The following is a 104275-nucleotide window of genomic DNA, read 5'->3' as shown; positions in this document are numbered from 1 at the left end:
CAGTCTGGCACAGGAGAGAGGTGAATCAGAGCAGCGGCAGGGACTTATTTTTTAAAGAAATGAGGCTGAGCACAGAGAGCTTTGATAGTCCATTCCTGTCTTAGCGTCCATCTGTGTCAATTCAAGTAGAGGGAAGGGTCAGTGAAATTCTTCCAGGCTGTGATGGAGAGAAGAGTTAGTCTCTTATACGTCATTCCTCAGACTGCCAAACTATGATGACATTTCTCTGGGACACACATGACATCGGCATTGACAGCTGAAGATGTCGTTGCAATCTGAGCTATTATCGCTGAATTTATCGCTGTTATATCACTTTAAAATAAAGTATTCCCTTACTAAATCAAATTAAGGGTGCTTTATCAGTGTGGGTGTGAGGCGCATTTTCTTCTCATGATTTCCTTCCTCTTAAGTGACTCTAGAATTTTGCTTTTCTTACTGGGTTGGTAAACTAGCATGCTCTATTGTCAACACGCATGAAAAAATACTGTCTAGCTGTCGAGGGAGAGAATGTGTGGAAAAGACCAAGGACACCTGGGCACAAGTATGTGCTTTGCCCAGGCTATTAAGCTGCAGTATTTTACCATTTTCACAGCTCTTTTTTTAACCTAGTTTTTTGGTTTTGACTGGCTGAGTGCTTTTCCTGCTCTCTCAAACTCCTCTGCATTGCATCCAGTTTGCTCTTCCAGAACTGATTGACTAGTACAGCAGGTCACCACCCCTGCTGAAATCAGCCAACAAGCCGACCATAACCCCAGCAGATGTTTGTGGTTTATAGGCCAAATGAGAGCCCTGCAGACCAGTGAAATACCAGCACCACAGATGTGGAACCTGGCCACTCGACACGAGCAACACAAAGCCCCGTCCTGCCCAGCCGGGCTGGGACTTCCAGAGGAGCAGAAGGTCTGAGAGACTGATTAGCCTGCAGAGCCAACACGCTGGCCTCTGCTCCATCATTCTGATCGGCACAAAGTCCTTTAATAAAATGCCACATGAGTGAAGTCAGATGAGGCCCCTCTGTAACTTCACCTCGGAGTCTGGCAATCACCTGAGTTCATGATGCCCCCAGAATGTGCCAGCCAGATCTGCCAGGCTCTGCCACTCACCCCAGCTGGGCTGGGGATGGCCAGCCAAACTCATTACCACAGTCTGCACTGCTCCTGTACTCCAAATGCAAACTGGGGACACAGAACCATGACACCTCCGAGGAAAAAAATGTATGTCGGCATGATTTTTTTGGTTGGTGCTTTTTTTTTTTTTTTTTTTTTTTTTTTTCCCCCCCTTTGTTAGTTACAGACGCTGCTGGTAATTACTGAGGAAAAGAAAGGCCAGCAGCTCTCAGCTGGACTCCAAAGAGATGGAGGATGGCACAGCCCATGCTCAGCCAGCCTCTTTTGTGCAAAGCACGTGCTATTTCTCCGATGAAAAACCAGAGCCACATTCGTGTGCTGTCTGACAAGACAGACGCAAATGATCTTTGTGGTTAACATTAGCTCCCGAAATCTCCGAGGCTCCTTGCGGTGCAGATTGCCGTTGGAGCATCGGGAAGGTGTGATTCAAAGAGAAGGCAGGGGAACAGGAGCAGCGTTGAGAACCCACTGCCAGGCAGAGAGAGACCCCGAGCCCGTATCCTGCTGCCGCAAGGGCCCTTTCCCCACGTCCCAGTCCTGCCGCCGAGCGATTTGAGCCACTACAGAGCCGGGTGGCGGGGCTGAGGGGCGGGCGGCAGGGAAGCTCCCTGAGGAATGAATGGATGAAAGAACGGAAGGATGAACGAGCGGTGTCCCAGCGAACGCGGCCCATCCCGCCCGGGCCATTCCATCCCGCCCGGGCCCATCCCATCCCATCCCGCCCGGGCCCAGCCCAGCCCATCCCATCCCATCCCATCCCGCCCGGGCCTGGCCCAGCCCATCCCATCCCATCCCATCCCATCCCATCCCATCCCATCCCATCCCGCCCATCCCATCCCATCCCATCCCATCCCATCCCATCCCATCCCATCCCATCCCATCCCATCCCATCCCATCCCATCCCATCCCATCCCATCCCATCCCATCCCATCCCATCCCATCCCGCCCATCCCATCCCATCCCATCCCATCCCATCCCATCCCATCCCATCCCATCCCATCCCGCCCATCCCATCCCATCCCATCCCATCCCATCCCATCCCATCCCATCCCATCCCATCCCATCCCATCCCATCCCATCCCGCCCGGGCCCATCCCATCCCATCCCATCCCATCCCATCCCATCCCATCCCATCCCATCCCATCCCATCCCATCCCATCCCATCCCATCCCATCCCATCCCGCCCGGGCCCGGCCGCCCCCCGCCCGCCGCCCTCGGGCGCCACCTGCCGGCCGCTCCGGGGCACGGCGGGCTCCCGGCGGGAGCTGCCCCGGGCGGCGGGGCCGGACCGCGATCCCGCCGCGCCCGTCCCGCCGCCCCGATCCGCCGCTCCGGGGGGACCCGCGGCCGCCGCCTGTCGCTGCCCGCCGCCCGGGGCCGACGTGCGGGCTGGCAGCCACCAGGTGTCAGCCGCGCTCCGGGCTGGGGCCCCGCCGCTGGCCGCGCCCGACGGCGGCTCGGCGGGGCGCGCAGCCGGGACCCGGCGGGGGTCGGAGCCCCTCGCCCCCTCCGCCGCTTCTCCCCGTGCGGTGATGGATGGCGAGCGACGCCTCCCGCAGCCCCCGCTCCCAGGATGGCTTGTAAGCCGTCAGATGTCGGCCGTGGGTGACGGCCGGGGCTCTGCGGGGTCTTGCGGGTATGAAAATCTCGATGTTTAGGAAAGATCCATCAAAGCTTGCGTCACAGGCATTGAGATCTCTGAGAGGTTTCAAGGAAGCTAAGCACTTCAGCAGGAATTAGAGACCCAAATGTTGTCCGAGCGTGTGCGGCTCAGGGGCAGATGTGCCGCGGCGGATCTCTGGGACCAGCGCTGCCGTGTTTTGAACTGGCAGCGCAAGTCCACCGGCCCTGAAACATCACCGCACCGAGGTTTGTGGGGCTGCGGGGTTTTACACCCGCCGCGGGCAGGTGCATCTCCTACCGGGCTGCTCTAATGGCGCACTTGGTCTCCGAAGGAATGCCAAGGTCCTTGCCATGGGATCCCTCTCATTCCTGTAGGCTGTCCTGCAGAGCTCTCTTTCCCAGGCCTCGAGTCCCTGCGGGGAAGCCATCACACAGGATCTGGCACCTCCGATAAAAGTGGAGTCACTGAGCTGGTGGATTTTGCCGGCATGATCCAACAGTTCTTTGAGAAAATTGAGTGGCTCTGTTAGAGACCAGTATGCATCATACTTAAAATGTCTGCTTTTATTGGTAGGAGACAGGAAACAACAGAGTGATTAACTTTTTCCTAAAGTATGTGCTTAAGTCATGGAAACAGAGAAACAGAGAAGCTCTTTTTTTTTTTTTTTCCCCCCTGCTTTGTCTGCAGTTATTTATGATATCTACTGAGGAGCCAGGTCCCAAAACAGTGTTCCTGTCCCCCAGGTAAAGAGCAGGAAAGTGATTTCTCACCTGTTCTTCATTATGAACTCTGAAGTTCATTGGAGATTGACAATGGCCTCTACACTGGCTTACAGCTACCCCTTTGCAGGACTGTGAGCGGTTAAATGATGTCTCAGAAAGTGCTTTGTCTGCACCTGCAAATGCAAACCCTGGAAGGGAAAGTAGAGCGCATTTAAAAGGAAATGATCCTATTCTGTGAATGTATCTGGTCCAAAGAATCCTTTACACATGACGATTTCTTGGATTAGCTCTGTTAATCCCACATGATGTCAGGATGATCTCTCCATGGCTCTCCTTTTGAGTTATGCTTGTAGAGCAGAGGGCGAAGGCTGCTTCCCCCACGTATGGTCTGTTGCAGCTAGAGAGCTGAGATGGTGTTTTTGGCCAAGGATAACTCTGGATTGTGTTCCCATGTAACTGCTTTTATACACTGTTCTCTAAAGTATTAAGCACAGAGAATGTCTCACTGAAGAAATTTCTTCTTCTCAGATAAAAAGGCATATGCAGATTTCCTGCAGATTATATTTCATAGAAACAAAAACAAAACCGAAGAAGATATATATAAATAAGGCTTCTTGTAGGGTGCCTTGTGTCAGGTGGGGTGTGCAAGGCACCACAACCTTAAACAGAGAAACTAATAGAAGAAATTTCACTTCAGGATCAGAATTAACCTAAATTGGATGTAGGAAGAAATTTGAAAGATAAAAAGAAACTAAGAACCTTTACAAAGAGGTATTGTAAATGTGAACAGAGAAAAACAGTTATTTCCGCAGTTCTAATAAAATTACAGAGGGGATGTAGATCTTTAAACAGTAGTTCCCACATACTCCTTTAGGATTTTATCTGTAAAAAAATTCTATAAACTTTCTGTAGCTTTAGCTGTAATCCCCATCATTAAAATTAAATAACAAAATACCAATAGCCACTATCTTTTAAATAAAAGAATAATTAATTCATGAAATGGGATAAATGGGATTCCCAGGCCAAATGGAATACCCTTTTTTTTTTTTTTTTTTTTTTGTGTGTGTGTGTGTGCCTAAGAAATCCTTTTTGAAAAAGTACAAGAAAGATTTGGGGTGAAGAGCAGTGACGCTGTTTCTTTGAAATACTTTACAACCCCCGTCCTGCCCTTTATTTTTATGGCTTTCCCCACATTTTCTGACTCAGAGGGGAAACACCTGATCTTGTTCAGCAGGCAACACCGGTGAAAATAATGCCGCGATGCCTAGGCTACCTACTCACAGGTGTGTGATCTTGATGGCTGTTTCTAGGGCAGGCTCCATCCCCTATAGAAGAAACCCCTCCTCAGCAGCTGTGAATAGCTTCAGAGTGTTGGAACAGAGCACAGCTAATGAATTGCCTGCTAATGCCCCATCCATGCTTATGACAGTTAGTAAAGGCACTGGTGACAAGGTAATTTTTAACAGGATGAGCAGCGTGTCAGAATACTAATAAGGCACTAAAAGAAGTGATTTCCCGGGCAGTCACCTCATTGCTCAAGTGAAAGAGGGGACTATTCCCTCCGGCCCTTTCCTCAGAGCTCCCAAGGACTGTCACCTATAACGATCCAAATTCCACAGCCTCTTCTGAACTACTGCTTAATTGGGAAAGTACTTCAGAGGAAAAAAAAGGGACAATCCTGCAAGCCACCGAGTTTCCCAAACCTCACTGAGCTTAACTTCTGCCTTGCTTAAGGCAGATTTGGAGGTTTCAGCTAGTTAAGGGTTAATTATTTGTGTTGTCTAAATAGTCCCTGCCAGTGACTGAGCCCCTCAGGGTCACAGACTGTCTAGAAAATAGGAAAAAAGCCATCCAAATGCCTTGTTGGCACAGAATAAGATGACGTGCTCCTGTGATACATCTAGGCTGGCACAGGAATTCTATGAAATAGTCTATGCTGTGGTTGAGCTGGACCTGCTTACCTGGGCATAACTGTGGGGGAAATAAATGGGCACTGAGGACGGGTAGCAAAAACGGTTGGAAGTGTGGAAAAGTTTAAATGCAAAGGACAGGTAGATGGATACACCTATCCTTGCAAGGAGAGAATCAAAGAATAACGGCAAAGGAGGGGTAGGTTAAATAGTGCTATTTACCTTTCAGAGCGTGGAAAGAAATAAAGAATTCAGTATGAGGATTTCTTAGCATTGCATATTAATCTGAGGATACCATTGCCACAGTACTTTGGAGGCAGAGGAGCTTTTAAAAGGATAACATTTACAGAAAGACAAACAGAGTTAGGTTTTCCAGAGCATGAGCCAGCTGTTAGCTGACAGGAACTGGCAAAACACCTGGGTATATCTGCTGGTTTTGCCTCTTCTTCTGATGCTTCCATTGAGTGCCAGTCAGAGAGGTGCTACACTCTGAAATGGACTTGGAGCTTCTAGGCAATTCTGCCATGGCTAAGGCAACCACTTGCACACGTAAAAACTAGACCAAGTCAATCCTTTGAGGACACAATGATAAACCCTCACAGTGATAAACGCACACTCTGTTGTTGGCATTTTGTGAGCCTTGTGCCCTTATTATTTCACCCATTGGTGCAGTAAATGCAGGGTGCAAGAATAATATTGGCATGGTTATTCCCTTGTGTGGTAGGGAATCCGTCACATCTTACCTGCTGGCAGGAAATGTATGAAGAACTACTATGTAGAAAAATGCTGTCTGTTGTAGATCACTGGTTTAATAATGGAAAAGAAACACACTGACCCCTCCATTTGGAAAAGTTACTACATTCTACTGCAAATGTGCCTGAAATACATTGCAAAAACCGTGTCCCGGTCAGATTTCTTTGGAAGAAACATTACAATTCTCACTTCTTCAAGGAACCCCACCAAAATCAATGAAACTATTCACTTTAAAAGCTTATTAATGTGAGAGCACGTTTACTTTACAGGAATCAGCGGCAAGAGTCCTCTCTTACCAACCGAAGATTTATCTACCTCGCAAGGATTTATTGCTCTGAAGCTAAGGTTGAAACATACATATCTGTATATCCCTGTAATTACAGTATGTGTCCTTTCAATTGCATCATATATCTTATAGACTCTGAGTGGCCTGATAGCTGTATGTCAGCGAGATGTGAACGGCTCCTCTAAGAGCCTTTGTGCCTAAATGTAATGTTTTCCAAGCGCTTGGCATCCCTGAGATCCCTGGTTTTAGTATTAGTATCATCCTGGTCACAGGTAGGGTTGTTAAACAGTAGCCAGTCTGCCCTTTACAAATGATAACTGCTTTTTATTATTATTTTACATTTTCCTCTAACCTCTGCCAGCAGCCCCAGCTGTTTGTTCCAAACCTCTCCTGGAAGCTTTTAGCCCTGACTTGGATTAGCTCTGCAAAAATCACTGTTGCTGTTTGGTTCCTCGTGGGGGAGGTAGGGATTTGGAGGAGGAGGAGGGGAGGCAGAAATGAACAGGGGAGGCAGCAGCCTTGTGCCAAGCAGCTTCTGACACAACAGAAACTTTCTCCACCCATAGTGGATTTGCTGTTAGAGGATCCTTTACCCTTTCTTTCCCATACTTCAGTCATGTTGGATGCAAAATCAACTTTTTCTGGCAATCCTCAAGCTGTGGGGCCAGAAACTTCGCTCTTTTAAGGGGACAAGAGGAACAACACACAAACGATTATTTTTTTGTAGTATATTCTTCCAAATCGGTGATCAATTGCATTTGCAGAGAAAAACTGGCAGCTGTCACCACAAGTCTGACTTGCTCCTGATTGATACACAACCAAAAAAATCTGTGTATATCAATATAAACCAGTACCCACCTGTCACCACTCAACCTGGCCTTGTATGTTTGCAGGGATGGGGCATCCACTTTCTCTCTGGGTAACCTGTTCCAATATCTCACCAGTCTCACTGTGAAACATTTTTTCCTTATATCTTGCCTAAACCTATCCCCTTGTAGTTAAAAACCATTACTCCTTGTCTTATTGCTACAGGCCCTGATAAACCTGACAACGAGGTTTGTCCCTATATCTTTCTTATAAGCCCCTTAGGTACTGGAATGTGCTCTAAGGTCTCCCTGGAGCCTTTTCTTCTCTGGCTGAGCAACCCCAACTATCTCAGCCCTCTCAGTCTTCATAGGGAAGGTGCTCCAGCACTCTGATAATTTTTGTGGTCCTCCTCTGGATTTGCTCCAACAATTCTGTGTCTTTCCTTTGGAGAGCTGGAGGCAGCACTCAAGGTGGGGTCTCACAAGGACAGAGTAAAGGGGCAGAATCCTCTCCCCCAACCTCCTGGTTACAACTCTTTCGGTGCAGCTCAGAACACAGTTGGGTCTCTGGGCTGTGAGTGCACACTGTTGGCTCATGTACAGCTTCTCAGGCACAAGACCCCCCAAGTCTTTCAGCACAGGGCTGCTCTCAGTCCTTTCCTCCCCCAGTCTGCATTGACACTGGGAGTTTTCCCAGCCCAGGTGCAGGACCTTGTAAAGTAAAGAGGAAAACTCTTTTAATTGAATTCTTGAAGTTGAACAGCACTGTAAAAGTCTGGGCCAAAAATTAATTATTTTAAGTGACAAATACTAAATCAATATCTTGGTTTTATCCAAATGTGGTTCTCAGGTAACAGAGTTACCAGTGATGATGAGTAGAGTGCTGGTTGGGTTTTGCTCTCCCTGGAAGCCACTGGGATAGTGCTGTGGAGTTTCAAGACCATACAGTTCCTGTGGATTGCCAGTGGGGTATAATATGAGTTGGACTTTGATGATCCTGGGAGGGTCATCAAACTTTCTAAATCAGGATATTCTATGACTCTGTAACCTAGAGCACATTTTACTTCTACGTGTTGCAAACCAGCCAACAATGCAGAACACACCACGAACCTTTCTCAGAAATGCCAGTGGTCATCTAGAGCAAATGCAGGGCTTTTGGGGGCCAAGGGTGCCTACTCCCCGAACTGGATTGGCTGGACATGGTGAAGCTCTGTTTCCTTGTCCGAGATTGCTGTGGACAGAGCTGTGATGGGAAAAGTCTGGGTGCACCCTTTCCCGCTGGGCTGGGGCGCTGCACTGAGGTTCACGCTCTTAACCTTGCAGGGTCAGGGGAGCCCTGTGAAGGAAAGCGAGCCAGGAGCCAAGGTCTGTTTGAGTCTGCTGGGAGTCCAGCAGTTTAGCACACAACAACTCTGTCTCCTGTCAGGCTAGGCTGAGTGTCCTTTCCATGGAAACTTGGCGGGTGGTGGGATGGCAGGTCCAGGGAAGCTGGCCAGAACCGCACTGCTGGTGCTCAGGGATTACCAGACAGGATTTTTTGCAAACCGGGAATGCAGAAAGCTCTTGTCCTGGGCAAGTCATTGTGGCCTCTCACCCCAAGGTGAAGGGAAATAAATCCTGGACAGAAATAACATTCTGATTTACAGATGCAAGCACCTTCCAGTATGGAACACGGCAGCCTGAGCAGCTCTCTCTGTCTCGGGGGGGCTCAGCCTGCCTGCAAACCACAGCGAGGTCAGGAAGGGCCCTCTTTGGGTTAATTAGTCTACTCCAGCCTCACTTCAGGAAAGTTTTCATTAAGGCTGGAACGCTGGTGACAGCTATAACTAAGTCTGCCAAAGTGTTTCCATTATGTTATATCTCCCTGTTTTCACTTTCTTGCAACTATCCAAAAGTTTCACCTAGAAGGCTGAAATTTTCCAGGCCTCCTCTCTAGCCGGAGGTGAAGGGTTTTGCGGAAAGTTGGAAAAAAATTAAAAGAGAGGGGAAAAAAGGGTTCTGCTCTTTTTGAAACTGCAACATCCAGGCAGAGGTCATAATTTAAGAGAACAAAATTTAATAAAAGCAAACACTGTACACTCAGAAATTACTGACACTTAGAATTTTTGATGAATCTCCAAATAATTTTTTTAATATTAGAAGATAGAACTAATTTTTGCTTTTGTTTTTTTCTGCATCCTTTCCTTCTAAGTCAAGGCACCTTTAAGCAGTGCTGCCTGCCTTGTGCTGCTCAGCCTCCAGCTCCCTCTTCTTCCCGTGCACAGTTCCAGGCTTGACACAGGCTCTTTGATTTGAAGCTCCTCTCAGATCCCTGAGCTGGATCCTGGATGGTTTCTGTGACCCTCAGGACATATTTGCTCATTGCAGGTCCGGTGAATTTGGAAAACCTCTGTGCTGGACTCTGTTGTGGTGGGTCTTGAACTTGCATAATTCTCCATGTGGAGCTTTAATGCAAGCATCCGTTCTGAGCCAGAGGTGGGCTGCAGACTGTTTAACCACATGGCCCCATAGTGTGAAACTCTAGGTAATAAATTTACAGTCTGAAAATCAATTAACACGAATAGTGTTTTTATTTGCAGAAAATATAGGTGCTGGGATTTCTCTAGTAAGCACGCAGAGCAGAGAATTCAGAAGTTAAGTAAACTGTAGCAATTAACCATGCTTTCTAATTCAGTTTACTTCTTAAACTGAGAGTCCCTTACTCAGACTGCTCGTTTGAAATTGGTTCTGAGCTAAACAAGGGTTGCAGTTCTAGATCCTTGCAGCTGGTATGTGGAGCTATATGGTTGGCTTAAAATGAACTAGTTCACATTTGAAAACCCCTACTCTAAGAGTTGTCTGCAAAGGAAACAACCAGTCACCTCATTAACCACCAAAGGAAACCCAGAGTGCTCCATTTGTTCTAATGGAGGATTTTTTCCTTCTAATATAACAGCTGGTCTTGGAGGTTTGCATACTCTTTTGGGTAGTTTTTCTCTGGAGAAGGTGGAAGACCACTGCTGCCCATGGCTACTGTTGATGCCTCTTGTTCACAGGCAGTAATAGGAATTGGCTGTGAAGAATCCATTCTCAGTCCCTGCTGATGAGGGATGGTAGAGCCAACAAAAATACCCAAGTCAATAAAATCAAGACCAAGTCAAAATACTTCAAACTGGATAAATAAAACACAGGAGACAGCTTCATGTGTGGAAATAGAAAATTAAGTCCTGGAAATTTAGAGAAAACCACCTTCTTCCTGCCTCCCCCGCAGTCAACTCTGGCTTTGTTGTTTTCAGATGAAGGTTTTCTTGCAACTCAGCTGGGCTAGCCAACTCCATTAAATATGCAGGAGGGGATTTGTAAACCATCCATTTCATAACAGTACTCAAAACTCTATGATCTGACTATGTTCCTGTCCCTGCACAAGATGTGTATGTGAAGGCTGAGATCTTCATGAAGCCTGCTGAGAAGAGGCATTACAAGGGCTCATCTTCAATTTTGTGTCCTCATCCCAGAGTGGATGGGCTCTATTTTCTGAAGGAAGTACTTTATTTCAATTAGGAGTCATAGCCTTAAACCTCCTGGAACTAGAGGCCAAAGCATTTTTGTTCAGAAACTCAGAAGAGCCCAGTCCTTCCAAAAGACAACCTGGTGACATGGTGGCAGGTCTTTTATTTGGCAGCTTGGTGGATAGATGGCTTACTGAGGTGTGAAATATGCCACCATAAATTTACAGCCCCACTGAGGGGTGTTATGATTTCTCTGTTTTGCATGCTAACCAGTGAGGTGATTAGAATCTGCATCTCCCAGCAGAAAGATTTAAAAACCCCTGCCAGGTGACATAAGACAGAAGGATATTTATTTTGTATACTTTAAAAGTACAAGTAATGTGGAGATTCTTATTTTAGTGTGGGCTTAGAAACCACTGCTCATGCTCAAAATCAAGTTGTTTGGCTCTCCAGGACACTTCCCTGGTGAAGGATGTGGTCCTTCAGGACCTTTTGGCAGAAATTAAATTAAAAATTCCGCCCTGAGGATCATAGTTTGGGACGTTTGTCCCTGAAGTAAAAGTAGCTACTCATGGCAATGGACACACCAGTCATAGTTAACAGTGAGACTGGCTGCTTCACAGAGAAAGAGTTTTGTGTCAGCGTAGGGACTTCATGGGTAAAACTTGAAGGATCTCAGCATTCCTGAGCCTCTACGCTCTGGCTGAGCTGTGCAAACTGATCAAAGGGCTAGCAGGTAGAATGTCAAAAGGAGATAGAGAGGGAAATATTCAGAAAGACAAGCTGGAAAGAATTTCACTGGCATGGGTCCAGCTGAAGCTCTTTCAGTGCAACACATGGAGGCAGCAGTTTGGAAAAGCCGAACGCTTTGTGAATCAGGGTGCTTGAGAGAGACTTCAAATAGAAACCAGGTTCATCTCCTATCTCTGGGATGTGCAGTTTGCTGTACATGGTGATCACTGCATTTATATGTGTGTGTGTATAAATATATGTATATGTCTTTATATAAGATAACTTATCCTGCTTCACCGTGCCTGATTTTAAGCTTGTAGCAGCTAAAACTCCAGGTGAATGCCAGCACTTGAGAAATATTATCTAAAAATATTCACTCAGAGAAGAATTGTTATTAAGTGCTGTGTGCAGGTAGGTGCACAGAGATAAAGCTGAGGTAACTTGACAAAGTTAACTTGAGCATCCTTGGCAATAGGAAGAGAAAAACTGAGAATTGTAGTGGAGGTCACTGGACTGCTCCGAGCAGGCCACTTACAGCTTTCATATTGTACAGCTGCAACAGAAAATGAGTTCCCAGCTTTCCAGACCTGTCCCCTGGAACTTAAATTTCGTGGCTGTCAGCATTTCCTGGTTCAAGGCAGAAAACTCCTAGCTGACATTTTGTTTCCTAGGCAGTGATCTTGAAGGAGTGATCCACCTGGAAGCAGACCTTCTGTGGAAAAATACAAAGTTGTAGGAGAAGATCCAAGCTGTTCTAAGGGAGGAGAGCAATGAACAGGGAAGCAATGATTAATACAAGGCTAGCTGCTTAGTGAAGGAAGGATACAGAGGTGTGAGCGAAAGCAGGGAAATGCGTGCAGAAAATGCAGAAAGTAGAGCACAGCCAAAAAATACAGAATTCCACCCCAAAGGAAGCTGTACATAGCTCTAAGAGAACGCAGAATATGTGTTAACAGAAATGGAAGTGAAGAAGAAAACACCAGACATCAGCAGCCAGCATCATCTTGACTGAGAAATTCACAGGCAAGTTTTTCAGTGCCAAGAAAACAGCGCCAGGGATTCAAAAGGCACTCTGGTATCAGGCTCTGACCCTCTGGTCTTGAGCCCTTCTTGATTTCTGACAGGCACTGCTTGCTCCAGTGAGGATATCACGGAACGCACAACATATTTTGTATTTTTTTGGGCCACGTACGCTTCCCCTTCAAAACAACTGTTGCCTTTCAGCTTTTTCCCTGTGGGGGAAAAGCTTCCCTTGAATCAAAGCACAATATTTCCTGTCTGCTGCCCGTACGCCATTGCACCACCCCTTCTTCCCCAGGGGATCATGGCTTTTTTACACGCTCCAGAAAGCGGCCGCCCAGCAGCATTGGAGAAAAAAAAGGGGGGTTGGTTGCAAACACAACACTAATGGGGAAAGGGAGGAGAATAGGGAAACACCCCCATCAGCACCAACAGTGAGGGCCTCTTGCCTGCACCCACCCAAGCACAGAGGCTGAACCATGTGCTCCGCAGGCCAAGAGACACCCACCCACCCTGAGTGGTCACTGCTGCGGGGTTGGCCTGTGTCTGTCTGCGCGTGTGCACCCGCTCCTGTGCAGAATTGGGAGTGCAGGGCAAAATCCCGCTCTACCGACAGCCCAGTAAGTCTGAAGTTGCTGCTGAAAGTCATGTAGGGGTGTCAGGCATGTAGACACTTTCTTATGAAGTGAGCGGACAGCAGTAGTGAGGCCGCCGCGTCCCTGCAATCCTCATTTGGCATGGGAGGGAGGAGTTTTGCCTAAAGCAGCTGACTTTTGCATGACTGTCTCTGGAAATGTAGATTAAGAACATTTCATGCTGGAAAAAAGCCCTGCTGTCGAGTTAGCTATTGGCACTCTTCATCTTCCATTTCCAAGCAACTGGACAGATTCTGAATTTGGCCGTGTCTGGGACGGGGAAAGCAGTACAAAAGGGACTGGTAATTGACGAGTGCCTCCAGCTCTCTAACCATAATAAAACACATTTTTGTACTCTTCTTTGGACACTGATGGCAAAAATCCTGCTCTCTAGTAAGAGAGTTGAAATCTAGAATGATAATTGCATCAGTGGAAGGAAGCCAATGCAATGTTGTAAACGAGCAAAAGATCTGGATGACAATCAAGATGCAGCATTATAATGAAACTTTTCAGATTGTTTCCTTTTTAATTTTGTCTTGTGACAGGAGCCAGTTCTGATTTCACTTACGCCGGGCTATGTCTGACTTTAGGATGTCTCTCATGCAGCAGCAGCATGCCTGAGATCAAAACTAAGCATCCATGGTTTCCATTCCCCTCCTAAATATAAATTTCAAGGTGGCAATAAATACCAAAACAAAAAAGATATGTAATGTTAGTGACAGTGAAGCAAATTCATGCAGAATGTGTATGACATTTTTTCAATTTTCCTCTTGTTTTTCCTGATGGCGTTTTGTGCTAAACATTACATTTGCAGATGCAAAATTTAAAGAACACTTTATCTTCAACACCAAGAAGCATAACATGTAATTTGTGGCTTCAGCCAAGAGTGATGGCCTTATTAGTAATGGGAATTTACTGATTAACTGCTGTTAGCAAAACATCATCTTCAAACCCGTTAGTCTCAAACTGGCAGCCGCTCTGTCGGCAGGAGCTTTTTTATTTCATCTCGGGGGAGTTCTGTAGAAATATTTCTCATTTAAACAGCTTTAGCCTTGGCCTTTCAGTAATTTTTATGGTCTCCACTAATAGGTTAACAATTGGTTAAGAGCAACTATCAGCTTAATGTCAAGTCATTCACAGGGAAAAGTTCAAGGAGAGAAGTAACACTATTTCAAAAGAGGGCTTATTTTTGAACAAAGAGCTTCCATCCGTTTAAAAAGCCAGAGGGATAAAAACGAATACAAGAGAGAAATGGAAAAATCAGCACTGGGGAAGAAAAGCCAGAGATCTGAGTGGGACTAGGAGAGGGCTGCCAGGGTTACTGGGTGGGGGGTGGAGGTGCACCAGAGTGCCCTGTGCTTCTCAGTGGCTGGCATGGTGTCACAGGGTGTGTTTGTGGGCTGGCAAGGCTTCAACCCCTGCTGCAGCCACTCCTGAAATGCTGCTGGGGGGAGCTTACACAGTCACTGCTGCTTGCCGTTCTTCACGGTGCCCCAGGTCCCTGAAGTGATTCCCAGGTTCAGAGAACCCTAGAAACCAGCACTGTCTTCTTACAAATCATCACAGTCTCTTCTCTCTTTATCCATAGTTCCTTCACCAACTTGTCCCACTTTTTGTTTGCATGTTTGTTTCAGCATATTCCCATTTTGCTTTTAATTCCTGTCTTTCCTATTTTCTCCCAGTCTCAAGCAGTAGCACGAGTTCCCAGACTCTCATTTACGTCCAGGCTTTTGTCCATTCTCCTGCTAGCCCGTCCCTCAGACCCAGCTCTGCAGCTCTGCTCAGGATATGTCTTTCTCCTTCATGCTCTCCAGGCACTAACAGGGACTGAGCAAGCCTTCAAAGGACGTGTATGCTCTTGCTCTTTGCGTCTGTGCCAGATGTCAAAGTGGCCCGCACACAGCTGGACGGGAAGTCGTGCTCAGCCGCCGGTGGCACGGGGCAGTCAGGGAGGCTTTGGCAGATAGAAGCGTTCATCGCAATGAGTCTCCTTGCTGGGGCATGAACAGGGGTTGTTTTTCCTCCCGGAGCTCTCATACAGACAGATCTTGGAATTATTTACGGTGTTGCAAAAGCGCACAACATTGCCTCCAGAGTAAATCTCTGCTGAACTGGAGCTCTCTGATCCTTCTCCTGGATGTGCAGAGTGAGGCAAGAGCATGGGAAGCAACCCCCCTCTCCCGACAGTCTTTTCCAGCTTAATAACTCATCTCGTCTGGACATAATTTTTAACCAGAATTTTTCATCAAAATAGCAGCATATGAAAATCCTTCCCAGATGTGCTCAGTGTAGATTACCATGGCAAAGGTGGGCAGGCTTTCCTTACAGAGATCAGAAAAGCCTGGAACCACCTTGGCATATTACACTCCCCTTTTGCCTGGTAATACCAGATAAACAGTCTGTGCAGAGGGCTGTGCAAAACATCATCACTTTCCATATCCCAGACCTTGGACCACAGGTTCCTGACAGATGTGCAAGAGTCAGACAGCTGCACGAGCAAGCAACTCATACTGTCTTGTATGGGGAGAGTTCTTACATGTTGAAGGACAGCCAAGGCCCTGTTGCCATCACACCAGATAATCAGGGGAAGAAGATCAAAATAAAAATTTACATAATAGTTATAGAAGGCATTCAGACCTTTTGTTTGCTTTGCACTACCAGTTTTGTCAAATGGTGTTTTGCTCTCTCCATATAGTGCATGTATATACTTTTATAAACACATCTCTCTTTGTATAGACACACACACACACACACACATATATATATTCATCCATTGCCCAAAATCTACACCATGGCCTGTTTGCTGTGCAAGGCAGGAATGCTGATGTCTTATTTCCTTGTGTGATTCCTTGTGGGGCTGGGATGTGAGACCCAGCTGGGATCTTTAGACAGAATAGTAAATGAAAGTATGTCATGGCCCATGTTATTCAGTGATCTTCAAGATCAATGCTGGCTTCCTGAAGTCCAGTCTACTCTATACACTTCTTATAATCAAAGGAAGGAGCTTTCTCCCTCCCCCCACTATTTATTACAGACAGTGTCTGAGCTTCAAACTGAGGCCACAGAGCCCTTTGCAGACACATAAACCAGCAATGAAGTTAAATTGCTTCACCTCAGAAACCGGGCTCTAAATGACTTCAGACAGCTTCTAAATATATTCAGTCTGAAGGAAAACTTTCTTCTGGGTTTAAAGCCTGGAGATAAAAGAACCGTCTGGTGAAAAAAAGGCAAATTTCTGCTCGTCAGAGGAGCCAAAATGCTGCACTTGATTGTTTGAGGGCACAAGGGAAATATACGGCTTAAGTCAGGCTTGTTGTATGAACTGGGACTTAATTCCATGACTCACTTGGAATATGAGCATCCATACTAGGCAGAGGAACCTCTGGCCATCAGCAGGAGTTGGCCCAGGGCCTCCTGTCAACTCTGCCGAGGCCTTTGGCCTCTCAGAACTTGGATATGTACTTTCCTGCTCTTTCTCCTGTCCCTGGAATGGAAGCACAGTGACAAGGCACAGCTGGGGATGAGCAGCAGCTGGGTTGCTCTGTGTCTCAAGCCTTCATTTTTGGTTCTAGCATGCAAACACATAGCACAAGAAGTAACACCTTTAAAACTTTTTTTTTTTTTTTTTTTTTAAACTCTGCCTTAAATTCAGGATTCATAAAGAGACTCCAGAATCAATGAAATCAAGGGGTGTCCTGATTCATCTACTTTTTCTGTAACATTAGGGTTTGCACCTGATTTCTATCTGAGTAGGGAGAGCAATAAGAAGATGGGACCTGAAGACTCTTATCCAGGGTCTGTACTCACTTTCACTGGCGTGGATGACAAATTGACTTCAAGGGAAATTTCATTATGCTGTAGAGTTGGTAGCATTATGGAAGAAAGTGTAATTAAAGGGCAGAAAAGAGGGGAATCATCCAATGCAATGTATTTCTTGGATAGCTAGAGCTGACTCTACATAACAGGGAAAGCATTTCTTATTTTCTAGGGGAAGTTTTTTAATGGTATTTGATCTGAGATTTTTTTTTGGCTGTTTTTCAGGCTCTTTATTGAGACCTTGCTAGAGTATTCCACTAGCTGCTGAGTATAAAGGGGGCAGATCGACCTTGAAATATTATGGTCTTGGGACAACTCTTGCTCTTGTTTTCTCCCCAGTGCAAATCCAGAGTAACAGTAATGACTTCAGCTGAGCCACCTCAGATTTACATCAATACAAATGAGAGCAGGGCCTGCCCATGCAGAGGCAGCCTGAGGGATTAGAAGTCTGCCTGTGTGTTGTACCCTTGCCTCAAATTGACACCCCAGCCTTAATTCAGTGGAGAACCAAAGAAACTGCTTGCCCTGCAAATGAGCATTGATGCTAATGTATCACAGTGGGGATTTATCAAGAGGCTGGCACCTCGGTATCCATCTCGTATTTGCATAGCAGAGAAAGGTGAATAAATACATGAGATTAGTTCTGAACTGGGCAGGATAGGAGATAATTCTGGCATTAGGAGAGCTGCAGGCTCAGCCTCAGGGAGTGAGGTAGGTAAAAGTGCTTTGTGTGTTGAGCACAATGAACATTGCAGATGCATAAAGACTGAGCCCAGATCGTTATTTAAAAAATAAGGTTTATTAGATAAAACATACATAGAACCAAGTAAATCCAATTCTTTATTAAAAAATACAGAAATAATTTTGCAATAGGAAAAGAAAACACTGGTTTTTTTCTATGAAACATAAATCTGAAGATTTAGGACCTTTTTACTTTATCACAGCTGGTCCCCTTCCATACTACATTCTTAAACATACTCCATCGAATTGTGAAACCTAAGCAAAAGTCTGCTGTACAAAATTAAGAACATTTAGACCAGAAATACTCAGCTTATTTAAGATGCAGATGGTATTATATAGCACACAGAACAGGCAATATACAGCTATACATTAAAACATGCCTCTAAACAGTGACAGAGAATCCACTGGAAGGAATAAGTTGCACTTAATAAAGAACAGTGTCTGAAGAAATAGAAAAAGAATCGTAGTTTGACACTATATTTGGTAAATGGCTGCACATGTATTGAAACACTGTACATATGGAGAATGACTATATCAGACCCACCCATTCAGAACATGCTAAATTGAGTTATTATTTGGCTCAGATGCATGGATATGTATGATGTGTACATATGGTGGGCAGGTGCATATCAGTGTACATACATCAGACGGATGCATACATACATGTAGAAAGGCACACACCTCCACAGCTGAAGACAAATCACTTCTATAAAACCCTTTGAGGTGGGGTGAGAACAATACTAATACACTTTTTGTCATAATCAAGCCACTCCTGGGACTCCAGGCATTTTATTCGAATGTTATCCACACTTGTAAGTTCCACATTCATTTTACCTCATCTCTCCAATATTTGCGTATTGGCAAAGTGAATACAAAACTAATAAATATAATGCAATGTTCACTGTTAGAGATGATTTAGTGAGGGAGGATTTGATAGCTGAGAAAAAGCAAAGTATGAAAGGATTTGCATTGTTTTCCTGATAAGTGGAACTAAGGGCAGATGTCTTTTCCCTGACGATTGTTAGCATCACGTGGTAATCCTGGCATAATTAAAAATATATCCTGTATGTCGCCTTTAGTAAGACCTTTTGGTCAAAAATGGAGAAGGCTTTTATTAAGAAGAGCTGTAGGCATCTAAATCTATGTAGGCATCTAAGCAACCCAAATTGTTTATTATCTCCTGACAATTGGAGAAAAATAATGTTCAAATATGGTGCTAAGCAAAATGAATGGACAGCAGAGTGAACATTAGGCTTTTCAGAATCAGAAACTACCTGTATTCAGCATGTTGAGCATTCAGCTTGAGACAAAGCTCAAGACTCATGGCAATGATACAAATGTTCAGGCTTGGCACTGACTGGCGCAGAATTGCATTGCTGTGCGGGGGCCTTGAAGCTGCTCACGGGCTGAGATGATTTCTTGTTCCTCATTGAAAGAAAGTGGAACAAAATATCTCTAAGGCAAAGATGTGTAAAAGATGAATACAGAAACCCTGACTGTTCTCTTGTCAGTGAGTATGCCACAGGTAGCCTCGCACTGATGCTGATGGGGATGATCGGGATTTATACCTGGAAAGAAGCAGCGAGGAAGTTTTAAGCAGCAAGACATGCTCAAACACCCTGTAAACTGAGAGGAGTTGATGTGGTCTTTTCCTTACAAGGGGGGATTCAGGCAGCATCACTCCTGTCAGGGCCCATGGGGCTGCTGTTGGCAATGCTGGACTGTTAGTATAAACAAATAAATAAATGCACAAACAAACAAACAAATACATAAATAAATACATAAACCCCACTGCGTTTTGCCAGCAGGAATAGCATAGTAGAGAAAGGTGAATAAATGCTGGTGACACCAGCATGGTAGTGCCAAGTAAAACCTCACAGGACAGTGAAAGGAGGGGGACAATCTGAGCCAAGGACTTTCAAAAGTCCTCAGCCATATACACACCTCACATCAAGTCACAGAATCATAGAATAAAATCACAGAATAGTTTGATTGAGTTGTCAGCATCATTCAAGCCCAAATCTTACCACGACAGCACATTTTTTTTTTAAAAAACCAAAATCTATTTATTTACATTCTATTTTTAATATACATTCTGGCAGGTGAAGGAATCCTGATGAGCTACTGTAGGAGAACTGATTTCTCTGTTTGAGAGCAGTCACTGAGGAGAAGCCTGTGCTGTGTGCTGGACAAGCTCCTCTTATCTCCTATGGGATTTGGATGAGAGCAGTCACAAATGCGTTTTTCTAATGATGTGAGATGTGATGTTGTGTCTATCAACAGTAAGTGGTATAGGCTGTAATAAATTTGGGAGTGTCAGAATGCAAGACTGTGAGTTTGAACTCTTGATTGTAACCAAATTGCTTGTCTAGTCAGGTTTTACTCTCTCTAGTAGATATTATATATGCTTGCAAAAGTTAAAATAACTATATCATCCCTTGATATCTGATGCCTGTTATGAAATATCTACTTCTAAGGTTGTACAGTACAAGGAAAGAGCTGCCATTCACCTTTCAAGGTTAGTAGATATATAAAAAATTCCAATGTTAAAAAATTTCTGCATGACGTGGTGAAAGATGCCCTACTGCAGAAACTGAGGCTTATCTAGCAAATTATAGAACATTAAAAATCAAAGCTAACACACTTTGAACCCAATTAGCAATACAAAAACTGATAGCTGTACATACATCAAAAAGCCCTGTACATGCTTCACTGGCCCTGGAAGCTAATGCTGAGGAGTTGGAAGAGAGCTCAGAGCAGCATTTAAAGACCAAAATTAAAAAGCATGAGCAGGAGTTGCTCTATTTTATGGTCTGATTTAAGGCTGCCACTTTCCAGCTGGATAGAAACTGTTCTGCTCTCATCCTTCGCACTGTTTGGAAACAGAAACCCAAAGCCAGGATCTGATCTCATTCCTACTGGTAGAAGTATGCAGTAGCCCCACAGAAGCTACAGTCATTACTCTAAACTCACACTTGTGTGCACCCATGTGTGCTCTGCCCTGCATTACTGCACATATTTCAGGGTGAAGGATGATGCTGTAGATATTGAAATGCCAGTTGCCACACAGATTTTTTTTTCCCGTTTTAGTATAGGCTTACAAGCATGGCCTTCCCTCACTGCTGATTTTGCCTATCCCACCACCGCCTTCCAGCTGGCCAACGTCACTTCTCTTCTTCCTCCAACTGGACGGCTCTTTTCTACCTTCTGTTGCACTTATCATTGGCAATGGGCACCTCTTCTTTCCAACCAACTTTTTGATGCTGGCTGAAAGCAAGCTGGACCTTCTCCAAGTCTGGAGAAGCGATGCTGGTGGCTCTGTACACATCAGTGCTCACACCTGCCTAATGGTGTGCCATATCACAGGTCCAAGCCTGGTTCATGTGGCCATCAGCAACGGGGTGGGAGCCAAGGATTTCATCCCAGTGAGCAGCGTAACAGGGACTCTTCAGAACAAGGAGAATTTTAGCAGCTTGAATATCAATAGGCAGCACAGGAAAAGATGGAAGCTAGAGGGGGAAACTGCACTTATCCTTCATAAAAGTGCTGAGCCTTTAATGAGACATTTGTTGCAAATAGTCATCAGCCAACTAGTTAAAAACCATTCTCAAGAAGTGCCTTTCATGCTGGTGAATGAAAGCAGTGGAAGAGTTTTTGTATGAGATAAAGAGTGTGTCAAAAGATGTACAGACAACCTAATTCAAAGATGTCAGTGCATGGTAGTCTCTGTCACAGCAGAACTGGTCCAAAATTATCCTGTAAAGGGCACTTGATTCAAAGAAAAGAAAGAGATGCAGAAAATTAGACAAAGAGAGAGGGAAAATGGAAGAACAGGGAAGAGCCAAAAGGTAGAGAAGGAGTTGTGGCAAGTGTTGGGAAGGAGGCAATGCAGTTCACCTTTGTGGAAGTTTTCTGCCATTTTCCGGTCACATAACTGTGGAAATTCACACCATTGACTTCTATTTGTTTTCAGCAGTTATCTACAATAGGAAAGGAAAAGTGTCTCTAGGAAACCCTTCTTGTTAGGTTGTCTCTTTTGCCTTATGAAGCTGCCAAGTTTCCCAGGCAGGCTGGGCATCTCACAGTACCCCTGCACAGCACTGGACACAACCCTTACACGTCGTTGTGACACAAATACTGACACTGAGTTTTGATAACAGCAGCCAAAGATGTTTGCATTTAAGTTTCAGTATTGTCAGAGGACAGGTCTATCAAATGAAACACAGATTTTGTTTACCCTGATAAAAATGTGCAAGAACTCTACTAAATTTACAGTGTCAATAACTCTGCTATATTTAACACTTCCATTTACAGGGTCAGTGGAAGACTGCAATCTGTGTTGGCCTCTTGTATGTACACAGACCAGGTAAGCAAAAGATTTTTTACTACTAGGCTTCTGAGAGGCATAAAATGAAAAGCTGGCTATGTTGACCTGCTACACAGCTGTGGCTATAGCTGCTTTCTGAAATTTTGTGCCACAAGATTTAAAAAAAAAAGGAAAAAAGAGATATTTTTCTTTAAATGCTGACTCTTGCCAACCTGATCAGAAGTTTTCTGGATGCTAGAGCATATTAGAAAAGCCATGAAGAAGACAGATAGTTTTTAGAGACAGTAATTTGGTTTGAGTGGAACCTGGACATGCAGATCAATTCACTGCACTGCCACTATAGCAAATGCTCAGGGCCATAAAACACATTACAGATCAGGAAACCAGCAAAGTGAGGGATAATATTAATCACTAGTCTTTCACTGGCTTGCATTCTCTTCAATTCAGAAGTTCTTTTTCTCTCCTTCCATGTTTCAGCTGGAAGACACTGAAACCTGTGAACCTGCTCCACCCTGAAATTCCCTCATTCCTGTACGACTTGGACTACAGTTGTTTGCTCTTCCCCACTCTTTTGGAGATGTCTGACAAAATGGAGTTGGTTGCATATATTTCACGTTCACAAAGGTTCCAGTTTTATACAACACTAAGGGAAGACTCTGGGCAAAAAAGACATACTCTACTAAGCAGGGCAAGTCCAATGCAGACCTGGAGACAGGGGCACACACTCCATGGGAACCCCAGTGAAGCCGGGGGCTCTCCCGTTTATAAAGGCCCTCCTTCCTGGTTGCTCCGTCTTTCTATTATTTCACTCACTTCACAACCTGTCTCTGCAGCCAGGCAAGCCTCTCTGAGAAACATACAGACACTCACACTTTCTCCCCAAATGCTGCTTTTTGGCAGCTGCTCATAGACCAAGAGGAGCAAGACTCTTTAGTCAGAGACGGAGTCTCTTCTGAAGTTCTGTGAGCTATTCCTGTCCAATTATGGCACTACCAAGAGACTTGACCATTTGAAGTATGATGAAGTGTGGTGGATGCTGAAGGAGCCAAAAGTTGTGGGTCACTGAGACTCATTTTGAAAAGTTTTATTTTAAAATTCCACCTCAGCTTTTGCCTCAGGAACATGTGGAAATCCCCCAGCACAGTCATGTTCGAATCAGTGCAAGTTTCTGCCTAGTGGCACAGCTGAAGTCCTCTGGGCTTGGGCTTTGGTCTACTCCAAAGAGGAAAACCCAAACCACCTTCCATGAAACTCTCAGCTAAAATGTGAAGTCGACAGGAGAAGGTGTTTGGGTCAGGTAGAAGTGCAGCTGGAAGAACTCTTCCAGTTAGCTAGCAGCTCTCCTGGGAGCAGGGGGGAGGGGGCTGGCCAGCAGCGGCTGTCTCTGCTCTTTATAAGAGAGGATGGAATAGCTTGTTAGGCTCTGGTTACTATGGGACATGGCTGAAGCTTGACCTCGTTTATGAGCCAAGCCCCAGTCTTATGAATTCAACAGAAAAATTTATGCAGACCTCAGTGGGACTTGGGTTTGGCCTAACATGCTTTATTTAGAGTCTTGAGTGAGGGAAACATTTTTCTTTAGATTACAGTTGAAGGATTCTTGGGTTTCAGCTTAAGTCTTATGGTGGCAGTGTATCACACACTCATATTTCTTTCCTTTTCTTTAATAAATCACTTTTCTCCTGTACTTAGCCTCTGACCAAAACCTGTCTGTTTGAGCTGCAATAAACCTGGCTGGTCAACGATATCTTTGCAGAAAGCAATCTGCTCCAACCACACCATGCACTGGCTGATTCCCAGGCTGCCAGGTCCCCCCCAGCCCAGACCCCTCTTGCTCCAGGTACGTGGTGTTGAGCAGAGGCTTTGGGAACGAAGGGAGACAGAGGCTGTAAATACATCTCTCTGTAGCTGTACTTCTGAGGCACGGGGATTTGCTGGAGCTGGGGCCAGAATGAGCAAGCTGTGTTGGAGTCTATCAGATTTGTGAAGTACAGGTGTGGTAATTCCGCTTCAACCACAAAAGAATTTACAACAGGAAGCGTTGCAGCTGTTGCTTATTAGCATTAGTACAAATTACATGAAGCAAATTGTTAACAGTCATGTTTCCATAATATTTAACTCATGGCAGTGAATAAAAGTGATTCTTTATCAAGCAAAATTTTAGATTTCCAAGGGAATCAAATTCCAGTTGTTCATGAAGGGAGCACGAACTGGAGAACGGCATGCAACTACTTGAAGGCATCAGAGGTAGTGTGTACAGCTACATGCTTGCCTTCTCTGATAAAGATGTGTGAATTTAAGACCATATGAATTTCTTGGTGAGAGAAGGAAAATCCTTTTGGCTCCATATGACTCAGTTGCCAGTGACAAGGTGTAATGGTGTGTGGGTGTCGCATTTTACCTCTACCTCAGCCAAAAATCGGCACATTCTGCCCCATAATGGAGCTGCTGAGGAAAGTTCTGCACACAGAAGTGCTGGGAAAGGAAGGAGGATCTTGCTGACCTGCCGTTTCCCTGAATCTTTACCCTCAAAGTGCTTGCTATGACCTACTTCCCTAGCAACCCCAAGCCTATGGATGTGGAAGCCGCCAGGGCCAGTAGAGCAGTTCCATAACACAAGCTCAAGAAGGTGGATTTGGAGACAAAACCTGCACCACAACTGACTGAAAGTGCAGACTGAAACACTGGGGTGCAACCTGCATGTGCCTGACAGGAAAATCCCGCAGACCAAATCCCTGGGCATGACACCTCTCTCCAGCCAAACCAGTTTCAAGCCAGGGGAGCAGCTGGTTTTGGTCCTTCCATACCTGGTGCCTTGCTGGATCGGCCAGCAGCAGACATTCCTTTCAGGCACCTCCTCTGTCTCCCTCCTTGCTGCTTTGGGAAGAAGCAATCAACTGACCCTTGGAGGGAGGCCATAGTTCGGAGAGGGGAAGGGCTGAAAAGCATTTAATTTTAATTAATAAAAGGGGGGCAATTAATTCTTGCCTGCCTTTCCAGTGCTGAGGGAGGATCAGTTGTATCCAGGCAGATGTCTGACCCAGGAGATGCTCCTCTGTGGGGTGAGCTGAGGGGTCATTCACAGGCTGCTTAAAGGACCTGGGGGATCTCCCTCATGATGGCTTTCTTTCAAACAGAAGCTAGTCAAATGAAACGAGGGAGAAGGCAGGCAAATAAAGAAAGCACTAACTAATTAACTGAGAGGTTTGGGTATGTTTTGGGGCAGTAAGAGCTGACAGATTCCTCCCTGAGATTGCGCAGCCCCCAAACACTGCAGCCAGTGATGGGGGAGTGCTGCATTCCATGGGCAGGAATAAAGCATGGGGTGGCTGTGCCAGGGCGAGAGGAATGGCTACCCAGGGCTACTGCAGTCAGGACCAGGCTTTGGGGGATGGTGTATGCTCCTGCTGCTGATCCAACAGTGCTGTTCTTTCCACACAAAAATTTTATCAGCCACTTTCTTGTTGTTTTACTAATTATTGCTGGTTTTGCTAATAGCGTTGCATTTAATCTCTCACAGCCATCCGTTCTTTACAAAGGAAGGAACTGTAACTCATGAAGACTGCTGACAACCTGTAGAAATTCAGCCATCAGTTTAAGGCAAATAACAGCCCAGAGTGATGCTTTACATGCAGGTCCCAAGGGTGCCTGCCCGCATGAATCACACTGAGCGAAGCTGCTGACGCTGCAAAGGCTGCTGCACTCCTCAGCCTGCCAAGCAAGACAGTGGGCTCAGAGAGGTGGAGGCATTCCCAGAGGCATTTCTTGAAATGCTATTAGCTCTGGCTGAGCAAGGTGGAGTTTGCTGGTGCGAGAGAAGGGGCTGTGATGGCAGGTGGATGGGAAGGCAGTGAGGCTGGCCTGCGCTGGCAGCTGAGGCTGAGCTGGTCAGCCACACCAGATCCAAGAAGATGGTCTGCCAGGGAGCACTGGCCTTGTGCTCCCAATACCCTGCAACCACCGCTCGAGCAAGGGAGGAATGGTCCCCAAGTCCTTGGACTTTGACAGCTTGCTTTATTAAAAAAAAAAAAAAAAAAAAAAAAAAAAAAAGTGAAAGCTCACAAAGAATTGAAACTGCCTGAAGCAACCAAAGTGCCTTTTGATCATGCTAAAAGTGCTTAAAAGAAAAAAAAGAGGCAGACGTGTTGTTTTTAAAGGTATCCCACATCCGCCCACCTGTTGGGAACAGTTAAAAAATACAACTGGGTTGGCTACAATCTGAAGGGAGAGCTGTGAAAGGAATAGCAAACTAAGTAATTCCTGCAGGCAACGCTTAAAGCAGCAGCCAGTGGAGAAGCAGCTGACATGCATACTCTGGTTCTTTAGTGCCTGTTCTGGGGAAACAGCCGGACACCCTCTGCAGAGAGGAGCTGCTTAACTGCCTTCATTGACAAAACTTGAAAGATACAAATTAGATACAATTTCTATATTACAGCAATCGCAATAATGTTTGTCTCCTAATTGCCTCTCAAGTGAAATAAAACAAAATAACATCATGCAGCGAGGAATTTTTGTCATAAGCATTACTTACATGTAAAAGGACTCCACTAACTGCCTCCCCTGTGGAAAACAGAGCATTAAATATCGTGGCCTGGACGGTCCTGATGTACCTACAAGTGTGATATCAAACGAGCTGGCACCACTGGCCGTGTGTGTCAGATGCATACATGAAAACTATTTCAGCATGTTAAATGGTGCATGAATACCATTTCCACCATGGGGTCTCTTCACACTGGGTTGGTACGCTCAGCCCCCTCGGCTGTAACATCCGGAGTAGGGGCAGGGAGTGGAGTAAAGGGGTGAGACACAGAACAGGGGTGAGAGGCAGAACAGAATCGGAAGGTTTCATGCTTAGGAAAGTCTAGTTCTGGGTTGTGTTTTTTCCCCCCGTTCTCAGAACAAGATGTGAAGCTACAGATCCTCAAGGAAAATACAATAAAATGCAAAAATATTCTTGGAACAAAAATGTTCCACTTCCAAAATGTCAAAATGATGTTTTGACACTACTGAAAGCTGTAGTTTCAGTTAAATAGAATTTAATGTTAGAAAGTGACACGCTTTTATGAAGAGTTTTGATTTTGACAAAGTGGGATTTTCCAGCATTGAAGCCATCTGATAAAGTCTAACCAGCTCTGATTATTGATATATTACAGCAAGGTGGGGTTTTAAGTGAAGGAATTAAAATCCCATTTTGAAAAAGGACAAGAGGTTAGCTAAGTCTGTAATTATGAAGGGAAAAAAAGATTATTTGAGGACTCTCTGAAGGAGATATTACTAATACAGCAAGATTTTTACATGTTTTGGGAATGTAAGAGCGGAAAATGAACTATACAGGTTTGCTGTTGATGGAAAGTCACCTTTGCCTCAACCAGACAGCTGATCAAAGAGATTTCCATTCTTTATACCACAGACACAAAGTGATGTGGACGGGTGCTGTGTTACAAGCATTGGCACGTTTAGGGTTCCCTATGTTACATCACTCAATGACATATATGACTTTTCATTTAATACAGTTGTTCAGCTATTCCTACTTAGGGTGTTTCAGCATGCACACAGGATTTCCTGAAAGCTGGTCAGTCCTGTAAAGATCCAATCCTGCAAATTTATGACAGGTTTTTTAAATCAGGAGAGTAGTCCCCAGGAGTTTAGGGTAAGTCTTGTAGGATACGGTTTCTCCTATTTTTAAGGATTTCTAGGAGTAGGCCCTTGAATGGGTGTTTTTTTGTAGGGGTTCTAGTCTAGCAACATGCATCAAGTTGAATTTTATTTCATGAGGTATTTTTTGTAACATTCTTTTCTACATAAACAGGGTCAAACAATTTTGCATATTATCAGGACCCCGTTTCTCAATTCAGTTGAGCTAACTAGCTCTAAAATCACCTGCATGACTTACAAACACCTGCTACCTCTCCCTGTCATGCACTAGGGGTTTGAACTCTATGGATCTGTCCCTTCAAAAGTCATCCTTTGTGGATGAAAGCCAGGACATACTCATTCCACAGATTACCTCCTCAGCCTGAGACCTGTTTTGTTCCCCTCTGTTACACGGAGTGTCAATAAGCACCTTTAAGATTTGTGTAAGAGGCACAAGTGAGTTTTTAATTCACTTGAGACAGAAAGTCCAACACATCTGAGGGTGTGCTGAAAGCCACAGCGCTGTCAGGAACCAACCCTACGGCATTGGTCCTGGGCCTGCGCAAAGCGTAGAGATGCGCCCCGGTCCTTGCGAGGAACAATCCCACCCGGCTTCCTCCTTTTTGAGAGATGCAAACAAAAACAAACCCAGAAAATCAGATTTTTCTTGGAGTGCCACAAAGCGTACGCCAGACTGAGGCGGCTCAGGGAACGGAGCTGGCAGCTGTGCGCGCCAGACACCGTGGGAGCCATCCACCCTCTCTTTGGTGTGACGGGAAACATCCTGTCAGAAACACTCGCTGCTTTGGGGCTCTTCTGGAATTAATTAGCTGTAAACGGCGACGGGCGCGTCCCGCTGGGAGCCCGTGACTCCTTGGCGGTGTGTAGGGACGCGTTCGACAGGGGAGGGACCCGCGACGGTCGGAGCTCATCAGGCGGAAAGCGCCGCAGCGTCGGGGCTCCAGCCACAAGCCTGCCAGGGCTGCTCCCTCTAGCGGGAAAAAGCGCTTCAGCTGGGGGAAAAAAGCCTTCCCCTCCCTCTTTTGTTTCTTATTTATTTTCTTCTTCTTTTTTTTTTTTTTTTTCCCCTCCCCCCCCTTCTTTGTTCTTTGTTTGTTTGTTTGTTTAAGTGAACAATTCAAGTTTTCTGTTGAGTACAAGACACGGGGCAGTTTCCCTCAGACAAAAGGTGTCCAAGCGCTGCGCTTTTCCAGCCCCTGAGCACGGAGAGTGGTGCTGCTGCCCCGGCAGAGCAGGTCAGCGATTACTCCTCAGTGCTGGAGCCGTGGCAAGTGAGGGACTCCTGGTTTGTCTTCTAGCAGTCCTATGCATACGGCGTAGCTGTGTTTGGTTTTGATTTCCCACTTCTGGTTACAAAAATAGGACTTACTATAATCATAATAATATCAATGATATAAAATAATTGTTGTAATTATATACTTTTTGGCAGATTATTAACACAAAGTGGCCCAAAAGATCCCACTGGATTAAAAAAAGGTGACAACGCACAAATGTTAAAAAAGGCAAAGTCTTTGATAAAAAAGAAGGAAAAGCAATCTGCATATGAATGCGTTTCTGTAAGGCAGCATGTTACCTTTAGTCTTCCATCGAGACTTAGCTCAGATTCTGTTGTTCAAGAAATTATTAGAACTTGGCTTGCTTGAGCTTATCAATGTGGTAACACAGTTTCAGCGCCGGTCCCAATTTCAGCCCCAGGTATTTCATGATCATGTCGCTTTTCAGCAGTAACAAAGCATTGCCATCAATTTCCTGGTTTCGAAAGAGAGGAAGAGAATCAAAATGTGTTAACTCCCTTTAAGTGCTGCGTCCTGACACATTAAGCAAGGTGAATTAGAAACAGCATGTCATTTAGGGTAGAGCTACCTGAAATGTCATACATTTTGAAATTTCATTTAAAAAATTGAAATCTGAGGTGTTATTGAAGGAAGCTGTAAAGGAAGGTTTAATTAAATACTACTTTTTATTCTTCAAGGAACTATAAGATTAGTTTAGGTTTTCAATTTATTTTGCAATTAAAAGTAGACTTTTTTAAAAATCAAGGTTGCTCTAAGCACAATTCTGAGAAAAGCCAGTCAGCCTTGAGAGAAAGGTAGAGTGATGGAGACAGCGAAGGATGTAGCCACATTAAACTGCTAATAGAACACCTCTGGATCTCGGTTTCAGCTTTGTCCCCAGCTATCTGCATGTTTCACAGATCTACAGTACACTTATACCCAATGATGCAAGTATATGGTATGCATGTGTGTGTTTCTATATATGTTTTTCCCTCAAATTGAAGACAGTAGTAACTTGCTTATTTAATTGCATTTATTATTAAACTTACTAAATTTTAATATAAGCCTCATGTAAGAGGAGGAAATTGCCACCAAGCTCAGCTGTTTATCCCAGAGCTGTTGGCCTGAAAACCTTTTGAAATTACAAAGTATTACAGCAAAAGTAGCTGGAGCCCACAAACAAACAGACTCTCCTTTACTATGGGCTCTAGAACACAGAAGCTTCCAGCTGTACTGTCCTTCCTTGGACCCAAAGCTTGTCTGGTTTTTCCTGACTGTATTAGTGAATCTGCCAAGTAATATTACCTGTCCCCACACCTTCCAGTACATTTACACGCTTGGAGAGCTAAAACATCACAAGTGCTACGTACGTGTGCGTACACAGGCACACACACACCAATGCTGTCTACACTGTCTTCTACGGTTTTGATGGTCAGACCTTTCCACGGTGATCCATTGCCTACTTATTAAGCAACACTATGGATCCTAATTTGCCCTGATCATTATTATTCCATTCACTAGGTGATTTATCTGATGAGCAGTTAAGGTCACTTTCTGATTAACTCAATCAATTAATGCTCCTCATTTTGCAACCCCCACTCTATCCATAATAGAAACTGTCTCCACCTCCCCGCTCTCCTTGCCATTATTTTAAGGAAGCTAATGTAAAGTAAGAATAAATGTTACATATAATTACTATTTGCATAGGAAATAAAGTAAGAACTCCTTTAACTGTGGTGCCATAGGGTAAAAACACTGTCAAGGGTCAGGTGTGGGGGCAGCTGTTTCTAAATGTTGAGTTCAGCATTTTATTATTTCCATTATTATTACTGTGTAGGGGTCAAGATTAAACTCCATGACAATAGTATGCCAGAGGGAGCATTCATATCCAATTAAATATCCCATATTAGCCATTTCCCTGTGCAGATTCTTGGCTTGACTTCTTTACAGTATTACTGTGTCAGCCCTTTTAAAAATAATTTTAAAAAAGAAGACTTTGGTAACATGGTTCCCACACGTACATCAGCCCCAGCAGAAGATCTTGAACCAGCTTTGAAGCTGGTAGCATTCAGTGCCATCAGGGCCACCTTTCCCCACCTCCGTTTCCCTTCCCCCTATCTTTCTACCAAGTCTTCCCTGCTGATGGAGTCTCCACGGGATCTCACACAGTGCTGCTACAAGGTCCCTAGCCGGGGCAGTGGCTCCTTTCCATGAGACCAAAGCTCTGTCAGGGATGAGCTCAGCTGTCCCTGGCACACAGACGTGCTGAGGGAGCGGCCCAGGGAAGCTGGTAGGAAGTTTCTCAGTCTCTGGTGGATTCTCTCAGGAGCTACCTGTGACAGAGCTCCTCGGGTATCTTGGCAAGAAGCAAAGCTTCTGCTCCTGGTGGGAAGAGGAGACAGAGCCAGGACATCCTGCAGTGACTTTTGGGGCAGTGAAGGATGTGGGCTGCAGGCTGGAAGAGCTGGCTCCGAGGACTGAGGTCAACACCCAAATGGCCTGGTAGAGCAGTAGGAAAGCACACTGACCACGTTCAGGATACATCCTCCAGATGTTTTCTTCCTGCTGGTCTCAACAGCCTCTCTCTCCCAGCTCGGATGAGCTGATTGCCAAAGCAACTATTTCAGGCAATAGCTGGGCCTTGTCAATGACAGTAAGTGCTTCTAAGTAAATTATGCACCTGCTGCACAGAAAGATTGAACATACAGGAAGATATGGCTGAGGCTAATGGACTAATCACTTGTCTCTCACCCCTGGGGTCTTTGTGCTAATCCAGATGAGGTTTGAAGGCTGAAAAATTGCAGGGATATATATAACTCAAAGGTGTAATTGAATTGAGTTGTGTGGCAATCATACCCAGGTTCTCACACCTATGGCATATTTTACAAGTAACCAATGATAAGTGGAGCCCATGGGCGCTGGGTGTGCGACAAAGGATGACAGGGACAGTCTTTAGTGGCAATTTAGCTTGATCTCTTTGGTCACAGAGCAGCTGCAGTATCATGGCATTCTCCGGTGCAGCTGGCCCATGACTGCCTGGAGTGTTCCCAGGCCCTGCTGTTATACAAAAGCATACTTTGCTACAAATGGAAACTAGACAAAATTAGTGCTTTGGCACTCTCCATATTTACAAGATAAACTTTAAAAGTCAGGTTTTTTTTTTCTTTTGGATATACCTGTATGCCTCAGACCATGTCGATTCTTATTCCTTGCATGAAGATTTTCTCTCGATGCACAACCCCTTCTGGTGTTGTCAGAAACCCATTCTATAGCAAGTTCCTTCAAATCTGAAGGTGGCTCGTTTATCTGCCTGGTTGCCCACATGACCAATATAGGCCATGCTTTCATTATCAGTTTATAAGGCAGAAGGCAGGAAAAGTTGGCCAGCACCTGACCTGTACTTGCAGATTTGGCCCTACATGTTGGAGTCCAGGGCATTCCCTTGGCTGCCCTGGAGGGTCAGAGACCTGGACTGGGGGGTCTGGGACCCTGGCACAGAGCCCAGAGGGACATTGGCTTTGATCTCAGTCCATGGGAAAGGCTTCCTGCACTGCGGGAAGGATTGCAAGCCTCAAGAGTGTGAAAGATTGTAGTTCAGCTTATCACAGGGTGAGAAAACAGTAGATTTGGGTTTTTAGTATGGAATTGAATGGGGGCAAGATGGAGGATTTGGGGCGTTGTCTCCTGCTGCTTCTTTCCTCTCCCCTCACTCCATTTTCAGCAGTGATGGTGGCACAAAGTAGTTTAAAGAGATTGGGTCAAAGTAGAGATGACCTGTTTAGTGCAAGTGATAGGTATTGGCAAATAATGATAAATAAAGAATACGTAGCAATTAGTATAAAAGATAGCGACAGCCCTGCGCGGGGGGGAGTTGAGGAGTCACCAGATGCCCAGGCAGCTGCACAGACCTTTGTGGGGCACTGAGAAATTTGTAAGATAAGAAACAATAAACAAAGCATGCAACCTTGAAAAATCAGAACCTGAAGACTCCGTCTCTTTCTTGCGTTTGGCTCAGAGCTTTGCAGAGGGCAAAAAGACTCTAAAACCACCTGAATCTTGGAGAAAAAAAACCCGAGACTACACTGCTGTGCCTGCTGTTGTCCTTTTCCCACAGACCTGTCTACACAATGGCAGGTGGTCTCAATACCTTCCTAGGGTGAGCAGAACTTCAAGGCAAGTCACTTTTAGGGTAAAATCCATTTTTCATAGCCAGATTGAATTGATTAAGGAGAGATGGAGAAGGCAAAAAATGCTGATAGATACACTGGTGTCAGCTCCCTATACAGCAGCAGAACAAGAAACTCCAGATCAGACAAGTTTACTGTCTCCCCCTTTACTAATTAAGGATAAAATAATTTCCATCACTGGAGGTTATCCTCTCAAAAGCAACTTATCATATCCTCTTGAGAGTCAGCAGGTCTGTAAAATTTGGCTATGTAGTTACATAATACTGAGGGGAAAAAGATTAAAATATTGGCTGTTTTGGGTTTCTCCTGCTAAATATCTAGAGACACATAAAATATGCTCTTCAGAGAAGAATCATATATATCCTGTGGAAAAAAATGTCATTGAAATGAGGTTTTTTGTGCCAATCTGACAATGAAAAATGAGCACCAGATCCTCGGTGCTTTCTCATAGGCTTGGCATAGAAACAATTTATGCTGGAGTAGCTGGGAGCAAACAGTGAGGATTTTCTAAAGACATTGTTACGGTTTCCCCATTAAAGTATAAATGAATAGAGCACCATAACACAGCACAAAATAGAGTGGGATGGAATGGAATGGAATGGAATGGAATGGAATGGAATGGAATGGAATGGAATGGAATAGGATAAAAAAGAATGGAATGGAATGGAATGGAATGGAATGGAATGGAATAGAATAGAATAGAATAGAATAGAATAGAATAGAATAGAATAGAATAGAATAGAATAGAATAGAATAGTTTCAGTTGGAAGGGACCTACAGCAATGTAGTCCAACTGCCAGAGCAATTCAGGGCTGACCAAATCACACTGTGGTATTAGGGGCACTTTCCAAAAGCATTTTTAACACTGACAATCTTGGGACAGTGTCTACCTTTTCACAAAGCCCGTGGTTTTTGTTTCTGGTGTTTAACCACCATCTCAAGGAATAAGTGAAATTTCTTTAGCCCAAACCCTCCAGAGGTGCTGAACTCCTTGCCAGGTCTGGAATTCAAGCTGGCTGAGCAAGCCCAAGGCAGCTGAGGAGCTGTGGGTGACGTGTGCTGGCTGTCTCTTGTGACTTAAATTACACAGAGGTGGTAAAGGAAGTATTCTACATACGTGTTTTCTGAAGAGGTCCACGTGAGGGCCTAAAGCTTGAGGGTCTGCATCCTTCACAAACCAAACCACATCATCCACTGTCCAGGTCAAAGGATTCTTGCTTGATGGCCGGGCTGCATCTTGTCGTTCCGGTGAAGGACTTGAGGCTATTGGTACAAAAAAGCCCACAACAGTGCATTACAATGGCACGCAGAGGTTTCCTCGGTTTGTGATTGTGAGTGTGCAGGGCTTTGGCAGCCTCACCGCAGCGCCGGACATTGGATCTGCCCGTGCAAGTACTGGCCTGAGATGGAAGCATCGGGAAAAAAGGGGACCTGGGGAAGTTTCCAATCTGACTGCTTATTGGAAGACATGATCCCAGCTGGTGAATTGTGCTAAAAAACATGAAACCCTTGGGTCCCTGCTGGGGGAGGAAAAATGTGCCAGCTGCCAGGCTCTTAAACCAAGCTGCCCCTGCTCTCTGATCTGCAGCAGCAGGGATCTTGGCTCAAGAAGACACTACCCTCACACCTGGAGAGAAGGTTCTTCAGCACTAAACAAAGGAGTTTGCTGTCGAATGTGGAGGCTAGAGGATAACATCAGGATTTAGCAAATAGGGTTTTTTAATTTGTATTCAGATATTCATACTTGTTTTAGAGCTTAGCAGAAGGTTTTCAGTCTGTGTCTTCCTAATCTTAGTCTCTCACAAAGCTGAGGGTCCCCAGTGAATGCCAATTTGGAAAGTTACTAAAACATGCGAAGATGAACATTGCTCATGTGACTTCTTAATGGTATAACCCCTCAACGATTTAAGGTGACTTCAGCTTGCTGTAGCTTTAAATCAAGTGAATAGAGGCACATTGGAACGAAAGTGCATTTATGTTTTTATTCTTAGTCTCTGCAGAAATATAAATCTCAATCTCCACCTGAATATAATTTGTACCCCCACTTACTCTGCTTCTTTATGATGAGAACTATATTATGCTAGGTTACAGGAAAGCTGTTTCCATTTGTTTATATCCACACCAAGCAAACTTTGCATTAGCAGGCAGCAGCACACAGCTGCATTAAATGTTACTTGCTCACATCTCTTCATCTCTTTCTGTCAAGGCCCAGTTTTTAATGAAAGGAGTGCAAATGGAAAGCAAGTATACACTACAGAATACCAGAAATCAAACAGAAGAGTGCGTGTAGAAGGAGATCACGGATACCAAAATTAGAGCCTGGAAATGCCCCAAGTAGCCAACCAGCAATAAGAACTGCTGAGGAGAGAAGAGATGAGCTCTCCAGAGAAATGCTGAACTTATAAAGACATATGGGATGTGTGAGAATCCCCTTGCATGACTCCAAATATGATCCTAATGCAGGTGGGCAAATGTGCTGGCTGGGTTTGGGGTTTATGTAGATCGTCATTCCATTGACTTCAACAGAACTCTGGTGATTTATATTAGCTAAGACTCTGCCCATATACACCCAGTAATGGGTTTATGTGCATATTTGTCCTTTTTTCCTTGCCACCATGCCCATCTTACAGTATAATGTAATGAGGTATATTTGCAGTTACTCAGAATGAACTCCAGAAAGCAGCAGTGCTATGAATGTGCAAATCTGGTTTTCATAATGAGATGAGATGTAAATATCATGATAATTGCACACTCATTTGCTAAGTCACTGTTCTGGATACAAAGGACAAGGAACAGCCGCAGGTCCTTTTAATTAGACAGTGAGGACCGGTGTTTGTATGGACTCAGGTGACCCTGGGCTCCGCTCACAGAATAAATGCAATACACAACGGTACAGACACCATCTGGAGCCTTTGGCATGAAACAATGAAGACAGAGAGTGCTAAACGAACAGGGGAATCTTGGCCAACCCCTGGATCATCAGCAGCATCGAGGAACTCTGTCAGGGGCAAGTGGAACATCTCCCCTTCATGGCCTGTCCATGGTTTGGATGAGAGCTGACGTGTGGAGGTATCAGGCAATGCACCACCTCAAATCAAAGGTCGGGGAGAAGACCAGGCTTTTGCAAACTAGTCAGAAAATAGAGGGCAGAGGGAAAGTTTTGGCTGTGATCAAAAGACTGCAGAAGTTTCTCTGCTACTGCCATAACATGGTCAGGGGAGACGTGCCACTACTGAGGAACAGTGGTTTTTTTCCCTTAAATTTGTGTAAATGTAAGGAAAGCCCAGAGGACTTAGCCTGGGATTTACACTGGGAACGGAAAGGGCAGCCTGCAGCCCACTGACTCCCGCCTGCAACCTGCCCAGGAAAGGGCAAAGGGGAGCAGAGACCCCCAAGTGGTGCTGGGAGCCTTCACAGGTATTGGAAGTATCTGTAATAAAAAGGAGGGGGATGAGAAGAAAAGGTTGAAATGACAGAAGGAATCTTTTCACTCCTTTGCAATCTAGCAATCAATAGCATAAATGTGATTTCTGAAAGACAAATATATAAATGACCTTTCTAAAGAGACTGCATGGCAAGAACTCTTCCAGACCCTAGCAGGTGAAGATAACCCTTTCAAATCCATGCCTGAGTGACAGTATATCATAAAATATAAACAAGAAATTATGTGTCAATACTAATTCTTCAAATACTTTTTTTGTCTTTATTCACCTACCTAGTTTCAAGTTTTGGATTATCTGCTGCTTTTTCATGAATTAGAGTGTGTTAATTTAGTTGTTTGAAAGGAGCTACCTCTAAATGTTATTAATAAAACAGAGATATCCCCAGTTTGCAACAAAATATCAGGTTTTAGCCAATGAGTCTGAGAACAATCTATTTTTCCATATATTTTATAATTGTAATTATAAATGTAATTATTTTGTAATTGTAATTATAATTATATTTTATTTTGTTGATTAGTTTATTTGGCTTTTTAACATTGTCATTTACCCATCTGAGTGTAATTCCTCAATTCACAAAAGAAAATAGATCATTTCATGTCTACACAAAGGCATGGGGTTTCTTTCAATAGCATCACTTTGGTGGAAGATTATATTCAGCACAAATGTGTTTGATGGCAGCAGGGCAAGTACTATACATTTTTTTCATATCTGAAGGTATTCACACTTAACCTAAGAATTAGATAAATGAGGAAGTCTCATATCTCCTGGGTATCCTATGCCATCCTGTCATCAGAATTAATCAAGATGATAATGAATACTCAGATTACAAAGAGATGGGAGTGCTTGCGACCAATAATTATTTTTAGAGATCATAATCTAGGTCAAATCCAATTTCCTGTTTTTGACAGGTGGCAAAAATTTGTCAAATTAATGGAATGGGATATGGAAATTTAGGTAATCAGAGGGAAGCACTTTCCCCTCCTGCCTCAAATGATATTGGGGAAGGACAGTAAAGAGGTTGCTCTGCAGGGGAACATCTCCACGCATCCCAGTCAAGACCATTGCCCACGCAGAAACAGCTGGAATTACCAGGTCAGTGGCAAAAGCTGAGTGAAGCTGAGGGAAAGAGGTGGCCTGGCTCAGTCTGAGTTTTCACCCCACACTTTTCCCTGCCATTCATCTCTAACCTCTGCACAGTCCGGGGGAGGAGACAGAGCCAACAGCCAAATGGCTGCAGAGGCATGACAAGGAAATGAAAAGCTAAAATGGAGTTAAACCTGCAAAAGAAGGAAAGACAAACAACAGACTCCCTAAATATGTTCTTGGCAAACAAACAGAGCCCAGAGGGAGTACAGTCATTGATAGATAAGAGTGGAAAGGGAGTGACAGATGAACTTTAATATTGCTGCAGGCCTAAATGATTTTTTTGCCTCAGGGGAAGGGGGTGGGAATGAAATTTTAAAAGGTTCTCTCTGATTGCACTGGAGCAGATAATAAGGAGCAGCAGATCTACTGAAACTAAGCAGAAGTAGCAGACCCTCAAAGGTGCAGAGAAATAGGAATTATTTTAAAGAACAAACCACCTCCCACTATAAACAAGGAAAGGAGGAAGGCTTTAAGATACCTTTCTAAATATCTAGGGCACAGCAAACAGGGGAAGAAGAGACGCATCAGATAAGCAGGCGTCTGGGAGAACACAGTTACAGGATATTTGGGGCGGGGCAGGGTGTTCACAAGCCATGATCAGCAGCCAGCTCCGCGGAGAAGTTCAGGCTCAGCACATCTGTTTGCGCTGGCCGGCGCCGGCAGCACACGTCGGGCACCGCCTGGCTGGTGTCCGCCTTGCAGCGCGTCACGGAGGAGTCCCTGTGCCCATCCCAGTGCCTCTGCCTGTCCCTGAGCCTGTCCCTGAGCCTGTCCCTGTGCCTGTCCCACCATGCGGCAGCTGCTCCCACTGACAGCACGGCCCGCACTGTGCGGATGCAACATCGCAGGTGCTCCTCCGCCCGCTGCGGGGGCAGCCCCGCGTCCAGCTGCATGAGACGCGGCCGCGGACATTGAATATTTACCCGGGCTTTTCTCCCTTTGCCTCTCCCTTGTAGGGGAAACAAAAAGGGCAGCTCGCTGGAAGCACTGAAACTTTCAGGCTGAAATGTCCTCAAAAATTGGCAGGGAGGTTGTATTTGCTGAATACAGCGCTGAGACTCACTACGCCATCAGCAGCTCCTTTGCCTTGGGGAGGTGCTGGATCTGCCCCCCATGAGCTGCTTGCGGCATCATTCTGGAGAAAGAGAAATTTCAACCCCCATACCCCCAAATGTTTTCAGAAAATATGTATATTAATAAGCAGGACTGCCTCTTTAACAAAGACCCTCAGGTGATAATAATTAACTGCTAATACTGGGTAATAAAATCGCCATAAAAATAACAAGCTACAGGGCAAGGTTAAGGTTATTATATTGTGGTTGAACACACAATTCTTCATACTTGGGATAAAGGCTTTGTCTTTTATGTAAGCAGGCTTGGAAAGGTTTATGATGTCCTTGACTATTCCTTCCCTAATTTAAAAGCTTCAATTTGGCAAATGATGACAGGAAAGTGCATGTTTATCTGTTTGCTGCCCCAACTGTTTTTCTAAAATGAGATTTTTTTTACTTTTCTTCTTTTTTTTTTCAGAATTTTTTAGCATAATCAAGGAGAATTAGGCATCAAGCTTCCGATCGCATTAATGAGAGCTTTGAGGCTTAATCTCATCCATTCTGCTTGAAAGACACGTTCTGCTATGCACTGAGATATGTTTTATGATTATGGCTTTTTCCATGATATTTGCCCACAATGATAAATAAGGCAAGCTATTTTTCAAAACTATCCATAAATAAACAGGATTCGTTTGAGGTTTCAGAGATAAATTCCTCCTCTTTTTAATGAGCCCATCTCTGCCTCATGAGTGTACAAACTGAAGAGGATAAGAACAGAGACTGACATGCACCACTTACTCATCTTTGCTTACTTATGATTCAGCAACATATAAATTATGCCTAGAAAGAAGAAAAACACATGCACAGATTTCAAAGACCTTTGCAAGAGCAAATTTGCAAAGATGGTATTAAAACTCCAGTGTGGCTACACTGGGGCAATTGCAGAAATGTGTATTTTAAAAGTCTGGGTTTGCCAGTAGAAGTGGAAGCAGCATGGTGGGTGAATATATGATTTCTTTCTGTGAAGTAGTACAGTCTCTGATTTTAAGGAGGAGTGGGTAATGCTTTGTAGGACCCCGGTGAGAATTCCAGTGTTACCGAGCTGACACTATGGAAAATAGTGGAAGAGAAGAGACCAGGCTGTGGCTGGAAACACCACAGTGTCTTAATGCTTGAAGTGATATTGTAATGAATGTGTGGGCACCATGGCTTCATGGAGGTCACTGTATTGCCCACCACAGCCACAGAAAACTGCCTGACCATGTCCGAGAGCAAATGTCTCTCCTTTTTCTCAAAGCAGCCAGCTTGTGCTATGGACTGTGGGACATTGCTGGACTTCTCCAGAAAACAGCTGAGAGGATCGGAGGAAGTGTGATGGATGGTGGTGGCACAAACATGCACTGGCTGTCTGTGCTGCCATACACTGGTGGAGCACAGGGGATTGCTACTGGGGACCTTTGGTTAGGTTAGGACCTTTGATTGGTTAGGGACCTTGGCAGCAAACCTTGTATGGGTTTGCATGTGCCTCTGTGGTAGAACCTAACCTACAATGGGTGATACCTGGACTAATTAATGCCTAAAAATTAGGAAAACCCCAACAATATCAATGAATCCATAACCACTTTAATGATGGTCACTGCATACATTTCTGTTTTAGGAAGCCTTTACTGTTGAACTGGTCAAATGACCCAGAGGAACTAGGCTATGAGAGTGTCAAATGATTGTCCCATAAAAATTACTAAGCTGTTTTGGGATGAGTTCAGTTAACCCTAAGTATTATATGTAACAATTTCAAGTCACTTGTGGCTGCTTCAGAGACACTCATGTCATGGGTGCCTGGTTCAAAAACAATCTCTCCTTCTTTGCCCCTCAAAGTGCTTTTAATGGTTTTAAGCCAGAGGAATACAGGACTCTGTAAAGCCTATTGCATGACCACTCAATGATTTTCTTGTTGATTCAGTTCTGGCAAAAAACATGAGCCATATTTCAGCCTTTCATTTGGTAAGGACTGTGGATTTTGTGGGAAGTCATGAAAAGAGAGATGGAGGTGTCTCTTGAAGCTTAGCCTCCTGCTCGGGACTACGTGGAGGTTTCACAAAACATTGGCCGAGACTGGGAAACAGTGACATTCAAAGTCAAAGAGGGAAAACAGTGCAGCTGGACAAGCTTAATAAGCTGTGATTTTAAGCTTCAGTCCCCTGTACACAGTTTCTGTCCCCTGATACCAAGGGTTTTCTCCACACAACACATTCTTACGCAGGAAGTTTTGCGCGTTCTGAAAATGCAGGAAGTGTTCAGTAAGCCACCAAGTGATTCAGAGAAGAAAAATCTTGAAGGGTTACTAAGTATGGATCTACCACCTCTGGATGAGGAAGTCTTTGAGCCACAAATTTCTGAAGGCAGGGAGGGTAGTGGGGATGCACCACCATCTCTGCATTGATCCCTTTCTTTGAGGCATGGTGCTGTTTCATGCTGGAGACAATATGTGTGGCTCTGAACTGCCCTGGCTCCTCATATGTGCTGCAAAGAGACAATGATTGATTCCAAGAAGACGATCAAGATTTTTAAGGCAAGTCAGCAACAACATTGTTAAATTTCGACTCCTCACAGGTGCCAACTATAAAGCTTTGCAAAAGGGTCCCATTTCTGCTAAGAGTCTCTAAGGATGTGGTGGGAGAGGAGTAAATGAATCCTCTGCACAGTGAGCCTCTTGTCCTCCCAGCACCTGATTATGCCAGCCTGAGAGGCACTGAACAAGGTCTGAAAGAAAATGGCTTTTTATTTCCTTTTCTTTTTAACTGGAGCCACCAGTTCCTAGTGCCAAACTTCTACAAGTTGTTTGCAGTGTATTTCTGTACTATCCAGTTTGCTTTGAATAAAGTTGACTCTGTAAGTAAAGAATGAAATAATTATGAGAACTGAACACTTATCTACGATAGAGTAACACAGGGCTAAACCAGGGAAGCAAGTGTATGAAAATAATAGCCAAGTCAGTGATAGTTTTGGGTGGGTATCAAATATCTTAGAAGGCAAAGTTAGATAAACAAATAAATACAGGGATAAATACTTATAATACATATTTTGGAAGAATAATGTTCTAAAATATTATATAGTGAAAGGTCAGAAACAAGAAGTAATACGGGTGTTGGGGAGGTGAGGAATGTGAAGGAATTAAGCAAAGGATACTGGAAAGAGGATCTGGAATGGCCTCCAAGCAAGAACATGCAAATCAATTGGAGTTTCCAAGGAAAATGCAAGGGCAAAAGAGTGTAATGAGCTAATGGTAGACAAAGGGACTAGGGGAACCAGCAATCTTCTGCAAGTATATCAAGATTTTTAAAAAATAGTACTAAAGTGGCAGCAGACTCCATTAATATATGAGGAAGGGAAAAAATTAATGATTTTAAAATGGCTGAGACATTCAACTGCTTTGTTAGATCTATCATCAGAATGAAAAATGAAGATGTGAAGTTTGAATAATTAGTAGGGGGTGAAGACACTGTAGGCATCACTACTGATAAAGACCTGTTGACTGAGGATTTGGAAAATGCAAACAAAGTTACCTGAAGTTCAGTGAAATAGCTAACCCATCTGATGAATTAGGGTAATTTCTAGAGGAAAAAAAATCATGGCCAATAGGAACTGTAGTGGATAAATAGAGAAATTGCCCCAGCAAACTGTAACTGAACAAAAATACAAAGAAAGGGAAGAAGAATCATTGAATGCAGTGGTTCCCTGGCATTTCTTGAATTTTCAGACAAACTTCTTGTGACTGATTCTTGTAGAGTAAAAGAGCCTTGAGCAGTGAGCTGAATGATTTTTAAAAACATACGTTTTGTTGGGGAGTCTTTCAAGCAAAATCTGTCCTGGTGTGTAATTAAAGTGACAGGATGGGCACCCACCTAGGAAGCAAAACTTTTGGCTAAAATGCTTTGAGGTAGGCACTAATATTTGGGTTTGCTCTGCATCACGTCTTGTACACAGCTGGTGTCACACAAATAACAGGTACCTGCCTGTAGGCAGTGTAAATCTTTGGGAGGAATGCCTTATGTATGAATGTCTATACATCTGAGCTGATAATAACAAGTGTGGTTGCCACACAATTATACGTAATACATATGTTTACACAACAGCAGCATTAGCAAACCTTCACCTTTTCACTTAGTGGTGAACAGACTGATTTTGTGCTTATGCAGGTTATTATTTCCCCTTCTACATGGAAGCAGGAGTGGTCTGGATGGATTCCGTCACAGAACCACCTTACTAATTTTCTTGGGAATTTGGGAATGTGTTAAGACTCCAACACAGCAGAGCACCAGCATAGCAGCACACATTGCTAAATGGAGGGTGTTACGTTACCACTTCTGTTTCCTTCAAGACAGGCCCCATTCCTTGTTGGGCTGGAGGTCTGATGGCGCAGGCCAGTAGACGAGGACCCCCCTGATGACATCTGGGCAGGACGATGGCCACAGGAGGAAGAGGAGCCTCCAGCAGGGTGTCCATCTGCAGGACTCTGACGCACGGTGTACGTGGAGCCCATGGAACCCAAGGCGGCATCGGCAGGATCCACACCGAACTGCTTCCTGTTTGGAGCGTCAGCCAGGTAGTGCTCAGGTATAACTGTCTCTGCTCAGGAAGCCCAGACACAAAATAAACATCAGTAAAAAAGAAATTTTTTCAATCAACCCTTGATTTTTTTTTTTTTTTTGCCAAAATTCCCAGTTTTTGGTCTCAAAGTGTAACTCCATTTTCAACTTTCCCTACAGACAGCTGGCCCCAGCAGAGATCCTTGCTGAGAATTAATAAAGAGTGAAGGGAAACTCAACCATTCGAAGTCAGTAGAGTCACAAGAAGGAAACCATGGTTTAATATGAGTCATCCATGTCAGTTTACAATATTATTTTCTGTAAAGCCCTGGGCCACTTGGCCCAGGTCCAATTGGACTCATGGTGCTCCTTAAATACATTGAGACTAGAGGATTAAAAGGAAGGAGGCAGAGGAGGACAGTGGGACAGGCAGTTTATTGGGTTCATAATGTTTGGCAGCCAGCAGGAAGGAGTGAAGGTAATAAACCAAAGCATTCTGGCTGCAATTACCAAAATTAATCAGAAGCATCCTCAGCTGCAGACATCCATCAGGCCCGGTATCCTGCAAGGATACAGGCTTGATGACTGATGAGCACACCCAGGTTTATCATGGACAGTTATGTGTTATGTGTGAGTCACTTGGACCTGACTCAGGTTCAAACGTGCCAACATCACAGACAACTGCAAACTATTGCTACCGTTCCTGTCCTCTCCATTGCAATTTTCACACTATGCAGGAGCTTGCTTTTCAGATTCCTGGCAACAGACCAAATTTTACACTTCAAGACCTATTTTGGAGACTTACACTCCCCTGTGCTTGGGAGTATCATGCACAGGCATGAGGCAGGTCTAGCTCCAGGTATGCAATAAGCAGATATTTTTTGTCATCTCTCCTCAGACTTAGGCTCAGGTTTGTCACTGTCTGGACTGACACTTCCATACCCATGTCACTGTCTTCCTCCTCCAGTCTCCTCATATCCAAGCCTTTCTTATTTGCCTTTTTTCTGTCTTCACAAAAGGCCTTCCTCCTCCTTTTTCCCGCTGCCATTCTCCCAGCAAAACCACTCCTCCTGTCACCCAGCCCCAGTATCACAACTGGGACACAAGCAGAGCCCTTGGAAACCTCTATGAGATCCCTACCTTCGCAGTACCCTGCTGGCAACCTGCACTTTCCCACTCCTGCTGGGTGTTAACACCTGGCAGATGGGGAGTCCCTAGATTAGGGAAGTGCCTTCCATTGCCCCATGACATTTTTCTGAGCTGTTGAAAAGGCCACTTTCCTCATCATGTGTACTCTCCCTCTGGAGACAACTGAGCAGGGTGAAGTTTCCCCCATGGTGTCACCCATCAACTTCCTGGCCAGAGCAACACTCTTCTCCTGATGGATTACGCAGCCTTATTGTGTAACAGGAATTTATGTTGTAATTTATGCCACAAGGCACAAAGTCCATTTCTAATAGATGTTGGGGGTCTGTATAACAGAGTATTCCTTTTAATTTGCATTTTCACTCTTTTCCCTAAAAAACCCAAAAATATTACTTGGCAGCTGTGTTTCGTAGTTGATGTTAAACGAACATGATTTATTTCAACAACTCAAATACTCAGGAGGTGTGCCATGCCATCATCTTGGCTTATGTGTCAGGCCACAGCACAGACTTTTGTTACATTGTTCTATTTTATTCCTTCAATCTTTTAAAATTTTGTGCCATTCTGGGCCAAGGCTGGATTCACCATAAGGCAAACATCAGATTTGAAGGAAATCTGCAAATGTGAAATTTCCTTGCTTTTGGGCATTCGCCTTTGCAACTGCAAGTAACTTTCCTTTAGCAAGGCTTTTTTCCCCTTAGATGATTTGGATCCTTACAGCATGCATTCAGGTATCCTGCTGCTTTCTGCCAGGAATTTCTGAGCTTGATTCTCATACAAATACAGATAGGGTGTAATTCAATTGGATTCAAGGAAGTTCAGATAACGTAACACATAAGAGAAATGGGAATCAGAATGTGAACCTTTCTCCCTAACCTCCAACAGATGCCAAAATTATATAGCGATTGAGCTAAATACCTTGCTTTTCAAACCCCTCCCAATAAACCAAAGAAAATCCAATCAAGCCTCCTCATTCAGAGGAATTTAATTACTGTGTAGAACACTTGCAATAAAAGCCTCTTATGCATAAAGAAGATGCCTCTTTCTACAGCATCCTGCCTGCACTGCATGGAATAATTATGCCTCTTGTGAATCATTACCTCCTTATTCCAGGAAAAGAATGCTCTTCTAATATGATTACAATATGAAGAAGACATAGACTATCAAAACAGCAAACAGCACATTAAAAGAGCCGTGCTAAATAAACAGCATACAGCTTTTATTGCCATGGATGTAAATTACTCCAAAATTCTTGAGCAGACACCAGGGATTTGTTGATGGATGTCAGACTGTCTCAACAGTCTGTGTGAAATACGACATGTACAGATAAAATCCCCCTGCGGAAGGACACCCATGAATTGTGTACAAGACTATAACACGTGCCAATCTCTGTCAGTTCTGTTTCTAACCTTGTCTAAGACTCTTTTCTTGATCTAGATCAATTTTTTTCCACATCTCTGCTTTGGGCTCCAAAATGGGGGTAATGGTGCTGATTGCCATGGAACAAGCCAGAGCCTCCATTCATTACTGTATGAAACATTCCCCAGTGGAAGGTGCTATGGGAACTTGAAAAGTCATAATAATGTCTTCATTGGACTGGGAGGAACAGGGATCATCTCAAGCGGCCCACTGCCCAAAAACTAAAAAACCCTGTGGAAGCTCTTTGTGTTCCTATTTTTTCATCTCTCTGTTAGTCTGTAACACAGAGAAGCTGCCTGAGTTGAGGTTCCGCCGATGATGTGCATGAAAATATCTGCATTTTGTAAGCTCCCAGAAGGCATTATAAAGTATATGGCTGCCACAGCTTCTAATCCCACTTTAGCCAGTTAGGAAAAAAAATTTTTCTAAGACAATAGAAGAAAATGTAAGTCTCTGTTGGGGTTGAAAATGCAACCGTTCATAAATCTGTAGCTTAGCCCTTCTGTATTCTGACTCACTTTCTTATTTTATTTTGTAGGTAGTCAGTTCCACATATTAGTGAGAAACTAATACACAATGCTTTAAAGCAGGATTTATGAGAATCTGCTCTGAGCTTTTGCTCTGAGCACAGTAGTCTCTGTTACAACTGCTCACCACCCTGAGATGCTTAAGCCATTTTGGCATAGTTTTCCTTTCCAGGAATGGTCCACAGGGAGCTGGATTGAAAAGCCCAAGGCTGTTACATCCAGCACACCTTAAAATGCAACAAAGAAGGAGACAAAAAAAGCCACAATTGCCTTTCTAATTTAAAAATGTGCATTTCTTTAGCTGAGCATCTTAAAAGTAGCTGTCTGTAAGATTCCTAGACAAATTCCTGAAGATGGGTCAGCTGAGAGTTAAAAGAGCCTGAGAGTCTGCAGCTAATATCCCAGCTCTGCTGCAAACCTCCGGAGTGACCCTTGGTCAGGTTATCTGTCATGTCTGGACCTCAGTTCTCCATTAGGATGAAGGAAAACACTTGTTTTGTCTCTCACATCCGCAACACGTTGAGTTCTTTGCCCCAGCAGTACTTATTCACCACTGCGTAGTGCCACGTGGACGCATACTGCACGTGTGAATGCAGAACACAAACACTGGGCCTTTGGTAGCATCTGGGAATAGAGACACTCCAGAAACACAAAAGAATTGACTCTCATTGTACATTAGGAAAGCAAATGAAAATCAATTTCAAATCAAGCAGGAAATGAAGAATAGTATATATACAGGAAAGATGATCCCTAGCTGACCTTTCCCTGAGCAGATCAAATCTTTTACTTTTTCTTCTACATCTGAAAAAAAGCCCAAACTTAGTTTGTTAGAATATCTCCTATAGGCAAAATCTCCTTGTACACTCCAGAGACAATATTCTGCCTTCTCTGCTCCCAGGCCAAGCACGTCTTGCACCGCTTTCCCCACCTGCTGCTGCTCCTCCCACATCACTGCTCATGTTACAGCTTTTTCTCCCTTTACCTCTCACAGGCTCCATTCCCTTACACCCCCCACATGCTTCTCCCTCTGTTCTTCCCTGTCACCTCTTCCTACTTCTTCTGGCATAGAAGAAGTCTATGTCTCAACCTTGCTCTAACTCCACTTTCCTGCACCTACATCCCCCTTTTCCCATTTTGCCAGTTATTTCCCTATCTCTCTTTTCCATTTTCTCTCCTCCCTCCCACATATATGCTTTTCATAGCCGTTTTCTGTGTTTTCTCTGCAGGCTGTTCCCCTTCTACCCATCTCACGTTTTCATTGATCCAGCCCATGCGTTTTCCTGGGTTCATCCCCAGACTGCTCCTTGGACAGCAGAGCCCAAGGTCAGGGCAGTGGACTGGGACCAGAGTCCCTTTTCCAGTTAACAGGCCATATCCTGCATAGCCATGAAGTGGCTGCATCTGGGTGAAGGCTGCATGGGGCACTGCTGGAGACCCACATCCCTGCTCTGAGCAGGCTGGACACTGATCCACAAGCCAAAGAGGTTCTCTTTTACACACCAGTAACTTCCCAGGACAACTGCCCTTCCTTCTAGGACAATACTTTCATGTCATTTCATAACCTTTACCACCTGCAATGCTCAATCATTCCTATTTGCTTTAATTAAATTCCACATTAATTTCTTTTCCTCAGAGTCAATTCAGATTTATTTCTGTCTTCCTTTTCTCTGCCCCCACTATTCCTTTTTTGTGTCGTCTCCTATTCCTCATATCATTTAGTGATGGGCTTTGCCCTCTGACCCTTCCCTGTACCTTTTAAAGTGCTACCATATATTGTCTATAATGGGCTGACCAGATGTGAACTCCATATTTTAAGCAGCATGATATCATAGCTTCTCCTTTCTCCCAGCCAGGGATAGCCTTTTTTCATCTCCCAGTCATTTTGAGAGGAGCCAGCCATAGTGTCAAAATCCTGTCGAGAGGCTCCTTCTTTGTATGGCTTTATCTTTGCCTATATTTTATAGTTCCTGAGTCTGGCTCCTGTTCCTTGCACAAGGATGGCATTTGCCCTACTGGGGATGTGGGAAGTGGTGGGAGGGGGAAGGGGAGGGCAGCGTCTTAGAAACCCTGCATCTAGCTTTCAGGAAAGGAAAAATAGAAGTGGGGAAACACAAAAAGCAAATGCTGAAATGCAGGAGGAAATCCTTTAGATGAGTTTAACCATCAGTTTGATCTAGCATAAACCAGAGAGGGAGAGAGCAGAAAGGTATAAACAGTATTTAAGATTGTGAAAGATATGCATTGGCTCTAAACTGCTATCTTCTGTTTTAAACATCAGCTCTTAAAAAAATTTAAAGGAAATTTTTCCGTGCCTTCCAAACAGCCTCACACATTTCTGTCCAGTCAGGAATGTACCAGGGCCCTTATCTTCCCTGCAGTTTGAGCCTGCATGCATGTATCTAACGATAAGAGTCTCCTGTGACAGATTAAGACTTTCCAGCTCTGGCTGCTGTGATTTACTCTGGGATTACAGCACCAGCCCATTCCTTTTAGCTCCGCTGCCCATCCAGACATGCAGCACAATGAAAATATGATGTCACCCTTAGCAGATGTTTCTTTATCGTGTCAACACCACTCTCTGGTGCATCTATCTGCCCCCTACACAGCTGGGCAAGGACCAGGTCTTTTCCACAACCAACCCGTGGCTGCCACGGTTTGGCTGGACAAGGAAAACATTAGGGGGAGTGTCATCTGGTTTGTGGCAGCAGGGCCGAGCTGCTCGCTGCTTGCCAAGGCGGAGTGGCATGGAGACACCTCCCCAGGGAGTCACAGCATCCCTGAGGCTGCTGCAGAGCGGCAGAGAGAGAGCAGGCAGCCCAGGGCATCCGCCAACAGCGGGCCAGGGCTGTCACGCCTGTGGTTTTAAGTCTATGGGAGAACATTTGCATGGGTTATAGGAACACACAGTGGCGTCCACAGGGATAAAAAAAGGGGGGTGTAGTAGTCAGTCAGAACAGGAAAATGTAAATATGCCTCATTCACTTGTGAATGCAGATATTATGAACACTGAAACTATGGTCACACTGTGGAGATAAAACCTGCAATGAATTCTCCAGGGTTTAGTCTGAGGCTTTACTGCACCATGTATCATCTGGCTGTGTCCTAGCTGCTAGAAAATATTTTGCAGTAACTGAAATGCTGAATCCCCCAAGGAGAAGCTGCCAGTCAGTTAACATCAAGAATCTAAATTTTTTTAGAGAATTTTCCAAAATCCAATGTTGTTCTGATTAGGTCTTCAGCATAAGCAATTTTTTTTCATTATTTAAACAATTTCCCTTGAGTGTTTGCAGCCCAGACAACAGCCACATTGTGTTTAATGCAGTAGAACCAGGGAATGAAACCAGCTGGGAACAGATCAACATGGTTTTATTGTCCAAACTGAATAAAAAGGTAGAGTAAATTCAAAAGGTAGATGCTGACAAATATATTAGATTTGATAATAAAAGGTGCTTGTGTGAATAAATAACCCATTGAGGAATTTTTTCCATTTTTAAAGTGCTTGGGGAGGATTGAGTAAATGTATTTTGTTACAATAGAGAGGTTTTAGTCCTATGTTACAGCCCAGGCAAATTGTTTAGGCACACGCATGAGTGAAGGCAAAGGGATTTCAATGACACGGAGATCTAGGCTGTAGGAAAAGTCTTCCTTTGGTCTCTTCCACCTGATTTCAGACCTGCTCCTTCTCTCTGTTCCCTTCTCCCTTGCCTTTCTGTTATACCAAAGTGTACATCATGAAAAGGAGATTTATCAGGGTTGTATAGTTTTGTGTCTTAGCACAGAAATGGTTCTGCAATGGCAGAGGGAGGTGGGAGAGGCTGCGATCGATCTTTTCAGTTTCCAGCTTCTAGCAGTAGCTAGAGGGGTTTTTCTGCCAAGGTAGTTTATAATGCACTCCGTATCCCTATAAATCAGCATTGATAGAAGTCACAAAAAAGCTGTATACGGAATAGACTAGATGAAAATGACTGTGTTATTTGAAAATTTCAAGGTATTATATGCTGGGATTCTCTGCAGATGAAGTACTTAGTGCATTTCTGTTTTGCTGCCACCATGATGAATGTTCCTGAATCATATTTCTTAGTACTGGCTTAAAATATTTAACAGTAATTTTTTTTTTTATTGTTTGAAAAACAAATAATTTGAGATATAAGAAGTGAGATGTCTACAGCAAAATGCAGTGACTGCAAAATAAGGTGTGTTTGCTCATTAATAAATACAATAATCTCATCCAGAAATTAGGTAGAATAGTAGAATATAAAGCATGAGCTTGTGCATGTGTTTATATGCAGGTATAAGATCCTATAAAATTTTGCTTCATTTCTTCCTGCACAGTGTTGCTGCTTTGCTGAACTTTCTGATATTTCTTCTGCCATATAAGCACAACATATATGAGACCTGAAGTCTTAATTCCCCTTCACAAAATCTTTGTTTTCCTGTCTTCTCTGCTTCTGCTTCTGACATCCCCGGCTAACATCAGTCCCAGCAGCTAGGAACTCACCAATTCCCCTTTGCTGAACCTTTTTACCCCCTCCTCTTTCCATGCTCCTACAGAGCCGGTTTCCCTCCACAACACTGTGCTGCACTGTGCCATGCTGCTGGGAGCTGGTCTTACCCTGGGACCCCATCCTAGGACTCATCCCCAGCTTCACTGCATTTTCCTTAAATCCAGCTTCTCCAATGAAGACCATCAAGCCACTACCACCTTTTTGTTCAAGTCACTTCTGTAACCTGTTCTCTTCCATGAACAAACCATAAAGTACCTGATTCCCCAAGCCACCGTTTGCAGCTTATTTTCAGTCAGAGGCTGTACTCCTCTTTCCCAGCTGCTGGTGGTGCAACTCCTTGCCTTGCACCCTTACCTTGCTCGCTGCTGCCCACCGCCAGCACAAACTCCAAACTGCATGTCACCACCAACAATTTGCTTCTGGTAGTCTCTTAATTGCTTTAATCCCCTGCTTTGCACTCATTTTGCCAACAGATTAATGTTCCTCAGGCAGATGCTGCCTGTTACTACTTTCCGAAAGGCATTTTGATGTACTCTGTATAATTACTGCAAACAAATAAATCCTAAGGAGCTGGGGAGCGCTGTTGATTAAACTGTGGCCAAGACTTTTCAAGAAAAAAAACAGTGGATGTTTTACTTCCATGGAAATGGAAATATCACTGAGTGTGGGTTTCCATTCATTTTGTAGTGAACTGGGAAAGGATATAAAGAAACAGAAGGTAGATGAAAACAGATAAGGGAGGGATGATGATAAAAGGCTAAAAGAGAGAGCAACATGAGGAAGGTGAAAAACTGAGTTGAAAAACTGAAGAACATCCAAGCAAAAATCAGTAATATCCCATGAAAAAAATTCTGACTCTTGTTTGAAACCTGTCATATTGAAGGAGCCTAAATACCAGGTTCCCTTTCCCCACTCTCAGCGGTTTCTTCTTCCTGCCATAGAGGTGTAAGTCTAAGTCTTGCCATGGGCGCCACAAACTAAGCAGTCCCAGAAGCAAGGGCCCTCTCATCCAGATTCACAAACAAAAGTTCCCCTTTCTTCCAAAACCTTTCTTGTTTTATCTTTTACTTAGTACGTTCTGGATCTTAAGGTTCACCTTTTTTCCCACTCACACCCTTGAAAAACCAAGTGAGTCATACTGGCGTATGCTTGCAGCACTTGCGCAGGTTTCCCATCACCAGTTCTGGGTTGTGGCCTGCTCATCTGACTGCTTGAAGTACTGGTATATTGAATCACAGGTACTTGGATCAATATTTTAAAAGTTTAGGAATTGAAATTCCTGTTTCAACTTTAATTTAAGCTATTTAAAATAAAAAACCTGGACTATGAACTTCAGATATCTTCTAAAGGAATCATACTGCTCTAGGGAAATGTCTTAACCAGCTAAAATAAAATTAAAGCTAAACCTGGAGCTAAAACAGAGTAACAATCACATAATTTACCTAACTACAGCTCTGAAAGTGTCTGTGCTTCCTCCACATGACTCTGCTTGTAAAGCTTGAATTAAATGCATATACCCAGGGGTATTCTTTTCTGTAGTGGATATGATCTCATCCATCATTCTTCATGCATTTATTCCCATCATTTCATCCACTTTCCTTAGGCATACCCTTTGATGAGAAATAAAACTTTCTTAAATTCTATTTCATAGCTTGGCTCTCTTTTCTAACCTCCATGGCTGCAGCCCAGGCAATATCCAGCACCGTCAGTGCCATGGCACTGAGCACATCTTGGGCTGAAGGACAAAACGGCCTTTGGGCTTTTCCTTATTCACTGCTGAGAGCAGCGTGCCAACCCCCAGGGGGAACTTTTCAAAAGGGATGAACTTTCTTGCACCCCCTCAACTCAGTGAGGGTAAAACAACCCAGCAGAATGTGGGAAGGAGGATTTCCCTTGGGCTGGCTGCTGAAGGGATGTCTGCTTACAGCTTCATTGCTTAGCATCCACAAAAAGATACAATTTCATAAACTTAAAGAGAGAGTCTTCATTTGTGAGTTAGCAAACAGCAATTTCACAACTTAAATATCAGAAAGTTCAAGTTATCCAATTCTGCCAATTCTACAGAGTCCAGGGAAAATACATCGCAGCTGAATTTTCTCTCTTCCATCCATCTCTTATTTTTCTTCCTGCCAGGATTAACTCCTTAGTGTACATTTTATTAGTTTCTTCTGATCTAGCCTTAAAGGGTCTGAATGCTAAAGCCTCTGCTACACCCCATGAAACCCCTCCACAGCAGCACTGACTGTCTCTCTCTGTGGCGGTGCGCAGTTGGTTTTATTTGTTCTATGTAAAATTTATACTGGTTTCTGTATTGGTTTGTTCCACTGTACCCCCCTGTTCGTTGTAATAGTTCCTTCCCCAACTAAGTTGTTATGTAAGAGTTCGTTTTATGTCAATCATCCCTTCCCCCTTGTCCCTAGTTGTCAATTCTCTCCCTCTCCCCTTGGGCGCCCTGTCCATCACTTCAGGGCCCTTCCCTGGGTTCTGGAAAGATCCAGGGAGGGCGTCGAGTGATTGGTAGGCGCCTGGGAAATCCCCCACCTCCATCTTCTGATTGGATCCCTGTTCCAAGGGTAACACCCCCTGTTACACCCCTTTGTTCTCTCATTGGCTGACCCGTTGTCGCCACCCCTAGTTCCACCCCAGTTTAAAAGTCGTTGCACACCTTTGTTCTGCGCTCTCTTGGGGTAGCACCTGACCGAGGTGGAGCTCCGTGCTGGTCTCCCCTCTAATAAACCATCCTGTCACCCTGCTCGAGAGTGCCGACTCTTTCTCTGCCGCCGCGGTCGTGCCGACACCAAGGTCCTGTCGCTGGTGTGGGGAGCCAAGGCCCCACAGGAAGGAGGTGGCTTGCCCAGCCTGCCACCCCGACCTCACACGCGTTAGCCGCAGTGCGTGTATACTGAGCGAGCCTGTGAGCTGCATCAAGCGCAAAGGACACTGCGACATCTCTCTTTTCTTTCAACCCCCTGCCTTTACTTCATATCCTTTGGACCATCCTAAACTGTTCCTGACCCTCCTCTGGGTTGCAACACGCAGCTCCATCTGCAGTTGCCTCTCCTTCAGCTCTGCCGCAGAGTTACCACCTGGACACCTCGTTCCAGGAAGCCAGGCCTTGGGATGGTGCTCCAGCTGCAAGCAGGACCTCAGCACAAGGCTCCTCGGCTGGAGGCCTTGCCCTCTGGCCAGTTGTGTCTGGGGGGGTGGGAGAAGGCACCCAGTGGAAGGAAGGAAGGAAGGAAGGAAGGAAGGAAGGAAGGAAGGAAGGAAGGAAGGAAGGAAGGAAGGAAGGAAGGAAGGAAGGAAGGAAGGAAGGAAGGAAGGAAGGAAGGAAGGAAGGAAGGAAGGAAGGAAGGAAGGAAGGAAGGAAGGCCATCTCAGCGTTTTTCAACTCTATTGCAGGCTCTGCCATCAATCCAAAAGCCCCAAAGACCATATAAACTTTTTATATTATACTTTGTTGTGGCTGGGTGGCACTGCTCCCTCTTTAAGAGTGACCTTAATGTTTTATTTATTGTTTAAAGGATAATGATCATGGTAGAGGAATATATGAGGCAATAAATGGCCTTTGCAGATAATTAAATGCTGAGGCACACTGAAGCTATTGATAGCCATAAAAGCCATTTATTCAGGGTGTACTGAGAAGCCAGGAGCACTGTTCCTCATAGCATGCAACAAGACAAGATTAAACAAGCCATGGTACTAGATAGGGGAAAGACAACATTTTTCTTACCCTCTCAGGGCTTGAAACTTCTGAGCTGCTGTTTATTTGGTGCTTGCAACAGAAGTTATTGATTGTAATAATATGTGGTTTTCTATCATATTATTCTTTTTTTCCTAGCTGTTTTAGAAGGGCGTTGCACATGTTGGCAAGAATTATTGCCCTCCTTCGACACATACTCAAATAAAGGCACAGCAGGGAAGTGTGGCTTGCCCATGTAGTCAATGGAAAAGGCTCTCATAAAAATCCAGTTCTCGGGCCAGTGTCTTGTCTACTTAGTCACACTCCTATTGTGCGTTGTGCTACTGTGCTTGTCATACCAGCTTTTCAAGGGCTTGTGGAGAGGAAGAGACCACCTTCCTTCAGACAGAGGCACTAGTGTCCTGCTGTGCTTCTGCTCCATATAGATCCCTACTGCCAGCCAGTGCCTCAAGAAGAGAAGCTGTTCTCCTGTGGACAGAGGTAGGGAATTCCATATGGTATCTACGTTTCCAAATTTGATTTGGCCATGGGGAGAACAGCGAGACTGGGGACCTTATTCACAGACTTTCCCATCTTCCTCTGTGATAAGAATAATACAGGGTGGCCACCAAAGTTTTTGCATGAAGTTTTGCTGCAGCCACATGCAACCATGCTCTATGTGGAGACATCAATTGTTTAACAGGACGAAACAGCCAAAACCCAGGATTTGGGACAGAAAGAGCAGGGAAGGGATTGAGTGAAATGGAAAGTAGATGTTTATCAAGCTTCAGGCTTCCCATGTAAGAGAAACTTCTTTCATTTCTGTGTCCACCATCAGGTTAGCCAGTTTTTTAGCAAACGTAGTTTCCTCTAAAGAATAATGTAATATCCCATAGGTGCATGTGAACAGTATGTAGGTGTCCTAGAAATGTACCTTTCCCATGCTCCCATCCAAACCTTCATTAGCTGAGCATGAGACAAATGAGGAAATCTGAACACAGAGTGGAGGCGCTTTACAGGATCTCTGTTGGCTTCCCATCACTTAGCCCCTGCCCCACTTCACAGAGTTCTCTGCACAGGTCACTCAGATCTTGCCATCATTTTTGCTCAAACTGCTCTATCTCTCCCATGGAAAATTTTGGGGTGCAGGTCTAGAGATACTTTGAACCCAAGTGCTGTGGTGACAGGTAACATCTCAGGATTTGCTGTACTGCAGACCAGAAGCTGGGCATTTCTCAGAGGAAGGTCTGGGGGTTATCCCACAACCGTTCCCCACAAATCACTCCCATGAGCCAGAAAGTCCCTTCACAGCTGAGAAAGAGCTCCGGGGAATGTCCCATGTGAGACATGAGGCAGGTGAGTGGCCTTGGCAAGGCAGGCAGAGCGTGGGGCTCAGGTGCAGGGACGGTAATGCGCAGCCAGCAAGGCTCATTGCAGAGGCCAAGTCTAGGCACAACCTGATGAGTGTGCACTTCCTAGGCCCGTAAAACACAGTTGTAAGTGATATATGCATATGTCAACAAATCCCACCTGGCCTGTACACAGCCATTAGCATCTGGCAGCTTGCTGTGAGCATAGGTGAATTATGGCTTAGGGGCATGTGCTTTGGGGCAAGGTTAAAAGGTGACTCCTGTATGGGGTAAGTGGATTAATATGACTGGACACGATGCCAGCTTCTCCTCTCCCTTTTTACGGTGTAAATCAAGAATAACTGCACCAAAGTCAATATATGGATTAGATTCATTGGTGCAAAGGGGCTTAAAAGCACCTGATTTTAAAAGAAAGGACATCTCGATTACAAGATGGGGAGCAGAAACAATGAAAAATGTGGCTGCTTCCATGGCTTCTTGTGGTGCTTTATCATGGCCCTGCTCCTTCCACCTGAGCTTTATCTCAACAAGTGCCCTCCCAGACCCATCTGCAGCAGAGCTCCTGAGGTCCTCCTTATCACTGCTCTGTGGATAAACCCTGTCTCTGCTCTGCATAGCAGAGGAACCCCCGTGCCGACCTTGCTGCAGAGAAATGCTGGCTCCGGGGGGGACGGTGGTGGTGGGGTGGAAGGAGATTGAGGCAGTGCAGCATTAAACATAGACTCAGCTCCTCAATCCAACCTCCCTTGAACACTTCCAGGGATGGAGCACCCACAGCTTCCCCGGGCAACCTATTTCAGTCCCTCACCACTCTCACAGTAAAGAATTTCTTCCTCGTATCTAATCTAAACCTACCTGACTAGCCCAAGCTGCCCAGCCCATGCTGCTTCTGGAGGGTGTTTTATTGTACACACACACCCCCCACCCCACAGTGGGAGACCCAGGAAAGAAGCCTTGCCTACACCCACATCCCTTGTCTAGTCTGAGGGAAAAAAGAATGTTTTGCCCATCCTCAGTGTCTGGGGAGAACCTGTGAGGATGGTGTCAGGGACATCTGCATTGGAATTTTGTGGGGAGGGAGACGCTCAGAGACAGGGAGACAGCAACCGTAAAAACTCTGGTTGTGGAATTGCTTTCTTTCACACACAGCCCTGCAGTGAGAAAGTAAATGCAAATGCACATGCAAATTAATATGCAAATGCAAACGCAAATGCCAGGCCTCCTGGGCTGCACTCGCTCAGTGCAACAGAAATCTATTGACCTCTCAGAAACATTCAGCTTGCTGCAAGTGTCCTTCCTAGTGGAAAGAAAAATACTACTTTCCAGTCTGGGCTGCTGCCTTTCTTGCCCTGTGTGAAAGAGTGGCAGCTGGATTTCTTTGTACAAAAAGATGATTTCTGCGCCATGCGCACAGCCTTCTCCCAGCTTTGGTGAGCAAAGTGCACACTGAGGGTATTCTTGGTGAACAAGTGATTCAGAAATCACGATTGTGGACACTCAAACACCTTTCTCTCGTATGCCAGCATGTGTCTGCCATTAAACTGAATGCGTGAGAGACAGTGTCCTCCCCAAACACCCACAGTGCTGTTAATAAAAGAAAAGGAAAAATAATTTAAGCCAGGAGGAAGCCTGCAAGTGAAATGAAGGCTCATGCCCATAATTTACATCTTCCTTTTTTTTCTAAACTAGCTTTTAGTAAGGCCTCAGGGCATTTCCAGACTCTGATTGCAGATAGGGCTGCAGGCATGTCCCAGCTCCATGGGGGCTGTTTGGGGCCAGCACCTTGTCCCAGAATATAAACAAGAGGGAGGCTCAGGAGCACCACCCATCTGGGAGCCAACCGCTGCTCACCTACCTGAGAGGTAGGTGCCCCTTCAGGACCACCACCATCCTTGGATGCATCTGCCTCATGCCACAGCTCCTCCAGGCTTTGCCCCACATGGTCAAGCACTAAGACAGGGACCTTGCTGGTCCCAGAGGGTTTTAAGCTAGGAGAAACATCCCTGCAAGTAGCAAAGCAAACCACTTAGCAGCCACAGCTCCTTTAGGTTTATACTCCTGGATGGAGGTGGCAGATCAGGATCCAGGCTGTCTGTGCCACAGCTAGTAATATGTACCTTAGGTTTGTGTTAACACAACATACTGGCCCAAAAATTCTCTGCTGGGGCACCTCAACACTGCAGTTCTCACCCGAACAACTCCTCTATAGCCACTGGGAAAAGTAAGTAAGTAAGCAAGTAAGCTCACTGCCTCCCTCTGGAAGGGTCCCACAGAGGCCTGCAGTTCCCTGTCATACACAGCACCAAAAAAAAGACAGTCATTATCAGCTCTATGAAATCTTGAGGCCAAGGTGATGAAGCAGCCTACCCGCCTCCATCCGCCTGTTTTCACACCCCTCGGGGCTCTCCGTCACGGCACCGTGCTGCTGGAAGGGCTGGTTGCTGAAGAGATTGTCGCACAGGAGGCTGCGACAGAGCTTCTTCAGGAAGCGCAGGACATACCCGATGCTGTTCACTACCAGCAGGCTCTGGAGATGCTGCTTCCCCTCAAAAGAAGCTGAAACTGGAAAGCAAAACAGGAGCAGTTCAATACCTGTGGATGCGCGGCAGAAGGGAGAATAAGAGCGGGGGAAAAAATTTTACTCGGATAATTGCATGCCTTAAAATGTTTTGCAAAATTTCCCTACCTGAAGCACAAAACAAACTGGAGGAGCTTAAGGAGCTGAGTTTGTATGACCTAGATCATCTTCCCCCTGGAGAGCTGAAAGATGCTGACTAGCATGGCCAGCAGTGCAAGGTTTTCTAATATGTGCATCCATCTGAAAATTGTATTGTGTGATTAGAAGCTGCAATTATAATACCCTGGTCTAAGGAAGGGGAAAGAAAGTGATCTGCAGTGATCACCAATAGTAATGGGCTGTTAGGCTGACTTCAGCACTACCAGAGGTTTTAAAAGATAATGGGGAGATAAGAATTAAAGGCATGGTTGGGAATGAATGGAAGGTTCCAGGATTGTACTGAAGAGAGAGGTAACAGCTTCATCATTGATCTTTATTTACTGAGCTAATTGCATTTATAGACAAGGGAATGTTGGCAGTTGTGGTCTATCCAGAATTCAGTAAAGTACGAGAAATCTGTTATTAAATTGTAAATGACGGCATACGAGAGGTGGGTCGAGAAGTGGCAACAGGGTCTGCTGGTAGCAGACCCCAAGTCCCAGAGACAAACCAGCAGCAGTCTGTGTTGGCACAAAAAGATTTTGTGGATGCTGTAAGATGGCAGGCATCATCAATGGAGAAGAGGCCTGGGAGATTGCACTGAAATGATCAACTGATTTTGACCTCTGTGATAGTAAAAATTAATAATAATAAAAAAAATCTGGAAAATAAACAGAAATCCATAACTCTGAGAAGGCTCAAAACAACCTCATGGGAGAACAAATGATAATACTAGCTTACCAGATGCCCATAAAACAGCAAGGTGACACAGTCATGAAAAACTCAGATATATTTCCAGAAGGTGTGGAACAAAATATTTCCAGGAGAGAAAATAGAGTTTAAAAGCCACTATAGAAAGTTCTGGAGAAACCTGGGATGGATTGGTGGCCATAATTCTGGTCATACAGGCTGAAGAAGGGTGAATTCATGCTTGCAGAAGTGCACAAGCAGAGTGCATTGATGTTTGGGGAACAGAAATTTTCCCTGTGGCACTGTAGCCACCACCCTCCTGCTATGTGGGACTGTGGCAAGACGGCTGTACTCCTTTCACTGATCCAGTGATCCTCCTCACCTAAAAGGAACTGTGTATTTCAGCCTAGCAGGATAAGAGTGTCCCTCTTTGAAATACATCTAAGGGTAAGAACAGAGCAATTAAAATTCCTTTGTAAACCTGTCAGGGGATATATTTAGCCAGGAATCAAAAAGGGCATAGGGTCCCAGCCATGGCAGGGGTGGAGGGGTCAAAACAGACCCACCAGGATCAGTTGTAGCAAGACACATTCAATTTCATCAGGTTTGCCAGGAAGACAACATTATATATTGGCTGCCTGAACTCTTCCACCTGGAAAGTTCTTTCCCAATCCTACAGTCTCTCATCACTACTAACAAGAAAAAAATTGCAACATTAGACTTATAATTTTGAGGATAATTTCAGAGATTTCCTGAGCTGCTGTGAGGGATCATGCTCCACAGCTGGTTGAGCATCTGTGAGCCAAGCCATGGGAAGATTGGAAAGCCCCTGACAAAACTCATCCGCGCTGCTGGGAGTGAGGTGCAATTGCAGATCCACGCCATTACTGGGGGGCCATTCACCCCTCTTTGATGACTAGAAGAAGCATGAAATTGGGACAAATGTTGACCAGGTGACTTTAGTTCAGGTGTAGCTGAAGCTGAGCCAGCTCAGAGGAACTGAGACCAAGGAGTTTGGCAGGCTTGGTGCATAATATGACTCTCTTGACTGTAATGAAAATTGTATATGCAGCACAAAACTAGGCAAAAAAAAAATGAAGCTTTGCAATGAATTGCTTCAGTCTTGTGTTTCTGTGAACAAGTCTGGATCATTCTCAGAGTATTTCTGGTGTCCCTTAGGGAAGGTACACCTGTGAATATAGAGAACTCGAGGAGAGGGAAGAAGCACGATTTATGTTCTGCACAGAGGGCCAGAGCTTGGACTCCCACACAAGAAGGTCCCAGTGGCACAGCTGAGCATCTGCAGTCCCCGCCAAACTGATTGGACTTGCAATCCTTGGCTTTGTGTTCGTGCCTGACTCATCTGCAGCAGCTCATTGGAGAGTGCTATTACCATATTCCCATTATTGTTTCATTCCCACTGCATTCCCCATGTGCCAAAAGAATGTTGTGACACAAAACTCTTGCTATGATAGAAGAAAAGTTCACGTTCACGCTGAGATCCAGGCCCAGGGATTCATCGTGAGACATGGGAGGTCCATTGGGACACAACAAGAAGTGCCACTGTGGGAAGTTGAGGAGCTGCTGGGAAGTTCCCCTTGGTCTTTGATTCTCTCTGTTATATTTGTGTAGACTGGGTGCAGTCCTGCTGCACGAGGAATTGCCGTGGGACTTTTGCAATTCCTGCAATGGATAGTGGGTTTGGTCCATGAACTACAGGCAGGGGACACACCAACAGCTAAACTCCATAAAAGTTGTCCTTTGAGAAACACAGAATCGTAGAGTTATAGGAAGATTTTGGCTGGAAGGGACCTTTACAGGTCACTTAGTCCAACCCTCCTGCAATGACCAGGGACATCTTCGGCTAACTCAGATTGCTCCAAGGCCAATCCAACCTGACCTTGAATAAATCTGCATTTGGGGCATCCACCGACTCTCTGGGCAACCTGTTCCAGAGTTTTGACACCCTCATCACATGAGGCATGCATTTGTACTTGTGGTGGCAATGTGTGTCATGAAGTGGGCTGGCACTGCTGCCCATCCTTGAACAGCTGCATGAAAACAGCTCTCAGCCCTGGTCTCAGCACTGCTTCGAAGAGTGCTGAGTAATTAAGAGTAAGAGGCAAACTCTGGAGTGCATATTTCTCTCCTGAATCACCACTGCAACACCCCTTACCAACAGTCTTTCATCTGGCACCAAGGTGATTCCTGCCGCAGGTCGTTTTACAAAAGCATAAGTGATATTGAAAGCTGGTTGCCATCACACTGATAGGAACAGGACATCCAGGGCAGTCAGGACTGGGGAACATGTTAAAGCTTCAAGCGCTTCCCTACTGGCCACCAACCCCTTACAAAGATGCTTTACCTGACACCATCTCGCCTCCGTAGCCCTGCCTGATGAGGGAGAAGACCACCTTCTGCTGGAGTGCACAGTCAATGCAGGCTTGCACTGCTTGCTGCAGGGCCGCCGACGGCCGCTCCGGGCCAAAGTGCTCTGGCAGCTGCTGCACCTTTTTTCTGTCAAGGTACGGCCCCAGGTTCGCTTGTTTGTTGACATAAATGCAGACTGTAGACATAAAATCACAACAAGGTTATTACAAAACAGCCCTGAGAGCATCCTAGGAACCGCTACATTCTACATGCTAGCATTCTACATTTCTATCATTTCCCAAGTTTTTCTTTCACTGGTGAATTGTTGCCATTTGTGATGGCAGAGCCAGACTCCCTTACGCTAATTACCCATTGACAGAGCAAAGCATGCCGAGTTTAGGTCTAGCTCAGTGTCACAGGCTAGGATAAAGCTACACACATCTAATAAACTCCCATATGTGCCTGGGGTCTGCTCTCTTGAATCTACCTTGTCCATGCAACTTGTGACCAGAAAAACATATCGGGAGTGCGGAACAGTGACTACCAGCAGCGACTTCATAGCAAGGAGGGAATGCCAGCCTGAGGTGTGCTTTCAGGTTATTTTTTTTTTCCCTCTGTTTTTAGACTGGTTCATTGAGAGCTGCTGTGAGAAGCCCTGCCCTGAGATGACTTTTGGAAAGGCTTTGGATTCTTGCTTCTTCTGACTCTAATGCAGGTGCAATTTCTAGACAGTTATGCTACACAGTGCCATGGCAGACAATCTGGTCTTTGGGAGCTTCCTAGCCCTCCATGTTCAACCTAACGCCCTTCAAACAGCATCAAGTTGAGGGAAACTGTACACTGTGTGCAGTGCTATATTTGGGGACTCCAGCAATGTGACTGTGCTGCACAGGGGTCTGTGAGGGAGTCTGCCCCATCCTCTCCACAGCCAAGCCCTGCATGCCTCCTCTCATAAGCTGCAAATGCAGTTTTTCTACATGCCATCAGGCCTGCCAGCAATAGCCAAAAAAATGAGTGTTCTCCTCACTACCATGAACTTATTTTAAGCCTGGCTGAGGCTAACTGCATCTCAAGGGAAGCAGGGATAGTGCTGCAGTAACTACGGGCGACTAAGACGCATCCCAAAGTCAGGCTAAAGTGAGACATATTATAATAGCTGGCTGAGTGTGCTCGAGCTGTCATCTCTCAAACAATATAACATTATCTTCTGACAGAAATCAGATATGCGACCAAAAAAAAACCCCATCAAGCATAGTGGAGGACATGATGACAGCTGTGTAAAGTTGGATATAATTTACAGTTTGCATCACCATAATGAAAATCTAGTGCAAGTGTCACAGTGCACTCTGCGCCCGTATCTCGCAGGGACCAGCAGAAGGGGCTCAAGCAGTACATCCTGGGTAAACAGGAGGATAATAGCAATCATACTTATCATTATACCACTTCACACCTTCCTAGTGCCAAACAAACAAAAGGATAGTGCACTGAAAATACAGCAGCAGCATGCAGGAACTGCAGGGGAATGTCAGAGTGCAGCTTTCTCAGAGTGCCACATCTTGACAAAGGTAACAGAACGTGGCTTCTGCGTGACAATCCACTGGTTTTGTTTGGGCTCAGCTGTGGGCGGGACTGCAGCTTGCAGGCAATGTGCTGAGTCCCCCACTGTGGAGCCAGGGTCCCTACAGTCCTTTTGAAGCAGAGAGGGAGGTAAAATCTGGCATGAGCCTCCCTTCATCTCCTGCCAGCCCTGCTCTGGTGGGAACATGCGCACACCGTCGGGAGGATGCTGGGAGGAAAGGTGCCAGTGGCATGAGGATGGGCAGAGAGAGGTGTGGGGCACTGCATCCACTGAGCCTGAAATGACCCACGGAGCCCCTGCCTTTGCAACCAACCTGGTGATCTGGCAGGGCTGGTGGACTGTGCCTCCTTGCCCCACTCCAAAAGCAGCCCTGGGCACAGCTCTCAGGGCATTTCCATCCTCTCAGCTGGTGTTTGCCAAGTGCTTTGCAGACTTTTCGTGTGAAGGGATAAACGAGAATAAAATATATTATTGTCATTGTTACTAGGTTTAGTATCATTCTGCCACCAGAGCAGATGGAAAACTTCTCCTCTGTGCATCCCAGCTAAGAAATAATGGGATTTATGTGTTGTGTTTAGATTCTAATGTTATCTAATCCATTTCTCTGCTGAAATCTCAGGGTAAATCAGCTGCCTTGTTGATTTTCTTCTCATTTACATCAGTTTAAAAGCCTTGACCTATGTTACTTCTGGTAATATAAACAAAAAGAAAAGTGTTAGGCTGTGTTTTCTGAGTACATTTGGAAATGACCACACCTGCTGCTGTGATAAGGCATTAGGGGTTTTGTGCTGGAAGCCCTGCCTGCAGTCAGACCATGGCTCCTCCATTCCTCTCCCCACAGCTGTAACAGGTGCTTCATGTTCACACAGGGATTTAGGCTGGTCATTGCAACATATTAGATGAGGTGAAAATGTTAGGTATAAAATGGAGCATTCATGGGTTTTTGATGTTCACATTTCAAGAGGAATGGAGCTGACATCTCCACTAAACTCTGTGCATGGCAGTCAAAATACAATCTTGCAGGATAGCTCTGCTCTTTGTCACTGATTGCTAGACTAATCTGCAAGCACCCAATTTTCATGAGCTCCCCCTGTTCTGGAAAGCCCAGCATCTGGTTGTGACATCTGGCTGTCAGCCCGTGGCTCCTATTCACCCCTTGGTCAAAGAGCGCTTGAGGCTCAGTACCTGTGAGAGCCTGTGGGGTGTCCGAGTTGGGTACCGTAGCTGCATCCTGGGGGATTGAACTAATATCCGGCTCCGGCGTGCTTCTCGGCGGAGAGATTGCTAAAGGCGTCATCAGGACACGAGATTTCAGCTGCAAAAAATAATGAAAGTATACACAAGATATTCCAATTTTATTCTATGCATGTCATGCCCCATGAACTCCCACTCATTAGCAATCTGCTATTGCATCACTTTCTCCAGGCCAGAAGATCCATCCTGCTCCCAGGAGGATACTGGAGCCTGAAGCCTGACTGATTTGCAGCAGACAGCAATGCCTTAAGCTACAGGATGCAAATATTATGCCACCCACCGGGTAGTTATTTACACCTGAGCAAATTGAGCCTAACACTCCAACAAATCAGTGCAATGGCATTTTACGACCCATTTCATGTGGGTGTAAACAATGCTCCACAACTCAGAAACATGGGTTTTTAACAGCATCGTAATTTAGGGCCAAATTCTGCTCTTGGTTGCAGGGGTGTAGATTTTGTATAAATCCACTGGCACCAAGAGGCTACTCTGGGCTGACACCCATGTAAATAAGCTCACACTGTGGTCCAGGTTGTGTTATTACCAGCTAGTAAATACAAACTGCTGCACCATTGCACCCAGTGATCTTGGTGATCTGCAGCCCAGCTTGGAGAAGAGAAACATGATGTGAATTTATGGTGCAAGATCACTATGCCCTTATGCTGCCAGCTCCTGGCAACACCTCGCCAGCCAAATGATGATCAGGTCCTCTTATTTAAAAAGGACTGATGTGATGGATGTGGCCTGAAAGTACCATTCTTGCTTTTCTTTTTGCCAGGAAGGGAAGTAGGGAGAAAGCAGAGAGCCAAGCACACAGCTTGCTGGTTTATATATTTATATATCCTACACCAAAATGTTCTTCTGACAGGTATTTCTTTTCCCTTTCAGGGGACAATGTACAAAGTATATTTTAAGCAGAAAGGAAGGCAGACCACTGCCTACAAACCAAACCTTGAGCAATCCCTGGTGGAGAGCAGAAGTTGTTTTGGATGAAGATTTTTGTTGTCCATGACTATGAATTACAAATGTCTAAAATAATGGTCACTGTTTCAGTATAATGGTAAAACAAAAATCTGGGGAAAGGAGAGGGAAGTATGTAGGACTTAGGGACATCCAAGTAAGTTTTTACCACCACCTCCCCTGGGGCAGGCTAAATAATTTCCTTTTCAGTCTGAAAGAGGGAAATATATTCAGTAAGTGCATCTGAGACAAGCTATGGGTTTGACCTCCTGCTGTATTGAAGTTGTAGAGTATGAGGGACTCTGAGCTAGTGCCATTTCTCATCTGCCTGTGTTGTCCTGTTTTTGTAGAGTTTTCTTGCCTCCAGACTGGGATCAAGAATGGCCACCAAAAAAGTGCTGTCAGTTCGTGTTCACAGAATCACTGACTATGCTGAATTGGAAGGTACCCACAAGGACCATCAAGGCTCTGCATAGGACCATCCCCAAGAGTCACACCCTGTGCCTGAGAGCATTGTCCAAATCGTTTTGAACCCTGTCAGGCTTGGTGCTGTGACAACTTCCCTGGGGAGCCTGTTCCAGTGCCCAACACACCCTGGGTGAAGAACGTTTTCCTGATATCCAAACTAAATCTTCCCTGACACAACCTCATGCAATTCCATCAGGTCCTGTTGCTGCTCACCAGAGGGATGAGTGTCTGCCCCTCCTCTTTGCCTCATGAGGAAGCTGTAGACTGCAATGAGGTCTCCCCTCAGTCTGCCCCAGGCCAAACAGACCAAGTGACCTCAGCTGCTCCTCACACAGCTTCCCCTTAAGACCCTTCATCATCTTTGTTGTCTTCCTTTAGACAATCTCCAATAGTTTAATATCTTTCTATATTGTGGTGCCCTGCTCCCAGCACTCAAGGTGAGGCTGCCCCAGCGCAGGGCAGAGTGAGACAATCCCCTCCCTTGCCTGGCTGGAAACGCTGTGTTTGATGCACCCCAGGACAGGTTGGCCCTCCTGGCTGCCAGGGCACTGCTGGCTCTTGTTCCATTTGCCATCAACCAGGACTCCCAGGTCCCTTTCCAGCCTCATATTCCCCAGTCTGTCCATACATCCAGGGTTGCCCCATTCCAGGTGCAGAATCCGGCACTTTCCCACATTGAATTTCATGTGGTTGGTGATCGCCCAGTCCTCTAATTTGTCAGGGTCTCTCTGCTGGGTCTCCCTGACCTCAAGGGAGTCAACAGCTCCTCCCAGTTTTGTATCTGTGACCTTGCTCAGTATCCCTTTCAGTCCTGCTTCCAAGTAATTTATGAAGGTATTGAAGAACACAGGGATGAGGATGGAGCCCTGTGGAAAGCCCATCAGTGACAGGTCACCAGTCCAATGTCACCCCATTCCCTGTAACTCTTTGTGCCTGAGTGGTGAGCCAGTTGCTCACCCATGGCATGACGTCTTTATCCAGCTGTGTGCCTGACATTTTGTCCAGAAGGATACTGTGAAAGACAGTATCAAAAGCTTTACTGAATGGGAAGAGAACAGAGTTTCAAATATCAAAGTTTCCGTACAGTTTGGGATTTATTCCATGTAAGAAGGTGAAAAGTAGCATGATTTATTACGTTCTATAGGAATTTGTCAATTATTCACTTTTCTATGGCAAAGTAGCCCGGCAAAGTGAAACTTATGTTAGGCTTCTGGGCTTGTTTTTGATCACATATATGTATACATACACATATATGAAGAATACATATATACCTTTGTGCATATGTAGACACTCTGTATTTATATAAAATATATGTATTTGTAGAGAGATGTGCATATATACATGTATGTATAGAATCACTAAGTCATTGCGGTTGGAAAGGACCTCTAAGATCATTGAGACCAGTCATTCCCAAACATTGCCAGGACCACTGCTACACCATGTGCACAAACACCTACATGTCTTTTGAACACATTCAGGGATGGTGATTCCACCACTTCCCTTGTTCCAATGCTTAATCACCCTTTTAGTGAAGAAATTTTTCCAAACATACCATCTAACATACCATCTAACACAACTGGAGGCCATTTCCCTTTTCCCTGTTGCTGTGTGTCTGGGAGACGAGACCGACCCCGCCTGGCTACATCTTCCTGTCAGGTGGTTGTAGAGAGCAATAAGGTCTCCCCTGAGCCTCATTTTCTCCAGGCTAAACAGCCCCAGATCCCTCAGCCGCTCCTCAGAAGACTGACGCTCCAGACTCTTCACTGGCTTTGTTGTCCTTCTCTGGACGGGTTCTAGCAGCTCGTGTATGCTCTCACACTTACATTTCTCTATATAGATACTATTTTTGAGACAGTATACCTGACAAATTCTGCTTCACTTGCATGTTGGCTCCTTAATATCCTTATTGGCTCACATTCCTGTGGTCCCAAACAGAGGCACAAAAGTCCCCTCTTCAGCCCCTGAGCCTCGTGAGTGTGTGCTGCCCCACCAACACTGTGCATTGCCTCACCAACACCATCAGACCTTTTTCTCCTACCTTTTCTCCTTATGTTCAAGAGCAAATAAACAGAGGGCAAGGCCTCTGTAAACTCTGTAGTGTGGAAGACCCTTCTTGGCAGTTTCCCGTTTGAGTGAAGAATTTACTGCAAAATTAATTGCAACAAAATGTGCTCTACAGCCTCTGGGCACAGATAAATGTCATTTCATTAGGGGTAGTAGAGAACAGGCCTTTGCTAGATCAAAGTCTAACAAAAAATCTCTTGCCTGATTAGTGCAAGAGACAGTACACTGCGTAAACAGCAGCTTAGCTACCTCCTAGCGACTGAAACCCTGAGTAGTCTCTGAATATAATGAAGTGTAAATCTCAAAATATTCCATTTAAAGATGTCTTTTCTTGGACTGGGTCTTCTCTATCGAAAAGCCAACCCAGCCGAGCAGCTGACTGACTGAGAGCTTGCCAGTAGAAAGCACATATGTGTGAGAGTCAAAAAAAGCAGTGAAGAAGAGAGAAAGAGACAGAGAAAAGGAGACAGGAAATCTGTCAGAGCACGTTGGGAAATCCTTGTGGTAAGGCATTTGAATCAGCTTTTGACTATCAAATGTCATAAGTTTTAATATGCACAGCATGAGATGTAAAAGTGTTTGCTATAAAACAAGATCTACAAACAACCCCCCACTCTTATGGACTTTCTACTATGGGAATGAGATTAGAGAAAGCCGATCAGGGATTTTGGGTAGGAAATAAGTGTGTCTACTTTATCAAAGTCACCATGTATTAGATGCAGAGAGAATGGGCTTTTGTGCCATTGATGCTGGCTACAAGTTTGTTTGAGTATGTTTGACTCTGCTGAGTCCTGGAGTTTTATTGAAATCTGCACACCTCTTCAGAGAAGCCAGGATTAATCTAACTGGTATTTATGTCATTCTCCACCAAAAAAATGAAAGAGGGTGAAGAACATTTGACAGGCAACTTTTTTTTTTATTATTTCTGAAGAAGATCTCTGCCAGCTTGTATAATAGAACACATGTGAAAGAAACATGATGAACCACATGCAATCTTTCCCTGTAGTTTTCTTCAACCACTTAGGTGCACGTTCTCATTTTTATGGCTCTCTGTTCCCCTGTACCAGTTGTCTCTTGTCCTGAAAAAACAATTGCTAGAAAAAGCTGGGTTTCGCCCCGTCCCCATGGGTCTTTGTCCTTCCAGACACGAGGGCAGAGGCTCCTTCTGGAAGTGAGAGTTTTTGCTGCTGGAAACAGAACCATCTCCAGCCCTTGCAAATGTGCAGTAAGGTGAGTGTCTGAGCCAGCCTGGTCCTGCCATGTGGACTTCTGGTGACTGGACAGAAGGTTGCCTTTAAGCCTACACTAGGGAAGCACAGAGCTTCTGAGCACATAGTATTGCATAGTCTGTGGCTCTGTGCATTTGGCTGTGAGTGAGGAGACTCAGCAGAACACAAGCCCGGTCACTGAGGGTGAGAGAGGAGGTCAGGTGGCAAAGGGAAACACAGCCCAAGGTCTTTCCCACCTTTTCTTCTTGTGTCATGCAATAACTTTCTTCTTCACTGCAAATGATGCAAGCGAGTCTGCACACAGCCTCCTACATCCCATCAGCGTTCCAGAGTGAATGAGGCAGGTAACCTTGACAGGAGTGTACACAACCTTGAAATCCAAGGCTGTATCACAGGACAGGTGAATAAACAGGACGCTTTAAGGTTGTCTGTGCAATCTCATTCCCAATGTGTTCAAATCCTGACTGCTTATTTGTCATCATTAGTATTGGCTTCTAGGGCAGCAGGGGAACCTATGCCCTGTAATGGAAACTGTCACTCCACACGTGTGACTCTTGCTGCCCACCCCTCTTGGCAGGAGCTTGCAAGGTCCTGGCTGATCTGGGCTGGGGCCACCTCCCTGGGTGGGAGCTGCTTTGGTTGCACAGAGGGACAAACTGCCCTCGAGCTGCTCAAAGGGGGGCATGGCTTTGTTGCTCTCTGGGAGGGACGTGTTGGTCTGTGCCGCAGTGCTGCCCCACGCGCGCGTCCCTCCGATGTCCTCTAACACGGCGAATTCCTGCAGGATGCTAACAAACCCTTCCCTTGTACAGGCTTTCTAGGCAGCTCTTCAGGGCTGCTCTCACTCTCAGCCAGGGAAATAAAACCCATCCATCTACTACATCCCCCTCCGCTGCCAGAATACGCTTTTTCACAGAGATTTAGACAATCAGAAAGAATATTGTATTTTGGGGAAATGTAACATTTTATGGCAAATAGCTCCACATAAGGTACAAAACTGTTTTTGGGAAAACAGCTGATGAAATTTTATAGCCAAAGCTGTGAAAATATAAACAGGATAGCAAGGAAAAGACTTTTCTTGGTGATGAAGTGTGATGAAATGCCATTTCAGGAAGACACAGATAGTTGCTTTAATATCAGTGAAAACAGGCAATGGGTCACCTGTCTGTAAAGAGCATGTGATTGAAAATGTCTGTTATTCACATCTCGGTCAAAATAAATTTAAATCTAGGCTGTAAATTCCTGGTTTCTTAAAAATTCAGAAGTATTTTTCCATCTGTTCTGTAATAATTCAGCTCTCTGGTTGCTATAAAGAATTTGGTTGTCTGCCATTTGGGCAGGGAGTAATTTTTTAAAATGCATTTAAGTCTCGTGGTATCTGAAAGTCATACAGTTATGGAGCTAATTAAATCAAGCTAGAGTTCCCCATCAAAAAATGTAATCTTTGACTCACACTGGGGAAGTGCTTTGGATGGAGAGGGGTTTCACTTCAGCTGAGTGCACAGCATACAAAAGTGCCTCACAGAAAACATTGCTTCAGTGTGCAAATCCTGCAGCGCCAATCAACAGCACCAGGCCAGATGCCACGGGTGCTGCAGCTCATGAGTGTCAGCTCCATCCACCTAAGCCACAGGTTATAAAAGGATGCCTTTTTATGTGCCATGCTCATCAATAAATAACCTCATCTCAGATCTTATTTATCTGCTGAAGGAGGGACAATGTTGCCTCCTCATGGAGTGTCTGGGGACAAAGAGGAGGAGTGTGTGGTACCCAGCCAGGGATAAAGTGTCCCTTTGGAAGAGGAGGGGGCCACAGCAATCAAATGCTCAGCCACATAGGTCCAATGCACAGTGTTATTGCAGCAGTTCCAGGAATTTAAGTCTACTACTTCTCCCATTTACATAGATGTGGTGGTTGGTGAAAGACTTTTTTCCAGGTGGATGGGTGCATTTGGGATAGAACAGAACATATTCCCCAACATTTTCTTTTTTTGTCAAATTACAAATCAAATGTAAATGCATGAGCAAGAAATAGGGGTTACCCAGACAAGCAGGGACAGAAGGGACAGGGTCTGAAAAACTCTGTATACAAGGTCATTGTAGTATTTGGCAAATCACTCAACCTCAAACATCAAAGACCCAATTTCAACACATCTCCAAAGTATTATTGTCCAGACTGGATGGTTTTGATGAAGAGTCTGCAAGTCACCCAGCTTTACTGATATTACTAAATTACTTGAAATAAATAAATATAATAAACAATAAACTTGAAATAAGAAACACCTCAAGTAGAACAATTCAGATGTTTTGATCTTGGAGTTTTATCCTGATATGGAAGTGGAAAAAAAAAAAAAAATTCCACATTTTATGGAACACTTGCTCCAGTCTTAGCTTGGAGCTCTATTAGGGACTACTGTTAGACGGAGGTTAGGGGATGGGAGGAAAAAGGTCTGGCAGGAAGTGAAAAGGAGGGAAAAGTAAAGAAGAGGGTAGTCTGCTCTAGATTAAGCTCAAATCCAAGGAGCACAGTGTCTTGGGTTATGTAACCAAAAAATGTGTATTCTATTTCATCTGTTGAAAGCTGTTGGGGAGATGTTTTTTCCTTATCTCTTGTAACTCCAGAGGGGCATGAGGAGGATGCCTTCTGATAATGGCCCAGCCATTAAACCCAGGTGGGGCAGTGTTTCTTATCTCTTTCAGCACCCTTCCATCCTCCAGGGGGACATCTTCTGATAATGGGCCATTAGGACCCACCAATGACATGACACATTCCATCATCCCATTGTGATATGCTCCACCCAGTGGGGGAGGAGCCAGCTGTTCCTAGTTAAATAAAAACTGGGACTCAAGAACAGCAGGTATCTGGTTTTTCCACTGGACCCCCAGAAGAAGACCAGAACCATCTCATCACCACTGGACTTTCTACAGGACTATCTCTACTCCACAGAACCACATCTGTTACTCCAGGAGGATTTATCTGGACTGCTTCTAACACCCTGACCAACAAGGTGTCAGGTCATAGCCTTGACTCTGTCAGGGTTTTTCCAGGATTTTGTTTTTACTTGCTTGTTTGGTGGGGTGTTTTTGTGTTGTTGGTGGTGTTTTTTTGGTTTTTTTTTTTGTTGTTGTTGTTGTTGTGTGGTTTGTTGTTGTTTGTTTGTTTGTTTTACTACTACATTTGTATTTTCCTTTATTTAAAATATTCCTAGTAAAGAACTGTTACTCCTATTCCCATATCTTTGCCTGAAAGCCCCTAGTTACAAAATTATAATAATTTGGAGGGAAAGGTGTTTACATTCTCCATTCCAAGGGAAGCTCTAGCTTTCCCGGGCAGCAACTGTCTTTCAACACTGAGACAGAATTTGGTGCCCAACGTGGGGCATGAGGGCATTGAGAGAAAAAGGAATAACAGTTCTTAAGTGCCTATGTTCTTGTGTACTGGATATCATGTGGTCTGGCTTAACCTGGTTTGGGTGGCATGTGGTGGTGGCGGTAATTCTCCCATTTGCAGGCCCTTATCTAAACATGGGCCCTGTAACTAAGGCTACTGTGGCTGTCATCCAGTTTGCTATATGGGTTAAAAAAGTGAGGAAATAGTGGATTTTTAATTTCCTCTGGAAGGCAGGCACATGGATTCAGGGCTATCATACACTAACTGTGTGTGGTTTTAGGGTTACTTTAACCATGATACCTAATGTGAGGAAATGACACTGGGGGAAATTTTTTCCCAACCTTTCACCCAGCTCTTTGGGTCTACCCCACCAGTCTTTGAAGGGTTCAAATCTCTGAATGTTAGTGATATCATACAGTGGCTAGTGTTGCTGGTATGCCTGTTCTGTTTAGCATTCAGAGATAAGGGGAGATTGACCTGGATAACCACCCTGATAAGGGATCAAACAATTGGTCCCTGTGTCCAGAACTCAGCCAGCAGCACCATGCATGGGATGTTGTTGCCTCCTATGAACCAAGAGAGGCCCATGGAAGAGCCAGGCAACACTTGGACAAGACCTTCTCCAGGAAAGGCTGGGTCAGTCTTGTGCACACCCTGATTGTTTTATTCACTTTTCTGTCTTGACACCATGAACTCAAGCAGCTCTGATTTTCAAACAGTCAGCAATTTGCCCTCCTTGTGTAACAGCCTGCATGTCTGTATCAGTGTCAATTCAAAACAAGGAACAGGCACGGCAAACTTGTACAGTGCCCCGAGCTAGTGGGGGACAGAGACAGAGAGATTAACAGAGCGATCTGCTGAATACAAGACTCCTTACTAAGCTTGTAGCCCAATTTCACTCCCCAGAACAAATTCTCCCTCCCTCAGCATCGCAGTGTGAGACATCACAGTGACACTGCTCCCACTGCTGCCAAGCCCACTGCAAGTGGTGTGGTGAGAGAGACCCAGGCCAGCAGCAGCATCAGAAGGGCTTAAGGTACTTGGAGTTCCTGTCTTTCTTTAGTTCTGCCTTTGCCCCAGGATTGCACAGAGAGCTGGGCTGTGGGCAGACAGATAAAGTGAAACACAATTATTTTTCCCAAATGCCTCTCTTTTCTTTTTTCCTTTGGAAAATAACTTTCCCCCCCCCCCCCCTCTTTTTATTTCCACTCTCCTGTATTCCTCTCCTTTTCTGTTCAGTTTGTCCAATTTCTAATCACTGTTAGTGAGAGAGGAGAAAGCGACAAAGGATAAAAACTCCCCTGAAGATGTGAAGCCATCCCTCACAACATTGTGGAAAACATTTTCAGACAGACCAAATTAAAATAATTTTAACCTTTGGGAAAATATACATGGTGTGGTTCTTGGGGTGTCCTGTGCAGGACCAGGAGTTGGACTCAATGATCCTGATCGGTCCCCTTCAACTTAGAATACTCTATGATTCTGTGATTTTTTTCACCAGCTCAGGTAGAAGAGAAACCAGAGAAACTGTCTTCTTTCTTTTTTTTTTTTTTTTTTCCTTTGCATTGCTCTGCCCCAGACTTGCACAACTTTTCCTCTGTTCCTGCATTACAGCTGAAATTCTAGAAGAAAATGTATGAAGACCAACAGGAAGTGGACAAGGAATGTAAAGGTCATGCATCTACCTTGTGCCCAGGTTTTCTCCCTCTCTTCTTTGGGATCTTCATGACTGGCAGAGCACCGGCTGGTGCTGGGAAGAGGTTGTGAACCCCCATTTTGATGGGCGCTGGCTGGAGCGGGGGCCGCCCTCGCTTCTTCCCTGCCATCCTGGGGGACTGCATCTCCCCAGCAGCCAGGCTGGGGTCCAGGCACGGTGGGTGGCTCATCTGCCCTAGGGAGAGGAAAAAAAAATAAAAAGCAAACCAACTCTTTATTTAATTTTCATTTTAGTCCTTTTTAATCCAAAGGCAGGTTGCTCAATGCCATGATTTTCCCTCTTAACCATTGATCACAAAGCAGCAAGAAACACGCCTGAGTGGGTGTGTTTCATCCTGGGTGGGATTCACCTGACCACAGCTGGTCCAGCTTCTCCAAAGCTGGACAAAACCCTTATCTTTCCCATTTCCCTCTCCTGACCATGAGTACTGCAGAGGGAGTTGCCCAGGTGATGAGGCTTCCATTGCAGATATCCAGTAGGTGAATCCCACAACAACCACCTTGACTCTGCTTCCTGCAGGTAAGTGCGATGAAGGCTTGATCTTGCATCCATCAGTCAGTGCCTGTTTTCAGATGGGGTTTGGAGTAGATCATCTCCTAAAGCACCTGCCAACCGTATTTTTCACAAATTCCGTAGTTCTACAAGTCCTGCCTCGCCTCAGAAGTACTGCCAGTACCGAAATGGACTTCGAGAGCTCCTCTTCATCTGCAGTGCTCCTGTGTGGGGAGGCTGAGCTGGGCCATGAGGCTGCCAGCACAAGGTAGCCATGTTAGAGGGTAATTGCCAAACACTTCCTCTCTGCAATTTTATAACATCTGTTACCATGCATGTTAGTAGTGGGCTTTTGGATGTGCTCCATTAACGCAGTTACTTCACCACAACTCCATGCAGCTGCTGAAGTTGAGCAGGGGTAATGGAGTGGAATCTGGTCCATTTTCCCCTGCCCGAATTTTAATAAAGGAAACAAATATACAACCGTACACACAATATCAAGGGAACATACAGCATCCTTCACGGCTTCTAGTAAGGGTCAGCTATGAACAAAGGTTAATTAAAAACCAAAACAGCCTTAGAAATATGTTTTCAAATGTTGTTTTGTCCAGGCATTTGATTTCCTGCCTATGGGCAGAATAGTAGTCCCAGTCCTGCCTGCATAAATTGCTAGACACAAAGGTCTAAAATTCTCATACTTTTATGATAAACCTTGCAATGGCTAATGTTGTCAAAATTGTGCTCCCTCAGGCCAGTGATAATGGAACACTCCCTGTTTTCTGGGCTTTTTTCATAGAACAGGCTCACAGCTCTCCCAGCTTCAGAGAAAACCTAAAGATGCGGTTCAAGAGCATCCTCTACATAAGGCAAATAAAGGTTTGTTTATTACTACAAAGTGCTACTTTTTTTTTTTTTTTTTTTACAAAATCTATAAACTATAAAACCTAAAAATTTCTCAGAGCACTTCAAATTCCACGATTTCAGAACCCAGTGTAATCAGAGCTGATGTTGCTGGGAATGAAATCGAGATTACTCACTCACAGAGTGGGAAGGGTACCACTTGATAGGGGTCCTCTGGTGACAAGTATCTGTAGCTTCTTTATTTCAAAGGCAAGTATTTTATGCCTAGTTAAAACTCTGTAATTGTAACTAACCAAAAAGAAATACACTTTTATGGTATTATCCAGTCTGTAGTTTACACAGTCTCCTGTATGATAAAAAAATAGAGGGCTCCCAGCCCTGCTCTCCAGTAAATGCATTTATTTGCGATATGTTAAAACCTTTGTGTTTTCAGTAGTGTTAGGGGTATCTGCTCTGTTCAGATAGATCCACTATATATAATGGGATTTATAGATTGATTATAACAGTCCCATTATTCCCATTATTCAATCCCACCTGCCTAAAGCCCTCATGCAAATATTGAATGTCAAACACCAGAGCAGAGCAAATTTGCAGTGCCTGATTTACCATATTGTCCAGAGCCTTTAGGGTTGCATTCGCTCTTCAGACGGGATCAGCCAGCTTGGGAACCCCATGAAAGCCTGCCATAGGGCTCTAGTTTTTACCAAAGAAAAGTCTCATGTGACTGCAGAGTGTCCTTTCAGGGTTAAAATCATCAAGCTTGCCACAGCAGGAGTTAAATGGAAAAGCCCAGTTTATCCTGAACATCACTGCTTTCCTTCTGTTTTCAGCAGTGTTCGTTTTCCTCCCTGTAGTGCTTTCTGATGGACACCCTCCGTGCCTCTTCCACCTCCCAAAACAAAACATTCCCAGGATCTTCCATTACAGGCTGTCTGTGGGCAGGGAGTTCAGCAGGGAAAGCAAATGCAACAATTACACTGGATTTGGCACCAAAACACACTGAAAGCCCAGTGCGGCAGGCTCTGCATTTTAATCTGCTCTGAACAAAACCTGGCAAGATAAACCTTTGCAGAGGAGCTTGGTGGAGGCTGAGGAAGACAAATCCAGCCCAGGTTTGCTCCCTGCTTGAGGAAGGGAGTGGCTCCTGCAGAAGGGGCCGCTGGTGGCCACGGGGCTATGAGAGAGGGGCTGTGCACCTGCATGGAATACCACATGCATTGTCTGTATCGTATTCTCTTCTAATGGGGAAAGTAGCTGATGGCACCTCAGAAACTCCGAGTTATCAACCCCCAAAACGAGACCTTGCTGACCCAGAGCACTTCTTTGTCTGAAAAGCTGCTTTCTTTTGCAACAGATGAGGTATTAAATATGTGGTGGTCAGGAAACACTAAATTTTAACAATCACAGGTTTTTGTGCTGTTTCTGCGTTCCCAATACTCATGACACCCTTTTGGCAAAACCTCTAAGAGCTCCTCACCACACGTGCTGGCACACAAGACCCAGACGAACTGTGCACAGAAGGATCTCAGTGTAACATACTTGATCTGTTGCAGCAAAGACATTGTCAACTTCAGCATACAAGCTGTTGTAATTACATTTTATTACAAGCCCAACCGTGACTTGATTCTCCTTTCTTGCGTGCTAAGGGAAATGTGAGTGCTTTTGGTGGCATTTGTTGTCACACTGCTGCAGATCCTGCGAGGCAAAGGTGCTCCCCAGCAGCAGGGAAGGGCAGCAGACACGCAAAAACTGCTTCTGCCTGACAGTGAGGGGTCACAGCACAACCCTCCCTGAGAGCCAGGAGGAAGCTCTTGGGCAGGCTGGAAAAACACACAGTCAAATTGCAGGTTGGCCAGAGAGGTCAGAGGGGCACAGGGGCTTGTCTGACTGCCCCCCAACAAAGTCAGGGTGTTACCTTGGAATGACTTTCCTAGGGCAGCTCTGACTGCTGCCACAGCTCAGTGCTGGAAAGCTTGGTGGGTTCAAGGCAAGTTATGAGAGTTTGATGAAATTTAAGGGCAAATTCAAGGAAATAAATTACAGGCTGCTAACAAAGGCATTGTCTCAGCTCAGGAAATCGCTGTAGTACAAATAGCTCGGGAGAACGCTGTAGGAGGGAAATCAGTATATGTTTGCCCTGTCCTTGTATCTTTCCAAGGGCACTAGCTTTGGATGGCCAAGGATGGTGCAGCTTCAGTCTGACCTGGGTCTATCGCTTTTGTAGTCTTAGTTTAAAAATAACACCAGGAGACAACATTTATGGCTTTTCATCACTTAATGCAGGGCTAGGCACGAGGTTACCTCTCCTGTCTTGTCTCTCAAACACTGTCATTTGGAAATACAATTTCTAACCCTGCCTTCCACATTGCCCCAGAGAGGAGGCAGCAGGGAAACAGCTCTCCCCATCCTGACAGCTGGGCAAAGGCTGCAGGAAAGGTGAAGTCTCATCCCCTCTGGCAGCAGAGGTTCAGCTGTGACTTCAGAGGATCCTGAGGAGCACCCTATGCACAGCAGTCTGTCCCATGGGATGCCAAGGGTGGGGAGAAAACATTCCCTAGGTCAAGACTGGTGAGCTGTAGGACATTTCTAACAGCCCATGCTCTGCACCATCCATGCCTTGCACCATGTGTTGGTGTGTATACTGCAAAATTAACAACACAGATCACCGTGCTGGAAGCTACACCTGAGAGCAGAGGGAGCTTCAGTGCATTTCCTCCCAAGATGAGTGTTTTTGATGGACTGCAAAGATCCATTCTCAATAAAAGTAAATGTCTGCAATAAATGCAGCTTTTAACCTGCACTCTAGTAACTGCAAGGACTGAAGGTAAAAATACCACATTAAATTTTATATTGGTAATTCCACAGGATGATAATTTAAACTTGGCTTATACTGGGTCTCATGTAAACCTGTGCCTGGACAGGCACAGGGATGACACGAAGGGAAGGAGCAAGCAATTCCTGCTGTAAGCCAAAGGAACGTGCAGGGGTGCAGTCAGGTAGAAAATGTGCCCGTTCCTCAGCAACTGAAGGAGATTGCCCTTCCCTCCCCTCCCCTCCACCCATTGCTCCCAGCTGCAGAAAGACTCTGACCTGTCAGTATTTGCAGCCCTGCCTCCAACTCTTGACTCCTGCAGAGCTTTCTGTCTCACTGATCTACATCCCCAACAGCTGAATGTGGGAAAGAGAGAAACTTCTTCTCATCTTGCCTGTCTTTTCTTCAGATGTTGTTCAGGAAAGCGCATTTGTTTGGGAATATCACATGGTTAAACAAGAGGGAGGGGATGCCTTTCAGTCAGTAACATGACTGTTTTCCCCTCTTTTTCTGTGCACAGCAGGGCAGTCCTTTGACTGTGACCGCTCAGAGATGATGGTCTAAGGAGTAGGTGAGCAAAAAGAAAAGCATTGTCAGATCTGGAAGCCAAGCTTTAAACCTGCCTGCTCCTCCTGGGGAGTATTCAGGGACATGAGACATTACACGTCTCTTCATCGTGAATACCAAAGCAGCACTGCAGAGTACATGAAAGGTAAGAGCTTAGTGAAGCAGACAGTAGGAATTTTTTGCTAATAAAAGCATTGAACCAATATTCTCTGCATGTCTGTATGTGATTGTCTAATGACCTCTCATGGTGAACACCCATTTCACCATTGCTCAAAGAAAGGTCAGGATAATTTTTATCTGTGGCACAAAGTTCTTTTACAGTGATTTGCAAACCTCTTCTCTTTTCTTGCCTATTGCTTCAGGGATTGAAATGAGAAGCTGCTTCTCTGAGGGACATTTTTGCCCATTTTGACTCCAGGAAGAGTATTTCTATATAAAACTCCGGACACTGTCTAGTCAGCAGGATATAAGTAGACAGGCCTATTTTCCCAAATCAATCGTTCAAGAAAAAACTCCAACACAAATATCTGTGGGAACCAAAAATGGGATTCATCCCACCTAATTTCAAACCCCAGTTTGTCTTCACCTCATTGTAGGTACCTCTGGTCATTTTAATATGCTACTCTTTGTCACGTCTGCTGAAATATCTCACACACTTTGAGTCATCTAAGATGGCACCAGATGACTATTTTAGACAACCAGACTTAGGTGTAGGGAGTAATTCAGTAACAGATTAAGATACCTAAAGCCTAGATTCAAATACTTAGACACGGGTGTCTCTATGGGTGCTGGTTGTCCGACATCCCATGGTGTCAGGAGAGATGTAGCCAGTACGGTTGAAGGTGTGGAGATGTGTCCAGATATAAATGGTTAAAGGTGTCCAGATATAAATGTGGTTTGTGGTGGCTTCAGTGGCTCTAGGGTCCACTGATCAGGTCCAGTTTGTCCCTTCCGTGTAGACATCTGCATTTAGGTGTCTTAAACCAAAATTTATCTCATTTCTGAAAGTTAGATTTGACTTGTCTATTTTATACCCAACACTAGGGTGACATTTATCACGTCCTATGTGTACTAGCTTCTTCTGATTATAAAATGAGTCTGGAAAAACAAACTCCTGTCTAGATGTCTACAATGCCCTTGTGAATCCCACACTTTGTTGCTCATGCCTGTTTGCAGTGGCCGACACCGTGTTGTCCTGTGTTCCTGGTTACACTGCAGAGGAAAGATTTGACTTCTTTGCAAGTGAAAACTCAAGCTTCGTGGGTAAGAAAGATGAGATTCCTGGGCTTGTTTCAACCTCCTTGTCAGGTTCCAAGTTAGGAACTTACTATCCTTTCAGTGTCTCCCTTCTCCCAAATGTCCCACAGCATCCCCTCCAGGGGCTAGAAGACAACCACACATGCAAAGCAACTTTCCTGGGATAAGGCCAGCTGATGGCAGAATACAGGCTCCTCACACTCCCATCACCCGTACCCAACCACTGCCACATGTTGTTCCTCAAGGAGAAGTGAGCAAAATATTTCAGTACCTCTCATTTGAATAAATTAATGTTTGCCCCCCATATCCTTGAGTGATTTACTTTTGCCAGCTATTTTATGTTTCAGACATTTTCAGAAGCAGTTTAGAAAAGGTGAAGAAAATTCCAACACATTCCTGCTTGAAGACACTCCCAAAAAGATTGATCCTGAGGGTATTAAAAGAGATATTTGTGAGTTTTCCTTACGTGAAGCAGTACTACAGTGAGGAGTGTACACAGATACAAGAGGGGTGTATGTGCTTATGTTCTGGACTGTAAAAACATTAAAAACATGGATTTCTAATGAGCTGTAGTCTCTTGCTAGAGGTGGCAGCCCCATATCATCACCTCCGTGCAGCACAGAAGAAATTTAACTCTCCTTGATAGAACTGAAAGCAGTTGCATCATCCAAAACAACATTCAGTGGCATCCGTCAGTGCATGGACTATGGGTACCTTGCCCTGGAGCCACCGTGTCAGCCAGGGACACTGTGGGAGATGACAGTTTTCCTTCAGTGACATCACTTTGTACCTGAGATATGCGTGGCAAGAAGTTGGTTCATTTATTTAATCTACTTTTCTGAAGAGCAAGAGTTCATGTATTCACAAACTCACGGTCTCTTTCACTCCTCGTACGACTTTTGGACTTTGAGTTGTTTCAAGCAGACCTGATGGAGCACAAGAGCAAGGACTGCAAAGGCTTGCAGGTGTATTGGAAATGCGTAAAAGACAGAGATGTGAGACCCTAGTTGTGCTCTTATGAGACAATGAGGGCAGAATATACAATATAAAAGTTTTGATGCGGGGAAAAAAATCTTGTGAGACCTGACACCCTCTCAGACACCAGAATCAGGCAGTTACAGGTCAACAATGTCATCAGTCCACAGAAAACCAAGCACCCTTGTCTCCTCTGCCCAGGAAACTACCTGAGGCTGTTCCTATAAAAGCTGTGATTGACTTTGTGCCCTGCCCCACGGGAGCTGAAGGAGGTGCAGCAGCCAGGCTGGGCGTGGGTGGCACTCTGCTGGTTGGCTTTCACATCTTGGAAAATGGCACGTTTCTCTTTGCAGGTGGTCTCAGGCCTTTCCACCCGCATGTCTCCAGACTGTGCTGAAGGTTACCCCGCAATAGCAATTGTACAGTGCTTCATTAAATAATTTGCCAGAGGATCCAAATCAGAGTTAAAACAAGGAAACAACCGTTTACACTTGTAAACGTGTCTCAGTGCAGCAGAAACCTGTCAATGTGTCTGCCACAGGTGCTTTGCTGGCTGCTCTAGGCTCAGGAGTGACAGAAGGGGTCCTGCAGCAGGCTTGCTTTTCAGATGGTGAGGGCAGGTCCTGGTATTTTCAGTTGTTGCACTGGGGTGGGAAAGGACTGGGCATCGTACATCACCATCTGGCTGCCTTAATGAAGAGACAGGGAGCTGGTAGAAAAAAACACAGGATTTTTCAAAATCCAAACAAAAATTGTTGACGGCGTCTGCACCTTTTGTTGTTTCTAAGAGCAAAGGAAAGGGGAAATGATTCCCAGTGTCTTCTTGGAGTGTGATTTTTTTTTTTTTTTTTTTTTAAAGTTAAATTCATCAGCAACGACAGTGCTGTCCTTGAGGAGGTGTTCTTTTGAAGGATAGCACCCTGGTGACCGCAGGTAGAGCACTAGCTGCATGCCCCTTCTCACTCAGGTTTGCTTAATGAGCCAGAAGAACTCGAAAACCCTGGCGAGAATGGGACCCCCAGGAGCAGCCGAGGCCAGCCTCGCCTCCTGGTCTTACCTTTCTTCATTTGGCCTGACGTTTTTGTTGCAGATGCATAGCCTGAAGCAGGGAGTTGAGGGAATGAAATTTAAGGAGAGCGAGTGAGCACAGGCAGAGCACCAAAGGAAAGATGTGAAAAATGGATGAGCGAGGCCGTGTGAGGGGCAAGGGTCACCCTGCGGAGGTGGTCAAGGCAAATGTGCACGACGAAGGGACAAAGCAAAGGTAATTCCTTCCTTCCCTATCTATCTTGTGTGGAGTTAGTGCCCCCGCTTCTGATATTGCAGGGAAATAAGAAGAAATAGTAAGAGGACTTAGTGTCCAACCTTGGCAAGCTGCAGGCGTGGGTGGAGTTCCACTTGCAGATGTTAGCCTCAGACTGTGGCCTACCATTTGCAAGACAAGGTCCCAGAAAAACAACTTGCATCCCTCCCCTCACTGTCCTGGGACCTCCTGCCTCAGCTTCTCTGTATGCACAGGTGCCATTTTGCTTTGCTAAAAAGACCCTCTTAAAATCCTTCGTCCTGAAATCCTGAGGGTGGTAAAATGGACTGCTGGGGGACCTGTGCAGAAGCCTTGCAAAACTCCCTCTGGGATCTTGGAGAGGCAGGGTGGAGAGCTGAGGCTGAGGGCTGAGTATTATAAGTTTGGTATTTATTATACAAGTAGATGCTCCTGCAGACTTCCAAGCTCTGCTTGCCAGCCCTACCTCTCAGCCTACCTCCACTTCATTTCCTCACCTCCCCTTCCACATGTGAGCATCCTCCCCTTGGTGCTGACAGGCTGCAAAGTCTTCAAAAGAGATAGGTCCTCTCCCCCACTGCCTCCACAGCCGTTATACCCCTGCTTAGGTGGCTCACGAGACCCTCCATCCTTCCCCAGCATCCCTCTGGATGCAGGGATGTGTAATGGAGGGCTGCTCCCTTTCCAGGCTGCAATCAGCCTCCATCTGCTTCTCTGCCACCTTTGACCATCTACAGTCTGGACCAAGTGAATTTTCCAGTGACTGGGAGGACTGTGATGAAGAGCACATAATTCCTCTCTCCCTGTCCCACCAGGTGTGATTTTCAGCACCAAGATCCTCAAGTTCCAGTTTCCCCAGCTCAAGCCTCAAGTGCTGGAGATGCAAAGATGCCCAGTATGTCTGACAGTCTGACATCAATTAATTAATTAATTAATTACGTGGCACTGAGGCTGTGATTCTGAACCAGCAATTTAATTTAAACTGGTCTGATCCCTGAAATCATCTGTAACTAACAGAAAGAATTCCTGGAACAGAAGCTGGAGTCGAGTTGAAAAACTCCCTGTCTTCCTCAGATTCAGTTTAATAAGAATTACAAGCAAATTTTATATGGTAAAAGAGAAAATGGTCATGATGGACAGCTTGAGGTGGTCTGGATGTTTTGTGTTGGCATTTATTTCTTCCTGTGCTGCTCTCAGTGTTTCATTAAGGCTTACACACTGCCATCCTGAGTTACCTTGCCAAGTAAGTACATTTCTAAAACTGAGACAGCCCCTGTCCTGAGTACAGCTGCCATCACTCCCCACCTTTCTTGAGCCCACAATATGGGATAAAATTTCCATTTTCCCTTGCTTGCCAGATTACGTCTACTGCGTGAAATCACCAGGGCTAATGCGCCTACTTTGGGAAAAAGGTGCGGCACTCTCCCCTCCTTCCCATCCAAGTATGCTTTGCAGGCAGTCTGAGCACTGAAGAAGCAGTCCACTGCTTCTCCAGTTGCACGCAGCTGATTTCCCTGGGGGATGCTGGGGGGCTTGGCAGCCGTGCCCAGCCCCCTGCTCCTGCACAAGCCCTCCCCTCCCGCCAGCAGTGAGAGGCAGCCGCCGACCAACCTGACTGCATCAGGAGTGCCAGAGCTGTGCCTACTGCAGACATCTGTCCCAAGAAATAAATTAGCCCCCTAAATCTGAGGAACTGATATTACAAAAGTCAATGGGGAAATATCTTTTTTTGGACAGAGGGCAGAAATTTCACACATTTCTCACACAAAGTTAACTTTATTCCTTAGGGGTCTGATGCACTTTTATATTACATTTTGAGAAATAATACTTATAAAAGATTCATCCTTTTCTGGCATGAACTGGAGCAGCTCTTATGTTTCTGTCTTTAGAGATTTCAGGGACCACGGATTCTGAAGATGCTGAAAGCTTCCACTTCCACGCATGAGAGATACATTTATATTCAGATCACATTTTAACATTTTAATTGGACAGCATGAATGAAAGGATATTAATTTAATAATTAAGTTCAGGAATAAGAAAAGCATGTACATTACTTGCTAGAGCCTGCTGTGTTAACCTGGACTCTTTGGGAACCGGGTGGTCACCCCAGTGCTACTGCTTCCCACTCCAGCAGAAAAACGCTGGTGCCTCAGCAATCACCAGGCAGGCTGGCAGAAGGTAGTGGGGAAGTTTCAGACCATCAGCTGTGATTTTTTTGCTGGCACACCCCTCCTGGGAAGGTGAGTTCTGGCCACTAACAGGCTTGCTGTGTGCCCGGACACTCTGGGGAAGGCTGCAGGTGGCTCTCAAAATGAAGGTGGGATACATGTGGAATAAAAGCGTGCTGGGAAACTGCAAAATATTCTGGACCTAAGACTGAACCATGGGAATATCATGCACCAAGTTAGCAAGGAGCAGCTCACTGTGACTGGTGACTGGGGAGCAGAGCTTTGTTAACTGGGGCTGATTATTAAAGGACACAGCACTCTAGAGTAAAGTTCACCCCTGATTGGCTATATCCGTAATACATTTTCTAAAGAAACATATAACCTTCATTTTTGAGAACAGTTTTGATCCATTTCCTCCTCCAGCTAACCACCATTTTCTGTTTTCTCAATGACTTTTACATTGTGTTTGGCAACAACCCTGTTTTCACCACCTAGAAACTCAATATTCAGAGCAAAACCTCTCCAGCTGGCTCGTGTGTCAGAGTCTGCATACCTCCAGCAATAGAATCTGCAAAACTGTACTGATCAAATGTCTGCTTTCGCTGCTATTTAAGAAAACACACCCCAGATGAAAGGTTCCTCTGAATGAATTTTCAGTTGGTTTGTGCTTGCAAGGGCCTGTCAGTAGAAGGCACACTTCCAAACCTGATCTGAGGGCAACAAACAAAAAACTTTCAGACATTTTATGGAACCAGAGTTTGGCCCCTGTGTAATCCTGACAGTGGCTGGTGAGAGCAAACACAGAGCACTAGCAGAAGGCATATGTCCTCTTGCAGTACAGCTTAAACCTCTGCAACAGGGCTCTGTGGGCTAGAGAAAAACTTGCATTGCATTCTCGGTCCCTGCACACAGGGATTTTTTTCTGCACCACGCATTGAATTGTTTACTGGCTCCCAAGGTGTCACTGTTTTCATATTTCCCATGTCTGCATCACAGAATTGGCAAGAGATTTCTAGAATGGCAACATCTTCTATTCCTGGCTACATTTCTTCTAACTAATTGGGACAACAACTCAAGCAGCAAAGTCAACTCCTCACAGTTCCATGGAATTACCAGGGGCTGCCAAGGAAGAAATGCCTTCAGGCGCAGGATGAGGCGCACAGCAGCCCGAGAGTGACAGCAGCCACCCAGGGCAGCGCATTCCAATGTGCCACAGAGGTTTCTGTGCTCAGGGCAGCAGGGGCTCTGGGAGCTGCTCGGTGTCTGAGGGCTGTGCCATGGTATGAATCACCAGAGGAGCAGCACACGGAATGATTGGTGGCACCTCCCTTCCCTCGGGAGAGCTCCCTCCAGCACCTGCCAAGCACAGTAGGCACTTGGTGAGAAGGGCTCAGCGTGCCTGCACAGCAGGGTGGACTGTTCTGCTCTCCCATCACCTGAATCCCCTTAGTCCAAAGCCTTCAGAAAGCCCCTCCATGCCCCAGGCATGCTGCTTCCCTGCAAAGTCATTTCAAAATTGTTCGATAAAACATTTCAGCTTTTAACCTCTTTCTCCTGCCAGTGAGAAAGCACAAATGATTGAGACAAATAAAATATCTGCAGGTCACAGTTCATTCTGCCTGCCCCTCTGTAGGGGATGGTCACATTGGGTGGAGGTAAGTCATCCCTTTTTATTGTTTGTATGTGGGACCACATCACTCATGGACAGATTATAAGCTCTTTGTGGCAGTGTTTGAGACAACTAGGATATATCACTTCAGGAAATCTCTGTGATACTGCAAAGAAAATGAAAAGGCAAATTGAAAAGTTTCTTGTATCTCTCTTGGAAATCCAAACCAGTCTCTAAATGTGGATCGTGTGTGTTTCAGATGCCCACAGTAGAACAGGCAAAGTGACCCACTGCAAACTCCTCCCTCTGCACCCTAAAGCCCAAACTCAGATTTACTCTCTTGTGATGTAATTTACGCAGGGTCCAACACAATCAATGTCATCATCCCCCAGATTCTTTGTCAGAATTTTCTCTAGTCAGAGTTTATCCTATTGCGAGTTTCTCTTCTCCTTTATCAGGGGGCTGTGGTACAGTGCCATCCATAGCACATAGTGACTGAAGCCTTCTGAGTACCTGGAAGAATTTCAGACTTTATTTGTTTAATTTTACTCCCATTTTCCTCTAAGTTAACATTCCCTTATGGAGCACAATCTCCTGGTCTTCCCAGCCCATCTTTTCTCTTCTGATGCTTAAAGGCACCTGTGTTGACCAGCCTGAGCTGCCCCCACTAGCAATCACAGGCAGCATGACCAGAGTGTCAGGCTTTTCACTGTCCCAAAATTAGCATAGGAAACTGGCATATAGACTGTGACTGTAGGCAAATGTGACCTTTTCAGAGGCTGACTTTATTTATTTATTCTGCTGCCATTTATTTCTGTGTTAAAAACAAACAAACAAACAAGTTGGGGATGGCAGTGCCCTGTCTCCTGGACCTACTAACAATAAATAATTACAGTACCTCTGGCTGGCAACACTTCTTCATCAAACAGTAATTAAGAGTGCAGTCACAGCCTGGGACACAGGCTGAGTACACAGCAAGACCATCGTTAGGATTTCCAGTTCCTCTGCACTTTCATTTAGCTGGTAAAGTGCCAGACACGAGTGCCCCCGTGGCTGTACATGTTTCTGCATGCTGGCACTGATAGGAGAAAAAACAGAGTGGCACACACGGCCTTGTTTGCCATTGGACCTGTACATCACGTGTTCCTGTAACCTCACATTATCTGGGGGAAAACGAGCTCGTGTGAGGTCTTAGGCACACAGATGGGCATCCATGGCAATTTGTGCCTGCTCTGGAAAGCTCTCTCCCTCTTTGGCCTCAGGTACATTTCCCTTGGCACAGCCTCCAGCAGGACTCGCTATCAGCTGCGCTCTCCGAGTTGTGCTGGAGTCCCCCCCAAACGTACTTGAGAGGGGTTGGAGCCTCACTTCTTTCTTCTTCCAGCTCCCTACCTGCTCTGAAGCTTTCACCCAGGCACCAGGATGGGCTTCTGCACGCTCATCATCCCCTCCCGTATGTGCCTCTGCATGAGACCTCTGTATCTGCAGAGCTAGATATTAATGAGTTTGAGAGAACGCACCAGCTTCCAAATGGATTAGAGTAAATCACCCACCAGAAGTCTCGATCAGTCCTGCTCTCCCCATTTCACAGAGGAGGATGTTCCTGCATGCCTACCTCCACATCACATACCCCAACCTCCCTTCATTTTCTCCTCATCCTACCCAGGTAAATAAATACGGCATGGAATCACAGAAACATTTAGGTTGGAAAAGACCTCAGAGGCCATTGAGTCCAACTGCTAGCCCAGCACTGCCAAGTTCACCACTAAACATCAGCCCTTCCTTGGACAGACCCTCTTGCTCCATGTGTTCAAGGTTCACGGAGAGACAAAAGCCCTGGCACGAGGTTAATGGTAGCTCGCCTGAGCAGATCTTGCTTTTTGACAAAGTTTCTTTGGAGTTTCTTTGCCATCTCAGCATCAGTCCCTGCTGTCGGCAGAGGCTGCCACTGCTAAGCATGTAAAAATAATGCGTAAAGAAAAAAAAAAATAGTGATTTTTGCAGTATTGTCTCCCAGTTTAATAACTTCATTTAATTAGAAATCAGAGGTAACAAGCACGACAGGTAAATTTAATATAAGTTCCCAAATATCTGAGACTGAAGGAATTTCACCGTCTCTAACAATCTTGTTAAGAAATATGTCCCTGAAGTTGCAGGTTTCTCCCAGGTGTCTCTCCTCATACCACACAGCTCCACCCCAGAGGACTGGCACAGGCCACCAGCACATTTTTGTGTCGGCTGCAGGGTGCCCTGACACACCCGAGCTCCCGGGTGCAGGTGTGGAAAGCGCACAAACCTGTGGTCGGGCAGGGTCAGGAGCAGGCTGAGACGGCGACACCGTGGTCAGTCCCAGCAGCCTAATCACCTGGTTCTTTTTCATTGCAGAGCAAATTTACCTTCTGAAAACATTACAAATCCGATGAAATATAAACCCAATTAATGCATTACAACATCCTTCAACTAGTCAGCTGTGAATAACAGAAGAGCTACATTTTCTGGGTTTTCAGCATCACCCAAGAAACCCATGTTCTGAGAGACAAGGGTATTTGCACAGGCTTAACTTCAGCGACGTGATACCACTACAGCAATCCCAAGAGGAACACAACATGTTAACAAGTGTCCAAAGGTTTTTGAGCCAAGCAGAGGGCATAGCAAGATTTGCACCCCCCAGGCCACACTGCTGACTTTCACACCTGTGGAAAAGGTGGAAAAAAGCCACGCAGACGGGGAACAACAAGTTTTTTTTCCCAGAGCAGACCCTGCCCGTGCCTGCAGCCTCCGCAGTGAGGCAGGACCAGCCCAGCAGCCCCAGGGTCTCCAGGCAGGCAGTGGCAAAACTTCCAGTGTGCAGAGGAACATCCATTTCTATGGGAAGGGAGACATACTACACCACGCAGGTGGGGAGAGCCCAGCCATGCCACTCACTGACCTACACGAATGGGGCTGCCCAGGTGAGTGAGCGAAGGCAGGAGAGCCAAGCCTGACAAGCCCAGAAGGGTCAGTGCAGCCCCTCCTGAAAGGTTGCAGCATTGGGGCACACGGCAGAGCCTCTGGGTGGGGAACAGGGAGCACTCCCAGCCACTCTGGGAGCTTAACAGGGACAGGGGAACCCATCTTCTCCCAGCTCTTGCATCCCACCGAGCAGAACCACCCTCACTCCTGTGGGAAATAGCGGTTCAGCCAGGACTTAACCCTGAAAAGCTTTCCTCCTCTGTGTCCCACTGAAGCCTCAGGGCCTGCAACCACCTCCAAATGTGTGCCAGCTCAGAGGTGGCACAACAACCTACACAACAAGCAGCACCCTCTCTTCCCGCATTTTAAGGAAAGCTGCTCACATATCGGCACCAGCGCGGGGTTTCAGATTGCTAAGCGTCCTCTTGAATAACTAAACAGTGGTGAGTAATATGTATTTACATACATTATGGTCTGTTCCCCCAGCGGAAGGCGATTTGTGCAGATACCTTCCATTAATGTTGAAGGGAGTCTTTCACATAAATCCTCGGCACAGTAATGGCCCACGAGCCTCCTCTGTGTAGCAGCTCGTGCTGCCGCATTTCGCGAGAGCGACATAAACGTGGCCAACTTAATATGCAAATAAATTCAAGTATTTACTGAGCCATAAGAGATAGTTACTAGGCACATCTCATTCATCGTTTACAGGCAAATAGATGGAGGCTGCCAGATTAAATCGGGAGATAAATGCTACAAACATTTTTTTTTAAGGCAACAGGGTAGAGTCTCCACATATACATAAAGAGTGATCATAAACAGTTTCTTGAAGACATCCCCTCTGCTATTTGTTTTTGCTCTGTGAGTGTCTACACTGCACATCTGCACCAAAGCACTATTTGTTGCATTGCTGTTGCCTGACAGTGGCACTGGAGTCCCTTCTGTCCCTCAGGGACAGAGGGGTATCCCCTCTCCCTCACTCACCACCTCCTTGGCACCTGCAGAAGCTGCAGGAAGGGAACATTCTCGCCTTGAAAAGATGGGCCACCCACTACAACTCCCTTTTTCCCAGCACCAAAATGTGAGCCCTTCCTTTACTGGCACCTGGTGCAGGAAAGAGAGGTGAGACTTTTTGTGCTGTTTCTTCTCACAGATGTTCTCTTGAGAATCTGCACTTGCACATGCACTTTGCATTTGCAAAACAAGACTCCTCCCTAGGTGTGTGCTTTTCTGAGACAGGAAACAGACCTCTTCTGTGGGAAACAGGTCTTAAAAATGCATCAGATACTCTTTTGCTTAAGTTCTCCTTCAGTTCCCTCTGCATGATTTTTAAGATGCCATGCCAAATGGATATGTCATCCACAAGATATTTCTTCCTAGGGGTAATGAATGAAGTAACACTGGTTCACTTCATCCTTTCTGATGAAGAACGAGGAAAAAATTTCTCTGTCTCTGTTGCACAGTTCAATAGGGTAGCTCCCACGCTCATACAAGCTCATGGAAATATGCAGATACCTGTATTAAAAGGCCTTATCTACCGTTAGACTCCACAACATCTGCTGGACTGCAATCCTATAGATGCTGTGGGGTTTCTCATAGGAGTCACCAACAAACCCCTGAAGAGGTTCTGGATTCCCTGTGTTGGCTCTGGGCTGGTGCATCTGTCCAAGCTTTAGAGCACAGCAGTTAGTGTGTGCAGGCATTTTCCTGCAAGGACAGAGTCAGGCACAGTGGCAGCTAAGCCCAAAACAAAAAATATAGGAGAGACAAAAGAAAACCTCACAATCTTTCAGGTTCTTTAATATGGAACCCGTAATTGTAAAGTTGCCCTTTGGATTTGTCCTTAGCTAAAACCCCAGAGCTCTCTTTTGCCCTGTTCAGTGCCTGTGTCTCCTTTCAAAATCTGAGTACCATCTCTGGCCAGGTTTGAAGACCTCTCCCAAATCTTTACTCCTGCCTCCAGTCATGTTTCTCTCCCCAGACTGTCCACAGGTCTCAATGGCTGCAAACCACTGATGCGTACTTTGGAAATCAGATCATTTTACACTATGACCCTCTAAAACAAGGGTTCCACCAGAAAGCAGCCTGTGCCCCTTGCTGCCTCCCCAGGAGAGCCTCCACAGCTCCTTGCAAGGTGCAGTGCTGATCTCATGGCTCAGGTGTGCCCATTCTGCCCCAACTCCAGGCTGCTCTGTGTACCCAAGAGATGACACTGGCATCAGGGGGGGACAGGAGGTGGCAATAGGACACCCAGCAAACAAGACCAGAGGTGATCCCTCATTCCTGCCTTTCCTTTCTCTTGCCTTGATAGACTGAGTGTTTGAGTGACACATTCCCTCTGACTGTGAGTTCATAGAGTGCCTGAACACCCACTGGAGCCTCTCAGGAGCACAATGACCATAATTCTCAATAAATCTGCCTGTGGTGCAAGACAAGGTCTTGGGTTAAAAACCTACCTGTCTGTGGTGTCTTTCCTGGCAGGCAGGCAGGCAGGAAGAAATCACTGGGGGGCAATGCTGCTTACAGGCTTTCAAGTCAACAAGGACTTATCCTGCATTTTAGGGGTGTGGTGGTTTACATGTTACTCACAGTTAGCTCCTTCATTGAAACCTCAGGCGTGTGACACCTGCAGGAAGGTGGGCTGAAACAAGAAAGCATCTCATACCCTCCCTTGCACCTCCCACCAAGTAAAATACATCCTGTGGTACCTCCCTCACACCACTGGCACACAAATGGAAGCATGGAGAGATGGAGGCAAGCACCATGAGAAGGTATTTACACAAGAGAGAGGCAGGGCAGCTCTCGGACACTCACCCCTCAGCAAAAGGCAGCACGTGCTGCTCGTGTCTGAGGAATGTTACAGAGAAACACGGCTGATTTTTTCAAACTACTGGAGATCACAGGGGAGCTCAAGGAATTGCCTATCGCTGTACATGCTGTGGGATGAACTTTCTACAATTCTCCCTGACAAAGCAAGGCTTGTACAGGTGCCAGCAGAAGCCCAGCAACTGAGCAGCTGCTACTCCCTGGCACCCTGTGCCAAGGTGGGAGAGCGTACAGAGCCAGACACTGCTTCAGGTGCAGCACCAGTTCCAGCTGTCAAGGAAAGCACATCTCTACCAGCATGGATGTGGGGCAGAGCTGCGGGTGGCCTTAGCCCGCCGCCCATCCCCTGAGCCAGGAGCTCGGAGCTGCAGCGTGGTGGCAGGAAGGCGGGCAGTGCCTGCGTGCCAGGGCAGGGTGCACGGAGGAGTGAGACCTCGGGCCTCCCGCTCCCCTGCCAAGGGCAGCCCTTCCCTGCTGCTCCAGCTGCAGCAGAGCCGGGAGGGCACCCAGCGTCTGCCTGTGGGGCAGCTGAGGAGCAGGGCAACCAAAGCACTCCGAGCAATTCAGGGCACAGCTCTGGATGCTCCAGCTCAGCCACACCTGTAGTAAATATAGAAAACGTCAGCAAACGCTCCTGGGAGTTCAGTGCATGAAAATACTTGAGGCAACGAGAGCAACAGCTGGCCCCTGCCAAAGCTTCTGTCAGTGTGACGTTTCAGATGCCGAGCACACCGGCACCACTGCCCGTGCCAGGGAAGAGGAGCAGGAAAGCACACACACGTCCCCGCTGCAGTGCCAGCTGACGTTGGGGAGGAAAGCCCATCCTTGGCGTCTCACGCCCTGAGTGAACAGAGTAGCTAACTCTCACAGGGGGAGAGGGAAAGGCTAGCATTTACAGCACCATTTCTTCTGTGCCACGAGAATCACCCTTCAAGGTGAGGTCAGTATAAAGTGCAGGGCTACAGCAAACTGCTCTGTTCAAGAGGAATTATTCATCCTTCAGTGGAATATAATTATGCATCCAGACTCTCTCTGGGCAATCCTTTATTCAAGCCAAATTTGCACTATTTCCTAAAGGGAACAGTCAGTCTTAATGAATGACTTACAGGTTCACCATCTTTAATAAGGCTTTATTAAAAAAAAAAAATCAGAAATTTGGAAGTTTAATAAATTTTAACTCCACCTGCTCTGCACATCACCTTTTCCTTTTTTAATTTCTTCATTCTCATCAATAGAAGAACTTGGTGCAAAGATGCTAACTTAGATAATAAACTCTTTTCTATTTTATTAGTCAATAGCAAATCAGCCAGTACCTTTAGTGCACCAGTACATCATGATTGTGTTCAGCAGAGCAATGTGTAATCTCCTGACACACAATTTTGAATCAAGTTTCTTTTCTAATATACAGCAAAATAAAGAGAAAATGTTGCTTCCTTTGTACAGGAAACCAATTCCTCATGAGACAACTTGTTATGACAGAATTAATACATTAATTCTTCCCTCCAATGTGAGCCTTGACTATTTTTCTTTGCATAAGTGAAGTGATTATTGTTCATTCTCACAGCAGAGAGCCATCACCTGTTAAACACTGTAGCTGCTCTTAATGGTCAGCTGGGGAACTCAGCTAGGAGTGTTTTATATAAATAAAGCTGACTCCTCCTTTGCACCATTTTAAAGCTGTAGAGAAAGAAGTAGGGTAGGACTTTAGGGTACTTGGGCATATTTTCTCATTGTTACTTTTTTTTTTTTTTAGAGACACAACGTGACCATTGAGTACAGTTTATGAAAGTGAACTAAAACCTCCTGAAGAAAACAGGGCTTTGCTGACTTCAGTGTTACCAAAATATAAACATTTCATTTCTTCCAATTTTCAATAGAAATCATTGCTGCCTTGCTCTCATCAACTACTTCCTGAAGCTCTTCCTTACCCCAAAATGTGCCTTTATCCCTTTTATTTACTTGCCAGGTGTGTGTGGGTTCCCTGCCATTTGCAGGAGGAGAGCACGCCTCTGCCTCCAGCTGGAAGTACCCTGGGTGTTTCCAAGACAGGGCTAGGAATATGGGCTAGCCTTAGTGATGTGGATTCAGCTCTGCAGGGAAGGAGCCCACTGAGAAGTGGTGATGCTGGGGAATTTGAACCCTACAGTCATGGAATATCCTGAGTTGAAAGGGCCCCGCAGGATCACTGAAGTCCAGTTTCTATGATTCTATTTAAATGAGTTAAATTGTCCCATATTTTACTGTTGGGCTTGAGCTGTCTCCCTCCAGAGCTGGGTGCTTGGGGTGCCCTAGGATGCTGACAGGCGCCAGCATGGCCAGGGATGAGGAGGATGGATGCATCCCCAGTGAGGCCAGCCCATGTCCCAGCAGAGAGGCCCTTGCCCAAATGCCTCCCCACAGCAGGGCTGGCTGGGGGAGCGGGCAGGAGCCCAGCTGGCAGGGCTTGCCTGTCTCCTGCCTCTGGGAGGTGAATGGACAACTGTCCCACAGCCTGCTTCCTCCTTCACCCCACAACCTGACCTCTCTTGCTTTTTTCCTCTTCTTTTATATTGCCTAAATTGGAGGGAAGGAAAGAGGTTGAGGAGACATCTGTGTGAGGTCACATATCAGGCTACTGAACCTCTGGTACCATGATCAGGTGCTATATTGTGTTTCTCTTTAAGAAAAAAAACAAAAACTAAAACGTTTAACAGACTCCCAAATCTTTGTGTCATGCATGAAACTAAGGCAATGGCTGAGGGAAAAGCATCCTGTTGCAATTTCTTCTTTTTAAGTCCCCTAGCCACCGTCAAGCACCTGTGCAGTCATGACTCAACCCTGCAGGTGAGAAAACTCATGGCAAATCACTGAATGCCCAAGAAAGAAAATTGCTGCTTTCTACCCACTCTTTTTCCACAAAACATCAGGAAGCATTTGACTCAAACATTTCCAATAGACAGAATAACAGAAACATCAGAGCTAACTGTGCTCACCAACAAAAGTGTTTCTCAAGGCATACCTTCTGCAGTGTTCTGATTTAATTCAGCACATGTACTTTTCCTGTTGGGAAATTTTTTTCCTGGTCCCTCTTTCACACCCAATCACTGAAAAACTCGTGCCCCTGGCAGCCTTTCTAATCTAAACAGCAGGTGCATCAGCTAACTAACTTTAATGACGGAACAGAGGGGCTCTGCCTGACCGGGAAAATCAGTGTGACATCTGGATTAAAATACAAAGTCACCTGCAGCCAGAGAGAACTGGGAGGCGCCTCATCTAAATAAAATTACAAAACCTGAATTTGCCAATCTCCAAGCCATGCCCTCAGCTGGTGTCAGATGAGGCTGAAGGCAGGGAAGTTATGCCGATTTACACCAGCGGCTGACTGAACCTGGTGTGCTGAGCTGCACCAGGGACCGGCAGCACGGTGGGGTGGAGGATGCTGCGAGTACTTCCGTAGCACAAAGACACTCTTCAGATCCCAGCTGTGCTCCCGCAAAAAAACGACATCCCTTTCTTTACTTTACTTCTCCCATTGTGCCTTTATTCAATTTGAAACGCCCTTGGTCTGTCCTTGAGAAAAACGTCTTCAGAAGCCTCTTTGAAATAAACCCGGGATTAAACAGCAATCCCCCTCCAAGCAGAGCGTGCAACTTTCCTCCTGCAGCTCACCGGGTTAACTTTATTCCTGCCACGAGCCCCGCATGCACCAACCCCAAAAGCAACTTCTTTCTGCCAGACCCCTGCCGTCAGACGAGCCCCAGGCAAAGCGAGCAGCCCCCACAGCCATTCAGCAGCGATGGAAAAGTGGAATTACTCACTGAACCACGCCGGGCTTCACCCTCTGTCAGCGAGCGGCGGGCGCGGGAGCGCTAGGGAGGGACCAGCGGGGCTAGCCGGGTGCCCGCAGGCATTGCATCCCCGTGCTCCGTCCTCCCTCAAAGTTAGCTCCAAAACACCTGAAAAGACAAGCACGAACAGCTCTGCCCAAGTGTGCCCCTCCGTGTCTCTCGGAAGCTAGAAGCCTGTTGGTCTCGAAGGAAAAACCCAGCCTGCGAACAGTATTGCTCCCTCCAGTTTTCAGCTGGGCATAAAAATTCAACCTAACACCCGGTTTGAAGATTTGAGGAGAATGTAATTAAACTCATTACTCTATGAACTATACTGAAACCCCACAACAGGTGACATGTATATTGTCTGCTACGTATATTGCAATATAAGTTGCTTTTAAAATGGAAGAGACAATTACCTTGGCAGGAAAAAAAAAACCAACAAAAAACAAACAAACAAACAAACAAACAAAACCAAAAAACAACCACTTAGATTCAGGTTTGGAAAAGCCCGAAGCCACACTGCATGCAGAGTGCTCTGTAGTCAGAAGTCTTCACAAACTCACACCCCCCCCCCAGACACAGAGACACGCTCCCGCTGCCGCGCAGCGCACGCCGGCAGCACCGGCGGATCTCTGCCTCTCTCCCCACAAGAACTGCTCCCAGGGCTCTGGAAGGACCTGCTTTGGGGAAGAGAGTCTGCAACTGAGGAGCTGCAAAGTTACCACAGACAGACAAGCAGAACAAGAACTACTCTGACAAGGCTCAACAACGAACACCAGGCAGAGAAGAAGAAGCAGAAGAAGAAGAAGAATGCTTTCCCCTTACCTATTGCTTAGGCTAAGACACTGAGCAGAGTCTTTAGAGAGCCTGGGCATTGGGACCCAAAGGACAGAGCACTTTCAGCACAGTCACAGGGACCCAGCAAAAGCCATCTTCTCCCTGTCTTTTAGCAGTGTAAGTCTCCAGCAGCTCGGCTCTACAGCTGCAAACATCTCATTAGACTAATGCATTCAGCACAGGCAGAAAACTCAATTTACCATAGCTACAGCAATGAATTTCCATTACGATGACAGCTTCAACCACATCATGTCCGGATAAGCAGCCAACCACTGCCTTTTAAAGAACACACGCATTCTACACGCAGAAAACGAGGCCTGCGTGGCGGCTTTCCTTCCCCTCTGCAACTACACTGAGAAGAGAAATTGCCATTTCTTTTTATTTTGGAAATTCTGCAACCTGAAAGGTAAAGACATTTGGACTCCTCCTGCCCCCTCCCCACCCCCCCTCAAAGCAGCAGTGTCTTTTGCAGTACAGCGCGTTGGGCTGCAGCGAGAAGAAGGGGTGTTCGCAACATTTCTGGTCTCACTACCCCTCCTCTGTTGCCATGGAAACCGGACTGTAGCATCAGCCCTTTGTCCCACTCCTGCAGCAGCCTGGCCCGATGCTGAGCTTACGTGGTGTGCCACGGATGGGAAGGACCAGCCACTCTGGTCTTGATAATTTTGATAATTTACGCGGCAATTGAGGGAATAGCGCCCGGCATCTTTCTGCCAGCGACACTGAGGGTGTGTGTTGGGCGCAGGTCACACACACACATACACCTGTACACAAAACCCACGAGGTCGGCTCTGTGGAGAATCTTACAGGTGAGGCCAGGCAAAGATATCCATGATATATAGAAATGATATAACCAATTATGGCTGCCATGCTGTGCCGCTTGGGCAGAATGCAGGAGCGGCCTTTCATTGAATTTCCAGTTGCTCATCACAAAAAGCACCAGTTCTTCCCTTGTTTAGCAAAGCACTAGCAGCTCTTACCACCAAAAAAACCCCAAAACCCCCAAAACCAGACGACGACAACAACAACAACAACAACAACAAGAAAAAAAAAACAAAAGAAAAAAAAAATGACCACAACAAAATTCTGTAGTAGATATAACAAATAACGGCCGTAATAATCCTGCCATGCTCCATTGATGGCGCCAGATCAAATTATCCCAGCAAAGGGGTCTGTCACAGTTGTTTGTGAGTGTTGCACAGCTCCCTGCTGCCCACTTCACACACTTACAGGTAATGTTACTCAGTATTCAAGGCAAGCCAAATGTGCTCCTCACCTCTCTTTCCTTCCAGTCCCATGAATGCCTCACCAGATAGGCTTGGAGACATGGCCATCGTTTCTGCTGGGTTTGTGGTCCCTGCACACTGGTCTTGTGATAGTTGGGCTTTCTGGGGTTTAGGGGAGTTACTTCTGACTTGCCACCACAAGAGATGAGATAAACATTAAGCCTGTTTTATTTACCAAGTGGGAAAGCAGGAAGGCAGAGATCCTGGGCTATTTGTACCAGTAAGAGCCAGGGCTTTGCTGGTCCCCTTCCCTGTCAGAGGGGAGAAGGGCAAGCACCTGCCCACTAGTGACTGTGAGCAAGGTGAGCTCGTTCACAGGGTCAGGAGGACGGCCGTGGTATTATTTGTTTCTTAGAGTCATGGTCAGAGAAAAACTCTCAGCATTTAAAGAACGAAAATAAGGTTTGGTAGATCCAGGAGAAAAAAGGTGGCATTAAGTCTCTTTTTTGTTGGTTTGGGGGTTTTTTTGGTTTTTTTTTGTTTTTTTGGTTTTTTTGCTTGAAGTGCTACAAGCTTGACAGATATTGTAGGTGTGAAAAATATTTTATCAGCACAGAATTGGAACAACTGTTTTCTGTCTTCTCTAACTGGTGTATGAAACCCGTGGTACTCACAAACACGCTAAAATAACAAAGCACACAAATGCTCTTCATCCCAGCCTTCATCCTGGCAAAGACCTGTAATCCCACATTTTCCCTCTTCTCTCCCGTTGTTTGTTTGTTTGTTTTTTGTGAAAAGTCAGGGTGAGTGGGCCAGCACTCATGGATTCCCTTACCAGCGTAAAACGGAGGGAACTGGACCACCATGCAAATTCCCATTTTAATGGGATAAATGGCGAAAAGTACTAGTAATTACAAAAAATCGTGACAAAATCCTTTAAAAGGCCTCTCTTCTCTTGTAAGCCATTTAAAATTTTGAGCATGAGTCTTAGCCATCCCTGTCATTTCACATTGCCTCTGCAGATCCATTGCTGCTGTGGCTCGTCACACCCGGCGCTGCTGTGTCACACCGCGTTACCAATGTCATCCAGCACAGCCAGGCTGGCACAACCTCCCAGCATGGAGACATCAGCTGTGGCCTCTCTCAAAAAATATCATATTAATACAATGGAACACAAGAGCAAAGTGTTGGGGGGTGATTGGGAATTTTGCTTTCTCATCACTGCTGCTATAAATGCCGTGTATAATTTTGCAGCCAAAAACCGAACCAGACCTCAAACCAACCAATTCCCACTGCTTTGGGAGCAAATGTTGCACGGTGAAGGACTGTAGAGTTCCTTGGAATATGCTCTTTGCAGGGCTTGTTTGACAGCCTTGAATTTAAAGTTTAATTTAAAGAGTTGAATTTTGGTTTAAAACATACAATTGGTCTGGAAAGCAGCTTAAATCACAGCTAAAAGCAAGGGTGGATGAGATAGTGTTGGGGGAATGGTTTGAAGTGTTTACAGCTGCTGTGGAGTCAAATGTAAGGCTCGTTCCTTCATCTCAGGCTTCCCAAAAGGGGTAAAGAGGGTGGAGCCAGAGATGGAGCTCAGGGAAAAATTGTGCCCTGGATGGTGCAGGGGAACTTTCACCTGCCTGTGTTCCTGTGGCATGTCCACACAAATGTCACGGCCACCTGAGCAGCCACGGCCACCCGCTGGTGGCCTCAACCCAAAGCTGGCCCTTCCACAGAAAGCTGGTTCACAGCACCCTCCCACGAGCAGAGGGACATGCCTGACTCTGGGGTGAGGGGAAGAGTGGATGGAGGAGGTAGGAGAGCTTTAAACTGCTGCCCAGGTAAACCTGCCTACCAAACACCAGAAATGTGGCTGGGCAGCGCAATCACTTGCCTCATTTGCAAATGAAAGTGAAAACGGGGATAAAATGTCGGTGGGGAAAAGAAAAGGTGGTGTTTGCATGAGGCACTCGTTGTCACCCAGCCTCAAAACCACTGAAACACTTCATTCTGTAGGCGTAAGATTTTCAGATGAAGATGGCATTGCAGAGAAATATTAAGGATCTCCGCACAGAGAGGCAGGCAGTAGCGGAGCAAGGAGCACAGCTGAAGCCTCCTGCCTCCTGTTACTGCTTCCCCAACTATTTGAGCCACAGGCCACCAACAATCTCTAAAATTATTATTATTTTTAATGCAAATCCTATTCACACTCTTACCAGTGTCATGATGTTTGTATTTTGTCTATTTTGTACTGATTATATTCCAACCCTTCCTTCTACTGCTTGTCTTCACAGCTTTCTCTGAGGAGGAGCAGATCCCTGACATGGAAGGGAAGTTTTTGGAGCACGTGATGGCATGGTGTGGGACAAAGGACCAAGGCCTTAATGACCAGCCAGGAGGCAGGCTGAGATCCAGGGTTTGGACGTGGGGCAATCCACGTGGCACTGGGAAAAAGCCCTTATCCCCAGGGCAATCTCTGCCACTCCCCACAGATACCTTGGAAGAGCTTAAAAGAGCGACTGAGCCACCAGCTCTTGCCCAAGTCGTTTTAGACTGCCCTCTGCCAGGGAGGGGTGAGTATCACACGGGTTTGCCACCCACCTCAGGGCTGGATCCTGACCTTGGGCCATTGCCCCTTCCCAGCCTGTGGCTCCCTGGCACAGCCAGCCCAGTAGCCCTGTGCATGATGGCACACATCACTCTGCCACTCTCCATCCACCACCACCATTAATAAACTCCCACAGATTGTCATTTTATTTCAAGCATTACTCCATAATTTAAATAATCTGATTATTTAAACAATTACATTCAATTACTTTCAGACTTCCATGAAATCAGAAAGCATTCGGAGTAAGTGAGAAAGGAAATTAAATATCCCAAAACAACATAAATGTGTGCAGGCCAGCCTGCTATTTGGGCAGACGATCGGGGCGGGGCGGGAGCCTGGAGCGTGTCTTTGCACCTGGCCGCAGGGGTGACATTCACACCGTCAGTCGCTGCAGCACAGAAGATACCAGCAGGTATTTTGGGGCACCTGCCTGCCCAGGTGGTGCCCTCTACGTGATTTCCCCCTGCATCTTTATTAGCTATTTCAGTTTAACAACATTTTTACCGATAAATCTTTCCGGATGATGAATCAATCCCGTGACACCCGCCCCGACCCTCTTCAACCCTGACACGCTTGCACCGACACCGTTGGTTAAGTTATGATGGAGTCCGGTTTAAGGGAATGAATTTAAACAATTACCTTAATTACAAGAGCGGTATCATCTTTCAAGAGAGAGGGTCTCCGGGGAGGACAGCTGCTGAGAAGTCATTTAGACGCATGAACCTTTGAAAACAGCGGTGAGAGGAGCTGCGACTCCTGCCCTGGCTGCGATCCCCGCCTGCTCCCACCCCGGCGCCTCCCAACTTGCCCAGCGAAGGAGGCGATGCGGGCTGGCAGCGCTGGGGCAGCCAAAAAGCCCCCGGGCTGCCAGGACGCCACACCGCACGACAGTCACGCCCTGCCCAGCCCGGTCCTGGAGGTCACCTTTTGTTTAGGCTCGTTGCTAGGCGGGAGTAAAGCCGCAGAGACTTCAGATGCGCTCCAGCAGCCAGCTCAGGAGGATGAGCTGAAAATTAAGCACACGCCTGAGGCAATGAGAAACCCCAGATCTGAGCCTGACAGCAGCCGAGACGGGCAAGGGGTGGCAGGAAACAGGAGTCCCATGCTGCTCAGACCCCCCGGCCAGCCCAGCCCCGTGCCCACTGAGCACCCCACAGCCCCCCTTGCCCCCGGGATGGGCTCCGGACCGGCTCTGCCTGCTCCACCCCGGCACAGCAGCCCCGGCAAGGTCACCCGGTACCTCCCTATCCCAACTCTCTGCTCGCTTGAGGACATGATTATTTCCCAAATCACTAAACATCAGGAGCAACTTTGTAATTTGCTTGGTTCTTTATTACATTTATCAATTTTAAAATATTTTAACGGCTCGTTTATTGCTGTGTTAAAGAGCTCAGAAAGGCAATAAAGTCACACAGCATCCCTAGTGATAAAAGAAATAATCCCCTAAGCTGCTGAAATTGTGCCTTCTCCTTCCCTCCTGAGCTTCTTTCAAGCAAAAAAAAAAGCAAAAAAACAAACCCGAGAAGAACTGCAACCAAAAGGACAAGGGCCTGGGCAAAATCCCATGCACCCAGAGTGGGTAGGTAGAACAAAGTGAAATAAACTGTAGCTAAGGCAGCAACCTGATGCAGTTTCAAAGCAACCTGCTGCAGATAAAAAACCAAAGAAAACAAAGAAACCTTATTCATCCCCGAGTTTAAAGTGCTCGACGCGTGTGGTCATTCTTCAAGTGTTTGTTTATACACCTGAGGTGACTTTGCCATGGACCATCTCTCCCCGGCCAGTGTCAGCTAATGTGTCAGTGATGCTAAAACAGACGTGAGCCTCCAGAGCAAGGAGCTCCCATCGATGCTTGCTAGGGTGTAAAACACTAACTTACCTGCAAATATTTAGGAACCCTGCTGTCCCCTCCAGCCTTGGGCCTGCTTTCCCCCTTGTACATGTCACCTTGGGGGATCAGCCATTCAGCACCTGGACTCAGTTTCTCCCTGCTACGGGGCTGGAGTTGCAGAGGGATGGCCCCTCACGGACCCATCTTTGAGCATCTCTCTCAAATAATTTGTCTCAAACAGCCTCACTTTCTGCACTAGAGATAACTGGGTCTGAGCAGTAATTAAAAAAAAAAAAAAATCCTCCAGGTAAGGGGGTTTGTTCTTTGAATTACTCTTCTGTTTCTGCAGTCATTTCCATCCCAGGGCCTCCCCAGGCACTTAACCAATTAAACACCTCCAGCCCGGCAGCCGCGGGCAGCTCCCTGCTCTGCAGCCCCGGCCAGCGAGGACCATTCCCGTGTGAAGGACCGCTGGATTCCTCTGATCCAGCCCCATTCCAGCGGGAGGGCAGCACAGATGCCTGCGCTCCGCTCCCTGCGCTCCTGGCCCTGCCTTACGCATGCAAAACCCGAGATGTTGGGATGTCCTGGCTGCATGGATGTGGATAAAAGAGAAGAAATGGCAAGGAGTTGTTCAGCAGAGGAGGTGGGGGGAGAGCGGCGTTCTCCCTCCCCAGCAGCTGCCCAAGTTCGTGCCGTGCCCTTGTGTGAGCTCTTTCCCCTCGGGTTAGGGCAGGGTCACACCTTCTGCAGCCTTCTCCCTCCCTTTAAGCTTGGAAAACTGGTCTGACGTTAGGAAAGCAGATGTAATTCTCCCCCAAAAATATGACATTTCTGAGAGCAAGTTAGCACAGATACTCTGAAAGAAATGGTGTTGAAGATATAGGCAGGTAACGTTAATGGGAAATGCATGTCACACCTGAGGGGATTGAAGGCCGAGAAAACCATTCCCAGCCAGGGATTCTGTCCCAAAAGTGTCATTTGGTAGTCATTAAGACTCCTGCAAGGAGGAAACTATGCTTCCACCAGAATCCTCCGCAGCAGCCGCTGCCCAGCCATGTCACAGGGAAAGCTGTTCTTCCCCAGACTAAACACTTGCTCACACACCAGAGAGAGACAGAAAGACAAGGTGTGATGGTGCCATCTCCTGCCAGAGGAGCGCTGCATCTCATTAGCAGGATGGGCTCAGCTGCCACCTTCAAGCAAAGCTCATCAGAGAGAAAGACATTAGTAGCAATTTCATATAATAAAATTTTATCAAATGTCCAAGTCGAGTAGGTCTTATTTTCCTCCACAGCTAAAAGAGCAGTAAAGATATATGTCTCTAGATAAGCTATTTTTGCATACTCCTTTTTCTAATTCAATAAAAAAAAAAAAAATCAGTTGCAATCCAAATTCACTGTAATGATCTCTGTTTTTTCTCTCGGCAAGTGCTATTTTTAGTCAATACGCATGCATAGCCATACTATAGCACAGCTATTTTTTTAAATTACATATGCCAGCATAGCTTATGGATTTTAATTTGCCAGGGAGTTGGATAGCCATCAGCAGTCAAGAGCTGTATGTTGTTTGCATACAAACTCAGTGGAGGAACTTCCCCACGCAGCACCTGCTTGTACAACTGAGGATGGGCAGACCCTCCCCGGGAGCCAAACCTCGGGACAGTGTAGAGCCTGTTCAACCACGGGCTCAAATTTCATGGCTCTTGGAGTAGGGAAGGGGAGCCTGGGTGGGTACAACAGTGATGAGTGTG

At 45.6% G+C, this 104275-nt stretch overlaps 1 protein-coding gene across 1 annotated transcript; it reads right to left on the bottom strand.

Annotated features, from left to right (window-relative positions):
• Nucleotides 1-29265: 29265 nt before the first annotated feature.
• SCML4 (Scm polycomb group protein like 4) lies at nt 29266-96045 on the bottom strand. The gene is made up of 8 exons (XM_040059900.2): nt 96012-96045; nt 74385-74590; nt 64520-64649; nt 61751-61951; nt 58347-58541; nt 43104-43370; nt 34221-34366; nt 29266-29391 (listed from the first exon to the last, which is right to left on the bottom strand). The coding sequence occupies exons 2-8, from the start codon at nt 74583-74585 to the stop codon at nt 29266-29268; spliced, it is 1266 nt and encodes a 421-aa protein (XP_039915834.1). The 5' UTR covers nt 74586-74590; nt 96012-96045.
• Nucleotides 96046-104275: the final 8230 nt, after the last annotated feature.

This window comes from Hirundo rustica, chromosome 3 (genome assembly GCF_015227805.2).
Source record: "Hirundo rustica isolate bHirRus1 chromosome 3, bHirRus1.pri.v3, whole genome shotgun sequence".
Lineage (NCBI taxonomy): Eukaryota > Metazoa > Chordata > Aves > Passeriformes > Hirundinidae > Hirundo > Hirundo rustica.
This window is presented reverse-complemented; position numbering and strand designations above follow the sequence as displayed.

Excerpts from the sequence above, each read along its gene's own strand:
- SCML4 (XM_040059900.2), bottom strand. The coding sequence starts at position 74,585 with ATGAGCCACCCACCGTGCCTGGACCCCAGCCTGGCTGCTGGGGAGATG. Across the intron at positions 64,650-74,384 it reads GGAGAAAACCTGGGCACAAG|CTGAAATCTCGTGTCCTGAT; the intron begins GTAGATGCATGA and ends TATTTTTTGCAG. Across the intron at positions 29,392-34,220 it reads TGGACCTCTTCAGAAAACAC|GAAATTGATGGCAATGCTTT; the intron begins GTATGTAGAATA and ends TTTCGAAACCAG.